General features: G+C 41.4%; 2 protein-coding genes and 1 pseudogene across 4 annotated transcripts; 2 read left to right on the forward strand and 1 right to left on the reverse strand.

The window, feature by feature from the left end:
- The first annotated feature begins 5,618 nt into the window (after nt 1-5,618).
- Nucleotides 5,619-110,831, forward strand: KLHL2 (kelch like family member 2). 2 transcript variants are annotated; one of them, XM_032785265.2, is made up of 15 exons: nt 5,619-5,760; nt 15,471-15,596; nt 19,117-19,223; nt 24,096-24,217; nt 70,237-70,399; nt 84,280-84,389; nt 86,252-86,368; nt 87,367-87,516; nt 89,636-89,753; nt 90,567-90,764; nt 91,497-91,598; nt 94,301-94,429; nt 108,427-108,567; nt 108,779-108,922; nt 109,728-110,831. In XM_032785265.2, the coding sequence occupies exons 1-15, from the start codon at nt 5,738-5,740 to the stop codon at nt 109,754-109,756; spliced, it is 1,779 nt and encodes a 592-aa protein (XP_032641156.1). In that variant the 5' UTR covers nt 5,619-5,737; the 3' UTR covers nt 109,757-110,831. The 2 variants fall into 2 exon arrangements, with proteins under 2 accessions (XP_032641156.1, XP_032641157.1); XM_032785266.2 differs by lacking the exons at nt 5,619-5,760; nt 15,471-15,596; nt 19,117-19,223; nt 24,096-24,217; nt 70,237-70,399 and adding an exon at nt 81,848-82,423.
- On the reverse strand, nt 109,921-116,209 carry LOC142046912 (uncharacterized; annotated as a pseudogene).
- Nucleotides 116,210-121,779: 5,570 nt separating this feature from the next.
- MSMO1 (methylsterol monooxygenase 1) lies at nt 121,780-138,762 on the forward strand. 2 transcript variants are annotated; one of them, XM_032785267.2, is made up of 6 exons: nt 121,780-121,903; nt 127,016-127,325; nt 131,049-131,197; nt 132,197-132,323; nt 135,905-136,059; nt 137,733-138,762. In XM_032785267.2, exons 2-6 carry the CDS (start codon nt 127,071-127,073, stop codon nt 137,938-137,940), a joined length of 894 nt encoding a protein of 297 aa, XP_032641158.1. In that variant the 5' UTR covers nt 121,780-121,903; nt 127,016-127,070; the 3' UTR covers nt 137,941-138,762. The 2 variants fall into 2 exon arrangements, with proteins under 2 accessions (XP_032641158.1, XP_074922457.1); XM_075066356.1 differs by lacking the exon at nt 127,016-127,325 and having other exon boundaries at nt 121,782-121,903.
- The last annotated feature ends 5,417 nt before the right edge of the window (nt 138,763-144,179 follow it).

Raw genomic sequence — 144,179 nt, forward strand, 5'->3', positions numbered from 1 at the left:
GACGACGTATGGGCGACGGAGAAGAGAAGGACGAGGGAAGGTAAATTGCCCTCTCTGTTTGGTAATTCAAGGAGTTTAAGTACAGTAATCTTCCAGGATGACCCATGGAGGAAGCCTGGGGAGGAAGTAAAGAGAACAAGGGAGGGGGGTTATTTCCCTTGTGGTAAAGACTTAGGGCATCTGAGTCTTGGGTCCCAGGGAAGGTTTTGGGGAGACCAGAGTAAGCCAAACACTGAAAATTTTTTAGGCTGGTGGCAGCGCTATCAGATCCAAGCTGGTAATTAAGTTGGAGGTTTCATGCGAGCACCCACATTTTGGACTCTAAGGTTCAGAATTGGGATTTATGCTTACAATACTTACCTTGGACACCAGGTGAGTCAAGGAAACAATAAATCCCTACAGCCAGGTGGATGCTATCCAAAGTGGCCTGTCCCAAAGTCAAAGAACAGGTCTTAATCCTCTTAGGCTTGGCGGGTATTACAGGCGATTTGTACCACACTACAAGCCAATCGCTGCCCCTAACACCTGACCAAAGACCCAGCCAATGCAGTTAAGTGACTGATGAGTGTCAGAAGGCCTTTACCCAGCTTAAGCAACACGTCATGTCTGACCAGTGCTAAGGGGGTAACATTCCTAGTAACCACCGATGCATCTGAGCGTGGTGTAGGAGCAGTTTTAATGCAGGAAGGATCCAGATCAAAACTTCCCTTCCAGTCTCGTTTTCTCAGCAGAACTGTCTGAGATGGAAAGCCACTGGTCAATCAGTGAAAAAGAATGCTACGCCATTGTGTACGCCCTGGAAAAGCTACGCCCATACGTTTGGGGATGGCGTTTTCCAGCGGTTCCCCAGATACACACCGACCATGCTCACTAAAGTGGCTTCATACTGCCAAGGGAACACGCAAAAAAACGTCACTTCGATGGAGTTAGGTCTCCCAGATTTTGATTTTTGAAATTCCAACACATTTCACAAGCAGTTCTAACAAAGTAGCCTGATGCACTCATCCTGTGAAAGTCTCCAGAAACTCAACTGGTTATAAAATTGTCGCCTTAAAATGTCGAAAAGGTCTTGTACGTTTACATAATTAGTGTTATATGCTAAAGGTGCATGATGATATTGTATTAATCTGTTTATTCATAAGTTCTAGCGAAGAAAATCACCGCCAGTTGGTCCACGCTGTCTGAGATTTGGACGTGGTTGTGTCAAACAGACTGGTTAGAGGTTAATGTCTTTTACCTATAAAGGGTAAGCAAGGCTCAGTAAACCTGGCCTGACACCTGACCAGAGACCAAATAGGGGGACAAGATCACTTTTCAATCTTGTGCGGGAAGTCTTTGTTTGTTTGTTTCTGTTTTGGTTCGTTGTTCACTCTATGGGGCTAAGAGGGACCAGACATACACCCAGGCTTTCCAATCTTTTTGAATCAGTCTCTTCATGTTTTCAAAATTGTAAAGCTCAATAGCCAGGCAAGGAGGATTAGTCTTATGTTGTTCTTTAACTTGTAATGTTCTTGGCTGGAAGGATTTTTACCTCTGTTGTGCTTAACATTGAATCTAAGGCTGGAGGGAGTCCTCTCGTCTATATGAATCTGAATACGCCTGTAAAGCATTTCCATCCTGAATTTTACCAAAAGATAATTTTTCCTTTTTCTTCCTTTAATTAAAGCTTTCTTTTAAGAACTCTGATTGATTTTCCTTGTTTAAAAGTCCAGGATTTGAGCTGACTCACTAGGGATTGCGTAGGGGAAAGCAGGGGGTGTGTTATTCCCTCCTTGTTTTTAAGATCCAAGGAGTTGGATCTGTTGTGAAGCCTCTCAAGGCAACCCAGAGGAGGGAAAGTTCTGGGAGCAAAAGGGAGGAGATGGTTAATTTCTCCTTGTTTTAAGATCCAAGGGTTTTGGGTCTGTTGTTCCCCAGAGGAAGGTTTTGGAGGAACAGAAAGTGTGCCAGACACTAAATTCTGGCTGGTGGCAGCGTACCAGATTTAAGCTAGTAATTAAGCTTAAAAGTGTTCATGCAGGTCCCCACTTTTTGTACCCTAAAGTTCAAAGTGCAGGAAAAACCTTGACGGGGCGGAACTAGCGGAAAGAGGAGGGGAAGAGGCAGAGTGGGTGCAGGAAGAGGCAGGGGTGGGGACTTGGGAGAAGGGGTGGGATAAGGCAGGGCCTGGGGCAGAGCAAGGGTGAGATGGGCCTGAAGGTTTAGGGAAAGGGGACAGGACCTGGAGTGGAGCGAGGGGTTAAGCACGCCCCTGGGCCCGGAGGTAGCCTTCGCCTATGACCATTGTAATCATCTAGTCTGACCTCCAGTATACACAGGCCAAAGAGCCTCCCTAAATAATTCCTACAGTATATCTTTTTGAAAAGCATCCCATCTTCATTTAAAAATTGCCAGTGATGTCCACTATGTCCTTTGGTAAACTGTTCCAATGGTTAATTACTATAAAAAATTTACACCTTTATTACAAATCTGAATCCCTGTAGTTTTAACTTCAAGACATTGGCTTGTGTTACACTTTTCTCTGCTAGAGTGAAGAGCCCGTTACTTAATATTTGTTCCCCAGGTAGGTACTTATAGACTATTTACTCTTCTTATTGTTAAGCTAAATAGACTGAGCTCCTCCAGTCTGTCACCATGAAGCATGTTTTCTAGCCCTTTCATTATTCTTGCGACTCCTCTCTGAACCCTTTCCAGTTTAGAAACATCATTCTTGAATGGAGGGCTCTAGAACTGGACGCATTATTTCAGCAGTGGTGACACCAGAGGGAAGAACTCAGGGAAAGCGAAGACCTGTTAGCACAGTTGCAGGGTCATTTTCCTTCTTCCTTTGACTCCAGACCTGAGTCTCCCAGTGAGAAAGCAACAAACCCCGGACTGTGCCCAGGCAGCGTTTGGTGGGGGTCACCCTGCAGCTCCACCTTCCCCTGCACAACTGGCTCATCTCCGCAAAGCCCTCTTGACTCACCACTGTGCCTGGTCCCGCAGAGCCCAGGACTTCGCATCCCAGCCTGCCTCATGCCCCATGCTCAAGCTGGGACATGGCATGGGAGGGCATGAGGTTTGTGAGCATCCCACTCACTTAACAACCATGTAAAAGAAGCAGTGAGAAATAAAAAGGCATCTTTTAAAAAGTGGAAGTCAAATCCTAGTGAGTAAATAGAAAGGAGCATAAACACTTCCAAATTAAGTGTAAAAATGTAATAAGAAATGCCAAAAAGGAGTTTGAAGAACAGCTAGCCAAAGTACATCAGAAGCAGGAAGCCTGCTAAACAACCAGTGGGGCCCCTGGACAACTGAGATACAAAAGGAGCACTTAAAGACGATAAAGTCATTGCAGAGAAACTAAATGCATTCTTTGCTGCAGTCTTCATGGCTGAGGATGTTAGGGAGATTCCCAAACCTGAGCTGTCCTTTGCAGGTGACAAATCTGAAGAATTGTCACAGATTGAAGTGTCACTAGAGGAGGTTTTGGAATTAACTGATAAACTTAATAATAACAAGTCACCGGGACAAGATGGCATTCACCCAAGAGTTCTGAAAGAATTCAAATGTGAAATTGTGGAACTATTAACTATGGTTTGTAACCTGTCCTTTAAATCAGCTTCTGTACCCAGTGACTGGAAGACAGCTAATGTAATGCCAATATTTAAAAAAGGCTCTAGAGGTGATCCCAACAATTACAGACCGGTAAGTCTAACGTTGGTACCGGGCAAATTAGTTGAAACATAGTAAAGAATAAAATTGTCAGCACATGAAAAACATAACTTGTGGGCAAAAGTCAACATTGTTCTGTAAAGGCAAATCATGTCTACAAATCTATTAGAGTTCTCTGAAGGGGCAACAAAGATGTGGACAAGGGGGATCCAGTGGACATATGTACTTAGATTTCCAGAAAGCCTTTGACAAGGTCCTCACTAAAGGCTCTTACGTAAAGTAAAGTTGTCATGGAATAAGAGGGAAGATTCTTTTCGTGGATTGAGAATTGGTTAAAAGACAGGGTAGGAATAAATGGTAGATTTTCAGAATGGAGAGGGGTAACTATGGTGTTTCCCCAGGGGTCAGTCCTAGGACCAATTCTATTAATTTATTCATAAATGATCTGGAGGAAGGGGTAAACAGTGAGGTGGCAAAGTTTGCAGACAATACGAAACTGCTCAAGATCGTTCAGACCAAAGCGACTGTGACGAGCTTCAAAAAGATCTCACAAAACTTTAAGGGCAACAAAATTGACAAATGAAATGTAATGTGGATAAAATGTAAGAGTAATGCACAATTGCAAAAATAACCCAACTATACATTACAATATGATGGGACTAATTTAGCTACAACTGATCAGGAAAGAGATCTTGGAGTTGTTGTGGATAGTTCTCTGAAAACGTCCACGCAGTGTGCAGCGGCAGTCAAAAAAGCAAACAGGATGGTAGGAATCATTAAAAAGGGGAGAGAGAATAAGACTGAGAATATATTATTGCCCTTATATAAATCCATGGTATGCTCACATCTTGAATACTGTGTATGTGTGTGGTCTCCTCATCTCAAAAAAGATATACTGGCACTAGAAAAGGTTCAGAGAAGGGCAACTAAAACGATTAGGGGTTTGGAGAAGGTCCCATATGAGGAGAGATTGAATAGGCTAGGACTTTTCCATATGGCAAAGAGGAGACTAAGGGTGGGTATGATAGAAGTATATAAAATCATGAGTGGCGTGGAGAAAGTGAATAAGGCAAAGTTATTTACTTGTTCCCATAATATAAGAACTTGGGGTCACCAAATGAAATTAATGGGCAGCAGGTTTAAAACAAATAAAAGGAAGTTCTTCTTCACCAAGCGCACAGTCAACCTGTGGCACTCCTTGCCTGAGGAGGTTGTGAAGGCTAGGACTACAACAGGGTTTAAAAGGGAACTAGATAAATTCACAGAGGTTAAGTCCATTAATGGCTATTAGCCAGGATGGGTAAGGAAGGGTGTCGAGTGACAGGGCCGGCTTTAGGAAGTGCATGGCCCAATTTGAACAGTTTCAGCCGGGCCCTGGCAGGGATGACTTAAAAAAAAATGTAAAAAAAACACATAGGACTTGTACTCACTGGGTGGCGCTCCAAGTCTTCAGCAGCACTTCAGCAGCGGGTCCTTCACTCGCTCTAGGTCTTCGGTGCCACTGAAGGACCCACTGCCGAAGACCCAGAGCAAGCAAAGGACCCGCCGCCAAAGTGCTGCTGAAGGCCTAGAGCACCGCCAGGTGAGCAAAAAGGCACCTCTAGCCAGGGAAGGGATTTTTACTGGGCACCGGGCCCGATTCGGAGGAATTGGTGGACAGTCTAAAGCCAGCCCTGTCGCACGATCACTGAAGTTCTCAAGTATCAGAGGGGTAGCCGTGTTAGTCTGGATCTGTAAAAGCAGCAAAGAGTCCTGTGGCACCTTATAGACTAACAGAAGTTCTGGAGCATGAGTTCTCCTCGGTGAATACCCACGCAAATTGGATGCATGTGTTCTCAGGTTCACTGGGAGGCTGCGTGCTGACGTTGCGCCGTCACCGCCCTCCTGGCTGGAACCCGGAAGTGGGGTGAGCTAGCGCAGCCCGCCCGGCTCTGGCGGGTGGATGGATGGGACCCCGTCTCCTGGGCGGCGGTAGGGCCCGGCAGGGGAGAGGCGCGGGGTGTCCGGGCGCGCGCGGCGGGCATGGTGCTGGCGGCAGCGTGCGGTGCCTGTGTGCTGAGGAGGAAGCCTGCGCGGAGCCGCGATGGAGATGCTGCTGCCGCCGGTGTGAGTGCGGGCGGGCAGGACAGGGGGGCCTCGGGGATGGCCCGGGCGCGCCCTGCTGATGACGTGGGGAATCCCCGACGGTGTCTCCCGCGTGGCCTCCGGCCTGGGGAGCGGCCCCTTCCCCCCCGTCCTGGTCTCTGGCAGCCTCTGCCTGGAGGGAGGCGGCAGCTCTGGCTCGGGGTCCCCCTCCTGGTGCCCAGGTACCGCTGTGCCTTGAGTGCCCATTGCTCAGGCTCGTCGCCCTTCTTCCTCCCGCTCCCTCGCTTGTGTCAGCGCGATCCTGGCAGGGGAGCCCTGGACGCCGCTGCCGGGGACCCGGCAGAATGCGCATCTCCCACTTGCCGGCTGGCTCTGGGTCCCATCTGCCCTTGTGGCGTTAGGACACGGTAAAGCCTGGCACAGTTACAGCCCTGCTGGATCGTGTGAAGGCTGCTATCCCATTCCCCGCCTGGGTTAGCGGAATTGGTCTGAAAACAGGAGCACCCAACAGGTGAAACGTGGTAGTAGGCCAGGTATCGGCAGGATTTTAATAATACTTTGCACTAGTACTGTAAGATCATCAGGGGGTAGACTGTCTCGTTGTACCTTATACAACGCCAACAGTGTTTCGTAAATAACTGTTAAGAGCTGTCACAAGCAGAGGCAGGTGAATGAGGGAGATCCCAGAAAGTGAGCAAGATTATAAATGGTCAGCAGAAAACATGATAAAATTCACTCCCATCCTGTAAGACCAGGAGAGGAGATGCTAAGGAATGCCCTTAAAAATCTCTTCCCAAGGAAGGGAATAGCACCCTCATTAAGGATGCCTTCAAGGGAAATGTGTAACCACCCTGTTATATTTCCCTCATCTTGACTGAGATTCTCTCATTTTTGCATTACCTATAGACATCTTTATAGCATCTGTTTTATGAAGAATGGTTTTGCAGAAAATATGAAACATTTATAGTATCATCCACACTCATTTGCTGGCTTTGTATTTGAATAAAATGCATATACGCCTCTTAGAGCATGCACTGAGATGTATTACTATATTAAGAGATTTCTAGAGTGTTCAAGGCATGTGGATGTAGTGGCTTTTTTTAAAAGCAAGGTTGCTAAGCAATAACTAGTTTCATCAGTGGTTTATGTAGGCATGCATATTTTCTGCTTCTCAGTATTTTACAACATTTTACCAATTCCATAGTTCCAAACCTCCTCAGATTTGAAGCACAATGAGTGTCCAGTGATTGAGCAATAGTATTATGTATAAGTGTGTAACTCCTTCCTTGCCCATGGTACTTGCAACCCCTTTTCCTCCTTGGTGCAGTAATTTTACTTTCGTAACTAACAACCATATGTTTTCTTTGTATTAAGGTAAGCAACATATTACCTCCTTTGTACCCAGGATTTGGAATGTATTACCTCACTTATTTTTCTCTCTAATACCCATGGTTTGGCAGTTACCTAGGCAGTTGACCAAAAAATTGCTACAAGCACCTTCTTCCCGCACTGTTATACATAAATGGAAAAATATACCACCCACTGTTTCTTTCTTTATCTCTTATGGTAAATTTGTGCTTTCCCAAGCTGTCTTCCAAAAAGAAGCCTGTCTGCAACAAATCTTGCAGCCTCTGCTGCTTGTAGGAGCCTGGATTTTGGAGGAGTTAGCAGAAGATTGAGGACAGAAGGAATTAACCGTGATGGGGTGGTGTGTATGGGATAGTAGAAGTGAATATGCTTGTGAAAACTCTGCTCAGTATACATGGCAACACTTTCTGCTCTTCCAAGATCTGGCAGGTGAAGACTTTGATATATGAAATTAGAAATGACAACCGGGTCCCATCTGTTGTTTTCTGGTTTTCAGTAAATGTGTTGCATGCCTATATACAAATCTAGATTCCCATTTTTTATACCAATCCAGGATTGAATGATGTGAGAGATCCTACATTATATCTTTTCTCCCTACATCATCATGTGTGTTGTAATCTGACATGCAAGTGAGGTTATATATTGCCCCATAATGTTTAAAGTTTACTTACTTCTCATTAGCGCCAAAGTGTAGCTATTGTAGTCCTGGAATTTCAGGAGGAGCAAGGATCATCAAATGGGGAGGGTTGCATAAATAGAATAGGCAGAGAAAAGTTAGTATGAGTCTGACCATTCCTCTGATTCAGCTGACCACACTGTTTATTTTCACCCTGTTTGGTTAAGCATGATAATATCAGGACAACTGGAAGATCTTTTATAGCATCAATATATTGAAGATTCAAACCACATGCCTCCACCATGCTTAGGTTAAGGTTCACCCCGGCTGTCTACACTGTAGTCTAATGTACGTGCATCATACCCTCCTCATTACAGTATAGTCTCAGATGCCACTGATATGGGACCGCTAGAAACAACTAAAATAGAGTTGCTGTCACGAACAACTGTAGCTCAGCTGGAGATACCACTAAACAAATCCAAAGTAATTTAAAGTATGTAAAGCAGCCTCCAAAATAGGATGCATATTAAAGAGGGCTTTTTAATTCATTGTGGTCTTTATAACATCAAAGCTAACTTACGACAATGCTGTTTTGTAACCTAGAATTTGACAGTTTCATCACTTCCTTGTGAATCTATGGTTCATATGTAATCAACCCCTCCATCTCAGCCAGTGTGTCTGGAAACCCTCAAAGACAGCATTTGGCATAATCTTAAAGTTTTTAGACTGTGGTGTATTGCGTTGGAGTGTGAGAAGTTATGGTAGAGAGTATTGCTGACTTGGATGTGTGTTGTAAGCAAGCAGAGACGTGAAAGGGTAAATGTTTACTTCACTGTTAATTATCTTATGGTGCAATATATATTGCCTAATACCTGTAGTTTCAGTATATCATTTTGATTGCTTGCTTTTATTTCTGAATGATGATCCCTATATACAACATATAAATTAGAAAATTAAAGTTTACTCTAAAAGAAATGCACTACAGGGGCTGTATTTAGGTGTTTTGTAATATAGTGATAGATGTAAGGAAGAGATACTTCCTAATGTTGGGGTTTTTTTGGTTTTTTTTTTGAACATTGATGCAAAAATTTTCTACTAATTATCCCCTGAACCTCTTTTTACTTAAATTGTATCTGTTCGTTTAGGACACTTCCCAAAAGTTAGCTGTAAAACCATCTTTTAAATTCTAGAATGCACGTTACAACAAAGCTTAAACTTGTTCTTCGTAATAATTTTCAAAAGAATACCAGCTGCCCATTTAATTTTAAAAACAGCGAAAAAATCAATCTCCTTTTCCATTTCTTATAAGGAGTCTTGAAGTTTAAATCTCCTCAGTGTGAGAGAGATGCTTTCTTTGATCTGCTTAGCTCTTGGAAGTCCAGGGGCTCCAGGCTGCTGGCCCCATGCTGTCCAGAGTTCCTAGGGATAGCTCTGTCCGCCACTGGGGAATTTTTTCCCAAGAACCCCCTGTAACATTTCGCGGACCCCTAGGGATTCCCAAACCCCAGTTTGGGAACCACTGCTTTTGCAAATGCAGTGGAAAAAACTGATGAGAGTTCTAGGTCCCTAAATCTTATGTTGAATTTGACCCTCCTAATTTGGTAAAAACACTTAAACATGACAAACTATAAGCAATGATTTAATCTTCACTATAAAATATTGTAAACTTTTAAAGTATTTATGTCGGAGTGGATTGCCTCCAACAAGTGATTTGAATGCCAAATATTCATGCTTGATTGTTGGGAAATTTTAAGCTTAGGGAATAAAGTTGTGTTGTGCAGATATACAATATTTTCTAGCTCTAGTATGTTCAACAGAGTGAAATGGTAATTTGTCTCCTTTGTGGGAATAGCAGCAGAGCATTTAGGCATTATAGGCAATAGCATAGCTTGAAAATATACTTGCCTACTCATTACTGGCTAGCTCAGGTGGGCAAAGGAGCTGATATAAGCAATATTTGTAGAATTTAAACATTCTTTTAAAAAGTTAAGTTTTTTACCTTTTTGATTGTGAGGTCACTTGCCAAATCTAAACAGAAGCGATGCTGTTCTTCAGAAAGCTTTGTTGTCTCTGCTGCTACTCTGAGACTTTTCAAGCAGCAGTAACTCATTAAAAAAAGTCTGATCAGTTTCACTCTTTGTCTTCAGAAGAGTCTTGTGGACAGTGGTGAAATTGCCCTTAATCCTGTCAGTTTCATGTTGCTGATGTGAACTGAACTGCTGAAAACTGAACAGGAGGAGATACTAGAATTTTCAAAGGGGGAGGATAACCTGGAAGCTGTGGGAGATATTGTGTTGCAGCAGGCTAGGGCTGGGGGAGAGGGAGTGAACTGATTCTCTTCCAACAGATAGATAAGGGTATGGGAGATTGAAAATTTATCAATACTGGGATTACGTCTGAGATCTTTTCCACTCAACTTTTCTGGAACACCTTGTCCAGTTCTGGGAGAATGCTTCATCTAATTCTCAGTTTGACTCCAGATTTTGTCACTCAGATTCCTTTTTTGTTACAAAGCAAAGCTACCCTGAGTTGATCGGGCCCAAGTGGGTATAGAGAATACCACATATCCAAAGTTACACAGAAAGCCTCTTCCTTTTTATATATATATATATATATATATATATATATAAATTCCCCTCTCACCCCTATGGGTGGTATGTGTCTTCCTCAACCTCGGGTCCTCTACCAGAGGCCTGGGAGTTTGAGGGTTCTGCGCAGTATCTTAGCTGTCCTAGCACTGCACTCTTCTGGACAGAGAGCTCTGATGTTGTTCCTGGGATCTGTTGGAGCCACTCACCCAGCTTAGGAGTCACAGCCCCAGTGCTCCTGTCACCACTGGGATCACTTTGGCCTTCACTTTCCACATCCTCTCTAGTTCCGCTTTCAGGCCCTGGTACTTCTCCAGCTTCTTTCATATTCCTCCTTCCTGATGTTGCTGTCACTTGCACTGCTATACTCTACCACCAAAGCTGGTCTTCTGTCCTTGTCTGATTACCCCGAGTCTGGTATTGGCCCATACCTGCTGTCTGTCGGGGACTGAAGTCCCACAGAATCTTAGCCCTGCTAATTCTCACAACCTGCTTGGAATCTCCCATCTGTCTTGGGAGGGTCTAGCCCATACCTGTGTCAGCTGTTCCTGTCACACAATGCCCGCCACTTGGTGGTGCACGTTCAGTGTATGCTGTTCCTGCCTGCATCTTAATCCTGCCACATGTGTTGGGACCTGTCTCTGAGGCCTCTCTGCACCAAGTCTGCCACTTTGGTCTCTTAGTGTGATAGACCACCCGCTTCAATGGATCTGGTCTCAGTGCCTGTTCCTTGTGCGATGCATCAGTGCCTTCAGTGGCTAGCTCTTTAGTCAGCCCTTTAGTCACTGGTATGGGTATTTTTTTTATCCCAGTCGGAGTTCCAGTGCCCTACAGCTATCGTGTCGATGGTACACCCATGCAGGGTCTTGTCTTGCCATGGCACTATCTTCTGCTTGTGTCTCTCCCATGTCTGCTGCTGGCCTTAGGCAATTCTCTCAAGCAGTCATCTTTGGGGGCATCTTACTGATGTACTTCCTGGATGTTCTGGGTTTCATCCAGGACGTGGCTTGATGCTCACCAAGCCCCGCCCGCCCTTTCTATCCAGCTGTATACAGTCTCCTGGGTGTTGGACTGGGGGTGGAACCTCCGTGCAATTGTGGGAGCTTCCGGGTTTTCACAGGCTCGGCAGCCTCCATGTCCTCCTTTGGCACTCACTATACCGGCAAGGGTATTCTGATTGACTGGCAGGAGGCGTATCCGTTGATGGCGTGGATCTTGTTCTTTCCACTGAGCTGCTCTTCAGCGATCCTTCTTATCCTTGGTGGACTTCGGATGTGCGTCTTGCCTGCCTCTTCAGTCATTGGTGTTCCATGTGACTGTGGGACGCCAAGGTACTTGTAGGCTGGTCTGTACGTCGCTATGTGGCCCCTGGTAGTTCCACCCCATCAGTCTTGACTAACTTCCCTCTCTTCCTACCATCCGGCCACACTTCTCCCAGTCCGAATGACATCCCGATTATCCTCACACTGTAGATCCGCCGTCAGGTGGAACTTAGCGATCTCAATGTGCTCGTTCATTCTTAGCATACAGCTTGATGTCATCCATGGAGGGAATGTGGCTGATAGTAGTTTCCACTCTTGGAAAACCTGTACCCGTATCCAGTCCTTGTGATTTATCTGGCTGAGGGGTTTAAGCCTATGCAGAACAGGCCGGGGACAGTGGCATCACCTTGGTATATGCCACAACTGATGGCCACTTGTGCAAGCATGCCTTGCGTTGACTTCCAGTGTATGTCTTCCACTAGTCTCATTGAGTTCTTGAGGAAGTCCTTAGTGTCCTGTTGACTTTGTATAGCGCCGACATTCCACAGATCCACCGTGTGCCGGCATTGGAAGTCGTTAGGCTTTCCTGTAGTCAATCCAGCTGTCCTCAGATTTGGTCTGTCTAGACCTTGAGTCTTGGGGACTGCTCTATCTATGAAGCAACTGGTGTTTTGAGCCTCTGGTGTTGTTCCCAATGCCCTTCTGAGCTGTGCTCATGTACTGGCCCATGTGGGTCCTGTAGCTTGCGGGCTATGAGCCTGATTAGGACTTTGCATGTTGTGGGGGAGTGCAGCTATTGGCCGGCTCTGTCCCTTGCAGGGCTCTTTTCATGATTCAGCACTGTCCTTCCTTGTGTTAGCCGTTTGAGGTGGGAGCCTGCTGCTAGCAGCTGGTTCATCTGTGTGCTAGGCGTTCATGCACTGCTGTTAGTTTGCCTTTAGCCAGTGGTGTGGATCATGTCTGGTCCAGGTGCTTGTTCCAGCTCTTCATTGTTCTTGACCGCTGCTGGATGTCTTCTTACTGTGTTGGTGACTGGTTTCTGTTTCTGGTGAGATTGCTGTGCTCTGTTCTCGGTCCTGCAGCCCACTTTGCACTGGTGTTATGAGTTCTTTCTTTTCTCCCTATGTTCTCTGCAGTATGGTTTCAGTTTCTGCTGCTAGTGGCTCTGCTGTTCTGTTTGTGTTCTTGCACACTGCAGTTGGAGTTACCACCTTGGATGGTTCTTTGGCGAGAAGGGCATTTACATTTTTTGGGCTCTGCTTCTTCTAGTGTATCTCCTTAGCCTGTGTAGCTAGTGCTGTTGAGCCTGTTTTTAGCGTCTCTTAGGGCTTCACGATGGAGTTCAGGTCCTTTGTATTTTTTCAGTCAGCGCGAGTCTTATCTTAATCTCTACACCTTCTGTAGTTTTCCACCAGGTGACTAAACTTCTCTCCGAGTCCACTTTGATCTTATCATCCTATCAACTCATTTTCCAGTGGTGGGTACATTACTTTGTTTTCTTGACTTGTGTACCAAGCAATCTCCGGATTACAGAGGCCTGTAGCGTCATACCAGTTCACTGGTTGAGTTATGGTCGGTTAGTAGGAATTGTCATCAGTGACTCTTATTGGCATACTTCTAACATATAGCTGATGATCTTCTCCACTGAGCACTTGGTAATCAGGTCTGAGGATTGACGTAGCTGTTTCTGCCATGATCTATATGCCTCGATATCAGCTGCTGTGTACTGCAATGGAAGGGTGGTCGCAGTTGAAATTTCAGCTTCAGGTGATGGGCTTTTGCACACTCCACTTGTTCTTCCAGGACTTATTGAGTCTGGGATGTAATTGTGGAGTTGGTCTATCTCAAGCTGTAGAGAGCAGCTTCCTCATTTTACTATGTTGAAGCGTTGGGTTAACTAGCTGGTTTATCAGTAAGTGCTGATGTAGGTCTTTTGTTCTATCACAGTCCCTCTCATACGTTTTCATATACCCCTCATTAGTCTATGGTCTGTAGTAGCATTCCATCATTCCAGGTTCTCTTGTCTGTCTCCATGGAATTGGTTTGGTTTCCAGTAGCCCACTTATTACGTTCAGATTGTCCTGTTCCTCAACATCTGGCGCAAGACCTTGTTAATCCGGGCGACGGGTCGAGCTGGCATGACTCTCCTAGTTTCGTGTCACTCTTACATATTTTGAGGTAGGAGTGAAGTGTAGGGGGTTCTTTTGGCCAAGGACCCTACTGGAAAGTTGGGGTCCAACCGGATCTTGAACCCGCGGCTCTCTCGTATCAAAGGGCGGTCTCCCGTATCAAAAGCGGCGGCACTCTTAACACTAACTATCAGTCGCTATACAACTATTACATTGCATCACATGTTTTTGGATTGGCTTGATCTACTTTTGCTAGGAGGAACCAATTCCTCGTGCGATGCTCTGCTCCATGCTTGGCCCAATGCTCAACCTCATCTCTTCATTTTCTAACTTATTTTAGCCCATTGGTTAGTAAATGATGCTCTGGTGTCTGCCTTTACCTTAGCTGGCTATCCGATGTTGTTCTTTTTAGTCTACTGACCTATTTACTTATCTTATTTAGCACAAAATTCTGTTTTCACCTAAATCTGTTTTAACCTTCCTTATTCTATCCAAGAAATTTGAGGGCTCCCTCATTTGTTATCACCATGTCAGCCGGGCCTCAGTATGATCAGGGAACAACTAATCATAGGTTTTGTCATAAGTAAGATAGCGGTAGGGTTAAATTTCTTTACCTGTAAAGGGGAATCCCAAACACCTGACCAGAGGACCATATCAGAGAACTGGATTTTTTTAAAGTCAGGGCGCGGGAATTGGGGACTCTGAGTCTTTTGTTGGTTCTCCCAGGCATGGCGTGAAATCACGCTTCTCTTCTAACTCCAATCTTTTTTAAACTTTCGTCTACCAAGATGTGGTGCAAAGGCAGCAAGGCAATAGGCTGTATATGCTTTGGTTTGATTATACATGATTGTTGTTTTTGGTTGGACTGGTTCTAAATTGGCTGTCTTTTAAATCAGACTGTTTATTCCTATTTTCTATAAGCTATATCCCTGTTATTGATCTCTTTAATTGCTTGACGTGTTTGTTATATGTATGTTCTTTCTTTTTATATAAAGTTTTCTTTTTAAAACTTGCTTGAGGTCTTTTCTCTAGTTACAGCTACGGGAAGAAGGGAGGGGGGAATCTCTTTGTGTTAGCTGACTAGGTTTGAATGCATAGCCCAGGGGGAGGTAAATTATCCTCGCTGGTTTGTATTCAAGGAGCATAATATGGCATCACTCCGGCTAACCCAGGGAAAGGGAGGGAAGCTGGGGGATGAGATAGGGAGACCCAGGGGCTCTGGGTCTTGGGGGGTCTCTCCAGGGAAAGTCTGGGGGGACCAGAGCGAGGCAGGCGCTGTATTCCTGTCTGGTGGCAGCGAGATAAGATCCAAGCTGGTAGAAAGCTTGGGGGAGTCCATAGTAAGCACCCAGATTTTGGACGCTAAGGTCCAGATTTGGGATAGATGTTTACCACAGGTTTAGATGAAAGATGTTCTACCTTGCCTTAACAGGACTCAGGGACAGCAGCGAGGCAAAAATTCCAGTATCCATTCCTTTCCCAGCAGCTGAGGATTGGTAAGGGGGAGGATGGGCTCCTCACTAGTGCCTTCGCTCATGGAGCTTACTAGGTTAACATTCTCCTTTATCATCAACCTGGCTATTAGATGTATTCCTCTGACTAATATTATTAGGTGTCTGGTATATTTTCCAAAACATGTACTGAGTGTTGGTAATGTGGAATTTGAAATTACTCTGAGTACAAAGTAAGTTTGGCAAAAAGAATTGGGACCATGATTTTCAAGTAGACAGAAATGTTAACTAAACTTGGTTGTCTTGTTTGTTTACAGATGTACAAAACTTTGCCATCAGAAGCCTGTGGATCTGAAACATGATAATACTGAAAAACACTGTCCTGTTACAGTGAATCCTTGGCATATGAAGAAAGCTTTCAAAGTTATGAATGAATTAAGAAGGTATGTATTGTATTTATGCACATATATGGGGTCCATCCATTTTCAGTTGTTCACAAGTGTTGTTTTTTTTTTTTGAAGTTTCTGCCGTAAATAGAATGTGTAATCGCATGAACATAGCTTTCCAGGTAAACCAATAAGATGAATTATAAAACTAAAAAGTGATAACTCGTTGGTCTTCATAAAGTAATTTGATGGAATCTATACTATATATTCATATTACCCTTGACAAGCTAGCCAGAGCTACTGCTTATTTGTTGGCTTGGCAGAATTCAATGTTGTGTTTTTAATAATTTCAACAAAAATAAACACTGATCTCTAAGTATTTTTCTGTTTTTCTGGATATACATTATTAAAGTTCTACAACATTATGGATTTTAAGCATTTTTAATTTTTCTATGTTTAAATTTTCACTGTTTCATGAAATTATGGGGGGTCAGACAGTAATTATTTAATGACAGTAGATATTGAGATTTGAAAGTTAGTTTATAATAATTAAAACAAATTGTTAACATCACATCAAAATATACAAAGTAATTATTTGAATTTGATTTAAAGATATCAAGCAGTATTTTTTTTACTTTGCCTATCTGTAAATTTCAATTATTACTGATGGAGATATTCATTTGTCAATTTGGGTGTGTACAGCGAAATGGATGCTTACCAACATTTACTGATAAAAATCTAATCCTTCCAAGCCTGCTTATGGGGTATGAAAAACATTTGAAGGATTTTGTTTGAGTTTCAGTGACACTGTCTGTTGCACAGTGTATTTCAAATAGGTTCAGTAAATAGGTCACTTTTCACATAGGCCTCTTATGCCCTAGGAAAAGTTTTTTGTCAAGTTTCCCACCATTGCAACACTGGAAGCCATTGATGGCAGCAGTAGGTAAAGTATGGAACTGATCACTCCAGTCTATCAGAAATGCTGAGAATAGCCAGATTTTTAGCTTGTATCTTGAGAGATTTGACCATGAAGAATAATGGTAAATTGCAATGGATCAGACTGGACAGAAGTATCTAGTGAGTGTGCTACAAAGATCTGGATGAAGCCAGGTTTTAAATGAAAGTTAATAGAGAAGTTCTCTCTGAAAGAAGAGGGAGGGAACAGTGTACTGTAAACACTCAGGAGAGAAATACAAATGGATCTAGAAAAGTTACAAGGTGGGTGAGGTAATATCTTTTATTGGACCAACTTCTGTTGGTGACAGAAACAAGCTTTTTAAGCTACAGGGAGCTCTTCAGATGTGGGAAAGGTAATCAGAGTGTCACAGCTGAATACCAGGTGGAACAGATTAAGCATAAGAAATTAACACATTGCAAGAGACCATTCAAGATGAAGTGACAATTAACACCTCTGCAGTCGCAGGACAAAGGAGGGTTAGTAGGTTACAAATTATTGTAATGAGCCATGAAACCAGTGGGTCTATTGAGGCCATGTCTACACTAGCACTTACGTCAGGAAAACTTCTGTCGCTGGGGGTGAAAAATTACCCGGGGCTGCCAGGCTCTAGCTCTGTGTTGCACAGTGCCTCACTTCAGTCAGTGGAAGTGCTCTTAGTGAGCATGCGTGCACCACTAACAGAAGGAGCGAGTATGGACGTGAACCACTATTTTAATTACTGTGGTGACTGTACGTCAACTTAACTGAAGTGAACTTAATTTTCTAGTGTAGAGAAGCCCTAAGTCTCTAGCAAAGTTATGAATTTAAGTTCCCAGATTTGTCATTTGAAGGTGTTGTGCAAGTTTCCTTTGAGGTCAAGTACTAAGAGGCAGATATTTGGTCATAGTGACAGAGTGTTTTTGTTGTTTATCGTTTTTCTGTTTGAGTTCTATTGAGAATATAGTAGTTGTCTGGCTTCACCAAGTCGTCGTTGGGGCATTTAATGCACTGGATGAGGTACTCTTTATGTTGTGATAGGCATTGATAGGACGTATGGATGGATCTTGGAAGGTGTTGGAGGGTATTGATCCACTTAACAGTGAAGATATATCTGCAGGCTTTGCATCTGTCATAGCAGGATCTGCTGTCATTTGATTTGTTGTGTCCTGGTCTGTGGGGAACTTGTTTCTGATCATGAGCTTAGAGAGGTTGGCTGCGGTGGGAGGTTGTTTGAGGCCATAAGAGGGGATCTGGGAAAGATTTCTTTCAGGATGTGGTCCCCATAAAGTATGGATTGCAATTGTTTGGTGATACCCCAAACAGATTCCAGTGTGGAGTGGTAAGTGATAGTTAGGGATGTGTAGTTGGTGGGTTTTTTCCTTTATTGAAGCAGATTTTCTTGGGGTATTTGGATGGCCATTTCCATCATGAAATTTACTTCTCTGATGGAGTGTCCTGGTTTGGTGAAGGCAATTTTAAGTGTATATCCTGGACTTTCTTCTTGGAGCATATTCTGTGGTGTGTGAGTGGATAACAGATTTCTTGTTGTGTTTGGGGTGGGTACTAGAAATGAAAGTAAGTGTGGTGATCTGTGAGTTTCTTGTATATAGTTGCTGTAGGGTTTCTTTGTTGAAGCTGATTGTGGTATCCAGAAGGTTGATGCTTGTGGGGGAGTGTTCTAGAGAGTTTAATGGATGTGTGGTGGTTCTTTTAGGAGAAATTGTGGGATACACACTTCACCCACTTAAAACGGCCTTCATCAAACAAGGACACTCCATTGGAGAAGCAGATTGCATCGTGAAATGATCCATCCAAATATCCTGGAAGAATCTGCTTGAATACAGGAAAAAATCCACCGACCGCACACTCCTAGTTCTCAGCTACCACACCATACTGCAGTCCATACGGAATATCATCAAACAATTACAAGCCATACTGGATGAGTCCTGCATCCTGAAAGAGATCTTTACCATCCCCCCTTCCATCTTGTCTTTCTCATGTCCTGGGACCAATGTAGCTACAACACTACCAACTAAAGAAGTTGGAAATTCAGGCATGCTGTGTTTCATCCTAGAAAAACCTAAGCTATTTTTCTTGGTTCAGAGATTTTTGGTGATAAAATCTACTTGAAAAGTAGTAATAACAAAGAAGACTTTATGGTGATTTTGAATAGTAAACAAGGCATGAACTTGCAAAGTAATACAACAAAGAAAGCCACTCTGAAGTTTGGGCTCATCACTGACTAGGAAGCTCATAGCCCTGATCTACATGGGAGTTTAATCATAACCTTTTAGTATTTGTCCATATTGATACATGGCATGGAAAGAGGATTCCTCCAGAGTATGTAGCCTCAAACTCTGACAGGCTGATATAAGTTGTTCTGTATTTGGCATACAAGTCTTTAATCCAAGCAAGAAAGCAGAATTAATTAGTTTGCGCTTAGGAAGCTGCATGAACCCAAGCACCAGCTGTAAGTATACAGCTGTGTGTTTTTTGAAACAGAGTTAAAAATTTTGGTTTATCAACATTGTTTTTGTTGGGGAAAAAGTCATGTTTACTATAAGGCAGATGTTATGTGCTTTTCTACTATGGTTTTTCTTATGTAAAACTACTCTTCCTCTGATATTTTTTTTCAAACAGTCAAAACTTGTTGTGTGATGTGACAATAGTAGCTGAAGACATGGAAATTGCAGCTCATAGAGTCGTGCTAGCCGCTTGCAGTCCTTACTTCCATGCTATGTTTACAGGTACTAAATATTTTTAACACTTGTTACCTTTAACTATTATCAGACTATGCTGAAGTGCACAGGCAAAAAAGTTTTGTTTTGCTATGCTTTATTTATATATTAACAAGACATTGAAATTATAGGAACCTTGTATATTTTATGTTAGTTTGTTCTAACATTAAAGGGAACCGTCAACTTGAAATCCAGTGTCTCTGTATAAAGAGAGTTAAAAGTAGGTTTGGGTGATTCTCTAAGTCCTCCTGAGAATGCTTGTTGTTTCTCTCTTGTTTTATTTATTTTATTTTTCTCTTTCTTTTTCTTTGTGAAAGATGCACACAAACAGGGGAAACGGTAGAAAATGACTATGTAAATTGCTGTCACATGTTCAAAGTGAAAAGGTTAGAGAATCTCTTTCTCCTTTAATAGTAATAATCCTGTGTAACAGTAGGTTAAATCACTCTTTTCTGGACTTTAAGTAGATCATGTCCCTTTAACATCTCTTCTTTCCCCTAAGTAAATTCCTCAGTCCGATAGTGTTGTAAGCTGTTAGACATGAACGCTTTCTGTGGCTTTGGCAGCTGGAGTGCATATTTTGGTATTCTTTGGATAACTGAGCGACAGAGATGCTGTTCATTGTTGGCATAACTTTTCTGTGCAGGCTGGATTCTGCCTCTTCTCACTCCACGCTAATAAGTTGCTGTTATATTGTTACAGCAGGCGTGTTAGAGGGTTTGTAGGTCTAAAGTATGTTTAGATCCTTAATGCCTCCCAGTGGATTTTGAATGTTGAAGATATACTTCTTCACAGGTTGTAAATTACTTTGAAACCCTCTCATAGAAGATGCTGTCAAAACGAAAATTATTATTAAATGTGTATTTTATAATTTTATTTTAAAATTGCTTGGCTTTCCTCCCACCCTGCCATATACTTTGGTCCTTAACGTTTCCTTATTTTTTCTTGATGACATGGGACGTCAGAAATAATCACTGTGATATGCATCTTACAACTTCAATTACATTCCTGATAAGGGGCATGCAGGTAAAGAGTAAAAATAAAATTTTGACAACTAACTTTCAAATTAGGATCAGAAGTTCTAGTTGTATGTACAACTGTGTATTGGGATACAGGGATCACTTTACTGAGATGAAACTGTAAATTTAGGATAGAGCGGATTTGCTTATGATATGGAATTGACTGAAATCTGTCAACATTTTCTTTCTGCTAGGACTGACTCGTCTTCCGTTCTATGCTTTCTTCTCTCCTTCACCTCGCATTTTTTGGCTGAATATCCAGTGATGAGCTGCCAAAATATTAACAACCGGTTCCCTCCTCCCCACCCCACGAGGTCGTCATACCCCCCCGTGGGACTCCTGCCCCATCCAACCCCCCATGTTCCTTGACGGCCCCCGACCGGGACCCCTGCCCCATCCACCCCCCTTCCCTGTCCCCTGACTGCCCCCTGTCTCCCCATCCAACCCCTTCTCTCATTTCTGATGGCACCCCGAGACCACTGCCCCATCCAACCACCCTTTTTCTCTGTCCCCTGACTGTCCTCCACCACCCTATCCAACCCCTGCTCCTTCCTGACTGCCCTTCCCCCTGGAATCTTGCCCCTGTTCAATACCCCTGTTCCCTGCCCTCTGACTGCCCCGACACTAATCCACCCCCCCAACTCCCCTGCCCTCTATCCAACACCCCCTCCCTGCACCCTGCCTCCTTACCGTGTTGCTTGGAGGTCGGGGCCGAGGTCACGGCCAGACCCGGCAGCCGGGCAGGAGCCGTGCCGCCCGGCCACGGTCGCAGCCGGACCCAGGGGCCGGGTAGGAGGTCAGACCGGAGCTGTGCGGCACCTGAAGCCCTCCTCCTGCTCGCGCCCCCACCCCTCTGCCCCAATTCACCTGGGGGAAGCCGCTGCTTCCTTCTCAGCCCTCCCAGGGTTCCCGTGCAAACAGCAGATTCGTGGGAAGCTGGGGAGGGGGAGGAGAAGCTGGAGGAGCATTCAGAAGAGGAGGCAGAGGCGGAGTGAGGTGAGCTGGGGCTGGGGGAAGAGCAGGGAGCTGCTAGAGCTTTTGTTTAAATTGAAAAGCCCTTTTTGAGCCAGTTGTCCCTTGCGGGACCACCAGTTCTAAACGGGCTTCTAAATTTAACAACCGGTTCCTGCGAACCGGTCGGAACCGGCTCCAGCTCACCACTGTGGATACCCACGTAGTGCAACATAGAAATGACATTTAAATAATTCTCCACTTATTAATTCTTAAGTGTTCATTTATGGTTGATACACAGATTACCAGTGAAAACAACGAGGAGTCCTTGTGGTGCTTTAGACACTAGCACATTTATTTGGGCATAAGCTTTTATGGGCTAAAACCCACTTCATCAGATGCATGGAGTGGAACACACAGTAGGGAGGTATAAATACACAGCATATGAAAAGATGGGAGTTGCCTTACCAAGTGGGAGGTCAGTGCTAACGAACCAATTCAGTTTAAGTTGGAAGTAGGCAATTCTCAACAGTTGACGAGTGAAAATCACTTTTGTAGTGTTAGAGGCCTGTGTAAACAAGGTGGCCCATTTCAAACAGTTGACAAGAAGGTGTGAGTATTTAGCAAGGGGAAATTAGTTTTTGTAAAAACAGCGAGGAGTACTTGTGGCACCTTAGAGACTAACAAATTGATTTAGTTTCTGTAGTGACCCTCTACTCCCAGTCTCTGTTCGGGCCTAATTTGATGGTGTCCAACTTTCAAATTAATTCCAGTTCTGCCGTTTCTCACTGAAGTCTGTGTTTTTTGTTGAAGAACTGCCACTTTTAAATCTGTTATTGAGTGACCAGGGAGATTGAAGTGTTCTCCTACTGGTTTTTGAATGTTATAATTCCTGATGTCAGATTTGTGTCCATTTATTCTTTTGTGTAGAGACTGTCCAGTTTGGCCAATGTACATGGCAGAGGGAGATTGCTGGCACATGATGACATATACCACATTGGTAGATGTGCAGGTGAATGAGCCCCTGATGGTGTGGCTGATGTGATTATGATGGTGTCCCTTGAATAGATATGCAGACATAGTTGGCACCGGGGTTTGTTGCAGGGTTTGGTTCCTGGGTTAGTGTGTTTGTTGTGTGGTGTGTAGTTGCTAATGAGTATTTGCTTCAGGTTGGGGGGGCTGTCTATAAGCAAAGGCTGGCCTGTCTCCCAAGGTGTGTGAGAGTGAGGGATCGTCCTTCAGGATAAGTTGTAGATCCTTGATGATGCACTGGAGAGGTTTTAGTTGGGGGCTGTAGGTGACGGCTAGTGGCGTTCTGTTACTTTCTTTGTTGGGCCTGTCTTTTAGTAGGTGACTTCTGGGTGTCCTTCTGGCTCTGATTACTAGAGAGCAGTGATATTTTTATCAGATTAAAAAAAAATATCCTAGTTTTCTGTTAAATTCAAGTGAAAGCAACTTTTTTTATTATGCTTTTTTCCATCTGGTTGATAATGCAGAAATGCAAGTCCTTTAAGTTAGCTGTATTTTAAATGCTGAGTATTATGTCACACATTCAAAATATCTCTGCGTAAACAGACTAACCATTTATTCAGTGAATCAGTATGGTGGGAGTTTTAAACCCAACACTCAGTGTTGCTTCAAGGATTGGCAGACTGTGTGCTACAGGTGCAAATGCTTCCTTCCAATAAGAATCAACCATGCTGTCTATGCTATGTGGCCATTCTCCACTAACAAAGTCCTAAATTTAATCTTTAATTCCTATTTATGTTACATGTCTAATAATCCACATTTCTACCTGTTGACCTGCAAATTTCACTCACTTAACTGGTTACAACCAGAGGGAAGAATGGAGGCATTTTCTCCATTCTTTCTCCATCCAGAGTTATAATTGTAACTGCTAACATTTTGAAAGATGTTAAACCTCACACTTTAGGGTTTCCATCAATCTCTAACTACTAGGGATTGGGAGGAGATATAATGTGGAGGACAGATTATCCCACTTTTCATAACGTGAGGTTGCATACACCGTCCTCTCAAACATCTGGCACTGGCCACAATCAGAGACACGATACTGGGTTAGATGGACCACAGATCTGATTCAGTCTGGGATTTCCTGTGTTTCCTCTAGATCAAGGGTTCTCAACCATTTTCTTTGAGCCCCCTCCTCCTCCAACATGCTATATAAACTCCATGGCCCACCTGTGCCACAACTGTTTTTCTGCGTATGAAAGCCAGGGCCGCCGTTAGGGGGTAGCAAGCAGTGCAGTTGTCCAGGGCCATTTGCCACAGGGGACTCTGCAAAGCTAAGTTGCTCAGGATTCAACTTCAGCCCTGGGTGGCAGGGCTCGGATCCCCAGAGCTTCAACACCATGCGGTAGGGCTTCGGCTTTCTGCCCTGAGCCCCAGCAAGTCTAATGCTGGCCCTGCTTCGTGGACCCCCTGAAACCTGCTCACGGCCCCCTAGGGGGCCCCAGACCCCTGGTTGAGAACCACTGCTCTAGAACCTGAATTCTGACAGAGGAACTCAAGAGAAGAGGCAAGAATGGAGAAGCTTCACCCTTCCTAGCCCTGGTCTGTCCCCCCATCCAAAGATAGAACCTATATGAGTTGCAGAAGCAAGGAGCCTTGATAAAGAGACTGTCAGATTCTATGGTGATAGGAGCCACATAAGTACCTTCAATAGCCTTTTAGTAACTTCAGATAATCAGAGTTAATCTACCTTTAGGCTATGTCTACTCTGTGCACCTTACAACAGCTGTTGTAAGGTGTGCTGTGTGGCAGCTCTTAATTGCTGGAAGAGAGTTATTCCAGTGACAAAATTAAAACCATCCCTAACAAGGGACAGTAGCTTCACTGACAGTAGTGCAGCTCCTGGTGACTAAATTAGTCAGACTGCAAAATTGTATTGCAGGTGAAATGAGTGAGAGTCGAGCAAAGAGAGTTCGAATAAAGGAAGTGGATGGCTGGACGCTGAGAATGCTTATTGATTATGTTTACACTGCTGAAATTCAGGTTACAGAAGAAAATGTACAGGTAAGAGAGTAAGACCTTCTCCTAATAACTGTGGTGTTTCTGTGGTGTCTGACATTTTTGCTCTTGCAAAATAAGGTGATTTTTTTTTTCTTACTCTTGCAAAGATAATAGGATTTACTACTAGAATCTTAACCTTAAGAAAGAGAGAAATATTGGAAAGAAATTGTGTGATCACAGAATTCTCCTTTTTTCTTAAGTGCAAAATCAGGCTCCCCAAGACACTGATTACCTACGTTCATGTGCTGCAAAGAAAACACTAGTCACTAGTTTGTAGTTTCTCACAAATGATAGATTAACAGTAATCTTGCTGTCTAGTAGAGTAAGTATCAGCAAGCCCTTAAATAAATAAATACATGATTTTAGTACAAAATCCCTTTAACTTTTCTAGTGAAAGTCAAGCGCGTGTGTGTGTGTGCGCGCGTGCGCTGAAATGTGGCTGTTCCCTGCTTGAGAAAAGCCCCATTACTGTGAAGTGAAGACCTCTATTCACAGTATAGCTACACCAGCTAGAAGATCCTCTGCACGGCTGATGTGGAAATTTCCCCATCTTTGTGATGGAAGGGTAGTTCATGCTCCCAAGGCTAGTACTCACACATCGTGTACTCTGGGCCTAATCCAAAGATCACTGAAGTCAATGGAAAGATTTCAGTGGGCTTTGAATAATACCATTAGTGCAGTAAACTGGGTATCCCCCACACTCCTCAGTTTGCTGCTAGTGTTCTATCTGCAAGGCTACCTTGGGGTTTTCACTCTGATAGTGCTAGTTTGCACTGAGTTTTGTCCCCCTGTATGTTAAAATTTAGTTTATTGAACATTTCCTTTACGTTAGTCCACTAAGTCACCTACTACCACTTGGTCCGAGCTTCTATGTTCTCACTTTCAGTGGCTTACTAAGTCTGGCTTTTTTTCAGCTCAAGGATGGACTCTTGCTAGTTAGCTCTATATTTATATCAATCAGTATTTAGCTCAAGGACTTTGCCCATCCCACTCACTCAATCAGGTGATATTACCTATGACTCATTCATGGCAGACACACTTCAAAGAGATTAGAAATGTCACAATGAAAGAATCTAATCAGCAATGAAAAATACAGATTAAAATTTAGCTTTTACAGATTCAGCCCTTTCCTCTTCTTTTGCTTCTGCTGCCTTAAGATCTGAAGTAGCTATTCTGGAGAGTTAATGCTGGTTGCTTAATAAGAGGTGCCATTTGGTAAGCTGTATTATTTAGGTCTCCGGTTACTCTTGTTACCCTCTGTCTTTGTTTCGCCACTCCCCCTTTTTCTTGCTCTGAGCATTAGATCACTAGCCATTCACACACAGTAAACCCTGAGGGGAAAAAAATTGTGTTATATGCACCACATACTTTCGCTTCAGTCTTTCAGCCAGAAATGAACAGTTTACTGCTGGGCGCTGGGCTGAGATTATCAGCTCTTTCTTGGCCACAGAATAGCCATCAGTTGGAGTCACTACTGGTCTTAGCCAGTTTGAATCAGTGACCTGGAAATGATAGACTTCATACTGCATTTTACAAATCATAATAAATGTTCTATTACCAGCCCCTGCAGCAATCTAGGCCAAGCATGTTCCCATTCTGAAATGGTAACTTCACATCTTACTACCTAGTTCTCTTTGGATATTGTTGGCTTGTGGGGTTACTGTCTGAGGGCTTTGTCAGCCACATAATAAGTCTTTGATGAGGCTGTGCTGTATCCTGCCAAACTAGCAATGGTACAGACCTCTTAATCTCATTGTGGAGAGCTCTTGCACTATCAAAAATGACAGAGGTTTCGTTAATACTCTTCTCACGTGTTCATGGCAGCTCCTTTTTGCCCATTCAGGAAAAGTTTGATTCCTGAAGGGCAAAGCTTCTCCATATATACCTTGATGACTACTTGTGCAGGGGACTGGACTTGATGACTTCTCAAGATCCCTTCCAACCCTGTGTTTCTATGAGTCTATATCTTTCTAACCTTCAGTACATAACATTAGGATGGATGACCAAACTTCAATTAAAAATGAAGTTCTTCTGGTAAGGTCTTTTGTTTAGAGTTTTCTTTCTGACTCTGCAAGCAGCCTTTTGAGTTGTGGATGCTATTTCTGTCTGAGAGGACATATTTTAGTCTGATGTTGACAATGTTGGCTTCCTCTTTTGTGTTTATGGGCATGAGAAGTAAAATTCCTGCATCTTAGTAGTAGTATGAGGGATGTTAAAGGCCAGATAACCACAGGTTTAATGCTTCTGAGTCTGATGCAGCTTTCATTTTCACAGCTCCAGATTACCTGGCTGTTTGAAGTTGAATCTAATGATGTTGGGGTTGGTAATTTATATAATGTGACCTGGTGAGTGATCTTACAGTTTGTAGTTACTTGTATATTGAAAAGACAGTCTAGCTTTGATCCGGGCTAGATCTACTGAAATAAGAGTTGCACTTTTGAATGTCATCACATGCATTTGTGTCATGGAACTGGCTATAAATGGAAATATATTTCTCTGTCACCCTCATGTTTATTTTAGCTAAAAATCTATTTTATTTGTATTCTGCTAATACTCACATTAAGTGCTGTCCAAATACATGTGCAGTCCCTGCCCCAGAGATTTAAAAGCTAAGATGAAAAAAAGCTTCCCTGAATCTTTTAGAAGTATAATCCAGTGGTTAGATCCCTAACCTAGGCAGTGGGAGATTCGGTATTCAATTCCTGCTCTGTTGCAGGCATCTGTGTGACCTTGAGGCAGTCTTAGTCATTCTGTGCCTCAGTTCCCCGCCTGTAAAATGGGGCAAATAGCACAGAGGTCTTGTGAGGATAAACATCTTGATGATTGTGAGATGCTCATTGATCATGGTCATGGGAGTTGTAAAATACCTAAGATATAATATAATAGAGCCTGTTATACTGTGTCTGCAGACTGATTTACTGACCACCTGAGAGGCTCCCACTTATAGGTAGCTGCTTATGATATTTACATGTAATATATTTAATAGGACTGGAAGTGCTATGGTCAGTATATTTAGATCACATGTTAGGAAACTTAAGTCTACTAAATGAGCAAATCTATTAAATGAACAAATATTCAAAAAGCATGTGGTTTTGCAGTTTCAGTGCAGAATAGCTATACACAACTGCACTAATGTGGTTATGCTATGCACATGTGCATAATAATTATAGATTAATAGCAGAAGGACCATTCTATATATACTATTGTTATGCTGACTGACTGTCCTCTCAGTCCATCTGTTAACAGGAAAATGAGTTTGAGCTTCTTCCTTGATTTGCTTTGGCAAGTAGAAAAAAGTTGATAGCTGTTACATGAACATGATGTATTTTCCGTTTGAAACAAACGTACTGAGTTTTACTTGTTTTTGCAAATAGGTACAAAATACGACAATGGAGTTATTGTAGTGTAGTGGTCTTTTGGGCCTGGATAAACAACGTGAGCTGGTATTAAGTCACTATTAAGTTAGTTTTAACTAGCTATTCATATATATTGTGCTAAGCTGCCTTGTTTAATTTGACTTAGAGATGGTCAGGAGCAGGAGATCCCTTTATTAAAAATTCTGTATAAGAATTACTTGTGTTTTAGGCTTTGTTAAAGAGCATTTGCCTGGTTTTTAGAAAAATCTTTTTGTGAGAACATGCTCCTTTAAAGGTCAGACTTGGTAATTAAGTGAACCAAAAAAGGATCCGTTTATTTTCCTGTAAAGTGTGGAAACGGAACACCTGTAGGCTTGCATTGCTGGTGGATTGAAGAAACTAGTAAAACAGGTACATTTTGTACACTTGTTCACAGATTGTTTCCTGCATGCAAATGTGAGACTTGATTCGCCTTCCTAAATTTCCTCTGGTAAACTCAGGACATGTCTACACTTACCGGTAGATCGGCATTGCTGCAGTCAATGCAGCGAGTGTTGATTTAGCGCAGGGGTGGCCAACCTGAACCTGAGAGGGAGCCAGAATTTACCAATGTACATTGTCAAAGAACCACAGTAATGGATCAGCAGCTGCCCATCAGCTCCTCCACCCTGCTCCCAGCGCCTCCCACCCACTGGCAGCCCTGCCAATCAGCACCTCCCCGTACCCCCCGATCAGCTGTTTCGTGGCATGCAGGAGGTTCTGGGGGGTTGGGGGGAGAGCACAGCAGGCTCAGGGGATGGGGCGGGAAGAGGTGGAGAGAGTGGGGGCAGGGCCTGTGGCAGAGCCTGAGGTTGAGCAGTGAGCACCCCCCAGCGCATTGGAAAGTTGGCGCCTGTAGCTCCAGCTCTGGAGTCGGTGCCCATACAAGGAGTCGCATATTAACTTCTGAAGAGCAGCCTGTGGCTCTGGAGCCACAGGTTGGCCACCCCTGATTTAGCAGGTCTGGTGAAGACATGCTAAATTGATGGGAGAGCACTCTCCCATCAATTTTTGTACTCCACCTCCACGAGAAGCGTAAGAGAAGTCAACGGGAGATGCTTTCCCATCAACACAGTGCATTGTAGCGACCGCAGTAAGTGGATCTAACTACATCAACTTCAATTCAGTTATTCATGTAACTAAAGTTGCATAACTTAGATCGATTTACTGTGCTAGTGTAGACCTATCCTCAGATACTAAGTTAAAGGTAAAAGATGGCTTTTGCTTAGGTTTTTCTTAGTCTCTTATTTTAACATCAATGATGGATCTTATTTAAAGTTAAAATGTTATTTGACAAATTCAAGAGTGAAACAGAAACAAGAAATGAATCATGAAATGATAGTTCATGATCCTAAGACATGGTAGGAGGGAAAACAGCACAGAGAAGATAATGGATTTCAAGAAGGCAGTAGGTAAGTAAAATCCCAAGGGGAGCAAGTTTAAGGGGAAAAACACTTCAAGACAGTTGGCAGTTTTCAGCGAGACATTATTAAGGACACAAAAGCAAACTATCCCATTGCGTAGGAAAGATAGGAAGTGTGGCAAGAGACCACCCTGGCTTAACCAGGAGATATTCAATTATCTGAAACTAAAAAAGAGTCCTACAATAAATTGAAATTAGGTCAACTTACCAAGGATAAATATAAACAAACAATGCAAGCATGTAGGGACAAAATTTGGAAGACCAAGGCACAAAATGCAATTAAACTATCTAGAGACAAAAGGGGAAACAAGAAAACATTGAACAAATACATTAGAGGCAAGAGGAAGACCAAGAACATGGTAGGCCCATTACTCAATGAGAGGAGAAAAACAATAGCAGAAAATGTGGAAAAGGCAGAAGTGCTGAACAACTTTTTTGTTTCTATTTGCTACTAACCTTTCTGGTGAAATCGGACATCTAGTATAGTGAACATAAGTGAAAAGGTCGTAGGATCAGAGGCTAAAATATGGAAAGAAGAAGTTAAAAATTACTTAGATAAGTTCATAGAATCATAGAATATCAGGGTTGGAAGGGACCTCAGGAGGTCATCTAGTCCAACCCCCTGATCAAAGCAAGACCAATTCCCAACTAAATCATCCCAGCCAGGACTTTGTCAAGCCTGATCTTAAAAACCTTTAAAGAAGAGGATTCCACCACCTCACTAGGTAACCCTTTCCAGTGCTTCACCACCCTCCTAGTGAAAAAGTTGTTCCTAATATCCAACCTAAACCTCCCCCACTGCAACTTGAGACCACTGCTCCTTGTTCTGTCATCTGGCACCACTGAGAACAGTCTGGATCCATCCTCTTTGGAACCTCCTTTCAGGCAGTTGAAAGCAGCTATCAAATCCCCCCTCATTCTTCAAATCCCCCTCATTTTCTCTCTTCTGCAGACCTAAAATAATCCCAGTTTCCCGCAGCCTTTCCTCATAAGTCATGCTGCTCTCAGAAACTCCCTAATCATTTTTGTTTGCCCATCCCATGGACTCTTTCCCAATTTTTTCCACATCCTTCTGTAGTGTGGGGCCCAAAACTGGAGCACAGGTATCTCCAGAATGAGGCCTCACAATGAACAAATAGAGGGGATTGATCAACAATCCCTCGATCTCTGGCGTGCCCCTACTATACAGCCAACAATCATGCCACCTTGTAACTAAGGCACACTGGTTCTTCTATCCAGTTTCTCATCCACTGTAATCCCTAGGCTTTCTGAAGACACTCACTCATCATGGCCAGACCATCGGAGGTATGGGCGCGCCAACCACAAATCTCCAGCAACCTTATCCTGGCATTCGCTCTAGCTGTCAGGTATAAGCCCATTTTTTGCTATCAGCCTGAAAGGTTCGCGTCGCCAGAATGTTTTCTTGGACGACCCTCCTTTCCCGTTGCTTGGGATTCCAACCGCATGCCCTGGTGATGTTAGTTGGCTGCTTGCGTAATATTCTATCCAGCCCCACCTCTCCTTCTGATTCGTCTCTTTCTCTCATCTTTTTGTTTCTTCTCCTCTACTCTCTTTTTTCTCCAGCGTTCTCTCATTCTCATCTTTTTCAACGTTTTTCTTTCTTTCTTCTCCTCCTTGCTCTCTTTTTCTTTCTCTTCTTCTTTTCGTTTCGTTCCTTTCAAAACTTTTTTTTTTTCAATTGTGACATCTATGTTTTTCCAAAGACAGCCTCTGGAGCCCAGATTTTCTTGAACTGTAAGAAGGCTGCTTGCCTACCAAATCCTTCTTGTGTCCTGGTCTGTGCCACCTGCTGCTGGTCGATGATGCTACCTAGGTAGGTGAAGGACTGCCCTTCTTCCAAGGGGCTTCCATTCAGTGTGACTGGGTCGTTGCTGATGGAATTAATCTGAATTTTTTTGAAGAAATGTTGCTTTAACCATTCGGTCCCTAGTCCGTAGCAGTGCAATTTAGATGTCTTCAAGTCACCAGGGCCTTTTGAAATACATTCTAGAATACTCAAGGAGCTGCCTGAGGAGCTATCTGAGCCATTAGTAGGGCTGTCAATTAATTGCAGTTTTAATCACACTATTAATAGAATACCAGTTGAAATTTATTAAATATTTTCAATGTTTTTCTTCATTTTCATATATATTGTATTGTGCTGAAATTGAAATCAGTGTGTATTTTTATTACGAATATTTGCATTGTAAATATGATAAACAAAAGAAATAGTGTTTTTCAATTCACCTCATACAAGTACTGTAGTGCAATCTTGTCGTAAAAGTGCAACTTACAAATACAGATTTTTTTGTTATATAACTGAACTCAAAAACAATACAATATAAAACTTTAGAGCTTGCAAATTCACTCAGTCTTACATCTTGTTCAGCCAATGGCTAAGAAAAACAAGTTTGTTTACATTTATAGAGATAATGCTACCCTCTTATTTACAGTCTCACCAGAAAGCGAGAACAGGCATTTGCATGGCACTTTTGTAGGTATTTACGTGTCAGATATGCTATGCCCCTTCATGCTTCGGCCACCATTCCAGAAGACACGCCTCCATGGTGATGATACTCATTTAAAAAAATAATACGTTAATTAAATTTGTGGCTCAACTCCTTGGGAAAGAATTGTATGTCCTCTCCTCTGTTTTGCCTGCATTCTGCCATATATGTCATGTTATAGCAGTCTCAGATGATGACCCAACAAATGTTGTTCATTTTAAGAACACCTTCACTGCAGTTTTGACAAAACATGGAGAAAGTACCAATGTGAGATTTCTAAAGATAGCTGCAACACTTGACCCAAGGTTTAAGAATCTGAAGTGCCTTTCAAAATCTGAGAGGGACGGGGTGTGGACCATGCTTTCAAATGTCTTAGAAAAGCAACACTCTGATGTGGAAACTACAGAACCTGAACCACCAAAAAAGAAAATCAACCAGGTACAACAGTGCCACGTTCTCACTTTCAGGTGAGCTTTTAAACAAGAAGTGGGCAGCATTTATTTTCTGCAAATGTAAACAGACTTTTTTGTCTGAGCGATTGGCTGAACAAGAAGTAAGATTGAGTGGACTTGCAGGCTCTAAAATTTTACATTTTAAAAAATTTTTGTATGAAGTTTTTTTGTACATAATTCTACATTTGTAAGTTCAACTTTCATGATAAAGAGATTGCAGCACTTGTATTAGGTGAATTGAAAAACTATTTCTTTTGTTTTTACAGTGCAAATACTTGTAATAAAAATAAATATAAAGTGAGCACTGTACAGTTTGTATTCTGAGTTGTAATTGAAATCAGTATATTTGAAAATGTAGAAAACATCCAAAAATATTTAAAATATTTTTAAAAATTGCACTGTTAATAATAGAATACCATTATTTAATCACTTGACAGTCCTAGCCATTAGCGATTATCTTTGAAAAGTCATGGAAAATGGGATTGATTCCAGAGGACTGGAAAATGTCACTATATTTGCCCATCTATCAAAAGAGGAATAAGGACAACCCAGGGAATTACACATCAATCAGCTTAGCTTAACTTCAGTACCCAGAAAGATATTGGAGCAATCATTTTGCAAACACCAGAAGATAAGGTGATAAGTAACAGTCAGCATGGATCTGTCAAGAACAAATCATGTCAAACCAGGTAACAAGCCTAGTGGATAGAGTAGGAATGGTAAATGTGGTATATCCTGACTTCAGTAAGGCTTTTGATACTGTTTCTCATAACCCTCTTATAAACAAATTAGGGAAATGCAACCTAGATGGAGCTACTGTAAGGTGGGTGCATAACAGGTTGTAAAACCATTCCCAGAGAATAGTTATGGTTCACAGTCAAGCTGGAAGAACATATTGAGTTGTGTCCTGCGGGTATCAGTCCTGGCTCCAGTACTGTTCAATATCTTCACCAGTAGTTTGTATAATGGCATAGAGAATACACTTATAAAGCTTGTGGATGATACCAAACTGGGAGGGGCTGCAAGTGCTCTGGAGGATAGGATTAAAACTCAAAATGATCTGGACAAACTGGAGAAATGGTCTGAAGTCTAGACCATGAAATTCAATAAGGACAAATATGAAGGATTCCACTTTGAAAGGAAAAATCAATTGCACACATACAAATTGGGAAATGACTGCCTGGGAAATAGTGCTGCGAAAGAGGATATGGGGTCTAAGTGGACCACAAAGCTAAATGTGTCAACACGAGGGCTTAATGATTAATTGCAGTCAACTCATGTGATTACTTTAAAAAAAATTAATCTAGATTAATTACACTGTTAAATAGAATACTAATTGAAATGTATTAAATATTTTTGGATGTTTTTCTACATTCTCAAATATATTTATTTCTGTTACAACACAGAATACAAAGTGTACAGTGCTCACTTTTTATTCTTTTTTATTACAAATATTTGCACTGTAAAAATGATAAACCAAAGAAATAGTATTTTTCAATTCGCCTCATACAAGTACTGTAGTGCAATCTCTTTATTGTGAAAGTGTAACTTACAAACATAGATTTATTTGTTTTGTTACATAACTGCACTCAAAAACAAAACAATGTAAAACTTTAGAGCCTACATGTCCACTCAGTCCTACTTCTTGTTCAGCCAGTCACTAAGACAAACAAGTTTGTTTACATTTACGGGAGATACTGCTGCCTGCTTCTTGTTTACAGAGTCACCTGAGAACAGGCATTCGCAGGGCACTTTTGCTGATGTTGCAAGGTATTTATGTGCCAGATATGTTAAACATCCATATGCCTCAGCCACCTTTCCAGAGAACATGTTTCCATGTCTGGAATGGTCTACATAATACTGGACTAGATAACTTATCAAGGTCCCTTCTATTCCTACGATTCTATGCTGATGATGATCATTAAAAAATGCATTAATTAAATTTGTTGTTGAACTCCCTGGGGGGAGAATTGTCCCCTGGAATCGTGTTGAAGCATATAAATCTTTAGCTCAGCTGGCACATAAATATCTTGCGACACTGGCTACAACAGTGCCATGTAAACGCCTGTTCTCACTTTCAGGTGACAGTCTAAACAAGAAGCGGGCAGCATTATCTCCTGAAAATTGTAACCAGACTTATTTATCTGAGCGATTGGCTGAAGTAGGACTGAGTGAACTTGTAGGCTCTAAAGTTTTACATTGTTTTATTACTGAATGCTGTTATTTTTTGTACATAATTCTCCATTTGTAAGTTCAAATCTCGTGATAAAGAGATTGTACTACATTATTTGTATTAGGTGAATTGAAAAATACTATTTTTTCTTACAGTGCAAATTTTTGTAATAAAAATAGTGAGCACTGTACACTTTGTATTGTGTTGTAATTGAAATGAAGATATACAACCTACTCTTTTTGGATGTATTCTATTGTTTAACAGCACAATTAATCACAATTAATTTTTTTCAATCGTTTGACAGCCCTTGTTTTTTTTTTTGTTTGTTTGTTAGTGTTGACATCTTTCTGGGATGTATTAGCGGGCGTGTTGTAAGTAAGACGCAAGGAGCAATTCTTCTGCTCTATTCTGTGCTGATAAGGCCTCAGCTGGAGTATATGTTGGCCACAGGGTACAAGAGCTGGTAGTCATAGGACAAAGATTTTGAGGAAGACCTAGGAAAAAGACTGTTCAAGATGCTGAAGGATGATATGAAGAAAATTGTTGTCAACTTAGGATATGTGCTTCTCAAGAATGCTTAGAGAAAAACAGAGAGCCACTAATACCAATTAATGGGACAAGGCAAAGAAGACAATTGTGTGAGCAGGAGATACATAGAAGTGAAGAACACAACTTTCATGATGCTTAGAATGAGTTGCTCTTTTGTTGTGCATCTCCTAATAGACGTCACTATGTATCAGGTTATTCTAGCACTTCTGTCATAACCAGCTTCTTTCTCCACATGTTCAACTTTCTGAATGTTCTTTTTTATTACCAGGAAGTTAAATATCAAACTGTTATTGAAGTATTAAGGTTACATGTTTTAAGACAGGGAATACAAAAGTTAAATGTTCTCAAAGAAATTTAACTTTCTCACATCCAATTTTTCAATTCCCAGATTACTAAATATATACCTAAATACTTAGTGTGTGGTGTCGGAAAGTTAGTTACTATAAGAAGCTTATGAGTAACTAACTCACCCACACTGTAGCATATACATTTAGGTACATATTTAGTCAGGCCTGTACCTAATGAACTCTTGAGCACGGATGAATCGGGACAGGAGCTCAGGGAGGTGGTCTTGGACACAGCCAGGGACTACTCCTAAGGTTTGTTTTCTTTCCCCAAAGCCTTATCTGCCACTTTGTAGGAAGGGGCTGTAGGGTAAGTGGTATATGGACACACATACTCGGACCAATTGGCAAACATGCTGTACTGCTTTATGATTAATTTTCAAGCAGCAGTGCTTGAAGAAAGAACGAGGAGTACTTGTGGCACCTTAGAGACTAACAAATTTATTTGAGCATAAGCTTTCGTGGGCTAAAACCCACTTCATCTGATGCACGCAGTGGAAAATACAGTAAGAAGATACATACATACATACACACATACATACATACACACATACATACATACATGCACGCACGCACGACATGAAAAAAATGGGTGTTGCCATACTAACTATAACGAGAGAAGAGAATATGCTAGAACAGAGAATCTCAAATAGTTGAGTGATCACAAAGATGTATTCCTGTTTGTGATCATTGGAAGATACTGTAGGGTATAGCCTGCACAAATCACACAACTGATACTTTGTAACTTTGTCATACAATAATTTTAAATAATGTAAACAAGCACATGTATACATAAAAAGTATATCTTTGCCTTTTGCTTTGTAACCCTCACCCCTCATCCTTCCATCCGCCTCAGAGTAGGATCCTGTCCTCTCTTGATTGCCTCAAGTACCAGGTTTGCTGTGTAACCATGACACCAAAACCCACCACATGGTCACTACACAACATTCCATCGTCATCAACTTCATCAAGATGACCTCTAAGTGGAGCTGAATTATCAGTACTCACCAAGGGACTAAACTTCTCTGCCATCAGAGAACCCGATCCTATACTAATATGGAGAACTAAAAACTCTTTTGCCAACTCTGCCTCAAATAGTTCTCTTACAATAGAAATGACACCACCACCCACTTCCCCACTGACAGTCATAAGAAAAAAGAATCGTGTCACAGGATACCACACAGCAGATGAAACCACTTACTTGATCTTATACTAACTGCTTAAGGAAAAAAATTTGATTGTAAAGTCTTTAACAAACATCACATCCATCACAATATCTCCACTGCTGAGAGAACAGCATATTCAAACTACTCACCGCACACAGAGCTAGTTTCTTCCAGGACACAACTGACTTATTTTAGAAACTCTGCAACATTAACAATTTCCTTCAGAACACGATCAGTGCCATCATGGATATCGCATCCCTATATACCAACATACCTCACAATGATAGAATTGCTGCTTGCCTCAAATATCTACAAGACAATGGACAGCACTCAGGGATATCAACCCCAAACACATTGCCAAACTCATCCATTTCATCCTCACCCATAACACTTCTACATTCAACAAACACTTTGTCCAAGCCATAGGAACAGCCAGGGATGCTAGAATGGCTCCCCAATACCTCAGCCTCTTCACGGGCTATGTTGAGGAAGAATTTTTGGAAAAATGTATATCGGGTAATTTGGTTCTGTGATGCAGAAGGAGGACCTAAACTGTCTTACAGATTTCCACTAGAATGTCAACTACCACCACTCATCCATCAAACTTTGTTGAGAACAGGCCCATACGTTAGAATCAGCTTCAACAATGCAACCCTACAGACAACTATGTACAAAAACCCATGGATCATCACACTTACCTCCACAGATCCCAAACACACCAAGAAATCTTATCTACAGCCAGGCACTAGAGTACCACAGAATATGCTCCGAGGAGGAAGTCCAGGATAAACACCTTAATATACTTAAAACCAACCATCACAACAAGGAGATTCCACCAAAGAAGTAGATTTCATCATGGGAATGGGCCACCCAAATGCCCAGAGAGAATCTGCTTCAGTAGAGGAAAACTAGATACCATATTGGAACCCATACAGGATATCATCAGACAATTGCAACCCATATTTGATTGGGACCACATCCTGAAGGAAATCTTTCCCAAACCTCCTCTTTTGGCCTTCAAACAACCCACCAACCTATCCAAGCTCATCATCAGAAGCAAGCTCCCCACAGACCAGGACACGCCAATCCAAATGACACCACACCCTGCTATAACAACAGATGCAAAACCTGTAGACACATCTCCACTGCTAAGATGATCAATACCGCCCCCGTATGCATACCTTTCAAAATCTATGGGTCCTGTCAGTGCCTATCACAATAGGTGGAGTCCCTCATCCAGTGCATCAGATGCCTCAACAACAGCTACTTAGGTGAAACTAGGCAATCACTATGTTTTTGAATGAATTCACACGGAAAAATGATAAATGAGAAAAACACCCTATCACCTGTGGACAAACACTTTTTTCACCCAACAAGGAGGGAGACTCTCCTGTGGTTTCAGTGCTCCCAGTGCTGATGCCCAGCAAGCATAGATGAGAAAGAAGAAGCTGCCCAAGACTATTGGCTGGTCTACACTACCACTCATGTCGATATAATTTACATTGTTCAGAGGCATGAAAAAGCCACCCCCCCCCGAGTGACACAAGTTGCAGTGACCTAAGTGCTGTCTACACGGGTGCTATGTCAGCGGGAGACGCTCGCGGAGGTGGAGTAATTATACCGACGGGAGTGCGCTCGCAGCAGTGCTACTGTAGTGCTTGTAGTATAAACTAGCCCTATGTCTGTGCTACAATGGCACAGCTTTGGTGCTGCAGCTGAGCCACTGTAGCTTAGATGCTTCCTACATGTATGGAAGGGCTTTTCCTGTTGATGTAGGTAATCCACCTCTCTGAGGCAGTAGCTAGGTTGATGGAAGGATTCTTCCATCAGTCTAGCTGTGTCAACAGTGGGGGTTAGGTTGGCTTAAGTTTAGGTATCGACCAGGCCTAAGGGGGTGAGGAACAGAAGGGCTGGGGGATGCAGGCTTAGGGGGAATAGAAGGGAAAATAAGGATACACTGGGAGGCAAAAGGAGCAGAGAGGAATAGAAGCAGGGTTGGCAAGGTCAGAAAGGGGTTAGGATTGGGGCGGAAGAGGCCATATGGGTCTATAATCAGTCACTGTAACATTCCATTCAGAACCTGACCTAGAAGTCAGAATTCCTGAGCCTCAACATTCCTTTCCTTTACTATCTGCAAATAGCTCTGACACTGACTGACTGGCAAAATGTGTGCTTCATCTCCCTCTAGCAGCTTGTCCATATAGAGTAGACATGGGCAAACTAAGGCCCATGGGACCATCCTGCCCCTCCCTCTCCCTCCCCCCCCAACCGGGGAGCCTATTCCCCTCACCCAGCAGCCACGCCATCGCTCAGGCCGCACTCTGGCCTGCCGCTCCTGCTGGGCAGCTTGGGGAGCACAGCTTGCTCTGGCCGGGAGTCGTGGCTGCGAGTTCCTGCTGCTGGCAAGGGGGCGGTGGGATTGGGTAAGGGAGCGGAGGGTCCTGGAGGGCAATCGGGGAGGAGGGAGTGGTTGGATGGGCCAGAGGTTCTGGGGGGGCAGTCGGGGATGGAGAACAGGAATGGGAGTCCCGGGGGGGCCTGTCAAGGGGCAGGGATGTGGATAGGGATCAAGAGGGCAATCAGGGGACAGGGAGCAGGTGGTGTTGGATAAGGGGGTGGGATCCCGGGGAGCAGTTAGGGATGGGGGGACCCTGAGAGAGGTTGGTCAGGGGGCAAGGAGCAGAGTGTGATTGGATGGGTTAGGAGTTCTGAGGGGGGCAGTCGAGACAAGAAGTGGGAGGGGGCAGATGGGGGGCAGGGGCCAGGCTATTTGGGGAGGGACAACCTTTCCTACCCAGCCCTCCATACAGTTGTGCAACCCCAATGTGGTCCTCAGGCCCAAATGTTTGCCCACCCCTGACGTAGAGAATGACTGACTACTGCTGCTGTCACTTTGTTAGCTCAAGGGTCAGAGTTTAAGTTGTAAATCTGAAAGTTGTGGGAGTCAATGTGATGTCACATGATAGAATTTCTGGGTTTTTTTAGTTTGCTATTTAAAAAAAAAAACTTAAGAAATAACATGCAAAAAACTGTATTAAAAGAACACTAAGGTTCAAACATTAAAAATGTAGATGCCTGAATTAATGGTTACTTGTGTAACCTTAATTTGGCCCTTTTGTGTGTGTGCATTAAATACACAGAAGTGGGTATTCACCCACGAAAGCTCACGCTCCAAAACGTCTGTTAGTCTATAAGGTGCCACAGGATTCTCTGCTGCTTTTACAGATCCAGACTAACACGGCTACCGCTCTGATTACGTGACAATCATAAACTGGTATTCCCACAGATCCTGTCTCACTGAGTTCATACAGGAGGATGAAGCTCACTGGAACGGGTAGAAGTTAAATATAACTTTCAGCCTCATTATTCATTATGTCGCCAGGCTTAATTTATCCGATCCATCCAACTGCCCACATGACTTACAGGTAACTTCCTGGCGCTCAGACAGAGTGTTGAAAGTGCTTCACAAACTTTAACAATGTATCTTCACAACACATTTGTGAGGTGCTAAGCACACATTTTTAATGCAGTAGATGCAGAGGCCCCAGATAAGACAAGAAATTGGTTCAATGTATCCATTAATTTTAGGCATGCCACCTGGAGATAACATCACAGGTGCTTAACCATTCTAAGGCAATTTCCTGGATTCAGAGCACAGTAGTTCTTCTTGAGGACCTGGTGAAACACTTGGAATTTCTGTTGGGCAGAATATTCTGACATTTAAAACCATTTTTCAATCTGACTCCACAAGAAGTCAAAATTCACAATTTTCCGTGAAACTTAATTTTCCCCCAAATGAATTTGAGGTAACTGAAACGTTTCACTTTTGATTTGATTTGAATTTAAACATTTGTTTTATTTAGTTGGACTGGTTTGTTGACATTGCTGTTCATATTGGATAATTGGTTTAAGTAGTAATAGATATTGATTTGGTACTTAGTTTTGTTTTGCTTGGTTGATATAACTAACTGGTCACGCTTGTAATTGTCCTTATGGGTATAATATAAAAATAAAATAAAAAAATTACAATCTGTGCATGATTTTTTCCCAGTGCTAAGTTTGTGCATATATGAAAGTGGAAAGATTAGGCAATGCGGTATTATCTCATAGGCACTTGGCCTGACTGTTTTGTTCCATTTGCTCCTTCAGTGATAACTAGTAAAGACTGTTTTCTATAATAGGTGGTGCAATGTCAAGAGAATGCTGAGGCAGTCCCCATTACAGGAACCAATCAATTATAGTTATGCAGTCATTGAAGACAAAGGGTATTCAGGAATAAAGGGAAGGTATATTTGGCTGTGACAAATCTCTGGTAGTGGATGCATGAAGGAAACATCCTCAATTATTCATGTCCCAGTTGACTTTGCAGACGTGGTGACTTTAAAAAAAAAAAAAAAAAAAAAAAAAAAGAAAAGAAAAAGAAATCTTCCATTTGTTTGTAAACTGACCACAGTTGCTCAGTGAGAAGCAATAAACATGGAAATCAACAATGCCAGTTCTAGTTACTTTTCAAAGTAACACATTCACCATGTATTTTCTCATTCTCTGGAACTGGGCTTATGCTGCTGTACACTTGATATGTCCTTAAATCAGTGATTACTTTTTTTTTTTTTTTTTTTAAAGTTGATTTATACCCTGGGGAATCATGTGCATATACTACCATAGTGTTTTGTACAATGGGATATCTATCGGAGAACTACTCTCACAGCGTTTTTGGTCACAGATTGGAATCCAAACAATTTTTAATATGACTGCAGCAGTTCACTTTTCCTGGTGAGTTTCTCTAACCCATGAAGGATTTCAAAGATGACTTGCTATTAAGTAAAGTGATTACTGCAGAACGTATCAATTCACATTTTTTTAGAAAGCACTGCTTGGAATGCAAGAACTTAGTTGCTCTATTTAAAAAAAGTTGGCTAATGACAATGAAGCAATTTTAATGTTTTAATTTAAATAGCAGAGATGAAGATATAAGGATCTTTTGTGCTAAAATATGTTAATTTTTACTTCCTGTGATTTTAGGTTTAACTTGCCAAAAAAACTCTCAGCTAAATATTTGGTACAGCATGTAATATTTTTAATGAACTGTTTGGCCAAATGTTCACTAAACCATAGAGAATGTTTCAAGCTGTTACACTCTTATTTATCTGCTCTGATAGGGAGTTCTAACACACAAATAAAATTCGGCTTTAAGCTTAGCAGTCTGGACAGTTTTGACTGGTGACATTGGTGAATCAGTCAGCTTTACATTTTAAGTTTACATAACTTCAGATATTCGAATTACCAAAATTGGCCAATTTCATAGCACCTATGAAAGTGATCTTGCACCAGTTTTCATTTGCATGTGCATTTCACCATGATCTAGCGTAAATAGAATCTGCTAGTGGTTTGGCAGATGTTAAGTGTTATGCATGTTGCATGACACTCACATCTGCCTTGTCACACCTGCCCACATATCAGGTGTAATATCCTGCATAATGACTTGTACCCCTCCCCCCCTGTCACTAAACTTAAAAATCTTTAGCCTAGGTGTAAAGAGCTTGGGAGTTAGGAGACATGAATTTTGATCTCCTGTATTCCATTGACGGCTATTAATATTTGAGCAATTCCAAATGCTTATATACTGGCCAAGCCCTCATTTCTATCTTGGGAGACAGGACAAGATCACACCAGACAGTGCTGGGAATAAAACATGAGTTTCTGATGTGACAAACCCAAGTTATAACACTTAGCCACTCAAGTTCCTAATGTTTTTAAAGGCAGTGTACTTAAGAGTTGGGTCAGTATACTTAAAGGGGCAATCCACATTACACTCTCTCTCACACACACTCTCTCTCTCTCTCTCTCTCTCTGTGTCTCTGCCTCTGTCTTCCATGCTGTCTCCCCTTCCTCCATTCATGCTTCCTTGTAGAGTGTGAGGCTACATTAACAACAATGTGTTAACCCTTGAGGGCTAAGCTGAATGCTAGTTCATCATTTAGCAGTAAGGCATTCCCAGGGATATATCCCATCCTCTAACTTCACCACCTCAACCAAGCTACACAGTCATCATTGCTGTGTACAGTATTAAATGGTTTGTTTAAAACTTATACTGTGTATGTATATATATATACACATATATTATAATATAGTTTTTTGTCTGGTGAAAAAAATTTCCCTGGAACCTAACCCCTTTCATTTACATTAATTCTTATAGGGAAATTGGATTTGCTTAACATCATTTCACGTAAAGTCGCATTTTTCAGGAACATAACAACAACGTTAAGCGAGGAGTTACTGTATCAACAGTGGTAATAACCATCCTTTATGGGGAAAAGAGAGGAAGTTAGTTGAGGTGGGCTGCAGCTGTCATTGTGCTGCTATTAAAGTCCAGTCCCATTTCCTAGAAGGCAAAACAATATGAACCCACACATGGGGAACGAAGAGAACAGAAAAGACAGAAAATGCAGTTTCTGTCTCTGGTGCTTACTCACTTACAGTCTTGCTGCTAGAAAAACACAGGCACAGCATGTGGTCTTAACAGCCGTTCTGAGACATGGTAAACTTGTCCCAGCATTGGGCTGGTTAGGGCTTTACTTTTAGTTGCCTCTTTGCTCTTAGGCTTCCAGAATGTCATAAAATGTGCAGTCTTGGCTGGCTAAACCAGAATTTTGTTAAATGGAAGGCAAAAGGAGAGAGATAAGGAGGAAAAAAAAAGAGAAGATGGGGGGGAGAAAGGACATAAGGGAGTGGGATTTACAAAGACTGATGTGCCAGGTGATGGTTGGGATTCCGCTGGAGCCAGTGGTGTCATCTCAGTCCCTCTCTTAGAATCATAAAATATCAGGGTTGGAAGGGACCTCAGAAGATCATCTAGTCCAACACCCTGCTCAAAGCAGGGCAAATTTGCTAACTTTTTTTTTTTTTTTTTTAACCCCAGTTCCCTAAATGGCCCCCTCAAGGATTGAACTCACAACCCTGGGTTTAGCAGACCAATGCTCAAACCACTGAGCTATCCCTCCCCTCTTGGTCCAGTCTGGTTAGGACATCTCTTACGGTCACAAAGAGGAAAGCACAGTGGTGTCGCACTGGATCACAGGGTTCCACGGGATAGCTGGGATGGCAGCTATGATGGAGAAGCTCACTCCTTCCCCTTCATTCAGTCAGGGAATTATGGTGGTATAGCCAATTTTCTCACTACTTTGTCCACCAATTAGGCCTAATTTCCAACACAGCAGTTTTTGTTCATTAACTTCCAGTCTCTCACTTATCCTGCTTACCAGGCATGGTCTTAATAGTTCTTGAGTTATAGCAATAGGACTTTTAGTTTGGACTAACTCAGTCTTTCTGACTCCTTTGTGCACCTTTTCTCATCAACATTTGTTACAGGTTATTGTGACACTTTATGAACTTTTATCTAATTTCTCACAGGTTTAGAACTTTGGTAAATATATAGGCCCAATTATTACAGCAGCACAAGTAGACTACAAATGATTAATACTGTCACTCTCCTTTTTGGTGTGGTGATGAATGCCAGTGCAGAAAATAAACCTCAGCTGGCTGATGGGAAGGGATTCACTTGAGTGAGTAAAACTATTACCCTTTTTACTTTTGCTTTGCCAGTGACATGTAACGAGATGAAATAAACTTAAAAATATGCATTTGACATGAGGAAACCTAACATGCTCTCGCATATTGCTGGAATTTTTTCCACATTGTTTTGGGCAATTCTCCTAACAATGGAAATGTTGGTCTGCTTTATCCGTTAGAGTAAATAATCAAGGCTTCTTGCGCAGTGTGGCACAAAACCTGTATTATGCAAGGAACCCCTCATATTTCATGCAACAATCTGTAGAGAATTCACTGAATTGCTGAAGAAACTTGTAAGAATGAAGTGTCTGAGATACTAACAGAAATATGTAAGCTGTTGTTAATAGTGCTATAAAGGACTAATAGTAACCTTTTTTTGTATCTAACTTTAAGAAAGGCATTGCAGGTGGTCCTAGGAATTAAAGACAAGTGAGCCTCCTTTCACTGTGAAAAGACTAGTAGAGAAGAGAATTTAAAATAGAACTGTAAAACCCCTAGATGAACAGGCTGTTAGTATATAGGTCTGTTTGTTAGCCTGGGATATAATTTTGGGTTTTACATTTTTATATTTTATATTAATATGTGTAAACAAAGAACAAAAGACATTGTGTGTGTGTGTTGCTTTTTCCTAGTTAGATGGGTTTGTTAGTACAATGAAACAAATAAGAGCAGTGTTACAAGATACAATGGGAGTGTAATATATGAGCACACTTTAAGATTGCCTCAAATCTCAAGGCATGCTCAAGCTACCAGTCGGGAGGGACAAAGGGGGATTGGGGGGAAGGAATAAAACACTAAAAGACCAAGAAAATGTCCCTGACCGTAGCGCAACCTCACTCCATAGCCCTCCCATGGGCACAGAAAGGGTGGACTGTGGGCATGTATTGCAGGTATGTTTGGGCCTGCTGAGGAGGAGGAGGTGGGAAATGGGAATGGGGAGAGGGGAATGCAGAACGGGAACACAGGGCAAGTCTCTGCGGTGTCAGAGCTGGAAAGGGGGACAGGGAGTAAACACTCTGCGGCGTCACAGCTTAAAATGAAATACTGGAAAACAGACTTGTCGGCATGTAGAGCTATGGATATATTTGCTTGGAACTAATCCCAATAAACATTGCATTGTCTGCACTTTGGACTTCAGATCTTCTGCTTTCTGTCTGTGTCACAAGAGTGTGTGTGTGTGTGTGTGTGTGAGAGAGAGAGAGAGAGAGAGAGAGGGGAAAGCCCTCCAAAACCTGTGATGGAGCAAACTGGAACAACTTCTGCACAGAAAATGGTGTCTTTGAAATCTACTAGAATTCTATGAGCATATTGTTGAAATAGTGGATAAAATTTCAATGAAACTTTTGACGCAGTCTCTCATAAGTTGTCCTAGGGTCAGAAGTAAAGTATTGTCATAGATCAAAAATTGACTAAAACGGAAGAGATCGTAGGAATAAATGGTCATTTTCACCATAGCAAAAGGATGTGGTGCCAGGAGGTTTCAAAGTAGGACTACTTTTTAATATATTACATTTGAAAAAGGGTGTGTGCATGGGGTGGTAACATTTGCAGATGACAAAATTATTCAGGTTAGTCAAAAGAGAAAATGGAGGAACCTCAGAAGCATCTCCTAAAGCAAGGTGTATGGGCAACAAGATGGCAGATAAAATTCAATATTGAGAAATGCAAGATGACTGTTGAAAGCAATAATTTGAATTATTTGGAGGTGTATTGCAATAACTTGTCACCACTAAGGAATAAAGCCTGGGTGTCATTGCAAATACCTTAGTGAAAACCTCTGCTCAATGTGCAGTGGTGGTTTAAAAAACAAAAGTAAAAAAAATGTGAGATAGAAAACATTTACTTTTATTGAGTAGATCAGTGTTATGCCCTCACTTGGAATACTGTATTCAGTAGTGGTAAACTGATCACAAATAAAGTATAACAGGTTAATAAAGTATAGCATGTTCATAGATTGGTAATTAAAATAATCAGAGGCATGGAACGACTTCAAAATAAAGAGAGATTTAAGATGAGTACCTTTTTAAATTAGAGAGTAGATGAGTAAGAATGGACTTGATTAATGCAAAATATCTAGTATATGTCTAGTATTGAAAAGTGAACTGAGTACTCCTGTTTACCCTCTCATGATATGAGAACATTTCATTCAACAAGAGAGAGATGCAACCAGTTAAAATCTTGACTCTCTTTTTTTTTTTTTAAACAAGGTATGATTAACCTGTGAAACTTATTGCTGCAAGATATTCAGGTCAAGAGCTGCTTGGGTTACAAAACTATAGTAAACATATGGATAGTGACCCCATTTATTGTTACATTAGGTAAAATGAAAACTCTTTTTTTTAAAAGTATTATGAGCTCTTATGCTTCAAGGCCAAGCTCTAGCAGATGGTTTCGGAAAAACCTTCTCCAATGGGCAGGCTTTGGAGTTGCATGCATCTTCCTTTGAAGCATGTCTTACAGGATATTGGATTAAGTGGACCATTGGTCTGATTGGGTATGGTTATTTGTATGTTGTCTAGTAACATCTTGATGTAATGGCTTTATTGAGACTGATTTAAGAAGCATTGAATTCCTATAGTCAGATGTCAGCCACCTAGCAGTGATTTAAAAGGTGGGTGTAAGTTGAATAGTGGGTAAAAAAAAAGCTCCAGATCACATGAAATGGTGCTTTCCCAAAAAAGGCATCAATAAAATGCATCTCAGCAGAACGATGCTCCATCAGGCAATTTACGAGCTTTGATTGTCAGATGAAAGGCAAATTTTAGTCATTTTTTGAGAATCTTTTACTGAAACTAAAATTATAGAATAGCTTGCAAAATCTTTTTATAACTGTCCTGTTATTTGTATGACAGTAATGCCTAAAGGCCCCAACGAAGATTGGGAGGCTATTGGGCTATGTGCTGTACCAACGCTAGTGAGAGAGAGTCCCCGCCCCAAAGAATCATCAATCTAAATCAGGGGTGGGCAAACTTTTTGGGCTGAGGGCCACATCTAGGTGGGGAAATTGTATGCAAGGGCAGGGGTGTGGGAGGATATGGGGGTGTGTGTGGTGTGCAGGAAGTGGCTCAGGGCAAGGGATTGGGGCAGAGGAGGGATGCGGGGTGTAGGGGTGCTTAGGGAAGGGAGTCGGGTGCAGGAGGGTTGCAGAGTGCAGGAGGGGGTGCAGGGCAGGAGTGCAGGAGGGGTATGGACTGTGGGAGGCGGCTCAGGGCAGGGGGTTGGGGTGCTGGAGGGGTGCGGGATGTACAAGGGGGCTCAGGGCAGGGGGTTGGGGTGCGGAATGTATGGGGGGCTCCGGGCAGGGAGTTGGGGTGCAGGAGGGGTATGGGATGTACAAGGGGACTCAGAGCAGGGAGTTGGGGTGCAGGCAGGGTGCGAGGTGGAGGCAGGAGGCTTAGGGCAGGGAGTTGGGGGGCAGGGTGCAGGTGAGGTTTGGGCTCCAGCCTGGCACTGCTTATCTAAAGCGGATCCGGGATGGCAGTGCTGTGCACTGGGGCCAAGGCAAGCCCCTGGCCCTGTGCCACTCCAGGAAGCGCTGCGGCCCCTGGGGCGGAGGGATGGAGGGCTCCATGTGCGCTGCCGTTGCTGTGCTTCCAGGTACCTCCCCTGAAGCTCCCATTGGCCGCAGTTCCCTGTTCCCAGCCAATGGGAGCTGCGAGGGGCAATGCCTGGAGGCAAGGACAACGCATGGAGCCCTCTGCCCGCCCCACCTCGGGGGGTGCAGGGAAGTGGTGCCGGCCGCTTCTGAGAGCAGTGCAGGACCCATGGGGAGCAATCCTGCGGGATGGATCCAAAGCCCTGAGGGGCTGGATCCGGCCCACGGGCTGTAGCTTGCCCACCCCTGATCTAAACAGACCACCGAGACAGAAGGTGAGAGGGGAGACAGAGACAAAGAGGTCAAGTGACTTGCCCACACAGCAAATCCTGTATAGAGTCAGGAATACTGACAGAAGTTTGGCTCCCAGTCCAGTGCCCTCTCCACTAGACATGCCATCTTCCTGTTACCCAGTTGCTGTTTAACCAGATACTGTTGAAGAAGACATCTTGGTTGAGTAATTTGCTTCCTCAACTAAGTTCGCCCGTTGTCCAGGTGGTCTTCAGTCTTAAGATTTTACTGTAGTCATCTCATTTCCAAGTTGCATTGTAGGCAGAAATGCCCCATACTTGTGGCTGGCTGAAAGATTGTCCTTTCATTTCATCTGTGAACTTTGCCCTGGGCATCTATACTTTTTAATCTCATTCTTGGCAATAATTCTATGTGGGGCCCATCTTGAAGGGCCACCCATAGAAGATTTCAAATACATAATGTGTTTTCCTGTCTTCTATGTCCATACCAGTGAGTGCATATTAAAACTCTTTCTCACTCTGCACTGACTGTCCAATTCCAGGTGAAATTCAAGGTGCTTTGTTAGAATGGTAAACTTACATTTACATAAGAGAACATGTATTCTTCTCTGACCCACCTTACCACATGTATTAATCAACAATGCTTATCTGTGCCAAGGATGAAGCTCACAGGAATCAGAGGAAATCCCTTCACCATAGTGGTCACTACCTTTGAAAATGTATTATAATAACCTTACGCTACTTTAAATTTTCACGTACTTATGAGAATTTTCAAAGGCACAAATCCTTTGAAAATCCTTGCCTTGGTTATCAGATTGTTGTAACAATACCTTGATTTGTAAACAACCCTTTACTGTCAGTGAAGTGTCATTAAAAATAAACCTTTTTCTAGAAATTTTACAAGGAAATGTCTCCTAGAAGAATTTAGACACGATTAGATGAGTGATAGCTAAAAGCTTTCCTGGATGAAATGTAAAGTATTGGTCTTAGCTTTGTGTGCTGTGGTTATCAACATGTATTTTTAGCCTGCTCAGATGTCATCCACCCGCTATTACAGATGTTGATCTTGACTCATTCTTTCTGCATTGAAAGACAAGCAGCATACACGCAAAGTATTTTAGCTTTAAGCACTTCTAATATGCTGCTGTTTGGGCTCTGTATTACTGTAAAATTGGGAGATTTAGCTGATTCATCCACCTGTGAGTGTGGTGGGGGAGAAATGTACATCAACTAGAGTTGGTGCTGTGCTCATCTGTCTGAATTAATCATGCCTTGTGTTTTCAGTCCAGGCTTTGGGGTTTTCTGGCTATAGTGGATGCCTTTTTACTTAAAGGCTTATAGCAAATACTCAATTATAATAGTGAAACAAGTTTTGTTAATTACAGCCAAGTCTGCCTACACTATAAAAAAAAAAACCCCATGTTTGAAACATGCTTTTAGACATGCTTGTGGACTTGCAGTGTTGTGTTGGCTTTTTGCCCAAATGGAAAAAATAGAGCTATTTTTTTCCTGTGATGAGTTGCAAATCATTTGGCCTCTCAGATTTTAAATGATTAAAAAACAAACTTCCATCATGCTATCAGTAGTGAAATGTCTTGATTTGTATTTGAAGCTATCCCTTAATCTTTGTCTGTCCTTAGACTGTGAGGTCCTTAGGGCAAGGACTACTGTTCTTGAACATCTGAGAAGCCCCTAACACAATGTAGGTGCTATCATAAACAGATGATAAACATTTTAGCTGCTTTGTCAGATTTTCTAGCCCTTAGAAAGGGTTATACCTGTAATTAACGATGCATACAAATATGATGTTAGCAATAAGTGTTAATATAATCAACCTTAGTGGGGCCATTAGAAGGTTTGAAACTAGAACCTATAGCACTGAAAGCATGAGCTTCTAAATGACTTAACCCGTTAGATGGAAGCCTCAACTGATTCAGAGACCTCTAATGTGGGACAGCTTCTAGAGAAGGATAGAGATACATACCGTTAGTGTGGTTTACGCTAGCACCCTTTCTGTCTGAACTATATTTTTAGCCCTTAGGGGAAGGTGAATTTCCCACAGCACTGAAATTTTTAGCATTGTAGGTCCTGTATTTATAGGATTGATTTAATGGAATCATTATAATCTCTGGTTGGAGAAACCCTGCTAGCTCCATTCAGGCTGTGAATTTAGTCTTAAATCACCCTGTAGTTCCTAAGGAATTGCAGGGGCTTTTTACAATATTTTGTAATCTTTCAACTATTGCAGTACAGTATGAACAAGAACTCTAAACTCTTGCTTTGGGTGACCTACAATGGACTGTTAATGTTACACGGATATATTTTAGGAAATAACTAAAAGGCAAGTATCTATACTCACTGCTTTCCTTAATACCATGATGGCTTGTAGTTTCCAGTTCAGTCAGAGAACGTTTATCTCCAAGTCCTCACCATCTTAAAGTTTATTACAGCATTTCATATGGTTGTAATTATCTTTTATTTTGGTATTTTGCTGAATGCTTATTTACATCTGAAACAATAATATGTTGTGAATACTGTGGCTGCTGTGTAGCAAAGCTGTTGGAAAATAAGGGGTTGTACATCATTGTAGTGCCTATTAGAGGGGTGTGAAATGTAGAGCGATAGAACATGTTGAGCTCTAGCTGCCCCATGTAGATCCTGTTGATGCGCACTGAAAGGTATCTAGTGCGCATTAAAGGTCACCAGATAGACAAGCCTAGAACTGTATTTTGTTCAGTTATCTGAGACTTTCACGGATTGCACTTCATAAGGGTGTTGTCCGTTTTGAATTGCGTAAGGTTCATGAAGCTTCAGGATACATTTGTAGTGTTAAGGGCTACTGTCCAATTGCCATTAAATCAGTGAGAGCAGTATGAATTAGACACCATGCAACCCTATAAAAGTGTCCTTTAGCTCACATGTTCTAACCTTTGTGCTCCTTGCACAGCTCTAAATCCAATGCTGCATTTTCGTACATGTATTTTTAAAACCACATCAGTGCATCCAACATGTGGGTTGAATCCTGAAAATGTTCAGTAAAGATGCCAGGACAAATTACACTGGTCTACAATTTTTGAGAAGTCGTCTGCTTCAGAGATAAAATGTGGTATTTATTATGTATTTTGATGTGCTGAATTCAAATATGACAATTAAAACAACTGATTGGCTACTGTTTCTAAAATATTTAAGTTTTTACATTTTATGTCTATGTATATTGTGTAGATAGTAGAGTTTTAATTATAAATTGTAAACCTAGGTCTTTTCATGTGTTCATGGTTGCTTTACATGATATTTCACCTGTCCTGTTTATGTAAAACTTTAAAAAATCAGCAAAAGGGTTATATAAATAATATTTATTATGAAACCGAAGGCAAAAAACTATTATGTACATAGTTTAGTCCTATTCAGTGTCTACTCGGCGCTTCTTGGCTCGTCTCTTGTATTCATTTAAATGGAGCATCTCTTGTCACTGTCCAGCAATAGTCTGCAAGCATTGATGGGCTCCATTTGCCCTGATAGCGTTTCTCCATTGTTGCAATGTCCTGGTGAAATCGCTCGCCGTGCTCGTCGCTCATTGCTCCGCAGTTCGGTGGAAAAAAATCTAGATGAGAGTGCAAAAAATGTACTTTAGTGACATGTTTGCAACCAATGGCTTTTGTATTCCTGAGGAGGTTTTTCCAACAACAACAATGTAGTTGGTCTGCCTGTTGTTTCGAGAAAAATTTATTGCCACTAACTGGAAGGCTTTCATGCCGTCTTTTCCTTGCCAATGCGGTGCATGGTCAAATGCATCATCTCGAAGAAGTTCACGAATCTGAGGACAACAAGACACCTCCTTTATCTTTAGCTTTCAACTTACCTTGGAAATTTCCACGAAGGTACCTTGAAAGCTGCTTGTGTTTTGTCGATGGCCTTTACAGTTCTTCATCAGACCCCAGGCTTGATGTGTGAAGGTGGTCGACAAATCTTCCTTGATTCAAACAAGTGGAGGATGCTGAAACACGTTTTTCCTCCAATGGCTCCAATGACGTGGTCGGATTGGTCATTCTTTCTTGATGTCGTGGGAATTATCCTTGCATGCGACATCCATTCCAACAGAGAAAGACAGCAGTATTTGTGTATCCAGTCTGCAGGATTTCGAACAAGAGAGCACACATCTTCAAATTGCCACAAAGCTGCAAACTTGATGTTGACTCATCAGTTTATGCACCTCAAAGTTGTTTCATGTGTCAATAGGTTTCCTTCATATGACTGCATGACCAACTGGAATGATGGCAAAACATTGCAATTATGCAGCAAAGACATCTTTAAGAAACTCCGTCTGCGTGAAAGCATGAGACAGTCCCACTCATCTGGATCGGAACGATGTTGAGGGCTGCCATCACACCATCGATGTTGTTGCAGGCTACAAGATCACCTTCCATGAAGAAGAATGGGACAAGATCCTTTTGATGGTCACGGAACATGGAAACCCTAACATCACCTGCCAGGAGATTCCACTGCTATAGTCTGGAACCCAACAGCTAGACTAGAGCCAATCAACAATTTTTTTTCGTTCTCAGTGACCCAGAATTAGTAAAGTTTGACTACATTTATTTCAGAAGCATTTTGGCCGTAGAGCAGTGTTATCAGACATAAATGCTGAAAGAGGTGAACTGCGAAGTTTGTAACACTTATATTGTTCCCACAGATGTAGTTCTTAAATACTTTAAGTGCTTTGTATGTTTGCATAGATATACTTGGCAGCAGTGTAATTTAACTGCAATATCAAAATGTGAATGTGTATTTACCACCCATTTCACTAAAAGTTAAGTTTCACTACAGATTTCTCCAGATTTGGATTAAAAACTCAGGTTAAATTGGAGCTAGTTTAAGTGTATTTGGCAACCTGACCTAACCTTAACTTCTTTTTGTAATCTGGACAAACCCTTCCTGGTCTTAGTGCAGCTCTTTTCTTCTCTTCATATGTCAGAAGTATGAACCTATATTTCAGGTTTAGTGTGTTTTTTTAAAAAAACAAAACAAAACAGTTTTCTGAACTTGTGACTATTTAACCATTGAAAGTACAGAGATTGAATATTTTAAGAATTAGATTTTGTAGGGTTTTTTTTGGTGCATTAACATTACTTTCCCACTGTTTTTTTGTAGTGTGTCTCATTTTAACAGTACATGAATGCTGTGGTACTTCAAACTTAGAAGGTTTTCCTTTGAAATTCAAGATCAGACCAAACAGTTTTTTTTACATAGGAAGAAAATTTCTGGCAAAAAAGTCACTTCTGTTTTGTTACTCACTATGCTATTAACCCCATCATTTCTAATTCTTTGCTACCAGCTGTGAAACACATGTGGCTCTTGGAGGTTAAGAGGTTGAACACGTATCTAAAGCTTGAGAATATTTAGCCAGCCTAATTGAGGTCAAAAGATCAAAATTCCTCCTAAACAGCTTTTCAGGTGAAGACTGGAGTCAGTGGGAAAATTCTGTATTGATTCATTGTTCAGATGTGGTGCAATTAACTGTTCATACAAAAACTAATCAGTTAATCTGAATTCTGTCTGGAGCCATGTCTTTCTTAAGGGTGAATGATATCTCACTAGCCACAATATTGTCATCATGAGTATCTCTTCATCTGAGATTGCTAGGCATGTGACCCTGTATGTAGGACTCTCATGTTTTGGACTCATAAGATAACTCATCTTATTTAGTCTTTCACCAGTGTTGCTGATTCAGACTTGTTTCCTGCACGTGGTGATAAAAGGAAGGATGTCATGTTTGTATTTTTTAGGCACTTACCATGCTATTAATTTGTCAGCATTTTTAAAGTAAATAAGAAGCCTAACTTTGGCTATATTATGTTAAGGTCTCTGTTTTGTACATAAGGCACTTCTTAAACCTGTCTTAAGCAAAAGAACTGGGCAAGTAAAATGTGCCAAGAAATGGGAGGAATTTAAGTTGTGAAAACAATAGAATCTTGTTCCCAGTCTCTGTTGCATTTTACTTTTGTCATCTTTCATGTGAGAGGCTGTCCAAATGGCCCCAAAAAATCATTACTGATCTTAAGTTTCTGTATCTGCTTCCCAAGTATATTTGAGAATGTTTTCCTGTGATTCAAAAGTTAAAATTCATTTTGATTGGCTTCATAGATTCTAAGCCTAAGAACTTCCCTGAAATAATTCCTGTTTGAACTAGAGTGTGGAAATATTAAATATAGTAACTTTAGAATGAGAGTAAGCCTGGGGTGGGACCAGAATCCACAGAAAAAAAATCTTAAAGCAAGTAAAGGGTAATTAAAAACCATGTAAATTAGAGTGCTTAGAGGTAGATTAGTATAAGGTTGCTCTCTGGGGAAGGGACTGTCTCCTTGTTCTGAATTTGTACAGCATCTGACACAATCTGGGTTCTGGTCATTAATGAGATTTCTAGGTGCTATCTTCTTTTTCATCTTGTACTCATCTCAAAGCATCTTTACAGAGACTGGGAGAAATACAACGTCATTGTTCTTTCCTATTCAAGGCTTGTTCCTCCATTAAACCCAGCCTGGTTGTGTCCAGGCATATAATGGCCTGCTACGTAGGTGGTGGTTAGCTTCTTGATCTGACTGACTTGGGTTGTATTTGCGTTGTTTTCTTTAGCATCCTGTCATCTGTTTGTCTTCTACAGTATCCCCACCATCGTAAGCTTTACACTGCAGCCGATACCCGGATTTTTTAATTTGTCTTAAAATCATTCTACTTACTACCTGCCACCTTCCAGAGAACTCTTCCCCTCTGCTACCTCCAGCATTCTAATATCTGTATTTAAAGCAACTGCTTTCAGACCACAGAGTAATTCTATTAGTACACTGGTTTGATACATTTTCACTTTATTACCAAACAGTGTTTTTCAGTCTATAATTTCATCAACTTCTGTGCAATGCTTGTAAAATCACGTTGCCTTTTAACCTCGTTCTTGAGGAAGAGATCGGCACTGATCAAGATACACACAAGATTGTATTTGTTCTGTGGTTTCACTGCTGCATTTCAACATTTTATCTATTATCCCTTTTGCAAGACTCAACTGCTGTCATCTTGATATTTATTTTAAGTCCAAATTGACTACACAATTTTCCAAGGTAGTGAAGAGTATCATTAATTCAAACAGGTCTCCAGTTGTGTATCATCTACATAAGCTAAAGAGCTTAACTGTAAATCATCCGGTATCATGCCCTCAAACTCATCTACCACCCTTCAATATAAGAACATGATGAAAAGTAACAGTAATTCCATGCCCTCTTGTCCTGCACCAAACTTTGACTTGAACCAGTTGCTTAACTTTCCACTAATTCTTACAGCACTATAGGGGTCTTGGTATGTAGCATAACTGCAATTGTGAAAGTTATCTGGAACTCCATATGATTTTACTTCTTTCCATAATGCTTCCCTCCAAACTGAATCAAATGCTAGGCACTAGAGCAGGGATGGGGAAACTTTTTGGCCTAAGGGCCACATTGGGGAATAGAAATTGTATGACGGGTCATGAATGCTCACAAAATTGTGGTTGTGGTGTGGGAGGGGGCAAGGGCTCTAGGGGTGTCTGGGAATGAGGAGTTTAGGGTGTAGGGGGGTGCTCTGGGCTGGGACAGAGGGGTTTGGAGGACAGGAGGGGGATCAGGTTCGGGAAGGGGTGCAGGCTCTGGGGTGGGGATGGGCATGAGAAGTTTGGTGTGCAGGAGGGTGCTCTGGGATGGGATCAAGGGGCTTGGAGAGTAGGAAGGGGATCCGGGCTGGGGCAGGGTATTGGAGAATTGGGAGAAGCTCAGGGGTGCAGGCTCTGAGCAGCTCTTACCTCAAGTGGCTTCTGGAAGAAGTGGCATGTCTCTTCTCTGGCTTCTACCCGGAGGCACGGCCAAGTGGCTCTACACGCTACCCCGTTGACAGGCATTGCCCCTGTAGCTCCCATTGAAGGGCTTAGGAGCTGCAGCAGAGCCATGCTGCAGCTTCAGGGAGTGGCCCTGACCCTGTGCCCTGGCTGGAGTGGGGCCAAGCCACGAGGTGTGGCCAAAACTCAGTGCCCTGGCTAGAGTGGGACTGCGTCGTGTGATGCGGCCTCTGACCCAGCACCCGGAGTGCCAGAGCGGGGCTGTGCCGCATGGTGCAGCCCCCAACCCGGTGCCTGTGCTGGAGCATGGAAAGCCCCAGACCTCACTCCCCAGTGGGAGCTCCCAGGCCAGCTTAAAACAGCTTGTGGGCTGTAGTTTGCCCACCCCTGTGTTAGAGTAAGACATACAATACAGTGGTGACCGAGTGCTCTAGTTGAATTCTCAGATGCCAGTATTGTATGCAGGAGGGTGGAGATCACAATATAAGAGAGGACTCAAATCATACAGTGCTCTTTTTAAAGTTAAACCTTTCTTTACACCTGAAAACTTATTAGTAGCATTAGTTACATTTTTTGGCCCTGTATGATATGACAGTTCAGGAGAAAATCTCATAGTGCACAGAAATTTACCAGATCTTTCAGTCTGCAAAGACCGATCCATTTTTAAGGTCTTTTTAAGGACTTCTCTCGCCCATTCCCATACATGAATAGTGTTCGGATTGTGGCAGAGCAACATTTCTGGTGATAGTCCTTCGGGACTCAAATGGAGAGTCAATATTGAAGTATTATATGTGGAGCTGGTTGCAGCACCTATTGTGAAAGGTTATTGTTGCCATACACTTTCCATTGTAAGACCCTGCTTTCAGTTGCTTAAAGCTTTGCCAAACTTCAGCTGTTTCAGCTGAATTTTTCCATGGCAGGTATATGACTCGGGCTGCATTCTTCTGGAAAGTTTCGGCCAAAACTGTTCAGCCACTTCTAAGAATGAGGCTAGGAAAAAAACAGTGTTTTAAAAAAAGTCACCAGAATTACTTTTAAAGCTCTATCTCGCCCATGTTTTGTAGTCAAGACTTAAAACTTGGCAGGGAGGCAGTGGCCTTCTGTCAGGGCTGAGCCTTTTGCTGTCTCTGTGAAGATCCAGCGAAGCTTGGCAAAGTTCTAAACCTTAGAAAAAATCAATTTGCACATGTTCAGTAGAGACTTAACTAGAGCGTAACAGCTAAAATCTCCAAAGGTTGTGTCCTTGCTGAGCATGCTCAAGCCTGTCGCTGGCCAGACTGTACATGCACCATTCCTGTAGAGCATCTGAGCTTATTCCATTCCCCTCGCACCTCTTGCATGTAACAGGATTGCACATATGCCATCCCTGGAAAGTGACTCAGCATGCTCCCTTCAGCCCCGGATTATAGGGACAAACCCAGACTTTCCCTGTAACGGCTGCTCTGAGCCAGGGTGGGGCCAGCACTGAAACTGAGAGCAGGGAGCCTCTCTTCTGTGCTTTTGATAACCTCCCTACTGATATCCATGGCAGTGTGGGAGGAAGCCATCTGATTCAAATGCAGACGGAACAAGTCATACCTAGGGCACGGTTGGGAAAGGCTGGAGGAGTGTGTTGGCACAAGGAAACTGGGAGCCAGGAGGTGGATAGGGTAGTGATAGAGAGCCATTGGTTTGGGGAGGGGGGAACTGAAATCATAGAAAGAGCTGGGTGAGTGGAAGACTGAGGTAGGCAGGGCAAGGAAATTGGGACTGGATGCCTGAGGGTTGGGAAATGGGGAAGCTGAAGTGAGGGTGAGGGGACACAGATCTGATAAGGAGCCGTAGCGTGTGGAGAGAACAGAGACTGGCTGGTCAAAGACTGGCACTGACACAGGGGAGCCAAGAGCACTGAGATTGGTTGAAAATCTCAGGAAGGGAGATTGGGGCTAGAGTTAGTGAGGTTGGGGAAGTGGGGAGGGAGGAGAGTTAGTGGAAGTATGGCAGGGTGGAGAGAGATTGGGGAGTGGATTTGGAAGTGGAGAGACTTGGATTCTGGAGGGGGGAGACTAGGATTTATTGTGCAGGGAGTGGAGAGTGGGACTGACTAGTTGAGGAGAATGGGCCTGGGATGAGGATTTGGTGGTGGGGAAGAGACAGGACTGGGGAATGAACAGGTTGGAGGGGATGGGGAAGAAGATGTCAAGCTTGAAGAGAATGGCAGAAAGAGGAGTCTATGCCCATTTGAGTACACTCTCCTCCAGAGCCTGGAATGGAACCCAAGATCTGAGTCTCACCATTTTTCTGCTGTCAGCAAGTATCTGTGAAACCCCTTGGGAAAGTGTCCTTTCCCCCTCTAGTGCTGGTCCAAATAGCACTAACTTACTACTGCTAACCATTAGTACATTAGCTTAAGTGTCAGAGGACTATGTCATGGATTTAAAGATTCCAATCCTGTTGATGACTTAGGTAGGTGTCAATGTGATGCCACATGATGGAATTTTCTATTTATTATGTTAGCTTTTTAAATTAGGAAGTTGCACACATGAAATACATTAAAAGAACAATATTAAGGTGGCAAAGTTAAGCACTCTAAAGTTAGGAAACGCTAAAATTAAGGTAGTCCAATCTGAATTCAGCCCCTTGGTGCATAAGTGATCTCTCTCCTGCCATCCGTCTCCACCCTCTGACAAACAGAGGCTTAGGGACACCATTCCTTACTCCATCCTGCCTAATAGCCATTAATGGACTTAACCTCCATGAATTTATCCAGTTCTCTTTTAAACCCTGTTATAGTCCTAGCCTTCACAACCTCCTCAGGCAAGGAGTTCACGAATTGACTTGCGCTTGTGAAGAAAATTCCTTTTATTTGTTTAAACGCTGCTGCCATTAATTTCAATTTTGGTGAACCCTGTTCTTTATGATGGAATAGTAATCAACTTGTTCCTTTCCACTTCTCCACTCACTCATGTTTTATAGACCTCATCACTGTCCTCCTTACTCTCCTCTTTTTCCAAGCTGAAAAGTCCTTAGCCTCTTTAATCTCTCTCATTATGGGACCTGTTTCCTAACCCTAATCTTTTAGTTGCCCTCTCTGAACCCTTTTCTAGTGCCAGTATAATTTTTTTGAGATGAGGAGACACATCTGTATGCAGTATTCAAGATGTGGCGCTACACTTGGATTCCTATAAGGACAATAATATATTCTCCTTCTTATTCTCTATCCCCTTTTTAATGATTCCTAACATTGTGTTTGCTGACAGTGCGTGGACATCTTCAGAGAACTATCCACGATGACTCCAAGATCTTTTTCCTGATTTGTTGTAGCTAAATTAGCCCCCATCATATTGTATGTATAGTTTGGGTTATTTTTATCCAGTGTGCATTACTTTACATTTATCCACATTATATTTCATTTGCCATTTTGTTGCCCAATCACTTAGTTTTGTGAGGTAATATCATGTATTATGGTATAGCTTTAATGAGATGATCACATACCACTCCTGCCTCATTCAGTGTTTTGTTTTGTCTTCATTGTTCAATGTGTGGTCCCAGGTCTTAATTACTGCATGCTTTGAAACTCTGCTTTCAAGACAGAATTATTCATTTCCTCATGGGCATTTTTATGATGGTCATCACTATAGTGTCCAAGTGCTTCACAAACACTAACGAAATTATTTTCACAACATCTCTGAAATTAGAAGGCAGTATTATCCCCAGTTTACAGATGGGGAACTGAATCATGGAGACATTAAGGTCAAAAGTATCAACTAATTTTAGGTGCCCAATTTGAGATGCCTAAAAACTGATATTTCAGAATAGTTAGTATTACATAGCACTTCATACATTTAAAGCACAGTTCCCATTGACTTCAGTTGCAGCTGTGAGTGCTCAGCACTTCAGCATGTCAAACTTCAGGGTCTCAAGTTTGGTACCTGGAAAATGAGGAACATGTAATTAGTGACCACCTGTGAAAAGTTGGGTTTAAGAGACTTGCCCAGTATCACACAGCAACTCCATGGAACAGGCTCCAATTCTCCAAGGCAGCATTCAGCTGCATTAACCATGAGACCATTCTTTCTCTCCTGCCTCTCTCATCCATCTCCTGCCTTGTTTATGGCACATGTTATAGTTTCTGCAAAAATGAGAGAAGGGGTCTTACAGACCAACAGCCTCATTCATTGCATAACCCTGATTCATTCCCAGAGCAGGTACATCCAGTGCACTGAATGAGACAGGGGAAAATAGTACAGTATGTGAAAAAATGTAATTAAAGGCTGCATCAATACATATACACAAAGGGGCTGAATAAAGGTTGTAAAGGCAACCTTTATTTTGGTGTTTTCCTAGCTTTTGAGTGTCTGACTTTTGCAATCTTAATACTGTTTTTTTTAATGTCGTTTTGTGTATGTATAAATTATTTCGAGAGAGTATAAAACAGGATATTACAGTGCCAGTGAAGGATGCCATGGGGTACCTAATGGTAGTGTAACACAGAACTTAGATTCTTAACTTATTCCCCACCCTGCTGGACAGAAGCACTCTGCCTCTAATTGCAAATGGAAAGCAGTGTCCGATTTGCAAGTACTTCTAGCTGTCAGAAGGACTCTGGAAGGAGTGTAACTGCAAAATGAGGCATTTATGAGGGAGAATTAAAAGGAGGGAACCAAGTAGTTTTCTTCAGTGCACTATGGCTAGATGTTTTTTCATTCAAATATGTCCCTGGACACCTTGGAGAAATTTCAAGTTTCAGCACTACAAGATAAAACAATGCATATGCATTTTCTACTTAACCATCTGCAGTGGTACTCAGTGTTCAGATATTGGGATGACAAAGGTTATTAAAAATATCTCTGAAGTAGATGTTTCCTTATTATAATCTTCTCAAAATTTTCAAGCAAATTTCAGAGCAGTTCACTTATTAAAAGATATATGCTATGTGATCTGTACAGAAAGTTAATGTGTCCTCTTCTGGTTATCCCTTGGAATAACATCCTGAGCAGTAGCCTGCAAAGGAGTGAGATTGTAGCAGTTTGGGCAAGAACCATGTACTCTGAAAGTTATCCTGGCTGCAGTTTATCATAGTTAGGACTATAAAACTTTTTACCCCCTACTCGTATCCTTTTTTCATGGATTTACAAGAGCAATAGCTTAATTTTTTTCTCTTGTGATGAATTTGTATCTATATCTTGAACATTTTAAACATTTAGGACTTGTTGCTTTAGGGCTATTAATTCCACAGTTGCAAAATTGCAAATAGCTACATGTAATCATTGTTCATGTTGCCTAGTAACTAGGTCTGAGCATGTAATTCTAATTAGATTAATTTGATGGAATGTAGCCTCTTCTTTTCCCCCAGTAGTGGAATATACATGAGCATATTGAAACTTCCTTGCATTTATTTCCTACAGAATTACAATGTCTTTGAATCTTTTACTGTACAAACTCATTACAGATATGCAAAATCTGATAGGTATTGCTTAATTGTGATTGGTCTTCTAACTTTCATAGTATTTCTGTTCTCTGTTTTGATGAATGGGTAAGCATTTCAATATTAATATTTATGCATGCAAATTGAAAATTCTGTTTCCGTATAAAACTCTTAATATTCACTGTCTTTTAACAGTGGAAAGAAAACGCGGGGAGAGCAAACATGATCCAAAGCAAGTTATTTTAAAATCCCAAGAAGTAGTCACAGAATTATTTTCTCAGCTGTACTAATAAACTTGCACAGAACTTCCTATGAATATTGCAAAATTAAACATGTGAAGTGCTTGTAGTATCAGGGCTTAACTCACATGAAATTAAACATCTGTATAAAAGCTTGCAGAAGCTGGTCCTTAATCCTAAACAGGACAGAAGTCCAGTGTCATCTCTTATCCTAAAATTCATCATCAAACCATCTCTTGCCACTAAATGATAGAGAACTATAATATGGTTTTGCTATTAATAGAAACTGTTACAAACCTTGTTCTAATTACTATAATTTTCAAATTTTCATATACTTATGTTGTATGTTCACTTAAATGAGCTCATTATAGTCTCTTAATCTAGTGATTAGTGAATTTTTCTAAGGAAGCTGAGGTCTGTGACTTTAAATGAGATTATTTTTATACCTGACTGTGTACACCTTCTTGTCTTTTTACTTAGATTCAGCAGTTCTTTTGTTTTAAAGAAAATGGTGATTTCTCATATTTTTGAAAAATAATGTTTAGCAAAAGTGTAAGTAATTCTCCCTTCTCCCCCCCACCCTTAATTGTTAATTCTGCTTGAAGCCAGACTTCTGTTCAAGATCTGGCCTTTGGTTTATTTCACACTCATAATGATAGTCCTCAGATTAAACACTTGGTTGCTGAGGTGATTACTTTGATACTACAGTGGGTTATTAAAACTTCAGATGTGAAATAAATATTATGTGGAACAATAATCTGGTCTTTGACAGACCAAGAAAGAGAAGAAATAAGAAGTTCAAGCAGTACTAAACAACAAATCTTCAGTTGTCTGAGGCATCAGTAACTCTAAAGGAATGAAAGTGAATGATGTTCCAAAATTGTCTTAAATGGCCACAGTACCGGAAGTCTTTATCTTCTTAAGCTTATTTTGTGCCTTCAAACAAACCAAAACCCACTAATAGACAATACACTAGCAATAGCTCTGTAAAATTCAGGTTGGGAAATGTTTGTGATTGTCTTAGTATTTGTCTCCAGAAACACACATTTTAATCTTTGTAGTACTGTTTAAAAAATTTAAAATGGAAATTCCGCAACATGAAGAACGAGGAAGCCAAACTAAAGAGTGACATCTACTTCCTGAGCAAATGCAAGGTTCAAAACATCATTCCCAGAGGACTCACCGCCTATAACACTCTGAACGCTATGTAGAGCTCCATTTATGCTGAACAGCTCTTCAGAAGGACAACTAAAGACCCATCTCCTGCACTTCATGTACTCCAGAAGGGACCACTTTTTAATAAGAAATCACCTCCAGCTCCCACACACTGGGGAAAAAAAATATCAGGGAACTTGGAGATAGTTTTGGATTTCCTGCACAATCAAAAAATCCTGACGACAGCCATCCAGCACAAAACCAAAAAGTGAAATCAGCTACACCACCACCACCACAACCAAGAGAACACTGCCTCTGGAGAAAAAAAACAGGACCCACTCCATTGAATTTACACAACACCTCAATATCAACCTATCAAGACTGTTCCTGACTGGAACTGTATTACCTGTGCTATCCAAGTGACTGAACTTCTGCCCTACTACAGAACTTGTTTCCATACTAACATGTGGAGAACTAGGATAATTATTTTGCAAACTCTACCTCACAGAATTATTTCACAAAGACAGCACCATCCACAACCACCCTGTCTCCACCAACAGACATAAAAAAAAAAAAAAAAAAGGAATCACCTGACTGGACACCCGTCAGCGGATGAAACCACACGTTTGATCATTTAAACACTGCAGAAAAAAAAAATCAGCTGTGAAATCCTTAATAAACATTATCTCCACCACTGAAAGGGAAGCTATGCAGTCCCTGAAATCCAGCCACCAAGTAGTGATCAAACCAGCACACACAGGAGGTGCCATTGTAGTCCTCATTTGTAATGACTACACTAACAAATTCAACTGACATCTCTGAGACCACTTACTATAAAGAACTCAATAAAAGACCCCACTCCACAGTTCACAAAATAGTTTAAGGATATCATCAAATCCTTCCCCAAACAAACCCAAGAAAAACTCTACAACTTCATCCCTCACAAACCCACCACAGGGACCTTTTACATGCTTCCCAAGATACACAAACAAGGGACCAAGGCAGAACCATCATGTTTGGCCACAACACTCTTACTGAAGGAGTATCACAACTCATAGAAACAATCTTCAAACCACTCACCATACACAGAGCCAATTTTCTCCAGAAACTCCAATTGTAACAACCACCTTTAGAATAATATCCTTGCCACCATGGGCATCATCTCTCTATACACCAGCATCCCTCATTATGAAGCATTGCTGCCTGCCTCAAATATCTACAAGACAATGGAAAACACTCAGAAATCCACCCCAAACACTTCACCAAACTCATCCATTTCATTCTCTGCCACAGTAAAGAAATAAACTATCAGATGCATAAATGAACGAGATTTGTTGGGGAAGAATCAATGCAGCTGTTGTAAAAGGAAATCATGCCTCCCAATCTATTAGAATTCTGTGATGGGGTCAACAAACATGTGGACAAGGGTGATCCAGTAGATATAGTATACTTGGACTTTCAGAAAGTCTTTGACAAGATTCCTAAGTAAAGACTCTTAAGCAAAGTAAGCATCCATGGGATAAGGTATAAGGTCCTCTCATGGATCAGTAACTGGTTGAAAGACAGGAAATAAAGGATAGGAATAAATGGTCAGTTTTCACAATGAAGAGAGGTAAATAGAGGTGTTCCCCCAAGGATCTGACCTGGAACCAGTGCTGTTCAGAATGTTCGTAAACGATCTTGAAAAAGGAGTAAACAATGAGATGGCGAAGTTTGCAAATGATACAAAATTACTCAAGATAATTAAATCCAAAGTAGACTGTGAAGAGTTACAAAAGGATCTCTCACAACTAGGTGACTGGGCCACAAAATGGCAGATGAAATTCCGTGTTGATAATGTAAAGTAATGTATATTGGAAAATTGGAAAATGATGGGGTCTAAATTAGCTGTTCCCACTCAAGAAAGAGATCTTGGAGTCATTGTGGATAGTTCTCTGAAAACGTCTGCACAATGTGCAGCAGCAATCAAAAAGCTAACGATGTTGGGAACCATTAGGACAGACAAGATAGTAAATATCATAATGCCACTATATAAATCCATGATACACCCACATCTTGAATACTGTATGCAGTTCTGGTCACCCCATCTCAGAAAGATATATTAGACTTGGGAAAGGTGCAGAGAAGGGCAAGAAAAATGATTAAAGGTATGGAATAGCTTCCATATGAAGAGAGATTCTAAAAATTGAGACATTTCAGCTTGGAAAAGAGATGAGTAAGGGGGTGGGGGATAGGATAAAGGTCTATTAAAATCATGACTGGTGTGGAGAAAGTGAATAAAGAAGTGTTATTTACCCCTTTACATGACACAAGAACTAGCAGTCATTCAATGAAATTAGTAAGCAGCAGGTTTAAAACAAAAGGAGGTACTTCAAAGAGCACACAGTCAACCTATGTAGCTCATTGCCAGGAGATGTTATTAAGTCCGAAACTATAACTGGATTAAAAAAAGAATTAGGTAAATCATGGAGAATAGCCAAAATGGCTATTAGCCAAGTGATCAAGGATGCAACCCCATGCCCTGCGTGACCCCTCTGACTGTCAGATGCTGGGACTGGATGACAGGATGGATTACTGAATAATTGCCCTGTTCTGTTCATTACCTCTGAAGCATCTGGCATTGACCCCTGTAGGAAGACAGGATAATGGACCAGATGGACCGTTGGTCTGACCCAGTATGGCTGATCTTAAACAACTTTACATTGAACAACAGTTTTGCCCAAACCAGAGGAAAAGCCATATGCCAGTTTCTTAATGGGCCACCTCAAGGAAGAATTCCTGGAAACAACGCATTAGAAAACCAGTGATATACCTCATATAGATAAATGGTATTTTCATCCTCTGGACAGATGACCTAAACTTTCATAGGTTTCCACCATAACTTCAGCCACTACCACACATCCCATAGACTTTCTAGAACACTCCCACACCAGCATCAACTTCCTGGACACCATGATCAGGTTCAGCAATGGAACTCTATAGACATCTATATACAAGATACCTATGTATAATCACACTTACCTCCACAAATCAAGTAACCACACCTGGCACACCAAGAAATTTGTTATCTACAGTTAAGATCTCCGATACCATAGAATATGCTCAAATGAGAGAGTCCAGGATACACACTTAAAACCAACTTCACTAAACAAGGACACTACACCAGGGAAGTAGATCACGTCCTGGAATGGCCCACCCAAATGCTCCAAGAGAACTTGTTTTTCTACAGGGGGAAAAAAAAGCTCCACACTAGAACCCATAAAGTGTATCAAAGAATGGGGAGGACCACATCCTGAAAGAAATGTCTCAACCCTCCCACCCCCCGTTCCTGGCCTTCAAACACCCCTCCTCTGCCTCACCTTGCTCATCATCAGAAGCAAGCTGCCACAGTCAAGGGGACACAACTCCAATGGGAGTAGACCCTGCCATAACAGATGTAAAATCTGTGGACATATCTCCACTGCTAAGATGATTAATACCTGCCCCCCAACAACTAACCTTTTAAGATACATGAGTCCTACCCATGCCTGTCACAACATGTGGTTTACCTCACCCAGTGCACTAAACGCCCCGGTGACAACTGTGTGGGTGAAACTAGACAATCCCTATTCTCTCAAATGATCTCACACAGAGAAATGATGAGATAAAAACACCCTATTGCCCATGGGTAAACACTTTTTACGGAAGGATGACTCCATATGTAACCTCTCAGTCTTTATTCTCAAAGGAAACAGCTTCAAAAGAGGAGGCTGGGAACTTAAATTCATTACACCACTGAGCACTAAATCCATCAACTTAAGACACACTGATTTTATGGCTTATTACAATAATTTGTCTATTAAACCTCCTTTGTCCTTCAGACAGGTTAATTGCCCCCTTCACTTTAAGTGATTTCCTAAAACATGTGTGAATCATTTATGCTCAAGTCTGTCCCACCTTGTGTTTAGCTTGGACACTGGCTGCCTTCTCCAGACTTGAAGAAGACCTCTGAGCAGCTCAACAGCTTGTCCCTTTCAGTAACAGAAGTGGTCCAATAAAAGATGTTATTTCCCTCCCCTTGTCTCAATGATAAAACTTTTTTTCTCCCCTGAGAGAGGAAAAGGACAAGGTCAAGCACATCCTTTTTTTATTTTTATCGTAGCACTGTAATTGTACCAAAATTGCAGTGGCCGTTAATACAGATGGTAGGAAATCTTCCATCCCAATATATTTTGATGGAAAATGGAGTTTCTACACAATTGAAATGTTCTGTGGGAAAATTTCAATTTACCAATACAAACCAAAACAAAATACTTCATTTCAGGATCCGAACTAGAATATTTAGGTTTGTTGTTATTTGAAAAGTTTCATTTCAAGTCAATTGAACATTAAACTCTGTTTCCCTATTGTGGTACATTGTCTCATGAGTATTGTAGTTTAGATTCCTTATGCCCCAGTTCCTCTCTTTGGGCTACGCTTTCTGGCTGGCCCGTATTGAGCTTGAAGCAACATAATCTGTGACCAGAAGGGAGAGCATATTGCATCTTGCCAGTTGTAGGCAGACCCCCAAGAAGAACAGGGGTTTCAGAAATCCCAACGACAACTCTCGTGACGCAACATTGGTGTTGAAGTGACTCGAAATGAAATGTTTTGGGTCAAAGCAACAAACCAAACTGAAACACTTTAATTCACGAATGTTAATGTTTTGTTTCAATAAAAACAAACAAAACATTGACAAGACAAAACATTTTTCCATTTCTGAAATATCTTGGAACTTTTAATTTCTCTAAAGTGTTCAATTTTTCATTTAGATTAGAGATGAAAACAGTTGTTGAAATTTGGAATTTCTTGTGGGATGGAAATTCCATTTTTTTTCTTTTTTGAGCTCAGCTGCTACATCTTCTGTTCTGTAGTGAGAACTGAACTTTGCGCAAAGGTAAACGTTTCTTAATTCCTTTTCCAACATATTTTAAAATAGTTTGAACATAACATAAGAGAGGCCATACTGGGTCAGACCAAAGGTCCATCTAGCCTAGTATTCCTTCTTCCAACAGTGGCCGATGCCCGGTGCACCAGAGGGAATGAACAGAACAGGTAATCATCAAGTGATCCATCCCCTGTTGCCCAGTCCCAGCTTCTGGCAGACAGAGGCTAGGGATATCATTGCTGCCCATCCTGGTTAATAGCCATTGATGGACCTATCCTGCATGAATTTTTCTAGTTTTTTTTATGAACACTGTTATAATCTTGGCCTTCACAACATTCTCTGGCAAAGAGTTCCACAGGTTAACTGTGCGTTGTTTGAAGAAATACTTCCTTTTGTTTGTTTTAAACCTGCTGCATATTAATTTCATTTGGTGACCCCTAGTTCTTGTACTATGAGAAGGAGTAAATAATATTTGTTTATTTAATTTTTGCACACCTGTCATGATTTTATAGATCTCAATCATATCCCCCCTTAGTCTCTTTTCCAAGCTGAAAAGTCCCAATCTTATTAATCTCTCCTCATAAGGAAGCTGTTCCATACCCCTAATCATTTTTGTTGCCCTTTTCTGAACCTTTTCCAATTCCATAATCTTTTTTTGAGATGGGTCAACCACATCTGCATGTAGTATTCAAGATGTGGGCATACCATGTATTTATACAGCAGCAATATGATATTTTCTGTCTTCTTGTCTATCACTTTCTTAATGATTCCCAACATTCTGTTCACTTTTTTGACTGCCACTGCACATTGAGTGGATGTTTTTAGAGAACTATCTACAATGACTCAAAGATCTTTCTCTTAATGGTTACAGCTAATTTAGACCCCATCATTTTATATGTATAGTTGAGATTGTTTTCCAATGTGCATTACTTTGCATCCACATTGAGTTTCATGTGCCATTTTTTTGCCCAGTTGCGCAGTTTTGTGAGAACACTTTGTAGCTCTTCGCAGTCTGCTTTCGACTTAACTGTCTTGAGTAGTTCTGTATCATTTGCAAATTTGCCACCTCACTGTCTACCTCCTTTTCCAAGATTGGTCCAATAAAAGTCATCCACCTTATCTCTCTAATATCCTGGGACCAACACAGCTACAACAACACTGCATACATTCTCCAGAATCTGTTAAGATAATGAGGGAACAGTATGAGCAGTGTGACTAGCACCTTCCTTACCTACAGGCTGAACAAGAATTCAGCCGACTTAGTCTCCCTCCACATGACTTACAATTGCAAATCCACTCTAGATTTTAAAATCTTTCCAATTGTTGTTGCTGCTGTTGTTGCCTATAGACATGGTTTAGTAATCATTTCACATTTACTTGTTTTAATGAGATTTCTATTTTAGAATATACCTAAAAATAAAAATGCTTCATGAAGAAGTGGTAGATGGCAGAAGAAAACTTCACTCAAAGGCACAGAATAGGCCTAGGACAGAATAGTCTTATGTTTAGTTTTAAGGTTGAAGAACAATGTGTGTGTAATGGCATTAAGTTATTTCTTCTCTGCTGTGCCTCTGAAAGCATGAAACATTTCTCTTTTTGTCTTCAAGTAGTTCATTTTTTATTGCTAACTATTTTTTTAAAAGGATAGTGTTTTCAAGGCCCAAACTTAGTTACCTGGCCCTATATGGTTTCACTCAACAAACTTACACAAGCTCTGCTGAAAGATTGTCACTGAAAGAGTTTCATCTAGAAAGTTACATAATATGGTATATGTAAGCCAATAATGCACTTTTATTTATTACTGGAGTCTTCAGTTATGATCTGGTGGGTTGCCACTTATAATTGGAACAGTTTAGAGGGTAAGAGCCTGTGTTGGCGAAAAGACAGACACACATATGGCACTAGACAGTGATTCATAATTATTTACAATGCTGGCGATTCAGCAGTGAACGATGGTATGAAATTCTTTAGATTAACATACAAACAATAACATGGTCATCTGATCACTGGGACTTGGGAGAGTGAGAAATCTAAAGTACTAAGATACTTCAAGATGCTCAAAACCACAGTGTACACAATTTGTGGGGTAATTTGTTCTACTGTGATAGCTGAGTAACAAATGTAGTAAAACATGCATCATAAAAGAAATTCCTAAATTAAATAGAAGACAGTTTTGTGGTCCAAAACTTGAACTCAGATCAGCGAAAAAGCCATCTGGGATCAGCTACTTATTGTTGGAGAACAACTGATCAAGAATAAGAGGAGAGAAATAGGGAGATTTGGGACTAATGGCTATGTCTTTTACGGCTTGAGTATAATAAAGTGGGTTTGTTTGTTTTTTTAACATCATATATGTGCCATGGTATTAGATTTTTAGGAAAACAAAGATGGAGAAATTCATGAGTGACATTCAGTGACAGAATTAGTATCCACCACTGTAGAAGGAAGACCGGCAAGCCTAAAATACCATAAATAAGGCACATTTGACGTAATTCCTCTGAAGGAGAACAAAAATAATTACTTTGGAGTGGGGAGAACTTTCTGATGAAGAAAGACTGGAGGTTAATATACATAATGAGGTCAAATGATGACTAAAAAGAGGCATAAGTTTACAAATATTTCAATGGGTATAATACCCTGTGGGGAAAGTACCGTCTAGATTAGTGAAAAGGGTTAGGAATATAACTAGGAGTAATAGGGTGAGTAAGAGGGGGGAAAAAACGCTATAAACTGAATGTTATGGAGAGTTTGCTTACACCGTGATTAGTATGTGGAATGATTTCCAAAGGGAAGTGGGAAAAGCCCCAATGCTTGTGACCCTTAGAACTAAACTTCACACTAACAAATGTATGTTTGCAGGGAGGTGAATTGGAATGACCTAGTAGGTTTTTTTAGCTCTAACTCTCATAGTTCTGATACTTTTCCTTTCTCCATTGTTGTGTCAAATTTTTATATTTTTCTGCTTTGTCTTAGATGTGTTCATAATACTCTAGCATAAAATCAGATGGAATATTAACTAGTTTTTGCTTCTTACAGGTACTTCTCCCAGCAGCTGGTCTATTACAGTTGCAGGATGTGAAGAGGACTTGTTGTGAGTTTTTAGAATCCCAGCTTCATCCTATCAACTGCTTAGGGATTCGTGCTTTTGCTGACATGCATGCATGCACAGATCTATTGAATAAGGCCAACACGTATGCAGGCAAGTCTAACATGGTACAGAAAATAACCTACTTTATAATTGGTTTGTTTGTTTTTTAGGAAGGTGCTTTTTCTAGTATGCCCCCTAACATTTACCCAAGATACTTCAGGTAGGTACTTTTTCTGAAAAAGTATAGTGGGATCTATAACATCTATCACAGGAAGAAAAAGTCTTCTGGCCAAAATATTGGTTATGTGGGCACAAGGGGAAGTGTATCTTCATGTTCTGTAATTGTCAGGACCAGAAGCATGTGACCCAGCAAGAGATTCGCTTAGCTTGTAATCATTGTAGTTCAGGGTTATCTTGTGCACTGGATTGATAAATTGGAGGGGACATTTTTGGGCTCATCCAAGTCCCTAGTTAACTGAGCCAGTTTTGGGGCACTATGAAGAAGAAGATCATCTTTCATTTTTTTGAAAACTAAGCTTTTAGTTCTCTTCCTTGTGGAGACAATCTTGACAGCATAATCAGTGTAAACCAATGTAAGTGAATTGCTAAAGCTAAAAGGAAAAAAAACATATGGGCACTATTTTGGCAAGAGGAGGCTTGGAGAGACTTAAAGGGTCCCCTTCACCAAACATACACTGTATATGTAAAATTAGTCATAAGTGAAAATAAGTTTGGAGTGTTTCCCAAATAATAATCTTACTGTCTCTCCCCAGATATTTTAACCAGATGTGATTCAGAGTGGTGTGGGGAAAAAGGGGACAAGAATCTATTATGTTCAGGAATGGGCACAGCAAAACTTTTTGCTGGCCTTCTCTGAAATTAACATTAATTCAAATGCTGCTCACTTGAGTAACTGCCTCATTGCAGATGTGCTTGCTACTGCTATGATCACATCAGCTGTACAAGTAGAACGTTTTATTTACAACTGCCACTAAAATTGCTATAAGCACACTGGGGACATGTTGCATAGCTCCCGTACCCTGCTGGCTGCTCCTATGACATGTAAGGATAAGAACGGCTTTACTGGGTCAGACCAAAGGTCCATCCAGCACAGTATCCTGTCTGCTGACAGTGGCCAGTGCCTGGTGCCCTTGAGGCAGTGAACCTAACAGGTAATAATCAAGTGACCTCTTTCCTGCCATCCATCTCTACCCTCTGACAAACAGAGGCTAGGGACACCATTCCTTACCCATCCTGGATAACAGCCATTAATGGACTTAGCCTCCATGAATTTATCTAGTTCTCTTTTAAACCCTGTTATAGTCCTAGCCTTCACAGCCTCCTCAGGCAAGGAGTTCCAGAGGTTGACAGTGTGCTATATGAAGAAGAACTTCTTCCTTGTATTTATTTTCCTTTACCTCAAGAAAAGAGACTGTAGTTTCATCCCTGCCATCTCACTATGCTGTTGGCAGTCTCCTGGCTTTATAGAAGCCCTGCCTGTTCCTTCACAGGCAAGGTTCTTCCACACAGCCTAAATCTACTCTGTTTGCAGCTTAATTGGTTGATTGAGCGTGCCTGGTCTAATTCAATTCTTTCAGAGCCAGAGTCGGGAGAACGAAGTCTACAACCTTCCTTGGAAGCCTATTCCAGAGCTTAACTACCCTTATAGTTTTTTCCTAATGTTTAACCTCAATCTTCCTTGCTGCAGATTAAGCCCATTGTTACTTGTCCTGTCTTCAGTGGACATGCAGAACAATTGATCACAGTCTTCTTTATAATGGCCCTTACCATATTTGAAGACTGTTATTAAGTTCCCCCTCAATCTAGTTTTCTCAAGACTAAATATGGCCAGTTCTTTATACCTTTATTCATAGATCAGGTTTTCTAAACTTCTTGTCATTTTTGTTGCTCTCCTTTGGATTCTTTCCAGTTTCTCCTCATCTTTCTAAAGCAGGGGTAGGCAACCTATGGCACGTGGTTTTCGGTGGCACTCATACTGCCCGAGTCCTGGCCACCAGTCTGAGGTGGGGCTCTGCATTTTAATTTAATTTTAAATGAAGCTTTTTAAATATTTTAAAAACCTTATTTACTTTACATACAACAATAATTTAGTTATATATTATAGACTTATAGAAAGAGACCTTCTAAAAACGTTGAAATGTATTACTGGCATGCAAAACCTTAAATTAGAGTGAATAAATGAAGACTCGGCACACCACTTCGGAAAGGTTGCTGACCCCTATTCTAAAGTGTGATGCTTAGAGCTTGACGCACTAATGCAGCTGAGGCCTCACCAGAGCTATTTTGCCATCCTGAAAGACACTACCTATTCTTCCACCCTTACAGAAATTGCAGTCTTTGTGGTTGCTTTTCTAAGGGAGCAGGGAATGGCATTAGATAGGGATGCAGAGTGAAGAGTCACTCTTTTAAGTGATGATCTATTTCATATACAATCCGGTCAGTGTCAATGAGTTCAAGAGGTCCAGGCCTTTACCATTTCAAAAAAAGTTGCTAACTGACAGAAAAATGTTTAACCATACACAGAAATGCCCTAGATGTTAGCTATTGAGTATTTGTAGCAGAACTGTGCGTTGTAGTAGTTAAATTCTTACTTTCATTGCTCATTAGAATAAACACTGGTAAAAATTCAAATGTTTGGGATCAACAAATGAAAATTCACTTAAATTTTATACTACTATTTTTATGAGCCTGAAAATACTCTACATTGATAGCAGTGAAATGGCTAATACAGTTCTTCATATTATGTCCTTTGATTATTCTGCATTTCTAACATTCCTTTCTTTAAACCATTTAACAGGAAATGGAGCCATTATCCAGATTAAAAATAAAATAGTGCAATGACACTAATGTCACACAGCGGCTTTATTGTAGTGGGAAATATCAAGCTCCTTATCATATTTCTTGTTTAACAGTTGTCATGGTTTATAACATATTACAACTATAGACACTAAGATTAAGTTTCTTTTCACCCCCTGATCTAATGCAGAGGAGAGATGAGGTTGAAAAGTATAGTTGTTTTAGAAATTTTCAATGTTAACAATATGACTAAAATGGAATGGCACCCCCAGGAAATTGCTTTATTCACACAATGACATATATAGTGAGGTATTTTTTAAAATAGCTGACCTAGGTTTAAACCACTTAGATTCATAGACTCTAAGACTGAAAGGGACCTCGAGAAGTCATCGAGTCCAGTCCCCTGCCCTCGTGACAGGACCAAATACTGTCTAGACCTCCCTGATAGACATTTATCTAACTTACTCTTAAATATCTCCAGAGATGGAGATTCCACAACCTCCCTAGGCAATTTATTCCAGTGTTTAACTACCTTGACAGTTAAGAACTTTTTCCTAATGGCCAACCTAAATTTCCCTTGCTGCAGTTTAAGCCCATTGCTTCTTGTTCTATCATTAGAGGCTAAGGTGAACAAGTTTTCTCCCTCCTCCTGATGACACCCTTTTAGATACTGAAAGTATCATGTCCTCTCTTTTCTTTTCTAAACTAAAAACCAATTCTTTCAGCCTTCCTTCATAGGTCATGTTCTCTAGACCCTTAATCATTCTTGTGCTCTGTTCTCTGGACCCTCTCCAATTTCTCCACATCTTCTTGAAATGCGGTGCCCAAACTGGACACACTACTCCAGTGTGAGGCTAACCAGCGCAGAGCAGTGCGGAAGAATGACTTCTCGTGTCTTGTTTACAACATCACCTGTTAATGCATCCCAGAATCACATTTGCTTTTTGCACAGAATCACACTGTTGACTCATATTTAGCTTGTGGTCCACTATGACCCCTAGATCTCTTTCTGCTATACTCCTTCCTAGACAGTCTCTTCCCATTTTGTATGTATGAAACTGATGTTCCTTCCCTAAGTGGAGCACTTTGCATTTGCTTTATGAAACTTCATCAGGTTTACCTCAGACCATTTCTCCAATTTTGTCCAGATCATTTGAATTTTGACCCTGTCCTCCAAAGCAGTTGCAATCCTCCCAGTTGGTATTTGTCCGCAAACTTAATAAGCGTAACGTTTTCTATGCCAACGTCTAAGTCTGTTGAAAGATATTGAATCAGAGCTGTCCCAAAAACAGACCCCTGCGGAACCTCCACTTGTTATATCTTTCCAGCAGGATTGGGAGCCATTAATAACTATTTTCTGAGTACGGGTTATCCAGCCAGTTATGTACCCACCTTATTGTAGCCCATCTAAATGTATTTGCCTAGTTTATTGATAAGGAAATCATGCGAGACCGGTATCAAAATGCCTTACTAAAGTCCTGGTAAATACCACATCCACACCGCTTCTCCCTTATCCACAAGGCTCGTTATCCTATCAAAGAAAGCTATCAGGATTGGTTTGACACGATTTGTTCTTTAAAATCCATGCTGGCTATTCCCTATCACCTTACCAACCTTCCAAGTGTTTGCAGATGATTTTTTCATTACTTGCTCCATTATCTTCCCTGGCACAGAAGTTAAACCATAACTGGTCTGTAGTTCCTGGGTTGTTTTATTTCCCTTTTTATAGATGGGCTAACTATAGTTTGCCCTTTTCCAGTCTTCTGGAATCTTGTCCCGGCCCCATGACTTTCCAAAGATAATAGCTAGAGACTCAGATACCTGCTGTATCAACTCCGATGAGTATTCTAGGATGCATTTCATCAGCCCCTGGTGACTTGCAGGTATCTAACTTTTCTAAGTGATTTTTAACTTCCTCTTTTTTATTTTATCTTCTAAACATACCCCTTCCATAAGCATTCACTATGTTAGACATTCCTCTTCAGACTTCTCAGTGAGACCACAAACAAAGAAGCCATAAGCACTTTGCCATTTTCCAAGTTTCTTGTACTGGTTCTCCCTCCTAACTGTACAGTGGGCCTACCCTGTCCTTGATCTTCCTCTTGGTTCTAATGATTGATAAAAATCTTCTTGTTTCCCTTTTTTCCCATAACTAGTTTGAGCTCATTTGTGCCTTTGCCTTCTAATCTTGCCCTGCATTCCTGTGTGTTTGCCTATATTCATCCTTTGTAATCTGACCTAGTTTCCATTTTTTATATGACTCCTTTTTATTTTGTAGGTCATGCAAGATCTCGTGGTTAAGCCAAGGTGGTCTTTTGCCACATTTTCTATCTTTCCTACCCATCGGAATAGCTTGCTTTTGGGCCCTTAATAGTGTCCCTTTGAAAAACTGCCAACTCTCCTCAGTTGTTTTTCCCCTCAATCTTGATTCCCATGGGACCTTACCTATCAGCTATCTGAGCTTACCAAAATCTGCCTTCCTGAATTCCATTGTCTCTATTTTGCTGTACTCCCTTCTACCCTTCCTTAGAATTGCAAACTCTGTGATTTCATGATCACTTTCACCCAAGCTTCCTTCTACTTTCAAATTCTCAACGAGTTCCTCCCTATTAAAATTAAGTCTAGAACAGCTTCCCCCCTAGTAGCTTTCTTAACCTTCTGAAATAAAAAGTTGTCTGCAATGCAGTCCAGGAACTTATTGGATAGTCTGTGCCCCGCGGTGTTATTTTCCCAACATATATCTAGATAGCAGAAGTCCCCCATCACCACCAAATCTTGGGCTTTGGATGATTTTGTTAGTTGTTTAAAAAAAGCCTCATCTACCTCTTCCACCTGGTTAGGTGGCCTGTAGTAGACTCCTAGCACAACATCACCCTTGTTTTTTATCCCTTTTATCCTAACCCAGAGACTCTCAACACTTCCGTCTCCTGTGTCCGTCTCCACCTCAGTCCAAGTGTGTACATTTTTAATATATAAGGCAACACCTCCTCCCTCTTTCCCCTATCTATCCTTCCTGAGCAAACTATACCCATCCACACCAACAGACTCTCATAACCATCACTGAGCTAGGGAGTAAATTCTGTGGAAACAATTCATCACTCTTTTATGAAGTAAATACTTCAACAGCCCTATTAGCTAATCAAAGAATGTAGCTGAAGGGAGATTTCAATAGATGGACTCCTGAAGCTAGCTGGCATTTGCAGTGGAGATCAAGGAGTGAATGCCTATTCAGACTGAATTATTTTCTCACCTAGAGAGTGTCTGTTCCAGGTTAGGGATTAAGTGGATTGGAAGGGCAATATAAGAAGCTTGTATTATTGCAGCATGTTGTATACTGTCTTGTACCAGTTCTCTAGGTCAAAACACTTCAGATTCTTGTGCTCTCAGTCTGCCATTTTTCTTGATCACTGAATGGAATTGAAAAAGAGTATTTCTCAATACAGTATTCTTGTGTAAAGTCTGGTATACTTCACTTAAAGGACACCTTTTAGCAAAAACATTTTTCTAATTCTATTTTGAGCAGTAATTTCTGTTGCTATGGTTTTATCCTTGTTACTATGATTTTGTAGTATGTTCCAGAATGCAGTTATTTAAACATAAAAAAGTCAAGTAAATTACATTATTGCTTAACTAGTGTATGGCCATCAGCGAGGCTTCACCTAAACCTTTTTGTACCTTTATGGTAATGGCATTAATACCTTTATCGTAATAGCCTAACATTCAGATAATTATTTTAAAGATAAACTTTCACCAGTTTCTGTACTCTTCATTTGCTGTGACTGATATTAAGAACTGAAGATACTGCTTAATCTTCAAATCTAGGATTTTTAAAAAAGGGTCTTCTATCAAAATGAAAAAGGGCAGAGGTATCAAAGCTGCGGTATTATCCATGATATTGGCAACAGCTTCATTTTAGAAGAGGTGAGTCCAATGGGTGCAAGGAGTCCATTGATACGCCATATGATTGCTGAAGAGCAATGTGGTTCAATTGATTTAATTCATGATCTATAAAGGGATTGGCAACCTTTGGCATGCGGCCTGTCAGGGAAATCTGCTGACGGACCGGGACAGTTTGTTACCTGCAGTGTCCACAGGTTTGGCCGATCGCAGCTCTCACTGGCCATGGTTCGCTGTTCCAGGCCAATGGGGGCTGGGGGAAGCGGCACAGGCCAACGGGTATATGAAATATAGGACAGGATAATATATCCTTTTTTTGTATTTTCTGTACAGCACGCCTCTCACCCACACATGCACGCTCTGTCAGCAACTCTTGTGTAGATCTTTTTTCCCACATGCTTTGAGCGTTATGTATTTTAAACATAGATATTAACTGTAATCATTGACATCTGAGTCAACTCCTATTGAAATTAATAATTCAGCCCTCTGAGCAATTATTTCATGTTCTCTGCTAATACAGTGAGACACCACAATATCAGCTATATTCATTTCACATTTTGAAGGTTTTCTTTATATGTATAACAGCTAGAGACTTCATTTTAAATGACAGTTGAGGCTCTGGGGAATAATTGAGGTTGGCCCTTGCCCACCTGATCAATTCTTTTGATCCCCAGCACAGAGTACACCCTATAGTTTGAGAAGCATTAACATAGCATTCTCTTAAAGTCTTAATGCAAATATACATAAAGCAAACTGTTATTAGTAAGAGGTTATGCTTCTGGAAGAACTGAAGTATGTCCTAGCTTGTGAGGAGTCCTCTTCTGACAAGTTTGCTGGGACGTGAGGTGGGGATGGGGTGAGCAGAAGACCCTTTGTGTGAAGTCTCCTGAAGATCTACAAAATCTTAAATAAGCTTTGATGCTTTCAATTTCTGAAATATATTTTTAAGACACAACTACAGAATCATATAAAATAGCCATAAATGGTTGAAATCTATTAATGGTAAAACATGTATCTATGCTGTCCTGAACAGCAGATCACAGATGGAGGCAGATTTAGGGGACAGACAGTAATTTTCATAAACTAAGCAGCAGATGGGCTATACTAGCCTCCAGACTGCTCTTCCCACAGAGATTCTGCAAATCACTTTTCATGCAAGAGAACTTCAGTAGATCTTTACTAAATTAAATATTCATACAGGAAAGTAGTTAGTCAAATCATAAGCAAAAAAAAATTGAAGTACCACAAAATCAAGAAGGTCTAACCTTATGTTTACAATGAATGCATTATTAATACTTAATTGATTCATGCATACAAATATTTGATGCATAATCTGTTTCTTGTGTAGATTTCATACACACAGTTTCTCATGGGAAGTGAGATTGCTGATGTCCACATTCCTAAGGACAGCAGGTCAGACATTACTACCTGTGGCTTCTGGCTGGTACAGTAATAGGAAAGCTGTTTGCTGCCTCTGGATGTAGAATATGCAGGGCAAATCGCAGTATCTGCAGCAGATAATGTGAGGAAGAGGCAAGAGCCTAGTGGCAGCTTCAGTTCCTCGCTGACTTTTCTTTTCTCATCCTTGTTCCCCGCTCCACTCCCTCCAGCTTCAGCTTTTATACTTCTAGTTGTTCAGCTGCTCCCCCTCTGCATTCTGTTAGAAGTTTCTTGTTCTTTCCCTTCCTCTTGGTTCCTCTCTGGATCTGATGAGCTTCAAATCTTCCCTGATTCTTAGGCAGTTCTTGAAGAATCCCAGTTTAATGGAATACTTCAGAGGAGGCTATACTCAGAGTACCTGCCACTAGACCTGGGTGGAGAACAGCAATTCCATTTTGCAGAGGATTTCAGATTTTGTGTTTGTTCTGATCTGTAATAAAAACCCTAAATTTCAAAATTCTTAAATGCAGAAATGTGAAGAAAATTCATTAAAAAATTGAAACATTTAATTTTAATAATTTCAAAACAAAATTCTGCCTGACAGCTGACAGGGAGTTGGAAGCCCTGGCTCTGTAGCAGTCCACGAAACAAGCTGCTGAGGAGCTGGGAACTTGGGAGCTGTGGTTCTTCGAGCTCCTGGGCCAGATGGCTCCCAGGCAAGTCAGAGAGCTAGGGAAGCTGGCAGGAAAATAGAGCAGTTTTTGAATGGAAATTCATTGAAATCAGCACATCTCTATGGAGCATTTCAATGTCAACAAGTCAGCATTTTCAGATGAAAGAACATTCCACTGGAAAATTTCTGGCCATTTCTATCTGCTACTCTATCTAGAATGAGGAATTTCTGGGAAACTTGGAAGAATAGAAGATTGAGGTAAACCTTACCGTGAAACAGGTAAAACCAAACCACAATCAAGTTGTTGTTTCATGCAGCAATAGTACAGAGATGTAGAATATCACTCTGAAGTAAGATTAGGATCACTAGTGTTGCCAGCTCTTGCAGATGCATTGCCTGTTTTGTGATATTAGGTGTTTAAAAAGCCTCAGATCCAGAGGTTATGTGCTAACATGAGAACTTCAGCTTTTATATTAAAAAATAAAAACAAAAAACAAAAAAAAAGTAAGGTGCTTTTCTGGCCCTTGTGGTTGTGGAGAGAAGCTTGAAAATGTGAACCCGAAGGGCTCAAACCAGAAGGCAAATCAAAAGATCCCAACCTTTTAATATTTTGTTTAAATCACAAACTTTAATCCAATCACTTTTTGGAATACAGATCATTAGTTTTTAATGGATGGGGTTGGAAATACTTGTTCACTTAATTTCAAATTAAGATTCTGCTGTCCCTCTTGTGGTTCTGTTAGTTAATGTGAAACATACAGACTGGTTGGTTGTAGCAGTACACAAGAGGTGTCTTAAGCATTATAAACTGTGTGAAGGCAGTTATGTATTCTACCTTCAACAGTGTACTATCTTTAGATAAATTATTGTTGATGAGCCATTAAAAGTGATCCCGTTCAGTTACTGTGTTCTTCCCTATTTTGATTTCTCATTACAATAATTCATTTAGCTGCAATTTCACTTGTCTTCTGCTAGAGGATATGAATCAAACAGTTAACAAGATCTCCTTGGTAACCGTCTAACTCTAAAGAGGCAGCAGATAACAGCTTAGCCTTTTTGGTAACTAGAATTTATTCTGGCATCCACCTGCTGTGATGAAGTTCTCCTTTGTCCCTAGTGCATCAGACTGCAGGTTCATAGGTTTTCTCTGCTACCAGTAGCACTCAAGAACCTGAATCCTTGTATTGACTATTTTGTGGATGGTTTGTTCTCATTTTTCCTTTCTTCACTGTGGCCTTCACCTGCTCATTTTTGGCTTTATGCTTTATTTTGTGCCTAACCTCATGCCAACCCCTTTGCGTAAACAGAAGCGGTGTGCCAAGTCTTCATTTATTCACTCTAATTTAAGGTCTCGCATACCAGTAATACATTTTAATGTTTTTAGAAGGTTTCTTTCTATAAGTCTATAATATATAACTAAACTCTTGGTGTATGTAAAGTAAATAAGGTTCTTAAAATGTTTAACAAGCTTAATTTAAAATTAAATTAAAATGCAGCCTCCTGGACTGGTGGCCAGGACCTGGGCAGTGTGAGTGCCACTGAAAATCAGCTCGCGTGCCGCCTTCAGCATACGTGCCAAAGGTTGCCTACCCCTGGCTTAAACAGTCTTCCATTTCTTCAAACCCCTGCTTTCTTTTTGTCCAGCTCCTTTCTAAAATCTGTTTCTGTCCTTGAGGTTCCTTCCTACATTGATTTTTCTCATAGATAACATTTCCTGAGTTTTCATCTTGTGTATCTTATATTTTGTTCGGATTGCAATCTCTTCTGAGCAAGGAACATGTCTCTTCCTATTCTGTAAAGTACAAAGTAAATTTATGGTACGGCATAACTCCAAATCACTTGTTAAAAAGGTGTTTACATAATTGACGGTTTACTATTGATTATAGAGTAAATTGGGTACTTGAATTGCATGGATGCTTAAATATCTTGATTGGTTTTATTAGGGAAGGATAAACGAGGGCTTCTGTACCTAAACTTTCTTTAAGGATTGGATTAGATCAGTGGTTCTCAACCTAGTTACCATTGTGGGCCGTATATGCACCCCACTATGTGTTATGTGGTCAGCATCCAATGATACCTGTATGACCGTGAGAATGTCACATGGGCTGCTGCTGTGTGTGGATTGGGCCGCGAGTTGAGAACCACTGGATTAGATTAATTTAAGGATAGTCACTTCTCCTGCTCTACTTCCTTCCTCTCCCTTGAAATTCCATTGCTTCTTGCCTATCTCTTTTATGTACATCTCCACAACTGGCCTATGCCTCAGTTCATTCAATTGGCCTTGGCTGCCAACCCTTTTCATTCTCTAGGAAGTCTTATGTTCAAAGTTTACAGAATCTTATCCCTACATGGCTTAAAAAGAGAACAGAAGAGGTGGAAAATTCCTCCATGCCCTTATTTTACTTAGAAGGTAAATCTATTCGTTTGCTTTTGAGCCTACTCCTAGATTTGAAGATTAGATTTTCTTGGGAGTGGAAACTTTCACTGAAATATCTTTGAATCCAAACAAGATATTTTGCAAGCAAAGGAGCTGTTTCAAATCGCCTTCTCATGCTTACTGCTTTAAGTGACACACATTGTTCATACAGGGTAACTCATGCAATTATTTTGGTTCATCTTATTTACTGGTTGTGTGTGTGTGTGTGGAGAACATACACTTATTTCAATGCTCATACACCTTATGGGATTCTAATTAACTGTATCAACTCAGGATAGGGAACTGGGCATCATTTTGGGCATCTCAGCTAAGACCTCTGCGCAAAGTGCTGCTGTGGTCAAGAGAGCAAACCATGTTAGGCTACATATAGAAAAGGATGGAGAATAATAGAGATAACATTGTAATGTTGTTATATAAATTAATGTTACTGCCCTGTTTGGAGTAATGTGTAACTGATTATCCCATCTCAGAAATCTATTACAGTATTAGAGGAGGTTTAGAGAAGGGTGGTGAGAATGATAAGGGGAATGGGAGCACTGGTACAATGAGACATTGATTACCTTAGGGAAAGAATAAAAGGAGACATGAAAAAAGTATATAAAATAATGAATTGTATAGAGAAGGTAGATCAAGAATGTCTATTCTCCTTATCTCATATCACAAGAACTAGGGGACATTCAATGAAATGGAGAGATGGCAAATTTAGATGATGAAAGATAATGCTTTTTACTCAACTTGTAATTAGATTGCAGAACTCATTGCCCCAGCATGTCATTGAGGTGAAGAATTTAGGAAGATTCCAAGAGAGACTGGATGCTGTTATTGATGATAACTCTAACTATAACAAGACTAACCAATGCTAAAGAGTATAGAAGGGAAGTAAAATTGCATGCTGCTGGATTTAAACCAGTCTCTAACCATTGGAGATTAGGTGAGACTATCAAATGTGAGGAGTGGTGAGGTGAAGGAGGAAGTGGGAGAGCAGAGATTATCTCACATCTTATTGTGAGGTTTCTTGAACCTCCTTGTGAAGCATCTGATGCTCTCACAGTCAGGGACACAATAGTGGACTAGATGTCTTGATCCAGTATGGCATTTCCTATGTTTTATGCTCACTTGTTTTTGTTAAAATCTGTTTAAATATTCATCAAAAGGTTTTCGCATAGGGAGGTTCTGAAGACTCATGTATGTGCTTTACTGAAAAATCAGGCTTCTCAACCTAGAAATCTTCAGTATTCTTTATAACTCTTGGTCTTAAACATCTTTGTCTGTGGTAGTGTATGTCATGCATGAAGTATTATATTGTATAATACTGGAAAAGGCTTTAAAAATATAACTTTGGTTTTAATCTGTTTTGTCTGCTCCTGGCTGGTGTGTTTGTTTTCTGTCACTTCAAAGCAAATTTTTAAATTCCTAACATCAAACTGGCTGTTCTCTGTGATGAGACAGGTGATGAGAAAAAAATTCCAGTTAATAACCAGGAGGCTACCTTTTATGCCTATTTATAAGCAACCATGTCACTTCCAAGACACTTAACCAGTTCTTTCAACCCATTTGGTGAAGAATATCATCTTCGCACTTCTTTGCTCTAAAAGATATTTTAAAAAAATCCATCAGCCCCCTAGTCCATACAGAGGGACAAGGCACTTAGTACCAACCACAACAGCTCATGGCAGAGTCCAAACCTTCAGGGTGTAAATACTGAAGGAGGGACACAGCTGATGCCTCTTCTGCTTAGGAAAGTGCTACATCCTGGACAAGTGCTCTGTGTGCCAAGCCTTCTTTCCCAGGATTTACAAGTCCAGGGACACATAGCTTAAGCAGTCCATGCATGTCACTTCAGACCCAGAGGTGACAGTTATCACCAGAGTGAAGCTGAATAGACCAGCATCAGTCAAGTACTTCCTTAAACTGAAGGCTTTTAGATGTAGCATGCTCTAATTGTTAAAGTGAGAGGCAGGCTTCTATTACAAATAATAAATAAATAAAATGTCTGGCTCTGCCACTGATTCACTGTAGACCTTGCTCAAGTCATTTATCTTCTTTGTGCCTCAGTTCACAATCTGTGAAATGGTTATAGGAGTTGCTCCTAGGGTGGCTGTGATGCTTAATTTAATGTTTTTAAGAGTCTAGATATGCTCTGAAAGGAAATATAGATGTGTAAAGTAATTCAATTATTTATGCTTGCTGAAGTACACGTCAGATGCACGTCACTGAGATCAGTTCTAGAATGCTAACTGTGCAAAATTACTATTAATGTTGAGGATTGTACTATAGGCTGTAAGTATATATCCAAACAACCTATAAATGCATATTCATGTTGTATTTGAAGCATTGGTGTACACCTTCCAATATAAAACTAGTAAAATATGAACAAGGGATCTTAAAATAAGGAATTCCCTATGGGCAAGTGGTGTGCCAACTTGACTTTCAAAGAATATCTTAAATTGAAAAAAATCTGTTTAATCACTATGAAAATTACTTCTAATGCAAGTTTTCAGTTTCATTACTATAAAATGTGAAAAGTTATTTTTATGAAACTTTAACGTTTAACTTTAAAAATAACCTTTGCCTCTTTGAAAATGTATATAAAAGTTGTCTGCTCTGCTTGTGTGAAGGCAACGATCAAAACTTGAGGTACCAGAGAATATTATAAAATAAGGTATTGTTTATAGACTTACCAACATATAGTATGCTAAATCAATCTTGCTTTTCATGCTATTGTTTTATTGCTGCTTGTAAACTAAACTCAATGGTGTATGCTAAAGAGAACTTTTTTCTAAACAGAACAGCATTTTTCTGATGTCATACTTGGTGAAGAATTCCTCAACCTTGGTGTAGAACAGGTGTGCAGTTTAATATCCAGTGACAAACTTACAATTGCATCAGAGGAAAAGGTAAGCTACATCTATCCTTTCTTCCTTTTGGGTAGACAAAAAAAGTATCCATTCTTCTCAGATCTTACATAATTTTTTGGATGGATTTTTTTGTTAATCCCTCAGTAAAATGGTTTAATTGATTACACACACGTAGTGTTCTCTGCACTTTAGGAAGTTTTTACAGAAATGCTGTCAAGGTGTTAAAACCTTTCAGTTAATCCCCTGACAGATTTGAGCTCTTAAGGATTCTAAGAATGCATTTAACCAGTTGACTCACAGTTAAAAAGTTAAAGCTCCCAGCTTTGGGGTAAACCAATTAATACATGTGTTAATGCAGCAACATGTATGTAGTAATCTGCTAACAAGGGGACATACAATAAATTGGGTTTTGCTTTAATTTAGCTGGGCAAAATAGTGTTTTCGAAGAGTTTTTATATACCTAATACTTTTAATGTAAAGGGTACCAAAGTGGACAGCTGTCAAGCTAGATTGGTCTTCAGATTTAGGAGATCAGTGTCCCAATTTAAAAAAATAAAGAGTAGGGAAGGGCTGCAAAAGAGATTGCTAGATAACTGTGTATGACCAAAGCATCTTTAAGGTATCTTTATGTTTTCCCAGGCAGCCAGGTCCTGGGTTCCATTGGAGTCAAAGGCAGAATTCCCACTAATTTCAGTGGGACCTACAATTAGCCCTTAACAAATACCTAACTAATTTGATTTACAAATATTTTCATTTTGAACATATACATACAATGTTTTTTTCCCCATTAATAATGTGCTTATCTCTCTAAGGAGAGCTGAGGCCAGCCCATAAAATCTCTTCAAGAGGAGGCTAAATCCCCCTGTTCAGGCACACTTAACACATATAAGCTTATTTGAACACAATATGTATAGCCAAATGGTCACACATGTTTTATATAAACTAAAAAACATTTTGAAGCCCTTATGAGCATAAGAGACACAGCCATCCTCTTAGAACTGATGCCATGTTGTTATTCCCATGGTATCGTGAAAGTCTAGTTCTCTCCCACACAGAAGTGCTTGGGGAGAGGGATAGCTCAATGGTTTGAGCATTGGCCTGCTGAACCCAGGGTTGTGAGCTCAGTCCTTGAGGGGGCCACTTATGGATCTGGGGCAAAAATTGGTCCTGCTAGTGAAGGCAAGGGGGCTGGACTCGATGACCTTTCAAGGTCCCTTCCAGTTCTAAGAGATTGGTATATCTCCAAATATTATTATTATTATTATTATTTATTATTATTTATTATTACTTTTTAATATATAAATGTCTGTCACTAGAAAGACACAGTTTTAATTCTCTGATTTTATAGAAACAGTGAAGTATTGTGCAGTGGGAGAGAAATCACACTTGTCTTGCCCTAGTTAGTTGGTTATAGACTTTAGTGAGAGTCAAGTGTGATGACACCAGCAAAGACGCAAGGGGATTAGTTATGGCTGGTAGTTATGGACTTCAGAACCTTAAGAAAAAGTAGCGTGGGGAAATATCTTTACTTAGATGCAGGCTTTTATTGAGTTTACAGCACTAACTAAATTAGTTCCTATTGGAAAAGTTCAGATTAGATTTGTTGACAGCTTTCATAATAGTGAGAGTAATTTGACAGTGTCCTAATCCACTGGGAGTTCTCATTGAGGAACCAGTAGAGTATGTATTCAAAAAGAGATTGGCTCACGTACGCACAGGAATATTATATAGGATAACTTATGCTGAAAGGATTGGAGTGGCCAGTTTATGTGGCCTCCTGTTTTTATGCTTCAGAAACTTTGGTTCAAATGAAAATTGGCTTTGGGTTCACACTTGTACTTTCATACTGATGAATTTGTAAAACAGGTGGGGACTAATGGCATGTATTTGTTTTCTGCAAGGTTTTTGAAGCAGTGATAGCATGGGTAAACCATGACAAAGATGTGAGGCAGGAGCTAATGGCACGCTTGATGGAACATGTGCGGCTGCCTTTACTTTCCCGAGAATATTTAGTTCAGGTAAGCAAAAAGAAGACGACTTCTAGCAAGAATTTACACATGCTGGTTTTACTATGATCCTGTCTGTCAGCAGCCAGATTTACATCAGAGTAATTTAATTATGGTTTAGTCTAAATGTAATGCTATACCAATAGTTTCAAATGAATGCTTCCTTAATACATATTGTAAATAAGTGATTATTAATCTGACTTTAGATTTGGGCTTCCTTTTGTAATGTAATCCCTTATATAGCACGTGTTTTTAGTGATTCTTTTCATGATTTTAATGGTTAAAAGTTAATGTTTTATATTTTAGTACATGGTAGCTATGTTCTATCATTTTTAAATATGTAGAATTCCGTGTCAGAGGAAGTCTATTTTATGTAGTTTAGATATACCACAGTTTTGCCAGTTTTGTAAGGTTATCATTTTGAACATAAGGTTTGATTAGTGTTAAGATGCTTATCACAGGTAATTGGCATCTTGGTCAACAGCAGAAGAAAACTCAACGGAGTTGAGTATAAATGCTGAAGTGTATTCTTTACCTTCTAAGAAGCTTGTGGTTCTCCAGATCAGATCACTGTTTGTAAAGAGCAAATATAGGTCATTTTGGTGGTCTAAATTTTGTTCACTCTGTTTCTTGCTATTTTTCTGTATTAAATTTTCTGTTTAACGGGATCCTCTTGTTCAAATAGTTCATTTTATCTGAACCTCTCACATTGTGATTTGGAAAAACTAGAAATCTGCTTGACCATCAAGAAAATGACTAAAAACACTTGCCATTGCCTAAAATTATATATTCCATTTAATAATTAGAAGGGTCTGTATTCTCCCATTTTTTTTCCCTAGGGACTTGGCATATCAACATCATGGTGTTTCCAGCCTTTAATTGGCTGGGGTATGATCTACTAATTCAGTGCTTTATTTTTTCCTTGTAATGTAGGTTTATTTCACTTCAAATTGTGATTTGTGTTTTACTTTAAAATGTTGACACCTTGTCAAACTTTCATTAATGCACAGAGGGTTGAAGAGGAGACGCTGGTAAAGAACAGCAGTGCATGTAAAGATTACCTCATTGAAGCTATGAAGTATCACTTACTGCCAACTGAGCAACGAGCATTGATGAAAAGTACTCGAACCAGACTGAGAACACCTGTAAGCCTTCCAAAGGTAACTTCTAACTTGGTGCCTTCTTTATATTCAGTTTTGTCTAAAGTCTGGGATGAAAGTGTAACACTGGATTGGGCTGTAACTGGGGTTCTCCATTACACAGTCTTCCTACTAGAATTGTTCACCATTGAGAAAGGTGCAACATGGTAACAGCTTAGATCCTAAACTGACTGACAGAAACTTCTTATGGAGCATAAAGCTCATAAATGTCTCTGTTTTGGCTCTTCAAGGAATATATGTTATAGAATTGTACTATTTTTGAGCCCACAGAAGTTATGGTGCTGCTGTAGCATCTTAAGAACTGAAGTTATGGGTCTGGGGTGGGAGCGGGGAATGTAAACCTGGATAAAATTATGTGGTTGTGTCTAATTCTGGAGTATTTTAAATAATCTCATTTGTTTTCAACTAACAGTACTTGTGTTAAATACCTAGGCTCCTCTCCTCTTTCACCCAAATACAGAAGAAGTTTGATCACAGTACTATTATTCCAACTCAGCAGTGGCAGAATAGGAGCTAGATGTCAATGCCATTCCTCTGACTTCTGCATATTCAGTGAAGCTTTGCAACTAGTCTTCCCTCAAGAGGACCAAATCAAAGGCTAGATTCTGCTCTCAGGTGCACATTCACAGTCCTCACTGACTTCATCTAGAAGCTGGATTCTCACACTGAGGGCAGAATCCCCCCTCAAAAGTTCCCAGAGTATCTCTTTATCTTCAGCTTCCTGCAGAATGTGCTTACCACAACTGAATGTGATGGTTGGGTGGGAGGAAGAAAAGGAGACGGTGCTCTTCCCAGAGTCCTGACTGCATTTGGCTTATGGGGGAGGCAAAAAGGGGTCATACCTAAGTGGAACCTCAAGGGGAACAGGAAGTGGCCAGACCAGGTGGAGCAGTGACCCACCGTGTGCAGTGGAGGGAGGGGAGATATTTATACCCCATGCATTCTGGAAGGAACTCTCCCATCAGTCATCGATCCACATCATTTACCCCCCCACACATGGGATCTGAGTCTAACCAGATGTTTATGATCTGCTGTTGGCATTGCACTAGTACACTTTTTTCTTTTGGGATTGGTAAGGAATTTTGCCCTCACTGCCAGATTGGCCAGTGCAGGGTGGATTTTTGTCACTTCCCTGCAGCATATCTGGTGGGGTAGGTAAGGTTAGGTCAGGATGTTGCAACTTAGTATATAGCAGGTGGCCTGTGCAGGATTTGTTACAGAGGGGCTCTGAACAGTGTTCAAAGAAGAACTAGATAAATTCATGGAGGATAGGTCCATCAATGGCTATTAGCCAGGATTGGCAGGGATGGTGTCCCTAGTCTCTGTTTGCCAGAAGCTGGGAATGGGCAACAGGGGTGGATTACTTGATGATTACCTGTTCTGTTCATTCCCTCTGGGGCACCTGGCATTGGCCACTGTCGGAAGACAGGATACTGGGCTAGATGGACCTTTGGTCTGACCCAGTATGGCTGTTCTTATGTTCTTATTCACTGATAATCAGGAGTTGGAAGTGGATTTAGAGGAAGACACCACCTAAGGAAACCGGGGAAAGGGAGATTGTGGCTCCTAATTCCTGGCATAGTGGGGAGACAGCTCCACCTTTTTATATCCACCCACCCTCTCTTAACCTTCATATGAGAGAAGCATGGCAGGGTCCCAGCAATAAGTTTGGAACCAGCTTGGAAAGGGGAATATCTGACAGCAGACCTCCGAAATAGGTGGAAATTATTAAGGAAAGAATGATGACCTGCACTGTATGATTTATTTCCAGATATATGAAGTGACTAAAGTTGTGACTTAATTAAACTACATCCATTGCATCTTATCTTTATTCCTGGGTGGCCAGGGCTATTTGAATCTTTCCCATACAGCATGTATAAAAAGGCCTGAATTTCCTTCTGTCTTGCCTCAAATACTGCCTTTGCCGGAAAGATCACAAATTGCATGTTTCAGAAATCTTTTTATATTTTCCTAACTTGTAAGATGTTAGGGATATATTTGGATGAAACATCTTTTGATTATTGGCTGTACAGAGAAATGTTTTTCTTTAGCACTTTAAAGCCTTTCAAATATTCCCATATGTGCAAATAAGCAGTAAATGTTGTTGATCCCCTTGCAGTTGATGATGGTGGTTGGCGGACAAGCACCAAAGGCCATCCGCAGTGTGGAATGCTATGACTTTAAAGAAGAGCGCTGGCATCAGGTGGCTGAATTGCCTTCCAGAAGATGTAGAGCGGGTATGTGATGTGTAACTTAAGGGCTCTGTCTACAGCAATATTTGAAACCATGCTTCTTCTTTCTTTACTACTTATTCTACGTGCCCTGAGAAGTGCTGAGCATAGATTTCAATGGGAGCTGCAAGTGCTCATCGCCTCTAAAATTCAGGCCACTTACTTAAATTACTTTTTAAATATGGATTTAGATGCCTAACTTTAGATCACTCAAGTTTGAAAATTTGGTCTTTATCTCTTTGTGCTTCAGTTCCCAATCTGTAAAATAGATCTTGCAATGATATTGAGGGTAAATCCATTAATGTGTATGGGATGTTCAGATACTACAGTGATGAGCATCATTTTATGTTTAAAGAATATAGAGAGAACCGTTATGTAAAAATATTGTTTAAAATATCATGGAATGTAATACACCTGAGGAGCTATAAGCAGAGAGAAATCCAGACTGCAGAGCATTTTTGCGTTAATGTCATGTAAAATTTAACATTTTAAACTGAATAAATTGTCACTAAAAATCTGGTTATACACCTCTACCTGTTATAACCCCACCCATTATAACACAAATTCGGATATAATGCGATAAAGCAGCACGTGGGAGTGGGGAGGTGGGAGCTGCACATTCCAGCAGATCAAATCAAGTTTGATATAACGCAATTTCACTTATAACGTGGTAAAATTTTTTGGCTCCTGAGGACAGCGTTATATCAAGGTAGAGGTGTATAATGCATCTATATTATAAATTGTTACTTATTAAACGCTGATGTGCTGAACACAGAAGAAAGTCAGTGGTAAGGAAAAGTAAACTCTTGTTTTTTCAAGGTATGGTGTACATAGATGGACTGGTTTTTGCTGTCGGTGGTTTCAATGGCTCCTTAAGAGTTCGCACAGTCGATTCCTATGATCCAGTGAAGGACCAATGGACCAGTGTTGCTAATATGCAAGACAGGAGAAGTACCTTGGGAGCTGCTGTATTAAATGGGCTCTTATATGCTGTAGGAGGATTTGATGGGAGTACAGGTATTTTATCTTTAAATACTACTGTGTTGGTTATTACAGTTTTAGCTACTATTGAAATAATCCTGTCCGATTTACTTACACATCTCGATATTGTTCCTGGCATTTCAAATGAAAAAGACCAGGAAAGCCAACTAGCCTTTTGTGTAGTTGAACATTCACAAATCATGTACTATGTGGAAGCAATGATCTGGGCCCCCACTTGCTAGAGTGCAGGTTCAAAAGGACTCAACAGCATCTGAGCCACTGCAGAGCCAAATTTCCTCCTCACTGTCCTACTACGGTACTCTGACAACTCCCTCATGATAGAACTGAGCTTCGGAGCCCCTTCCTGTGTGCACGTAGAATAGATTCTCTGTATCTTTTCTGTAATGTAAATATGCACACTTATTCCTAAGTCTTAGTGACATATGAAGTGTATGTGCACACGCACAAGCGATGTGCACATGTATGTATGTACATGTAAGTGTTGGTGAGCAGAAGACTGTACCATATAGCTCATCATTTAAAAAAAGAAAGGAAGACATTTTTCTGACTCTCTACAAAGAATTTATTCACCATTCCTTCTCTAAACATCACAGTATGTTGTGGGCTGTCCAAATAATACTTCCCAGGCCACATGTATAGCCATTAATGGTGATTAGAAAAAAGCTTGACTGCAAATCTTAGCACAGAGAATGTCTAAAGACTGGATACTGTGAATATGTCAGTCACAGATTTGTTCTGTTTAAACAGGTTTATCATCCGTAGAAGCTTATAATATGAAGACTAATGAATGGTTTCATGTAGCTCCAATGAACACAAGAAGGAGTAGTGTTGGTGTAGGTGTTGTTGGAGGTAAGTTTTTGTGTCATCTGATAATGTTAGTTGTCCTGTCTGTGTCACTGTCTATACATGTGTAAGATTTTTTTTCTCACTCAAATACTACATGTACAATAAATATATAGAATGGAAGAGTATTTGCATAGCGGTGTAGTAGTGATGGCAGACATCCAAATGTCCTTGTTGTTAACTGAGAATAAGACAAATACAGTTCTGAAAGTTTCTGCCTTTTCTCTCTGCTAGTATTCAAAAAGTGGGGTAGGGAATGGAACATTCTCAACTAAAAGGATAGATTAGTGACACATTCAGTCAGTGACAAAATAGAGAGAACCTTATGTCTGCAAGTAGGGAAAAAGTTAGCACAACCATGTATGCTATTTTCTGCCACATTGGGGAGCAGACTTTAAACTTCGTTTATATTTTTTCAAAACTCCTCTGTGAACATGGTTATTCAGCTTATGTGGACAGAGCTTAACTGTTCTAATTGCTTTTTAAAAGCCATCTGAGAATAGGAAATATTTTGGTCATTAGACTAGGAGATTAGTTTATTACCCCATCTTAGAGGGCCTTTAAGAAACATGTAGATTATTATATTCACCCGCTATCACTGTCACATCTTTTAGTAGAAACTGCTTTTGTTATGGTTTATTTTATTTAGAACAAAATATTAGAATAGATTTTTAAAATAGTGTTGACTGGGCCTGAGATGAACTCAGATTTGTACCCTGCCTATTGAGGAATTAATAAGGATACAACCCAGAAGTGAAGAGCTATCCAGAAGCTTTGTGCTCTGAAGCTGATAAAAAGGTAGACTGTGGGCCACGTTTTCAAAGGGACTTCAACTCAGCCTCTGGTTGAACTTCTTTGTGTGCTCTCATTTGGACATGTCAAACCATTGTTTTGCACACAAGTGATAGTACTTAAACATGCCTGCAGAGAAATGTGCACAAAGTAATGTGGAAACCATCTGTTAAATAGTTGGCCTAGTACACCTAAAGCAAACTGAAAAATTTCCATAAATTTATAATTTGATTGCTTCCAAACAAAGCTAGCAAAGTTTGATTCAATAAGTCATCTCTCTAATAGCTCTTCATTGGTGTAACACAGAAATTTGAGCTACTCTGTTAGAGGTGTGGTTTTAATGGTATGGGAGCTGTGACAGGTTGAGTCACAGAAACCCCCTTGGGACTGCCACCTGATGTGCTGAGACTACCTCTGAGCCTGTTTTCCCTGGTACCTTGGGACTTCAGAACCCTGCCTTGTTGAGCCTACTCCAACACAGACCCAGGAACTGAACCACATCCCCCAAAACTGCAGACTTAACTGAAAACAGCTTAGAAAGTGCTCCTGTCTCTAGTATCCAGATACCCAGTTCCCAATGGGATCCAAATCACAAATAAATCCATTTTACTCTGTATAAAACTTGTGCAGGGTAAACTCATAACTTGTCCGCCCCCCATAACACTGATAGAGAGATATGCACAGCTGTTTGCTCCCCCAGGGATTAATTACTTACTCTGGGTTAATTTATAAGCAAAAAGTGATTTTATTGAATATAAAAAGTAAGTTACCGAGCAAAATAAAATAAAGCACACAAGTATAAGTCTAATACAGTAGGAAACTGAATACAGGTAAATCTCACCCTCAGAGATGTTCCAATAAGCTCCTTCCTAGTCTGGGCCCAGTCCTTTCCCCAGTACAGTTCTTGTTAGCTCAGGTTAGTTCTTGTTAGCTCAGGTTGTAGCTACATTTCTCCTGACTGCCACCTGTTTTGTTCTGTTCCACCCCCTGTTATAGCTTTGGGAAACTTTTGTCTCTGGGTCCCCATCCCTCTTTCTTAATGGAAAAGCATCAGGTTTAAGATGGATTCGAGTACCAGGTGACATGGTCATGTGTCCTGTGAGACCCCAAGTCTTCATTCTTCCTGGTCTGACTCTCAGGAAAGCTTGCAAGTAAATGGAGCCATCTACAATCAGTTGTCCTGGTTAATGGGAGCCATCAAGATTCCAAACCACCGTTAATGGCCCACACTTTGCATGATTACAATAGGACCTCAGAGTTATATTTCATATGTCTAGTTTCAGATACAAGAATGATACATTTATACAAATGGTGTGACCACACTCAGTAGATTATAAGCTTTAGAATGATACCTTACAAGAGACCTTTTGCATGAAGCATATTCCAGTTATGTTATATTCACACTCATTAGCATATTTTCATAAAATCATATGGAGTGCACTGTCACAGGAGCCTCTTGCTGTCCCTGTTCTGAAAATTTAAGCTATAGAAAAATTCTCCACCCTGTAATTTCCCAAGAAAGGAATTGGCTAGCTTTCAGTGCTGCACATATATGAAATGGTTCGCCTTTGTGGAATTTTTGATTAAAATCAGAGTGAGTGGCACCGGGTTCTTCAGTTGAGCAACCCAGCATTTTTTATTCATATAGTTGCTGAATCATGGAAACTCACATCAACTTAAAATAACAGGGACCAGAGACTAGTACTTTTGGCTAACTGTTTTTATGTAGGACCTTCCCCTTAACCACTCGACTGTTGTTTTTCATAGTCTGATTTAGAGAGTGTAAATGAATCGATGTTTTCCCTGTTTGCATATATATAGGACATCAGAGTCTACATACCTGTGTCTGTGTATTAAAATACTTAGATTAATCTGTGCATACTGTGGGGCGGGGGGCTTGGCGATTGCCTTTCTAGGTATGCTGTATGCTGTTGGTGGCTACGATGGGGCATCACGTCAGTGCCTTAGTACGGTGGAATGCTATAATTCTAGTACAAATGAATGGACCTATGTTGCAGAAATGAGCACTAGACGGAGTGGAGCAGGTGAGTGAACAGAATTAACAAAATGAATGCAAATTATTGTATTGCAACCACAGAAACACGTTATTCCTTAAAATATAAAATACAGGCTGACTTTAATAGGACACTTCAGAATATTTACTTTTATTGTATGGTGTGGTTGACAGAAGCACTGCAGGTTACAAATGCAAAAGTGTCCATACAGGTTAGGCAAATATTAACTGTGCAGGGGTTTTGTTCCTCCTTTTTTTTGTACCTTTTCATATTTACCTACTAGACTTCGTAGGCTTCTTATCATCATATGGAGTAATCTACATGGAACGTCACATCCAGTGCTTTTACATTTCCAACTAAACTCCATTAAGCAGCTCATTGAATCACAGAAATCAGATGAGAGAGCCCTATGTCATCTAGGTCATCCTTTGTCAGTGGAGAATTGCTTTCTGTAATAGGGATTTCAGTCTAACTTGACCTGTGCAAAGTGATTGGGCTTCCACCATCTCCTTTGAAAGACTTGTTCTGCAGTCTAATTGATCTCACTGTTAGGAAGTGTTCTCCTTATATTTGTCCTTAAATTTCCATTCCTTAATTTAATCCTGTTACTTTTACTTATACAACGTTTGTTTCATCCTGAATAACCCCCTCATTACCTGTTGTTTACACCCTTCAAGTATATATAGGCTATCATGTGCTGCCATCCCCCCATCATTTAGTCATGCTGTACACTTTTATCTCTCTTAATCTTTCTTCATAAGTAAATCTCTTGTATCCTTCTTTGAACTCCCTTCAGTTTTTCTTTCTGGTATTGAAGTGCCCAGAATCTAAAACAGTAATCTAAGTGTAATCTCATGTGTTTTTTATTTTAAATATAACTCAAAATGCCAGAGTGACATCCACTTCTTGTTCATTTAGATGATACTAATGCCATTTTGGGGCTGTAGAAGTATTTCCTAAGGCCTTGTTAAATTGGGAACTCAAGTCTAGTTTGCTGATCATTGTCATCTCTGTCTTTTGGTATTCTAGGTATTTCCAACTCATTGAATAGTAGTTTATTTCTCCAGATGTTTTCATGTGATCTTTTCCAAATCAAATTTAATTTTGATATTTCTCTGCCTATATTTCTAGCTTCTTCAGGTCCCTTTGTACTCTGGATGTCTTCCATGGTGTTTCTAGGCATACCCAATTTAGTATCCAGCAGGACTTGCATTAATGTGCTGCTTTCTCCTTTTCCTGATGATCAGAATAAATATTGCTGTAAATAAGACCTAATGGAACTTGGATTCCTAGGTGTACCCCAATAAATTTTCTACCACTTCTCCAATATTACACCTTGCCTTCTATCATTTATTCTAACTTTATTTATTGAACTCTGTCAAGTTTCTAATCTATGTAGCAGTACTTAAGTCCAATCCAAATTAATTATTTTTGAGTAGTAATTCATGACACTGTATTAAAATATTTACTAAAATCCAAATACTTCATCTACAGAGTTCCCTTCGGAGACCTATTTTGTAATTCTAGCTAAAAAATAACAAGAGTTTGATTTGTTTATATCATACTTGCTTAAAGTAACTTGATTATTTTTTTTACCTGAAATTACAAAATTAGTGCATCAAGGAATCACTATATATGTAATATCTGGATTCTTAGTAAAGCATTTTAGTATCTCATAAAATACTACTAACTAAACTTCTTCTTCAAGTGATTGTTCATGTAAATTCCAAGTGTGGGTTCACCATGTGTGCAGTCCTCGGAAGATTTTTCCCTTAGCGATACCCATCGGGACAGCTGTGGAGCCCCTGGAGTGGTGCCTTCATGGCGGTGTATATGGGTCCCTTCCAACCCACTGCCTCTTCAGTTCTTTCTTACTGCCAGTGACGGTCGTTGGAGCAGCTTTCCCTAGAAGCCAAGCCAGGGTTGCACTTATATTGGTTTTGTTAAATGCTGTTATTCGATCAAACAGAAAAGGGATGGAGTTTAGTCATGCACGCACACATTCATTGCATTCCAACCCTCATGCACCCACATACTCTTACAGGCGGAGAGTTACCGGAGACAGCAGAGAAAGCCAAGAAGCCGAAATATAGTAGATCTGGTGTGTCCGCCTACAGTCACGGATCCAGGACAGCGAGCAGGTCAAGAAGCAGGGGGCTTGTGTGCATGCCTTCTTCCGTTTTTTGAACTGGGCGGCTCCTGTCACGTACACTGAATTTCCCTTCTGTGTCTGTCACTAAGAAGCATGTCCAGGCCTTATTCCTTTCATGCATACTAAGTTCTTCTTTTCTTTACAGCACCCCATGATTGCCTTCTCAGGGCAGACACACCTGGCTCCGGGCTCTTTTCTCCTTGCAGTTCCTCTCTTCCCAGTCCCACACACACTCCCTTGTTCACACTCTCTCTGATTGTGTGATGGAATATTGCAAAACTTGGAGGTCTATACAAGTGGTAACTGAAAAGGTTACATAACTTGCAAAAGTTACAAAACTTAAAAGGCTATGCTAACAATAACTAAAGTTACAAAGTTTACCAGAAGGTTACAGAACCTAATGATCATACTAGCAATGACTGAAAAGTTACAAATCTTACAATCGCATTCATCTGGATTGAGCAGCTTTACGTAACACTTTCTGAGTAGCAGCCGTGTTAGCCTGTATCCGCAAAAAGAACAGGAGTACTTGTGGCACCTTAGAAGAGACTAACAAATTTATTTCAGCATAGACTTTCTTGGGCTACAGCTCACTTCTTCGGATGCATAGAACGGAACACACGCTCTGTATGTATAAATATCTCCTGTCTGTGTGTTCTGTTCTATGCATCCGAAGAAGTGAGCTGTAGCCCACAAAAGCTTATGCTGAAATAATTTGTTAGTCTCTAAGGTGCCACAAGTACTCTTGTTCTTAACATTTTCTCTCTTTCTTGCATTTAGCAGGCGATTTCCTAGTGGACTGTTATCTGTTTTTCTGTAAATAATTTTATAAGTTGTAGTTAGTAGTTGTAGTTAGGTTTTAGCTGCGGATTTCACCCCACACCACCCTTTGCTCCCGCCGGGGACTGGGGCATGTCTTGGCCTCCGGGTTTCAAGCCGTGTGGATCCTGCCCGAAGCCCGTGCTAAGGGGAGACTCACATGACTCCTGTCTGAAGTGCCAGGGAGGGGCACACCAGGCCGACAGGTGCAAGATCTGCAGGGGCTTCAAGCCCAGAACTAAAAAGGAGTGGGACTTTCGGCTGAAGCTCCTCTTGATGGAGTTGGCCCTTCGTCCCCAGACAGCCCAGGCAGCATCTGACCTCACGCTCAGTACTTCAGTGCATAGCGTGCTGGCCTTGGTGCGGGAGGCTTCAGCACTGAGTAAGGATTCAGTTAAGGAATCTCAGTGGCACCACAATTCCCGAGCACTGAAGACCGCCTCCAGTGCCAGCACAAGGCACCATTCCCATTCGCCAGTGCCATACAAAAAGAAAAGAGCAGACAGAATATGGAGCAAGCAGGCACCAGTGGGGTGTGTCCTGCATTGGGACACTCAGCCTAGGCCCCATCTATACTGGCACTGTTGACTTCAGTTTTGTAGGGAAGTCTGTCGAGTCTGGTCCTGGTGGACTCCCTAGTGCACGAGGAGCTAGAGGACGACATAGGCCTTCTGTCCACACCAGACACATTTGAAACGGCCAGGGACTTGATCGCCATGAATGCACAGTCCCCTGCTCTGGCACTGGCACCGGCTTTACAGAGAGGAACTGTGCCATGCAAGGCAAGCCAGCATTGATGCAGCACCGATCATCCTCACCACGGCACCATTCCCCAGCACTGTTTCAGTCTGCACCGCCCCGGTCACTGAGATCGGACTATTCTTCGGAGTCGGAGGCAGATTTCTATGTCTCTAGGGTAGCCGGTACCATTCCCAGCACCATCTGAGGCAGAATGAAGGTCAAGTGGTGCCTGTGGCAGTGGCCCTTTTGGACATCGTGGGCCTACCATCAAGCCCAGGGGCTAGGCTCCAGATCCCTGTCAGTGGCCTCAGAGGTTCAGATCCCTCCTTCAGCCACCTCGGTAACCCAGGAGTCTCCCCATTAGAAGGACACAGACATCCAGGTCAGTGCCGGGCACCAACGCTATCCCCTGTGTCACTCAAGGTATTGCCACTCAGGGCAACCCTTGTGAGTCAGAGGGTCAAGAAGACCCAGTGCCCCCAAGGGCATCGTCCTCTTCCTCCCCAAATGAGGCGGTGGCGGGTACTTCTATTATGCTGCCTGCTATAGACTCCAGAGCATGTCAGGACCTGCTTAGCAGGGTAGCCCAGAACCTAAATATGCAGGCAGAGGAGGTCTCTGAGGAGACTGATCCGATGGTAGACATTCTGATCCCTAAAGGACCTTCAAGAGTAAGATTACCCAAGACTATCCAAAACACCGCAAAGGCGTTGTGGCACACACCTGCCTCTGTTTCCCCATGTGGCCAAGGGGGTGGAATGCAAATACTTTGTGCCATTGAAAGGGTACGAGTGGCTCTTTACCCACCCGCAGCCAGGTACGCTGGTGGTGGAGGCGACTAACTACAGGGAGCGGCAGGGATAGCCGGGGTCTGCCCCCAAATCCAAAGACGCTAAGAAGCTGGACCTCTTTGGTTGGAAAGTGTACTCCACTGGGGGGCTCCAGCTTCGCATAGCAAATAAGCAGGCGGTCCTGGGCCATTACTGCTACAACTCCTGGAATACCTCCGCCAAGTTTCAGGAATTGCTCCCTGTAGACTCCCGCTCCGAGTTTGGCACAGTCTTGGAGGAAGGCAAGGTAGTCGCAAGGACCTCACCACAGGCTGATTCGACTAACCGCACGATGGCTACTGCCATAGTCATGAGGCGCAGCTCATGGCTTCAGGTCTCAGGGCTTCCTCATGAGGTCAGAATACTATGCAAGACCTACCCTTTCACTGCTCTGGGCTCTTTTCAGAGCAAAGAGACTCTGGGCTTCTGGGCTTGGGGATTCGCAGGCAACCCTTACATCCCTGGGAATACACATGCTGACCCCCCAGCAGAAGCTGTTCAAACCTCAGCCTGCCCGCACGCTTTTACTCTGTTCCTCCCAGACAAGATTATAATAGGAAGCGGGGAAGGAGTAGTGGATGGCGCCCTGCTCAGTCCTCTGGCCACAGCCGAGCGGTGGCAAAACAGCCCTCGGCCTCAAAACCAAACTTTTTAAGGTGCACCTGAGGATGGAGCACCAGCCCAAATCATGGATCCTTCCCCTCTCTTTGTGAATCGTCTGTCCCATTTCTACTCTGCCTGGTCTCAAATAACTTCAGACCAATGGGTCTTGAGCACTGTAGAATTGGGATAGTCTACCAATTCTGTTCTCTCCCACCTTCCACCCACCCTCCACGTCCCTCTTCAGGGACCCTTCTCACAAGAAACTTCTAGTGCAGGAGATGTAAATGCTCTTGCAACATGAGGTGGTAGAGGAAGTTCTTCTGGAGTTCAGGGGCAGGGGTTTTACTCTCATTATTTCCTAATCCCTAAGGCCAAGAGTGGGTTCAGACCCATTTTAGACCTGCAAAACTTCAGATTCATGAAGAACTTGAAATTCCACATGATCTCCCTGGCTTCCATCATTCCCTTTCTGGATCCGGGCTGCCCTCGACTTGAAGGACATGTACTTTCACGTGTCCATAATCCCATCCCACAGATGATTCCTTCGATTTTTGGTCAAGAACATCCACTACCAGTTCACAGTCCTCCCCTTTCGCCTATTGGCAGCCCCTTGGGTGTTCACTAAGTGCATGGCAGTCATGGCAGTCTTTCTGAGGAAATAACAGGTGCAAGTATTCCCGTAGCTGAGCAACTGGCTAATCAAGGGTCGTTCTCAGGCCCAAGTGGAGGACCACATGAGCGTTGTGCGCATGACTTTCCTCAGGCTTGGCCTCATCCTGAACATGGCAAAATCAACCATAACTCCCACTCAGAGGATAGAGTTCACTGGAGCCTTCCTAGACTCCACCCTGGCCAGGGCTTCTCTTCAGGAAACTTGTTTCCTTGCCATGAATGCCATCATAAAAGATGTCAACAGATTTCCCAACATGACTGCGTGGAATTGCTTAAAGTTGCTTGGGCGTATGGCGGCTTGCACATCTGTGGTACAGCATGCCAGACTGCAGCTATGTCCCCTTCAGGCATGGCTAGCCTGAGTTTACAAGTCAAACCAAGACCACCTAGACAGATTGGTCACTCTTATTTCCCAGGTTCTCGAGTCCCTATGATGGTGGCTCGACCCACAAACAGTATGTGCGGGAATACCCTCCTCCAAACCTCACCCAACACTGTCACTAGTCACAGATGCGTCAGCAATGGGATGGAGAGCGCACCTAGGCGATCTCAGGACTCGAGGTCTGTGGTCCAGACAGAACTTTCGCCGCACATCAACATCAAGGAGCTGCGTGCGGTGCACCTCACTTGCCAGACATTTCAAACCCATCTACAGGGCAGATGTGTATCAGTACTGACGGACAATATCCTATATAATGTTCTATATAAACCAAAGGTGGTGTTCACTCCTCTCCCGTGTCAGGAAACCCTCAAGCTGTTGGAGTTCTGCATTACCCACTCGATACAATTGGAGGCCTCATATCTTCCGGGTTCGCTGAACGAACTGGCCGATCACCTCAGCAGGTCTTTTCACGGCCACGAGTGGTCTCTTCGCCCCGACGTCACCATCAATATTTTCCAGATAGACCTGTTCATGACATGGCACAACAGGAAGTGGCAGCAGTTCTGCTGCTTCCTGAATCACAGCCAGGGCTGGCTCGCGGACGCCTTTCTCCTGTCCTGGAAAGGGTGCCTGTTGTATGCATTCCCGCCATTCCCACTCATCCACAAGGTCCACATCAAGGTCTGATGAGACAAGGCGTTGTTAACCTTGATAGCACCAGCATGACCATGTCAGCACTGGTTCACCATGCTGCTGGACCTGTTGGTGGATACGCGTATAACTCTGCCCCTTATTCCGGAGTTGATCACACATGACCATGGCCACCTCGAGCACCCCACTCTAGAGTCTCCCCACCTCACAGCATGAAAGTGCCATGGCTGAACCTGTTAGAACTCCTATGCGCAGATTCCATTAGGCAGGTGCTCCTTCTATGCAGGTCTTGATTCCCTTCATCTTGGACTATTTACTTCATTTAAAGCAGCAGGTGCTGGCAGTATTGTCAATGAAAATGCACCTGGCCACAATTTCAGCTTTCCATCCTGGCTCAATAGACCGTTCAATATTTGCTAACCATATGGTTGGACACTTCCTCAAGGGGCTAGACAGACTGTACCCTCAAGTAAGAGAGACGATTCCCCCATGAGATCTTAATCTGGTGCTCTCGAGACTGATGGGCGCTCCCTTTGAGCCCCTGGCAACTTGCTCTCTCCTTTACCTCTCTTGGAAGATGGCATTCCTCGTGGCTATGACTTCGGCTAGGACGGTATATGAGCTCAAGTCCCTGACATACGAGCCCCCTTATACTGTGTTTTACTAGGACATGATGCAGTTGCAGCAACACCCAGCTTTTCTCTCAAAGATGGTGTCAAGGTTTTTTCCCCACTTTGAACTTTAGAGTACAAAAAGTGGGGACCTGCATGAACACTTTTAAGCTTAATTACTAGCTTAAATCTGGTATGCTGCCACCAGCCAGAGTTTAGTGTCTGGCACACTTTCTGTTCCCTCTCGAATACTTCCCTGGGGAAGGTCCAAAACCCCTTGGATCTTAAAACAAGGAGAAATTAACCATCCCTCCTTTACCCCCAGACTTTCCGTCCCTGGGTTGCCTTGAGAGGCTTCACACAGATCCAAACTCCTTGGATCGTAAAACAAAGAGGAATTAACTTCCCCCTCCTTTTCCCCCACCCATCCTGGTGAGTTCAGACCCAATCCTTGGATCTTAAAACAAGGAAAATCAATCAGGTCTTTAAAAAGAAAGCTTTATTAAAAAAGAAAAGTAAAAATTATCTCTGTAAAATCAGGATGGAAAAATGCTTTACAGGGTACTCAGATTCATATGACCAGGGGACCCCCCCCCGCCTTAGATTCAAAGTTACAAGCAACAGAGGTAAAAATCCTTCCAGCAAAAGAACCATTTACAAGTTGAGAAAACAAACATAAGACTAATCCGCCTTGCCTGACTATTACTTACAATTCTGAAACATGAGAGACTGATTCAGAGAGATTTGGAGAACGTGGAATGATGTCCCGTCCCTCTCAGTCCCGAGAGCGAACAACAAACCAAAACAAAAAGCACAAACAAAGATTTCCCTCCACCAAGATTTGAAAATATCTTGTCCCCCTATTGATCTTCTGGTCAGGTGTCAGCCAGGTTTACTGAGCTTCTTAACCCTTTACAGTTAAAAGAGACATTAACCCTTAACCATCTGTTTATGACAGATGGTTTTGCAATTTCATATGAATCAGGACATTTTTCTGCCAATGTTCTTCCCTAAGCTACATGCCAGTAACGGAGAACGCGTGCTCCATTCCCTGGATGTCAAATGGGTGTTAGCCTTTTACATCGAGTGGACGAAGCCATTTAGGAAGTCAGCCCGCTCTTCATAGCAATTGCAGAGAGGATGAAAAGGCTACTAGTGTGATCCCAAAGGATCTCTTCTTGGATCACGGCTTGTATCAGGGCATGCTGTGATCTAGCAAAGATGCCGGCCCCACTGTGGACAGCTCACTCCATGAGAGTGCAAGCTTCATCTGCAGCTTTCCTGATGCAGGTCTCTGTTCAGGACATCTGCAGGGCAGTAATGTAGTCATCTGTTCACACGTTTACATCACACTACGCCATCACACAGCAGGCCAGAGACAATGTCTCATTTGGTAGAGCTGTGCTACAGTCTGCAACTCAGTGAACCCCTCCTCTGGGGGACTACTTGGGAATCACCTACTTGGAATCAACGTGAGCAATCACTCAAAGAAATAAAACAGTTACCTACCTTTTGTAACTGTTGTTCTTTGAGATGTGTTGCTCATGTCCATTCCAAGACCCACCTGCTTCCCCTCTGTCAGAGTAGCTGGCAAGAAGGAACTGAAGAGGCAGTGGGTTGGCAGGGACCTATATACACCACCATGAGGGCGCCACTCCAGGGAGCTCTACAGTTGTCCCCAACAGGTACTGCTAGGGGAAAAACGTTCTGATGACTGTGCACACAGCGCACACACACCTACTTGAAATGGACATGAGCAACACATCTAGAAGAACAACAGTTACAAAAGGTAGGTAACTGTATTTTACATTAGCTTGGAGATGAGAAGTAGATTAAAAACTAGCCAAAGGATTATAAAAAGGGCACTAATAAATATTAGTGATAGCTATCACTAGTTTGCAATTGAATTTTATGATTGGAAATGTTTGCATATAAGCAGGCTAGTTATTTGAGTCATAAACAAGAGTAGTAATTGATGAATTGCAGCAAAATTTCAATTTTCAATCTGCTCCCATATCTATTTTAACCAGTGGTACAACGGGGAGTTAGAATTTGCTTTTACAAACTAATGTTGCTTAATGCCTATGGCCCAGTTACCCAACAGTGGCTAGATTACAAAGAAACATAAGAATGCTGACACCGAGCATTGTCACTCCTCACTTTATTAGGTGCTTAGACAGTTACTGGGATTCCCAAAAGTCTGAGTTTAGCACCATATACAATTAATGGATAGAGAGAGGCACCTCAGAATGGGATTTACAAAAGGCAGCACGTTAAGTCTCTTATGCTAGATATCTCTGTGGGAGATATTGAGGAGAGGGGTGTTTCCTGAGTGTCTCCACTGTGGATAAACACTTAAAGGAATGGAGCCAGAGTGAACGAGCATGAGACTGATGCTGTAGCCTGATGGTTAGAGCACTCTTATGATGTGGAAGACCTAGAATCCAGTCCCTTGCGCCAATGAATTATTTTAATTTATGCCCAATAGAACAACTTCAACAGGAGAGACTGAGGGAGCCCATGTCAAAATATCTCAATGTCCAGTGGTTAGAGCACTTACCTGAGAGATGACAAATCCGTGTTCTAATCCCTTCTTCCCCTCAGGTGGTGGGGGGACTTGAACCAGAGATCTGCCACCTCCCAAGTGAGTATCCTGACCACTGGACTAAAAGTTAAGAGGGAGTTCCTTCTTCTCTCCCTGGCTATTTTGTGGAAGCTCATTTATAGGGTCCCGATCTGGCAGACAGGCTTGGAGCTACTAGATTGGGCCTTGCTAGTGAGTTAGGTAGAGGAACACCTCTCTTCCCCAGGTTACAGCATCGCTGGGACTTGGGCATCTAGATATCTAGAGTGGACTGCAGTGTGCATGAGCAGGAGCAGATACGTAGGCATCTAGGAAACTTTTACTGCAAAAAATTAGGTGCTGAGCTAGTATAGGCACCTGCACAGATCAGCTGCAGTTGAGTTGGGGTTTTGTGAATCCCAATGGGACCTGGTTCTAGGATTTAGGCACCTAAAGTTGTAGTTAGGCACCAGAGTCCTTTTGTGAATCTAGCTCTAAAAATTTTCAGGTTTTTTTCCTCTTATATTCCATTATTTTACCAAGGACTGAAATTCAGTTTTCTAGATGGTAATTACCAGGATCACTTTTTTCCAAGTTTTGTACCACATCTGTCTTTTTTCCAGACTTCTGTTATCTTTTCGGTTCTCCATGACTTCTAGAAATAGGCAGTGGTTCAGTGGTTTTACTTAATCCCCTTCAAGTAAAACTTTACTACCATAATTCAATGGGTTATATATAAAGAAGTGTTAAATACATGTAAAAATTATATCAGTAATTTGGAAAAAGGTAAGTTTTGCTTGCATTAGTGTGCTGTATTTCAATATGATCATAGTGACCAGATATCCTGGCTTACCAGAATGTTTCCATTTTGGGATTTGTCCTATTGTCACAGTAGGTTTTATTAAAGTAGGAGTTTGATCTTGTTTTAGTTAAGCCTCCCGAATATATGGTCACCCCAAAGGACTTCTGCCCATTCCCACTGCATGCTTGTGTTGGCTTCAAACAAAGATTGACTTTCAGCTGCCTGGCCCCTTTAGAGTCACCTGCCTCTCAGCTGATCAGCATAGGGACGGAAGTCATATCTGCTCCTGGCTACAGCTGAAAGGAGTGCGCTGCATCACACAGGGATGAGGATCTTAAATCCCATGTCCGCCAGGTCTTTTGGGAGGGGTAAAGGCTAAGACAAGGACCAGGAAAATGGGCAGGAGAAGAAAACAAAAGAACAGAAAATGCAAGAGAATGACAACAAGAAGATACAGATGAAAGCAGCAAGAAATGAGGTATGACTTGCAAATGGGTGTTGGTGGGGGGTAATAAAGGATAGACCAAAGGGGAGTGGGAGGCAGTATTAAAAATTAATATGTTAAATGATTGGATTTTGAGAAGTAAATATACTAAACAATAAGGCCAGCAGCTACAGTTGTGTGGAGTTAGATCAGAGAGAGAGCAACGAAACACAATCTTTTTATATATTTGGTTTGGCTATATGACTGCATCTCAAATTTGTGCTAAAAATCTCATCCTTTCTCAAGCCCTCTCATATTGAAAGCTTTATAACATGTATGCTGTGTGATACTCTACACTAAAGTGAGATCACAGAGCATTAGAAAGAAAAGTGACACAATATTGCATTATGATTGATGTTGCAGCCATAAACAATAGCAACCAAAATACCCATTAGCTGACCTGAATGATAGTCCATATTGAGTATCACTGATAAAGCAATGGATAATGTGATTTTATAATGTTGGTATAGTGATGTTTTATGGAAGCTATTTTTTTTTAGACTTCTATTACTCTCTAATTACTCCAGTCTCCCTCCTTTTTAGTTTTCTTATTAAAGACAAACATGAAAATTTAAGTATTTCAGCAGAGGTCATGTCCCTCTTTATATTATATAGTAAGGCCATTAATACATATTTTCCCTAAAGTATATTTTTGAAAGTCCTTGGTACTCACCTCACACTTCGGTTGGACAAAGTGGAGAAATGGTCTGAAGTAAATAGGATGAAATTCAGTAAGGACAAATGCAAAGTACTCCACTTAGGAAGGAACAAGCAGTTGCACACACACATAAAATGGGAAATGACTGCCTAGGAAGGAGTACTGTGGAAAGGGATCTGGGGGTCATAGTGGACCACAAGCTAAATATGAGTCAGCAGTGTAACACTGTTGCACAAAAACTAACATCATTCTGGGATATATTAGCAGGAATGTTGTAAGCAAGACACAGAAGTAATTCTTCTGCTCTACTCAGCACTGATTAGGCCTCAGCTGGAATACTGTGTCCAGTTCTAAGCGCCACATTTCAGGAAAGATGTGGAGAAATTGAAGAAAGTCCAAAGAAGAGCAACAAAAATGATTAAAAGTCTAGAAAACATTATTTATGGGGGAAGATTGAAAAAATTGGGTTTGTTTAGTCTGGAAAAGAGAAGATTGAAAGGGGACATAACAGTTTTCAAATACATAAAAGGATGTTACAAGGAGGAAGGAGAAAAATTGTTCTTAACCTCTTGAGGATAGAAAAAGAAGCAATGGGCTTAAATTGCAGCAAGGGAGGTATAGAACGTTAGAAAAAACTTCTGTCAGAGTGATTAAGCACTGGTATAAATTGCTTAAGGAGATTGTGGAATCTCCATCATTGGAGATTTTTAAGAGCAGATTAGACAAACACTTGCCAGGGTTAGTCTAAATAATACTTAGTCCTGCCATGAGTGCTGGAGACTGGACTAGATGACCTCTCAAGGTCCCTTCCAGTCCTGTGATTAACTTTTTCTAACCATATCTTTTCTCTGAATGCCATAACTGATCCTGTGTATTCTTATTTGATTCCCTTCCCCTTTTTTGCAGTATAGGTTTTATTTTAAACTCTTAATCTTTTGTGAAGCTCTTTATGAAACCACATTTGGCCAACTCTTATAGCCAAAGAAACTCTTATATCTTATAAACTCTTATATTTGTTTAGCAGTCTGTGCCATAATTGTCTCCTGGGATTCCCCAACCAACTTCCGTACTGGTGAATTTTAATATTTCTGTTTGTCATACATTACTTACTAGTGTCTTAACTCCAAAAACTTGCCTTTCTGAAATATACTATGCTAATACTGTTATGTTCTACTATCCCATTTCTTACTATAGTGGTGAATAAGCAGCTGTTATCACTGGTTCCAGGGTTTCCTAGGATTCTCACATTTTCAGTTGGTTTATACTTATCAGTAAGAAGTAGATCCAGTCTGATTTCACCAGTTCCTTGATTCCTTCCTTATAGATTGATAAAGTTGTTCTTACGTAAACCTAAATTACACTAAAATGTTTATTTGACACAGAACTGGGTTCTGTAACCTATGAGTATGGAATCCTTTGGGTTTTTGAGCACTTTCAGAATTGGTTCAACGAATTTTTAGTGTTCTCCACCAGTCCTGGTGGTTTGTAGCAAATGCTCACTGTAGTTTGCTGTTTGTTCATTCATTGTATGTTCATACCCAATAAAGTATTCCATAACTCATTGTCAGCTTGTTTCAACATACTTCTGATGGATATATAGTGCCATTCTTGCACCTCTTTTCTTTTTGCTGTGTAGATTCTACCCAGCTCTGTTTAGATTCATTTATAGGGTTGCCTTGTTTCCATTAAGCCCACTGGATCATAGCCCATAATTTAGTATCATTTCTAATTGGTGCTTACTTCCAATATTCTGTATTTTCATAGATACTCAGTACATTTATTCTTTGCTCATTCTAAATCTTCTGTTGCGGAACAGCTCTCATCTTTGTATGCTGTGATATGCCCAGTTACACAAGGCCTCTAATCAATGTCTTGCCTTTACCAATTTGTAATCATTTATTTAGTTTAACATGTTCTGACCCAAATTTCTTTTGAGAGGGTTCCTACTCTGATTGTGAAATAGGATTTACATTTGTAAATACACTGTGTACTGGATCTCCCTGATATCTAGGTCATAGCCATCTTCTATCTGAATTTGAGTGGTTTTGTATTTTTGCAGGTGTTGGGGTGTTAAACAACTTATTGTATGCAGTTGGTGGTCATGATGGTCCTTTGGTTAGAAAAAGTGTTGAAGTATATGATCCTGCCACCAATACGTGGAGGCAGATTGCAGATATGAACATGTGCAGAAGGAATGCAGGTATATACTGTAGTTTAGATACATTGTTCTTTAAAATGCTATTTATGTGGCTATGTGTCTGTTCTATACCTGCTTCTACCTCTCTTTAATATTTTCTGCTTCTTTACTAAAGCCTCAAAATGGAAGGCATGATTTCACTGTGTAAGCAAGCAAATAGGTGTGCACTTTCTGTAAACTTCTATCTTATTGCGGCTATTTTCCTTTTTAATAGGGGTTTGTGCTGTATATGGCCTGTTGTATGTAGTTGGAGGAGATGATGGTTCCTGTAACTTGTCAACAGTGGAATATTATAACCCAACAACTGATAAATGGACAGTTGTGTCCTCTTGTATGAGTACTGGAAGGAGCTATGCAGGTAATGGGTATACAGTTTTTTTTAACTGCTCACAATTAATTTGAAAGTAGTACCTCAAGTGAGGTGTATGACACAACATCCAAAGAGTAAAATGTCCCCGGTAAAAATCTATTGCACTGAGAGACCTGTCTTTTAAAGTATATTGTTGTACAATGCCTGATCCTGGTCCAGGATTAGGACTCCTAGGCACTATCATAATATAAACAATAAATATTTTTCTTAAATGCATTTAAAAGCAAAATATTGTACTAAAACTGTATGAAAAATCTGGTTGTTTTGGATAGCACACTTTATTTTCTCCTCGGTATTCACCAAGAAGTACAATTTACATTAAAGCGGCTGGAAGCTTACTTTAGGGTCTGACTTTGGGGGGAGCAGGACTCTTTCTTTAAAGGAACCAGTCTCTGACATGCTTTAAATGAGCCTGATCATTAGATGTGCTGGGCATCAACCCACTGAAAATCAGACTCCTTTAAGGATCTTGGCTTACATTTTTGGGAAAACAAAAAGTGTGTAATATAAACAAGTGCATGATAGAGATATTATGCTACTGATAATCAAACTGAGTTGATGGTGAAAGGTTAATTAGACCTTGGAAACTTGAACAACTTTGTATTGAATAACACAGGTTTAACATTTTTGGACATTTGCCTTAAATTAATGCACATATAGATATATATTTTTGATAGCTGTAAATCATTGTATGAAGTCTTGTATTTCTTCTAATACTTTTGGAAGTTGTCTGTTTTGAAAAGACGTGGTCAAATAACTTACACTTTAATCCTGTGATTTTCTTATTCTATAGGTGTTACAGTTATTGACAAACCATTATGAACAGCAAAAAGATTTTCAACTTAATTATGTACTAAGGGCCGGCTTCAACAAGTGTTTTTGAAGTGACTGAGAATCAAAGCACTTCTCTACTTGTAGCTGCACATTGAGTCACAGTGGAAGATGTGACGGTCTGCAATTACGTATGACAGATAATGAAGATTACTCTAGGTAGAAGCAACGTGTAGGATTATTCTGCATTGAGCAGCAGCTGACTGAATTTTTATAAATGCTGGTGGACCACAGTTTTTATTTGCAAGGCCTTTAAACAAAAAAATCACTTTCAAAAGGACCAATTTGTGTCAGTTGTGACTGACAAATGGATTATTCAGTGAAGAATGATAAAGTGATGTGTATTCTGGTGAAAGTAAATTTTTGTCTTATTTTTTCCCAGAGACTGTAGATCCATGAATTGTAAGTCTTCAGGATGGGTATTGAATCCCACCTCAATAATACAAGCTGGCATGGGAGTAAACATGTTTTTTTATAACAGTTTTCATTACATGAATATAGTGTGCATATGTGTGTGTGTGTATAGGTTGCTTTCCAGTAATACTCTTCAGAACTTTATTATATTATTTATAATTGGCAAAGTACCTGAATTACGCCAGTACTATGTTGTAAAACAGAGTAGTATTTTTTTTATAACAATGGTTAACACTACTAAATGCCACTTAAAGAGAATGGAGAAGACACAGCATTTTTTGAATGGTATAATGCCAAAATCTTCTATTAAAAAGTTTAGTTGCCTGTATTTATTTATGATTTTTCTTTAATCTTGGTCATGTTTAGGTGAATTCCTTTATTACCTTTTTATCAAAAGGTGATTATTTGGCATGAACATAACTGCAAGTTTATAATGAATGTGTAGAACTCAACTGAGCTTGCATGGTATTAAGAACTGTCTGTGTGTAACTTAGCTGCTATTAACAAATATGAAAACTTACTGTATGTGCCCATATTTGTAGAGCAACTCTCCTTTTTATTCATGGATGACCTTTTAAATATGACCAAAACTATTGTAATCTTTGAGCTATTTTCTTTAAATAATAAAAGTTTGTATTTTTGTTTCATAATACTAATGGGTTGGTTGCAACTTGTTTTGAGAAACACAAGCTTCACAACAAATAAGTTTCTGAGATCAATAAACAGTCAAAAGTTGTTTGGAAAAACATGTGTGAACCTAAATACAAGAATAAAATGTAAGTGATTTGAAGAGGGAACTGCCAGGCTGTAACCGTACCTTTTATGGGTTACAACTGGGAATACCAATTTCAGGACAAACTGTTGAGAAATAGGGCAGAAAACCCCCAAAACTGGTGGTTATTCTCCCATAAGATATACCAAACCAGCAACAAAAGTAAACTTCTGTTTCACCACACTGGCTAACAAGAAGTCAAAAAAGCAGTTTCCTTAAGCATTCCAGTCCTGGATTCAACAGCCAGACACAAGAGTTAAAGATGAGTGGTTATTTAAAGCCAGTTTTATCAAACAAAAAGTTCTTCTGATCCCAAAGGACCACGTACCCAGGTTAATATACAACTTGGATCTTAGCAAATAATCACGCTGTTGCCAATCCTTTAGTATCTAAAATCTAAAGGTTTATTTATAAAAAGAAAGAAAGATGAGAGTTAAAATTGGTTAAAGGAATCAAATACATACAATAAATGCAAAATTCTTGGTTCAGGCTTGTAGCAGCGATGGAATAAACTGCTGGCTTAAGTCAGGTCTCTGGTTGCTTCCAAATGATTGGAAGGTCCTCAGTCCCTCGGTTAGAATGCTCCAATTAGCATAAAGCCATAATCCAGAGGTTTGAGCAGGAAATAGGCAAAATGGAGATGTTTCCAGCACCTTTTATAGCTTCTCTCAAGTGAAGGGAATCCCATTGTTCTCACTGTGGAAAATTACAGGTAACAAGATGGTGTTTGGAGTCACATGGGCTTTCATGTCCACGCATGATTTCACTTAGTCATAGCAGGAAGTCCATTAAGTGTAGATAGGCATTTCCCATGGTCCACTGTGAATTAAGTGCTCCTTGATGAGCCACTTAATTTGAACAGTCCCTTCAAGATGTGCAGGCTAAATACCTTGTGGGCGTGAGCCCAGGAGCAAACATTTGAAATCCAGGTATAGAGCCAATACTCATAACTTCAAATACAAAAATGAGACATGCATACTAATAGCATAATCATATTCAGCAAAGTGTAACCTTTCCATAGACACCTTACTTGACATTATTTATACAAGATTTGTTGTAATTATATAACAGTGCAACAATGATCTACATGGTCATAGTTTAATATGATGATGTTACACAGGCTCAGGAAATAGGTACTGGAATATAGAACCTTTCATTTCTAGGTTACTAATTCAGATCCACCCCAAATAAGTAACTGAAAATTACCACCATCTGATGGCTGGTTTTTTGGCCCATGATAGCTCTATGGGCTTGTCTACACAATTAGGGTATGTCTACACTATGGAATTACTCCGATTTTACAGAATTCGATTTTTGGTGTACGTCCATAGTGCCGAGGCTAGCGTCGACTTCTGGAGCGTTGCACTATGAGTAGCTATCCCATAGTTCCCATAGTCTCCCCTGCCCATTGGAATTCTGGGTTGAGATCCCAATGCCTGATGGGGCAAAAAACATTGTCGCGGGTGGTTCTGGGTACATGTCATCAGGCCCTCCTCTCCCTCCATGAAAGCAATGGCAGACAATAGTTTTGTGCCTTTTTTCCTGGGTTACCTGTGCAGACATCATAAGACGGCAAGCATGGAGCCCACTCAGCTGACTGTCACCGTATGTCTCCTGGGTGCTGGCAAGACTTGACGCATTGCTACACGCAGCAGCTCATTGCTGTTGGCAGCCAAACGGTGCATTATGCCTGGGTAGCTATATCGATTGTACTTCCTGGGTGCTCTTTTAGCCAACTGCGGTGAGTTGGGCAGGGGCACCTGGTGTCAGACATGAAGTGACTCAGCGCAGGTTCATGTTCCCACGTTCTACCGAGCACCCAGGAGAATGACAATGGCTAGCAGTTGTGAGCTGCACCACTCCTGGCGAGCATCCAGGTAGTTTGATGATGGCTAGCATCGTGAATGCCACGTTCTTCTGCCAAGCACTCAAGAGATGATGATGGCTAGCAGTTGTACTGCACCATCTGTTGCCCAGCTAGATGAGAAAGATAGATGGTGTGGATCAAAGACAAGAAATAGGACCAGATTTGTTTGTATTCATTTGCTCCCTCCTCCCTCTTGTGAATATCAACAGCCTCTAAACCCAGGGTTTTGGTTCAAATCCTTGGGGTCCATTTCTGTGTTGACAGTTTTGTGTTTCCCTTGATGCAAACCACTCCTTTGTGAGTTCAATTCGCGATAGGCGCATGTGTCAGTCACGCCTCCCAGAGCAACTGCGGACAATCGTCACGCCTGTTTCGAGTTAGATGCCATGACCACGGCAAAGACATGTAGCTCGCTCTTCAACAGCAGTCAGTAAACATTGTACAGTCCTGCCATTATTGTGCAGTTTATGCAGACTCAGAGACGTGAAAAACCACGTGAAGGAGCCGGCGCACGCAGCGCTGTGATGGGTATGGACACTAAATTCTCTCAAGCATCGCCCTTGTGATTTGGGAGATCATGGTGTTAATTGGGGCAGGTTCACTGCGTGGCAACGCCAATTCTGTGGCCATGAAACAGCACAGAGTTGGGCGGACCACATTAGTGTGAGGTGTGGATGAACTCGTCAGTGACTGCAAAACTTTCGGCATGCGTCAGGACACATTCCTAGTCAATCGGGAATCAATTGTGAGTGGGCAATCTACTGTGGGGGCTGCTGTGATGCAAGTAGCCAAAGCAATCACTGAGCTGCTGCTACAAAGGTAGTAGACTCTGGGAAATGTGCAGATCATAGTAGATGGCTTTGCTAATGGGAATTCCCTAAGTCTGGATGGGCGATAGATGGAACCCCATTACCTATTCTTGGCCACCGTACCACCAGGGCAGACCAGACAATAAACCGCAGAAGGTTACTTTTCAATGGTGAGGCAAGCACTGGTACACAAGGATGTTTCACCACACAACAGGAATGGCGCGGAAGGTTACTGAAGCTCGTGTCTTCAGAACACGAGTCTCTGTCTTAAACGCTCACAGCAGGATACTTATCAGACCCGAAAAATAACGTGTTGGGATATTGACATGCCTTACTTATCCTTGGGAACCAGCAGCTTAACCCCTTGATGCCATGGGCTCATGAGCCAATACACAGGCGCTGGACAGTAGTTCCAGGAGCTGGTTCAGACATGAGCTGAGCAGTGCAGAATGGTGTGTAGAATTCATTTGGAAGTTTAAAATGGTGCTGGCGCACCTGTTACTGGACCATCACAGCCTAGGAAACCATATCCCTTGTTATTGCTGCTTGCTGTTGCTGCCACAATTCTGATGAGAGAAGGGAGAGAGCGTTTATGGCAGTGGGAGGTTGAGGCAAATCGCCTGGCCGCTGATTACGAGCAGCCAGACACCAGGGCGCTTAGAAGAGCACACCAGGAAGCGCTGTGCATCAGAGAAGCTTTGAAAACCAGTTTCATGACTGGCCAGGCTACGGTGTGACAGTTCTGTTTGTTTCTCCTTGATGAAAACCCGCCCCCTCGATTGACTCATTCCCTGTAAGCCACCCACCCTCCTCCTTTTTATGGCAGCTTGCTTGCAAAGGAAATAAAGTCACTACCATTTAAAAACCATGTATTCTTTATTTATTCTAAAAATAGGGAGATAACTGACAAGGTAGCCCGGGTGGGGAGTGAGAGGAGGGAAGGAACAGGCCATTTCAAAACTTGTTGAATGCCAGCCTTCTGTTGCTCAGGCTATCCATTGGGGTGGAGTGGTTGGGTCCCTAGAGCCTCCCCCACTGTATTCTTGGGCATCTGGGTGAGGAGGCTATGGAACTTGGGGAGGGCGGTTAAACAGAGGCTGCAGCGGCACTCTGTGATCCTGCTGCCATTCCTGAAGCTCCACCAGACGTCGGAGCATGTCTGCAGTAGCCCCAGCATTGCATTCTGCCTCATCTGATCTTCCTGCCACTACCTCTCATCTCCATTGTTCCCCCTGACCTCACGTTCGTCCCTCCTGTCCTCATGTTCGTTGGCTGCTTTCTTGTACTCTGATACTGTGTCCTTCCATTCATTCAGATGAGCTCTTTCATTGTGGGTTGACTGCATGATCTCAGAGAACATTTCATCGCGCATGCTTTTTTTTTTTTCCGCTTTATCTGAGATAGTCTTTGGGACAGAGGAGGGAGGCTTGAAAATTTGCAGCTGTGGGAGGGAGGGAAAAAAAAGAGAGAACTATTTAAAAAGATACATTTTATAGAACAATGGGTATACTCTTTCATGGTGAACAACACTATTCACATTACATAACACGTGATTTCAGTACAAGGTCGCATTTTGCATCTTTTATATTTAGTGCCTGCGGCTTTGGCGTTAGAGATCACAGATGCAGGGCTGGGCAATAGAATTCGGCTTGCAGGCAGCCATGATAAGCTATAGTCTTTCGGCTTCTGCAACCTTCATAAAAGCAGCGCCCTCCTTTCCCATACAAACAAGCAAAGCCTGTTGAGTGCTGCAGTTTTCATGTTAACGTGCAGCAGCAGAAACCAAAGTAATCCCACCCCCTCCATCCAATTCTCTGGGATGATCGCTTTACCCCTCCCCCCACCGCATGGCTGTACCTTCAGGAGAGCTTCATGGAGATGTCCCTGGAAGATTTCCGCTCCATCCCCAGACACGTTAACTTACTTTTCCAGTAGCTGTACTGGCCACGAATGCATCCCAAATCCTCAGGGCAAATTAATCATTAAAAAATGCTTGCTTTTAAACCATGTATTATATATATAAAGGTACACTCACCAGAGGTCCCTTCTACGGCTTCATGATCCAGGATACTGCCTTGGGAGGGTTGGGAGGGTATTTCAATCATGGTGAGAAAAAGATCCTGGCTGTTGGGGAGAACAGTGTGCTGTGTGCTCTCCTCAAGGTCCTCCTCCTCATCTTTCCCATCCGCAAAATCCTCAGACATGGCTGAGAGTACTCCCTCCTCGGAATCCACGATCAAGGGTTGGGTAGTGGTGGCGGCCCCTCCTAGAATTGCATGCAGCTCAGTGTAGAAGCGACATGTCTGCGGCTCTGCCCCGGGGCGTCCGTTTGATTCTTTGGTTTTCTGGTACGCTTGTCTGAGCTCCTTAACCTTCACGCGGCACTGTATTGAGTTCCTGTTGTGGCCTCTCTCCACCATGCCCTTGGAAATTTTTTCAGATGTTTTGGCATTTTGTCTTTTGGAACGGAGTTCTGATAGCACGAATTCGTCTCCCCATACAGCAATCAGATCCAGTACCTCCCATATGGTTCATGCTGGAGCTCTTTTTTGATTCTCAGACTGCATGGTTACCTGTGCTGATGAGCTAGACTGGCCAAACAAGAAATGAGATTCAAAAGTTCATGGGGGCTTTTCCTGTACACCTGGCCAGTGCATCTGAGTTGAAAGTGCTGTCCAGAGTGGTTACAATGCTGCACTGTGAGATAGCTCCCGGAGGCCAGTATCGTCGAATTGCATCCACATTAACCCTAATTCGAACTGGCAATATCTATTTCAGCACTAATCCCCTCGTCGGGGAGGAGTATAGAAATCGATTTTAAAAGCCCTTTATGTCAAAGTAAATGGCTTCACTGTGTGGACAGGTGCAGGGTTAATTCAATTTAAAGCTGCTAAATTTGACATAAACTTGTAGTGTAGACCAGACCTGTGTTGCAGCAAGCCTGGTGCAAATCTACCCCACACTAGTCTGCGATGGACTGTTTGTGTGGTCTCTGCAGACAAGATTTAACAGTTGGGTAACGCACATTGATCTAGTCCCATTTCAAAGAGGACTAAAGTGAACCAATGAACTGTTAATACGTATCAGCAGAGTCCAAGACAGGCTAGTGTGGGGTAGAGTCACACACCAGCTTTCTGTGAACGGAATGTTCATGTAGACAAGCCCTTAGTAAGTGGTCTCTATCCAGTTCCTAGTGAACAAGTATCCATGTCACAAAACCACCACCAGAGTTGGATCTATGATGTGAGTAGAATAACAGAGACTTGGTGGGATAACTCATATGACTGGAGTACTGTCATGGATGGATATAAACAGTTCAGGAAGGACAGGCAGGGCAGAAAAGGTGGGGGAGTTGCATTGTATGTAAGAGAGCAGTATGACTGCTCAGAGCTCCGGTATGAAACTGCAGAAAAACCTGAGAGTCTCTGGATTAAGTTTAGAAGTATGAGAAAAAAGGGTGATGTTGTGATGGGAGTCTGCTATAGACCACCAGACCAGGGGGATGAGGTGGATGAGGCTTTCTCATCCTAGAGAAACAGAAGTTACTAGATCACAGCCCTGGTTCTCATGGGAGACTTCAATCACCCTATTTGCTGGGAGAGCAATACAGCAGTGCACAGACAATCCAGGAAGTTTTTGGAAAGTGTAGGGAACAATTTCCTGATGCAAGTGCTGGAGAAACCAACTAGGGGCACAGCTCTTCTTGACCTGCTGCTTACAAACTATGAAGAATTAGTAGGAGAAGAAAAAGTGGATGGGAACCTGGGAGGCAGTGACCATGAGATGGTTAAGTTCAGGATCTTGACACAAGGAAGAAAGTAGAGCCACAGAATATGGACCTTGGACTTCAGAAAAGCAGACTTTGACTCCCTCCGGGAACTGACAGGCAGGATCCCCTGGGAGAACAACATGAGGGGCAAAGGAGTCCAGTAGAGCTGGCTGTATTTTAAAGAATCCTTATTGAGGTTCCAGGAACAAACCATCCTGATGTGTAGAAAGAATAGTAAATACGGCAGGCAACCAGCTTGGCTTAACATTGAAATCTTTGCTGATCTTAAACACACACACAAAAAAAAAAAGCTTACAAGAAGTGGATGATTGGAGAAATGATCAGGGAGGAGTATAAAAATATGGCTCAGGCATACAGGAGTGAAATCAGGAAGGCCAAATCGCACTTGGAGTTGCAGCTAGCAAGGGATGTTAAGAGTAATAAGAAGGGTTTCTTCAACACCTAAGATTTTTCAAAGAAGGGTTTCTTGTCAGGTGTTTCTTGGTCTTTAGGTTTTGTCTGTTTCTGTTTGCTTCTCAACTATGAGAATCTATTTTCCAGCCTTCTAATCTTCTGTTCCCGGTTGTAAGTACAAAAGGTAAAAGTGTAGGCGGGAAGGAATTTTCCTCCAGGGCAGATTTGCAGAGGCCCTGGAGATCTTTCGCCTTCCTCTGCAGTATGGGGCATGGGTCACTTGCTGGAGGATTCTCTGCAGCTTGAGGTCTTCAAACTACAATTTGAGGACTTCAATAACTCAAGACATAGGCTAAGGGTTTGCTACAGGAGTGGATGGGTGAGATTGTGTGGCCTGCATTGTGCAGGTCAAACTAGATGATCATAATGGTCCCTTCTGACCTTAAAGTCTATGCATCTATGAGGCAACCTAGTGACAGAGTGGAAAAAGCTAATGTACTCAATGCTTTTTTTGCCTCTGTTTTCACGAACAAGGTCAGCTCCCAGATTACTGCACTGGGCAACACAGTATGGGGAGGAGGTGACCAGTCCTCTGTGGAGAAAGAAGTGGTTCAGGACTACTTAGAAAAGCTAGATGAACAGAATTCCACAGGGCCGGATGCGCTGCATCTGAGGGTGCTGAAGGAGTTGGTGGATGACTGCAGGGCCATTGGTCATTATCTTTGAAAACCCATGGCAATCCAGGGAGGTCCCAGATGACAGGAAATAGGCTAATATAGTGCCCATCTTTAAAAAAGGGAAGGAGGAGGATCTGGGGAATTACGGACTAGTCAGCCTCATCTCAGTCTCTGGAAAAATTATGGAGCAGGTCCTCAAGGAATCAATTCTGAAGCACTTAGAGGAGAGGAAAGTGATCAGGAACAGTCAGCATGGATTCAGCAAGGGCAAGTCATGGCTGACTAACCTAATTGCCTTCTATGACGAGATAACTAGCTTTGTAGATGAGAGAAAAGCAGTGGATGTGTTGTTATTCCTTGACTTTAGCAAAGCTTTTGATACAGTCTCCTACATTATTCTTGCCAGCAAGTTAAAGAAGTATGGGCTGGATGAATGGACTAAAAGGTGGATAGAAAGCTGGCTAGATCATTGGGCTCAACGGGGAGTGAACAATGGCTCCATGTCTAGTTGGCAGCTGGTGCCAAGCAGAACGCCCCAGCGGTCGGTCCCGGGGATGGTTTTGTTCAATGTCTTCACTGATGATTTGAAGGATGGCGTGGACTGCACCCTCAGCAAGTTTACAGATGAACTAAACTGAGAGGAGTGGTAGATATGCTGCAGGATAGGGATAGCATACAGAGAGATCTAGACAAATCAGAGGATTGGGCAAAAAGAAATCTGATGAGGTTCAACAAGGACAAGTGCATGAGGAGCAGAGGGCAATTGGATAGGGAATGGAAGTCCTGGGGGGGGTGCTGTCAGGGCACAGTCAGGGGACAGGGAGCAGGGAGGTTGGATAGGGGCAGGGGTCCCAGGAGGGGTCGGTTAGGGGACAAGGAGCGGGGGGGGGGTTGGATGGGTTGAGGGTTCTGAGGAGAGCAGTCAGGGGGTGAGAAGTGGGAGGGAGTGGATAGGGGGCGGGAGTCAGGCTGTTTGGGGAGGCACAGCCTTCCCTACCCAGTCCTTCATACAGTTGCAAAACCCTGATGTGGCCCCCAGGCCAAAAAGTTTGCCTACTCTGGTGTAAGGCCTACCTTTCCACTCAGCCTGTGCTATCAACTGCCACTATCTCAGTATCTAGAATCTTCCAGGTAGTTCCTTCCTGAATTCAGTCAACAAGTACTCTTCCAACAGGTAGTGCATCCAACTTTTGCATCAGTTGTTGCTGCTTTGATTCTCATCAAACCACTCCTCCCCCCTTTGTTTTTTTAGGTCTTCTCTTCTGTTGACCAGCCTACCAGTCAGCTCGTAATAAATATTTTGGTCATTACTGTGTCTCGGTGCTCTAAGTTGTTGATTTAAGAGAACTACTGGATGTGACCTTTCTAATTTCAACTGCATTATTCAACTCAGAGAACATAGTTCTTCAAGTGCTTGTGTGTCTCTCTTTTTTCATATTCCACTCTTGGCACACCGGCACCTCATATACTTGAACAGAGACATTTAGGCAGCAGTGTTACTTGGGGCCTGGCATGCACCCTCAGTGTCATGCCTCAGATTGAGGGCATGAGGTCAGAGTGGCCCAATCACCACTCACTTCTGTCTCATCAGCTGTAGTTGTTAGCCAGAGCTATTCAGTGTCTGTGTCTTAATATTCTCTCTGTAACTATTTACCTTAGACTCTGTAGATAGCCATATTGGTTTAGGTGTTAGTTGCCAACCCCCAGCACTGGAAGAGGGAAGCTCATTTTAAATATTGTGCTTATTTGTAGTTTTGTAACTGGTAAATAGATGCCAAGATAAATAACACACAATACTACTTCCTATATGGTAACAATCTGAAATGTAATCAGCAGAGGCAGCTAACCTGTTTTACAGGTAAGTACATCTTAACTCTCAAAGGAGTATGATTTAAGACATGAGAAGTAACCACCAAGGCAGAAAATCTAAGTGGTAACACCTCATGAATAGTGTTAACTTCCTTGTAAGAAGTGTGAAACAGGCAAGGCCTATATCAAGCTACCAGCTGAGTCAGAAAAAGAAAATATCAGGCTAAATCCCCTCCTCTGTGGTCTCCGTTGCCCTAGAATAAGGAAGGGATCGCTCTCCCCCCTTCAGCTAGCAGACCCAGGTTTTGCCTGGATAGCAGCAAGTACAACCACACTGTGCCTACTCCATGGGGGACTGAACCTGTTGGAATTATCTGAAAGAAATATTATTATAGGCATCACCTGGCCCTATTAATAGGGGAGACCAGACACTAATTTTAAGCAGACATTCCTTTATTAAACCCACAGCCCAAATGGTATTTTATACAATGGCTCTGACCAGAGGTCCCTTCCAACCCTGATATTCTATGGACAGCCTATAAACAGCTGTTCCCAAACTGTGGGTCAGGACCTTTTTTTAAAGGGGTCACCAAGACTGGCTTAGATTTCCTGGGGCAAAAGCCTGAGGGCTTCAGCCCCGGCCAGCAAGACTCAGGTTACAAGCCCCCTATCTGGGGCTGAAGCTCTTGGCCTTTGCCCCCCTTCCCCCTTAGTGAGGCTCAGGCTTTGTTCCCCCCCAGTACTGAGGAAGGAGGCTCGGGCAGGCTCAGACTTCAGTCCCCTTATGTTGCTGGTTACAAGCGGCCCGTGATGCAATGACGTTTGAGAGCCACTGGCCTGTAAGAAAGCAGTCACTCCACCCCACGCACTCACACCGCGTACACATGGGTCCGAGGCAGGGTCGTGGGGAAAATCACCTCGGCCGGGGTGCTCCAGAACGAGTCCTCCCGCCACGACCCCGCTCCCGGGCAACGGGAAGGACTGCGCTCGGCTCGCGTGGGGCAGAGACCTGGGCCCGTTCCTTTCTGCCCTCACCGCCTTCTCGCGGCCCTGCCCTAGCCACAAGGCGCGCACCAAACCCGCTGTCTTCTGCTATCTAATGATATTTTCTCCCACGATGAAGGCGGATTCCGGGCGCTTCAAAGCCGCCGTGAAGGGTCTAACGAGCCTAGCCATCCCCTTACGCGCCTAGGAGAGCGATTATGGGAAAAAAGTAACCATGGTAACAGCCCCGCCTCTCCTTCCCACTTGGGGCGTACCCTTAGCCCGTCTCCTTCTAATAGCGTCTTTGCCGTCACCTGGGCTTCCTCGCTCCTCATTGGCTGCGCTCCGAGATCTCACTATGCTCACTCCATCCCTTCTGCCAATCATCATCTGGTGGGACCGTTCTGACCCCAACATCCGCCCCACGCCTGACTGGGACCGGCTCCCGCCCGAGAGCCAATCACAGCGGCGCAGGGGTGTTGTGCGACCAATAGGAGAGCGCACTTCAGGAACCAGAGTCGCGAGCTGTTGTTGTTGATGAGTGAGAAGCGAGTGACAGTGCTGCTGGTGCCGCGGCTGAGGTGTGTGAGTGAGGGGCAGGCGCAGGTGCTGTCGCTGTGCAGGTGAGTGGGGGGCTGGGTGCGCGCGGGCGCTGCCCTGTGCTGGGGGCTCGGCGCTGGGCTTCGCTGCTTCTGTCTCCTGGCAGCGGGAGGAGCTCAGTGTGTCCGGTACCCCTCGCCCGGGGCTGAGCGCTGTTCGGAGGCTGGGTGTGTTGCCATGCTGCTGGCAAGCTTTTAATTTTGTCTAAGAGTCAGAGCAGATTTGATTGTGAAAACTGCTAGTGTCAGGGCCAGCCAGCGAGCCAGTCAACCAAGACCTGTAGCCATGATGCAGTTAAAAAGAGAGAGGGAAAGGCATCCTTACAGGTAATCCCTAAGCCAGCGATACTGTGACCCCATTGCAAGGCTCTTTTCAGTGCATGATATTAAAACTGTGATTTTAGCTGTTAACCAATCAGGGTGTTTTTACCATGTTGTTAACCAGTTGTAGTTGATAAAGTATTTGGTTAGTCCTTTTACTGTGAGAGTAACATATGTATATAAATCCCCTATCATTGGAATATATAGTACTAAATCAAACAATGAATTCACACTACTATGGCTCTTTTGGGTAATGTTGATAGTTAATTTGGCTCCTGAACCGCTGGGGTCTGAGTATCTGCCCTAAACTGTTCCATTCCTTGACTAGAAAAGAAAAGAAAGTATGCTATGGGGTCTAGTGAGTGCATCCTAACTTAACATATGGGTTGTTTTGCCATTGGATTTTAAATTGTATATATTGTTTGGCCTCTGATAAGTTAGTAATCTTGCAGTTTGAATCATTTTGTTCTGCTCTGTGAATATACAGACTGTTTGCAGTAACACACATAAGATCCTTGTGTTTAGGAGTTAAAATATTTAATAGTTTTAAGCAAGTAAATTTTCCGTTACATGCCATGTTTAAACTTGAGCAGTGGTTACCCAAAACATTACCCAAATGCTGCATGGAGTCTTTTGTTATTTTTTTTATTTAGTTTAAAATATCAAGTTTTTACTGACAAAGTTTGGCCAAAAATGGGGCAAGGGAAGGTTTTCCAACAAAATCAAAAGTTCTTGAGGAGGCCAGGTACTTTCCATGAAAATTCTTATTTAATCAAACCCCCAGTTTTTTCCCAAAATAATAATGTGATGGGAAGTTGCTGACCAACGCTACTGAATAGTCTGAAGAAATATACCTGTACTTAGCCACAAAAAGTTCTACTTTTAGTGTAGTGAACATTTTTTATCTCAGCCTCCCTAACTGCCATTTTACTTACCAGTGTGTTTACTCAGAGGAATTGTTTAAGGTTGAACTAATAATCAGAGCTGCTTTACTCAACATTTGAGAAGAAGCTTCCTTGCTCAGTGAATGAACAGAATTGTATAATGGTGATTGATATCAGTGTTACACTTCTAAAAGAAGGAAGAGTTTATGATGATAGATGTTTAGGTACAGATTCTCTGTAGTAGCTTGCCACCAATCCAGTTATTAGAAACATTTGGATTCAAGGGCATGCATAGCAATTTAAATTTGAAAAAGAGGTGAACTGTGAGGTGGCAAAATTTGTAGATGATACAAAACTACTCAAAATAGTTAAATCCCAGTCAAACTGTGAAGAGCTACAAAAGTATTTCTCAAAACTGGGTGACTGGGCAACAAAATGGCAGATGAAATTCAATGTTGATAAATGCAAAGTAATGTACATTAGAAAACATAATCCCAACTATACATATAAAACGATCGGGTCTAAATTAGTTGTTAACACTCAAGAAAGAGATCTTGGAGTCATTGTGGATAGTTCTGTGAAAACATCCACTCAATGTGCAGCGGCAGTCAAAAAAGCAAATATCATATAGCCTCTGTATAAATCCATATATGCCCCCATCTTGAATATTGCATACAGATGTGGTCGTCCCATCTGAAAAAAGATATATTAGAATTGGAAAAGTTTCAGAAAAGGGCAACAAAAATGATGGGGGAATGGAATGGCTTCCATATGAGGAGAGATTAATAAGACTGGGACTTGTCTCTTTTCCAAGATGAAAACTAAGTAGGGATATGCTAGAGGTCTATAAAATCATGACAAGTGTGGTGGTACCATGTTTGCCCATTACTTTAGGGGCTCATTTATTCAGGTTATTATTCTGGGGGTGGGGGTTTCTGTAATTCTCTCAATGTACTGCTTGTGTCATGTGGGTTTTAATATGGAGCTCTACTCCCTTATGCAAGTCCCCTCCCAGTGGAGCTATCCTGCAGGACCTAAGTCCTAGGGCTGGGTTTGTCCAGCTCAACCGGATGAACACACACACGTTAACAGAGCAAATCACAAGCCTCTCTTAACCTTACAGCTACTACCACTCCCTTATGGGCACTAAGTTGGGCACACAATTTATTAATTTTTGCCTCACGCGCCTGCTAATCTGCTGCTGCCTTTGCTGCCCTGTTCTCTTCTGCCAAGAAGTGAATTTCCACTACCTGCGTCTGACGAAGTGGGTATTCACCCACGAAAGCTCACGCTCCAAAACCTCTGTTAGTCTATAAGGTGCCACAGGATTCTCTGCTGCTTTTGCTGCTCTTGGTTCTTCTAACAGAACTCCTGTGTGTGTTAACTCTTTTCTATACTGTTCTGCATTCCTGCTTGCCATGTCTCTCTCCTCTTGAATATCTCTAAGTACAGTCTGAGCTTTTTGGCTCTCAATTCACATGCATCCATCTCACATTTACTCAAATGCTGTTGTAACTGCTTTTTCTCAAGCTCTAGTGCCTGCCTGTTCTTTACCATTTCAACCATGTCCAGGCATGTACAAAATAATGCCCATGCAGCAGCTGCATCCTTTGCACTACCACGTGGCTTAAAGGCTGTGCAATATTGTTCAAAGCTCAGACTAGCTTCAGTCAGGAGATTCTTACCCTTAAAACACCCTCTTTCCCTGGGCATATCCCCTTCTTCATTACCCATGTCTCTAACCTGTTAGTTTTCTCCTGTCTCAAGTGAGCAGCAAAAAGGTATTTTCAGCCATCTCTATTTCCTTATTTCACTAATGATCCCCACCAACAGCTCATTCTAAAACCTTTATTTTTAAGGCACTACTCTTAACTCTTTATTTCACAGTTCTACAGGTATTTTAAGCATGATTCTTACTAGAAGGTTACCAGATACTCAGAGAGAGAGAGTGCTAAAGGAGTTTGGTCTGAAAAAGGAAAAGAAAGAGGTTACTCAGGTCTGTGCCTCAGTTTCCCATCTCCACAGCAACTACTCAACAATTACCACGTGATTAGGGTCACGTGCTGCCTGTGTATCTCCACCAATTTGTTACCAGATTTGCCCATTACTTTGGGGTATGATCATTTATTTGGGGTACTCTTCTGGGGGAGAAGGGTTCTATAATTCTATCAATGTACTGCTTGTGTAAAAGAAGCGTTGTGGCAGAGTAAATCAGGGAATCTAAAAACACAAAAGAGTAAAGTTCAGCAAGAGAGAGAGAGAGAAGCAACCAGTTTAACCATAAAAATTATTTATTGAATAATAGTGATAACTACACAAGGAGGGCTAAATCAACATAACATACGTTATTAAAGATTAATACCTAAGTTAGAAAGGAAAACCGAGAGAGGGGGATCTCACCCACTCCATGAGGCTTGAACTGGTTCCCAGGTGATGGTGGTAGCTCAGGGTCCTGAGTGCTGGAGACAGACAGAGCCGCCAGCACAATCCATCAGGGGAAGATGGAGTCCCAGTGGAACTGATGCATAGTTTGGATCTAAGCATCAGAACACTTACTTGAACATAGGTAGGGGTATTTGCAGAGAAACAGTGGTTCAAGGAAGAACACTAGATTAGGTTATGGGTAAACTGATGACTCAAGGGTTTTCTTTAGGCTAGACAATAGGAGCTGATCACTCTTGGCTATGGGTTGTTTATTTCCAGGGGCCTCACAATGCAACTAGACTGCTTCAGTATTTTGGATATCAATCAAGGATTCATTACTAGAATTGGTCAGATAACTGCTCAGCTGGGTGTGGGCAGGCATAGGTTTATTAACATCTGGAGAGAGATTCCCATGATGCAGTACTTCCCTGCTTTTCTGGTCCCAGAGTTCAGTGTGGTTCTCTGTTCTTCATTCTGTATGCTAATCCCTGTCCCATCTTTCATGCAGATGAGGTTAGGGGAGTTGTCTGCTCTCCATTCTGTATTCAGATTGAGATCTCTTAATCTTGTCACCCTTGTCAGGAGGTCTCTAGGTGTGTCTCCCAATGCTCTTCACTGCTCTCTGCAAGGCTTTTCTATGATTGGTCTTGGTTCAAGCAGAGACTGGCAGGGAGGGAGAGGGGTGTCCCTCATGAGTCAGAGAGGCCAGACACTGCTCCTTGGTTCCCCCAAAACACAGAGTTGATTGGTATCAGTGGAGAAAATAAATAAGGAAGTGTTATTTACTCATAACACATGAACTAGGGGTCACTAATAGAAATGAATAGGTAGCAGGTTTAAAACAACAAAAAGGAAGTGTTTCTTCACACAATGCACCATCAACCTGTGCAACTCCTTGCCAGAGGATGTTGTGAAGGCCAAGACTACAACAGGGTTCAAAAAAGAACGAGATAGACCTAGCCTCCATGAATTATCAATGGCTATTAGCCAGGATGGGCAGGGATAGTATCCCTAGCCTCTGTTTGCCAGAAGCTGGGAATGGGCAACAGGGAATGGATCAGTTGATGATTACCTGTTCTGTTCATTCCTTCTGGGGCACCTGGCATTGGCTGCTGTTGGAAGACAGAATAAAGGGCTATGGACCTTTTGTTTTGACCCAGTATGGCTGTTCTTATGTTGACCATTTTGGAGGAGGTGGAGGAGCTCTGTGACCCTGCCAATTATTGGGGAGAGCCCATGCCTCTGCTTGCCCTCCCTTGTGCACTCCCCTGTTTGAGTTTATCTTTCAGCCCTCTACTCACTTGAGCTGATTTCAGATTAATTGTAGCATTGGACCTGTTGATTCTGTTTACATCATAGTTTTGTGCTTTTTCTAAAGTACAATGTGTTTTTTACAGAGTACTTGTTAACCCTTGAATTTAACCTTTTTTTAAATTTAAGTATATGGCTGTTTGAATAGCATCAATTTGCCAGTAACAAATTCAGTTTTACCTTTTAAAATTTATAGGCTGTTTCTAGAACTCTGCAGAGAAACTGGAAGTGTGAAGTGTTATATTTGAACAATGGCAGTGAATGAGAGTATTGACATCCTGAATTCAGCTTATCTGGCTGTGGAATATATCGACTCTTTCTTGCCTGACAATCCACTGCAGCAACCATTTAAAAATGCTTGGAACTATATGCTGGACAATTACACCAAGTTCCAGATTGCAACATGGGGATCACTCATAGTTCATGAACTTTCCTACTTTTTGCTCTGTCTGCCTGGATTTATATTTCAGTTTATACCTTACATGCGAAAGTATAAAATTCAGCAGGTAAGACAAAGAATTGTGAATTCACAGGTTTCTGGTTGCTTTGATATTTTAACTTGGTATTTTACAAGTGGTCAGGAATCTTAGAATGTAGAAATATCTGTTCTTGATATGCTCATCTATTTTATAGAAGGCTCACACACCTCATTTCCACCTGTACGAAGCCACGGGTTATTGGGTTTAGTGATGGAACTCCTTCAGCTTTGTGGGAGGGGAAGGGATCCATTGCTCTCAAAGTGAATGCAAAGGACAACTTTGCAGCACATCCTCTTCAATCAGTGTTCTATTCCAATCTATGTTATGGAGGCTACATGCCTGTGTGTGGAAGATATGGGCTCTTGGCTAAGCATAAATCTGGATCCTGTAGCCCAGTGATACTCAGACTTCAGTGGTTCAGGAGCCAAAATAGCTATTAACATTACCCAAAAGAGCCACAGTACTGTGAATTGTTTCATTTACTATAGTACTGGAGTGTATATAGATTTAAACAGTATGACAGAGGAAATATTTAGTTTTTATATGTAAAGTATGTGTATGTATAGTCTTATAGCAAATAAGTTAATAACTTAGTGCAAGTTGATAACTTAATTGGTTAATAACAGTAAAAGCATCCTGGCTAATAATTTGAATATGATGTGCTGCAAAGAACTGCAGGAGACATATTAAAGAGCCATTTGCACGCCTCTGTCTAAATATCACAACTGTGAACCTTTCCCCTCCTCTGTTCCTAGTACTCCCGTATGTTGGCTTGGTGCCAAGATGGGGGCCACACCTCTGGCCTTCCCTGTGGGACATCTCCACCCACATCCCCTTGAAGGGACAATGCAATGTTTCTGTAGTACAGAAAACATTGAGCAAACTGTCCACATCTGAGTGAATTTCATTCCATAATAATGGGTAATCTGCCCATCCAATGCAACCTGGTGATTGTTTTCCCTACTTGCCTGACTTACATGTTCATATTAAGTACTGGATTTAAAATCAAGCTTGTTCTAAAACAGTGAGTGTTGAAAAATTCTTGTGAAACTTAAATATATAAATGTTTAAATAATGTGGTTGGAAAATATTAAGTAAAATATAGATGTCATAGCTGTGACTGTTAAATGGGATGATCTGTCCAACACATCCTTGCAACAGACTTTAATCCCCCAGCTTTTCTTTGTACCCTTGCACCCATCTAAGAGAGTGTGGGGGTGGGGGTGTGTGGTGTGTATAACGAAGTGGAGAAGTGCATATGTTGGCATGATATAGATTTTAATCTGAATGAGGCTTGCAAGTGGTAAAGTCATCCATGAGTTTGGTATGACTGCAATGCGAACAACTGCTAATGAACACTTATTTTATTATCACTTTATAGAAAAGCTGTTTAGGAGAACTTGGAAGTTACATGTTAAAAAAAAAAAAATGAATTGGATCAATTTGTGACCAAACCACAGGCACCAACTCTTTTTTCCCTCTGGTGGGTGTTTGCCCCCCCCGCCCTGACTCCGCCCCTCCCTGCTCCTATTGGACCTCTCCCCAAATTCAGGCCCTGCCTCCTCCCCTGAGTGCTGTGTTCCCTCTCCCTCCCAGGCTTGCCAGGCGAAACAGCTGTTTTGCGGCATAAGCGCTGGCAGGGAGGAGGGAGAAGCAGGACATGGCGGCGCACTTGGGAGGAGGTGGAGGTGAGGTGAGCTGGGGAGAGGGGTAGCCCACCAATTTTTCCCTATGGGTTCTCTAGCCCTGGAGCACCCACGGAGTTGGCACCTATGGGCCAAACCACTGTAAAAGAAGGTTGCTTTAGTTAATTTTAGTTATGGTATCCAATGTGACCTGCTTTTAAAGGTTAAAGGACAGAAAAAAACAATACAACACAAAGTAATTTGTATTAAAAAGAAAATAACTACAACTTGAGATATAATGTACCCAAATTCCACCCTCAGAAATACAGCGACCGCTCATCACTCTGAACTGCCCTGCCTCTGCTCTTACCCAATCTGCCTTTTGTTATGTAAAGCCTCCGCTCAATCCCGATGAATGTGATTGTAAGATTTGTAACTTTTCAGTCATTGCTAGTATGATCATTAAGTTCTGTAACCTTTTGGCAAACTTTGTAACTTTAGTTATTGTTAGCATAGCCTTTTAAGTTTTGTAACTTTTTTGCAAGCTATGTAACCTTTTCAGTTACCACTTGTATAAACCTTCAAGCTTTGCAATATTCCATCACGCAATCAGAGAGAGTGTGAACAAGGGAGTGTATGTGGAACTGGGCAGAGAGGAACTGCAAGGAGAAAAGAGCCCGGAGCCAGGTGTGTCTGATGTAATCTGCCCTGAGAAGGCAATCATGGGGTGCTGTAAAGAAAAGAAGAACTTGGTATGCATGAAAGGAATAAGGCCTGGACATGCTTCTCAGTGACGGACACAGAAGGGAAACTCAGTGTACGTGACAGGAGCTGCCCAGTTCCAAAAAAGGAAAAAGGCATGCACACGAGCCCGCTGTTTACGTGACCTGCTGGCCATGTCAGATCCATGGCCGCAGGCAGACACACCAGATCTATGCTCTGCTTCCTCTGCTGTCTCCGGTAACTCTCCGCCTGTGAGAGTATGTGGGTGCATGAGGGTCTGAATGCAATGAATGTATGCGTGCATGAATAAGCTCCATCCTTTTTCTATTTGATCCAATAGTGGCATTTAATAAAACAATATAAATGTAACCCTGGGTTGGTTTCTAGGGAAACTGAGGTAACACGTGTATCCCTTGACCCCCTACAAACAGTTTACTGACATATGTAAGAAGCAGAGAATGGTTTCATGCTCTTTTAAAGAAATATGAAAATTATTGGGTTTGCCTTTACCTCCATACCCACACCCATTCTCCAGCAAAACCAGGGATTTCTTTTATGTGGTTAGGAATTTTCACAATCCTTGAATTGGTGGGATGCTAAATTTTAGGTGATTTTTCTCTCCCTGTCCCCAAGTTAATGTAGTGATAGATGTCAACAAAAACAAATAGATTGACTGAAGTCAGCTGTTCATCTCAGTCAGTTTTCGCTTGATTGATGCTATGATGTCATCCTGCTAGCTCTCCAGTGGCCCATAATCTTCCGGGGTAGACAAGACCTGATTTGTTTGTTTTTTCTTTTAGAAAGGTAAAAAGAATTATAGGAAACCCCCCACTTTCTTTCAGGCTTTTGCTTCTTGTTTATACTTTTTCCAGGTCACATAATTAACACATCAGTCTGTTCATTTGCTCCTCTTTCTTTCTAATTTGATGAGTTGACTTAAACCCACTAAAAGAGTGAAAATCACGTAAGGATTCACTTTATCCTAACTTGCTGCATATGTACCTCTAATGCCTAAAAATATGATTGTATGTTTTGTGACCACCTAAGATTTTACAGTTGTCACTGTTACGCACACACAGACTACTTAGAACAACTCAGTGGTCAGAAATTTCTCCAAAAGCACAGACCCCTACTACTGAGCAAAGGAAAATATTTATCAGCTTTTATCAGTATAGTATGTATCAAACACAGTTGAATAGGTTTATCCAGTAGAGACCAGTGGTTGACCTAAAGACTAGCTAGTTCATTACAGCACTGCATGTCTGTAATACTAAAGCATAGTTTGGCAAAGTAGAAAATTCAGTGAATGCTTTTTCTCTTTTGTAGCGTGAAGTCAAATCTTCTGAATTTCTGCAATGATATTGCATAGTAGGATTGATGATTGGAAACTTCTTTTTCCTAGGATAAACCAGAAACATGGGAGAAGCAGTGGAAGTGTTTAAAAACGCTTCTCTTCAATCACTTCTGTATTCAGCTTCCTCTCATATGTGGTACCTACTATTTCACAGAGTACTTCAGTATCCCTTATGACTGGGAAAGGATGCCAAGATGGTAGGTAGAAACTGTTAAAATGTTGTTTGTACTTCTGTTCCAACTGTCTGTTAGAAGAACAGATGACAGTACCTGTGAAATGTTCCCAGCTGCTAGGGAACTTGATGTGCTGCACAGTCATGTGATTGTACTGAATGAATGTGTAGTTCATAGACCCAGTCCTGTTCTCCCTGAAGTTTATCCCGTTGCAATAATGGGACCAGGCTGGGGTTCTATATTTGATATTGTGCCGAATGCCTGCAACGTTGTTCAAATCCTGGAGGGATGGGATTTGAAAAACTAAATCCAAAAAGGGATACAGTGTGGCTGGAAGTTAAGACACCATCTGTGGGCTCGTGAGCACCCTTGTATATGCAAGTATCTAATGTTTTTTGAGCCATCTGGCTCATTTCCAGAAATAACATGATGAAGCGCTACCCACATACTGCATTATGTACCTTAAGAAAGAGACTGTATCATGTGCATATCCTTCTGTCCATAAACCAATACATTTTTAAATAGCAGCCCTTATGTTTTTTAAGTGCCTCTTGTCCTAGTTTTAGCGTCAAGAGAAATATTACATACAGTAACTTTCTTTATTTTTATTATATATATATATAATATAATGCAATTTCTTGCAGGGTACTAAATTATCTCCTTTCTAGTGCTAATGCTGCTTTAATTTTACATATGTTTTGTTAGTGAAGAAATATATGTACAATTTTAAGTACTATATTCAGTGGTATTTGTTAGTAGTAGATCAATAAAAGAGCTATTCGTGTGCAGTGTGAGCACATGCATATGCTGTTATCTGGTTGTTAAAACTGTACTTAAAGTTAAATGTACATCCGAAGTTTGCAGAGCCTCTCCTTCTACATACATCCTGGTGAAAGAATGATGTGTTCCTTAATAAAAGTTTCAGGATTTGGCCTGTTAGCAAAGAAAATACTGTGGTGTTTTTTTTCCATATATTTTAATTTTGCTATAGCTAACAAAATATAAATATATATTTTTTACAAGGTACGTGCTACTTGCCCAGTGTTTTGGATGTGCAGTGATTGAGGATGCCTGGCACTATTTCCTACATAGACTCTTGCATCACAAGAGAATATACAAGTACATCCATAAAGTTCACCATGAGTTCATAGTACGTACTACTTTAATGATTTCAACCTTATGTGTTTGTTGTAAGCGTCCTGGTTATATTAAAAGCTGTATTACTAAAGCATATTTAAATAGATCTTGCATCCATTTGGAAACTGGGAGAACAGCCAATCTTACAAAATATTTTTACACCTAGCTAGTTTTTTCTTATATCAGTTAAGCACAGTTAAAAGTACTGGGGTAAACCACTGCTAGGTGGTTTCCATAACTGTTTAAAATAGCCCAAATATCATAGATATAATGGAACGTGTCATGTAACAACTCTCTCTTCTCTCCCTTTCACTCAAATGGCAGCCGCATTCTGATACCTACCTTATATCATCTGACTGTCAGGATGGTGACTGTCTACTTGATTATTCATTTGTTGTATTTAATGGCCCACTGTCAGTTTGACAATCACATTTGTTAGAAGATTTTTAACCTGCTATAAATTTCACTAAGATTATAGTAAACTTTAATACAGGGGTCGGCAACCTTTCAGAAGTGGTGTGCCGAGTCTTCATTTATTCTCTCTAATTTAATGTTTTGCATGCCAGTAATACATTTTAATGTTTTTAGAGGGTCTCTTTCTATAAGTCTATAATATATAACTAAACTATTGTTGTATGTAAAGTAAATAAGGTTTTTAAAATGTTTACGACGCTTCATTTAAAATTAAATTAAAATGCAGAGGCCCCCGGACCAGTGGCCAGGACCTGGGCAGTGTGAGTGCTACTGAAAATCAGCTCACGTGCCGCCTTCAGCACCCGTGCCATAGATTGCCTACCCCTGCTTTATAATTACTATACCAAAATCTTTATTGTACTCTAAGATTATTATAGAAATCTGAACTGAAAGTTTTTGTATCTGCAGCGTTGGTTTGGGCAATTAACATTCTAAATATAGTCACTTTAATTGTTTGCCTTGTACAGTTCTATAAAGACCCTTGTAATAAACCGTAGTAGGGCAGCAAAAAACCCTATATGCTCTTAAGGATTAAAAAAAAAAAAAAAAATTCCAAAAGTAGTCTTAAAAAATTCAAGTTGACAGTGTTCTTCTTTTAAAACTGTTTTTAGTGTTGCATTTCCTGAACTTAGATGTGGTCAATTAGTATATTTTCATTTATAATTCTCATTTTGTAAGGATGTTTCAGGACTACCAACCAGATCCACAGTTTACCTTATGAACCTAGCAAACAGACAACCACTGCTTGGTGTAGCAGACAGTAGCCACTTGTGAACTCCAGGTTTAAATCCAAGGAACAGGTTTATTTCAGCATTGGTACAGTATGCCACAGACAGTGATCAGATAGGGATGATAGGCCCATGAATTGACTGCATGTACACAAATGCAAGGCTGTACAAAAACAAGGCAAATGCTTAAGTCTCAGTGCATTTTTGTGTACCCAGAATGGCATCCTACTTTTATGAGCATGCTATTCTGATCTGTTATATAATTATGACCAAATATGAAATTCTGCATTACGCACTAGATTATATAACATTTATCTACTTATTAGCAATAACAAAGCTATTAATCTTATTATTTGAGAGTGACTTTGGGGACTTTCCTTTTTTATCTTTATTATACACCTCTACCCTGATATAACGCGGTCCTGGCAAGAGCTGGTACTCTGTGCTGGACTGGACTGGCTTCCCCTCCGGTGATTTAAAGGGCCCAGTGCTCCAGCCACTGCAGGGAGCCATGGCCCTTTAAATCATCGCTGGGGTTTGGGTGGGGATTTAAAGTGTCTGGTGCTCCCTGCAGCAGCTGGAGCCTCTGGCCTTTCAAATCCCCGCCAGGGCTCTGGCAGCCAGGCTCAGGTGTTGATTTAAAGGGCCTAGTGCTCCAGCTGCTGTGTGGAACCCTGGGCCCTTCAAATCCCCGCCGGGGCTCTGGCAGCCAGAACCCTGGGGCTCCAGTAGCCGGGCTCAAGTGGCGCTTTAAAGGGCCCAGGGCTCCACACGAATTCTGATATAATGTGGTAAAGGAGCAGGGCTCAGGTGGCGCTTTAAAGGGCCCAGGCTCCCCGCTGCTTTACCGCGTTATATCCGAATTCATGTTCTATCGGGGTAGAGGTGTATCTGGCAGGTCTACTGTACCCAAACATGGGACAGTCCAAAAACTGAACAGGATATCTAGCAAGCCAGAAAGGCTCTGTCTGCACTTCTTATTTCTGAAAAGGTTCTTCAAAGGTCTTATTAACTGCACTAGGCCAGCAATTCTTCTGCTTATATCAGAGGTGGGCAAACTATGGCCCATGGGACCCTCCTGTCTGGCCCCTGAGATCCTGGCCTGGGAGGCTAACCCCCGCCTCTCCCCGGCTGTTACCCCTCCCCCACAGCCTCAGCTCACTCCGCTGCCAGTGCAATGCTCTGGGCAACTGGGCAGTGCAGCTGCAGAGCCCGGCCTGACGCACTGCTCTGTGCTGTGCAGTGGCAATGATGTGGTTGGCTCCAGGCAGGCAGCGTGGCTGTAGCACCGCTAGCCACTGGTGCTCCAGACAGTGCGATAAGGGGGCAGGGAGCAGGGGGGTTGGATAGAGGGCAGGGCAGTTTGGGGGGGCTGGTCAAGGGTGGGGCTGTGGATAGGGGTTGGGGTAGTCAGAGGGCAGAGAACAGGGGGGTTGAATGGGGCAGTCATGGGTAGGGGTTCCGGGGGCAGTCAGGGAACAGGGAGAAGGTGTGGTTGGATGGACCAGGAGTCTGGGGTGGGAGAGTGGGGGGGCTCAGGAATGAGAGGAGGGATTGGATGGGGTGGCAGGGGTCAGGGGACTGGGGGGAGGAGGAGCAGGAGCTGTCAGGGAACAGGATGGGTGTGGGGGCTGGCCCACGCTTCCCTCCCCTAACTGGCCCTCCATACAACTTCTGAAACCCGATGCGGCCTCAGGCCAAAAGGTTTGCCTGCCTCTGGCTTATATGCTACTATCTAATACGTGATGTATATGATCCATTAAATATTCTTAGGCCCTTACCATCTTACCTGTGGTAAGATTACCTAATTGCTGTTTCACTTCCTTACTTTAGACCTTGTTAGTCTCTAAGGGACAAAAAGGGATCCCACACTCTTCCTTTGAGAACTGCTTTGATTTTACTTTACTGATTCTGGTTGGCAGTCAAATTACTGTTTTGATCTAGCAATACATTATGAATAATGTTATTAATATTACAAGCTGAAGCACTATTAATAGATACAAACTTTTATAAACTCACATGTATTCCTGTGTTGTGGAAGGTATTTAAAAATGTTAAGGCTTTTACAAAAACTTCCTGTAATTGCCCTAATGAGATCATTTGATTTACTACATAGTACTGAAGTGACTCAAAATCATCAGTGGTTTTTGTCCTTCCCACTGAGGTAGGGGAACATTCCTAGGAAACTGAAGCACTTGATCATGTGCCTTTTTGAGCAAATCACTTCTACCCAGTGGATGAACCAGGGATTGAACCCCAGTCTCTTGAGTGTCCTGTCCACAAGAACATCCTATTTACAGTTACCTCTATTCTAAACTGGTCTGACTCTTGAGTGTGTTGGCATACTACAGAAAAGTGCTTACTGTGTGTATATGTTTTGTTTTCCTCCCAGACTCCATTTGGGATGCAAGCAGAGTATGCACATCCACTGGAAACGCTTATCCTTGGAGCTGGTTTTTTCATTGGCATTATTGTTTTCTGTAACCATGTGATTCTTCTGTGGGCCTGGGTAATATGTCGCTTAATGGAAACCATTGATGTACACAGGTAAAATCCTCTCATTCCATGTTAGTGATTTTTCCATACTTCGCTTGTCCACCTATCTTTGTGCTAGTATATATGATACTAGGAGGCTCTTTACCACAATATGAATAGAAATCCACACAGTGTAGGCCAGCCAGAGGAGGATTGTGGTGCTTCTTTCATTTCAGTATTGTAGTCGACAATTTATCCTTTCCAAAATAATAATTCTTGTTCTGTTTTGGCAATATTAATAGCAAAACTCCTTGGGTGGGAGGATAGGGCACTCACTAAAACAACTTCATAAAGCATCTACCAGAAACACAGCTTGTGAGATTGGTGGCAGAATTATACATTTTGCGATCTGTTTTTAAGAAAGGTAGATCTCAGACACCAGTGAAGCTCTTGCACGTCACTTTGGTGAACTTGGAGCCCGAGAGAGAGAGTATCTGATATTTAGTACACAAATTACCTAATGTTTGCTAACACGTGGAATAAATGAGGTTTTATTTCACTAAAATGGAGGGGGACCTCAAGGTAGTATATCTTAAACTTCTCTGTCAATAGGCTTGCCTGTGCAGGAAGGCTTGTCTTGGAGAACCAATGCTTTCTTAACCTAAGGGGCCCCAGTTCAGCTCCCAAGAAAAATTGCATGTAGGTGATGGTCAATAATGACAGTCTACATTTTTCTAAGTCTTCTGTGGGACTTGGAGGGCAATCTTTACTTGTTTTTAATTAACCTAATCTCACTGTAGTTATAACATACTTATAGGAAAGAAACTAAAAGATCAAGAAAGTTATAAAATATTATAGGTTAGAATAGTGACTCATTCTTCAGGTGGTCAAATAGCTTCTTCATATCAATTTTAATATTTTCTGTGATTTTACTTCCATTTGAGGAAGCTGTTGTTGAAGCCTTATGAACTGAAGAATGCAACACTACAGCAGCGTAAATAAAATAAAATAAAAACGGCTAAAACTAAATTGAAGTAGTGCATTTCAATGTGAACAGCAGATAGAAACCACAACTGTCAGTGGATATTTTTCCCAAAGTGGTCACACTAACGGGTGGGATGACAGGAATATTATAGAAAAATGAAATCTAAACACTATCTTGCCACTAGGTGGTGTAAGATGCTTTCTAGTACCAACAAAATATGAACATGTTAAATCCTTTAATGTCATTTCCCTTTCTGTAGTACTACTTAAATGTTGAGGTTTTTAGCTACATTTAGTGTTTCTCAATCTGGTACTGTACATTCTGGCTTAGATGCCACACAAGACTTTCTTCTATATTTATCACTGTACTGATGTTTGGGGTATTTTTGCTTTCATTTTTCAGCCTGCCTTTTTGGAATTAAGCATTGATTTGGAAATGGAGTAGATTGATAATGGCATCCGACAATACAGCATCTTAAGTATTCCAGGTTCATAGGTCTACAATCTCTAGTTTTAGTGCTATGGCCGTAACAGATGGGTTTCTCTCTGTATTACAGTGGAATAAATTTCTTCATGCAACTACTTCAGAGTTTTAACTGTAGTTGATTATTTTAATTTTAGCAACCTACTGAAAACCAAGAAGTAATCAGTGGTTCCTGGCGTTTGTTTGTTTGTTTGTTTGTTTGTTTGTTTTGTTTGTTTCTAAACAAAATGCTAAAAACTTTATAGTTCAGTATTTTATTTTTTTTTGTTCTTTCTAGTGGCTATGATATTCCTCTGAACCCCCTGCATCTAGTGCCCTTCTATGCCGGGGCTCGTTTTCATGATTTCCATCACATGAACTTCATTGGCAACTATGCTTCAACCTTCACATGGTGGGATAGAATCTTTGGTACAGACTATCAATATATTTCATACCAAGAGAAAGAGAAGAATCAAGAACTGTTAACAGAAAAGAAGTCCAAGTAAATATCCCATTTAACCTCCTACAGACAAACTGCTTCCATCTTTCTTTTGGGCTCAAACTGGTAACTAACACCCGATCACAAATTAAAGCAATATTTTGCTTTTCTTAAAAGCAAAAGTTAAGCATATACCTTGTCCCTTGGCTACTAAGTGGTAGGGGAAATTCTTACTGCAATGTAATTATCTACTTAATGGGAATGCTTTTCTATTTTATACACAACTCGAAAGTATATATACCGTACTTAAAGATTAATTTTAATTTAAAAATTACATAGGTGACTTGAAAGTTTTTGTCATCTGTTGCAAGAATTTTATTAAAATTTTTTAAGTATCTATAATGCTACCCCATTTGGATTCAGGTAGAATTATGTACATTATAATTATAAACACTGAAATTGGACTTCATTTTTTTTAAATATATATCTTAAATTTGTAATATAAATACAGCAACTCCATTAAAACTGTGGTACTGGCACTACAGTTAAAACTTGAGCAAATGGGCAGAATTTGCTTTAGAAGCCAAAATACCATCAGTTGAGCATGGAGCAGCCATTTACACACTGAATAATGCAAACTATTAATTCCAGAAGAGCGGGCTATAAGTTTGGAAACATTCCTCATGTGGGTGGTGTACATTTTAGCTAGGGTTAGAAAAGGGTGGTTTTGTTTTTACTTGAGAAGCCTTTTTTGCTGCTCTTTAAGTTACTTTGTCAGTGTTCTTAGTATTTACATTACATTTCCTTTGGTGTGTTGTAATTTGCTAAACTGACTTGTTGCTAGATTTGCACTTGTGGATTACAAAATACAATAAATGTGTTGATTTGACATAGTGTGTATGTCATTGTGTATCTTCCATATTTTTAATGTAAAGCAAATAAGGAATTGCCCTAGATTGCCATTCACTTTTAAAATATATGAGCAGAGTTAATTCTAAAATTAATTGACTCAAGCAGTGTAGGGTAACAATTGTACAATACATCTGAGGAACTATCTACACTATAATAACTGGGGGACTTGGACAATATTATTGTCCCCCAACATAGTTAAAACACACTTATCTTGTAGTGTATATGGATCTAACTTTTTCCCAAGCAAGGCAACAGCTTTGGCAAACTAAGGCTGCAGCTTGGTTCAGGGAGAGAACATGGTTAGGTCTACAATAGAACCTCTGAATTCAGAACGCTAGAGTTATGAACTGACCAGTCAGCCACACACCTCATTTGGAACTGGAAGTACACAATCAGGCAGCAGCAAAGACAGAAAAAGCAAATACAGAAGAGTACTGTGTTAAACGTAAACTACTAAATACAGCTCTGAAACTTTCCCTTTCTTTTTTTAAGTCAATTTTCGGTTATAAACTTTTGAGTGAACAACCATGCAGTTTTGTTCTGTTACTAACATTTCAGAATTACAAATAACCTCCATTCCCAACATATTTGTAACTCTGAGGTTCTACTATACCTTATACAGCATACAGAACCAATTTTTTTTTTCAATCGTGGTGATTATATCAATCTAAATATTTAGATATGCTACCCCAATGCTCTCCCACAAGTGAAGAGAACAATGGAACTAGCCTCGTAAGAATTAAATACAAAAGTCTTTGACATAGATTTTTCCTCTTTGTTTTGTTTGTGTAGGAAAAAAGAAAATCTAAACCCTTGTAAGCTAATCTACAGGCCAGGCAGGGGGAAACAAACAGCTTGATTTCTATTTTTAAATATTTGGAAGATTCTCTGATGCTATAAATGGCAGGGGCATATAAAGCCATAGCGTAACTATTGTACTCAAGAAGAAATGCTTCCAACTGCTTTGTCCTCCCACCCTCACCTCACTTTTTTTTTTTTTTTTTTTTTTTTGAGGGTGAAAGTATGCTGACTGTCTATAAATTTAGCTGACCACGTACAAGGTTCTCAGTAAAGGGACTTCTTAGAAATACCTCTCAAAAGACTTGTTTCCAGGTTCCTAAGATTCTTTCTGTACACTTTTTCTCTCTGCCCAACACCCAACTGTGCTTAGGGATTGAAGGCATGTCTACAGAAGCACTTTCTGCGCAGCAAACGGGCGTGTAAATCTATAATACTCCAGCTTGCTGCATGCCAGCTATCTGTCTGGATCCTGCTGATACACACTAAAAGTTCTTGTGTGCGTTGGGCTACTGCTGTGTCATCCTTCATAGTGAGGTCTGTGCCCTTGAGTTGAGGATGTGTAATGTCATATTGTACACTCTGAGAAACCATTGTGATTTTGGGGACTACTTCTCTCTCAAAACCACCACACCCTGTCTCTAGAACCACCTCTGGAGATGAGCTCCTGAGCATGCAGGCAGACCTAACAAAATGGCCTTTCATTATCTGACAGCTAGTTAAAAGACAAGAAGCAGGGCTTGCACAACAAACACAAAAGCCTAGACCCTGGGATCAGCATTTTAAATTAGAAGTAAAAATGAGCAGGTTACCCCACAGGGTAGATTCAGAGATCTAAAAATGGCAGTGGAGGATGACTAGAAAAGCTTTCTCTAGCCAATTCCTCTGCCTCATGAAACTCGGCTCCAGTTGGTGAATGAGGGTAAGGTTACCTGAAGATTCTTTTATCCAGCTAGCCCCTGGTTCTGAAAACCCATTGGTATATTTACAGTGTACCTTTCTGCAAGTTTTTCAGATTTTAAAATGGACACTGAAGATTTGCATGGCTTTATTTTTCTTGAAGAAGGAAAGTGTTTTTTCCTCAAAGGTGAATGTTCTTATATATTCTAGCTATTCAGTTAACTCTCTAATTGCACTAACCCTATTTATTCTTTGTAGCACAAAAGGAAATGTTATTTTCACAAATCATTAAGATGAAATTTTTTCTTTCACATGTAAAATAATTCATCCTATTGCTGCTCTAGTGAGCAAATCATTTGAAAACACAAATCTGAAAGTGATATTTTTAGTTCCATCACATTCCCCTATTCAACATCAGTAGCATAATCATCTCTTTTTAAATTCAACTTGGAATACACCATCACTTTCAAACTGTCTCCCACTGCACTGAGTTGGCACATCAGAAAGATGAGCTTCCTCGTAGTATATGATTACCAGTTTCCAATACGAAATGTGATGCTTTCTGAAGGGCTGATGTAGTATAGCAGAGAACAGCACCATGCAACTGAAATACTACGGAATTCAAACATTTGTTACTCCATTGGTTTCTCCAGCATATCCCTGTGAATAAATATATAGAATTAAGAATAAACTGTGTTGAATTACGTTAAACCTTACTGAGGTTACTTACTAAGTTAAACCTCTCTTCCAGGAAGCCATCAGCATCTTGACATAGTGTTACTTACATAAGATAACTATGGCTCTCTAACTCCCAGGTGTCAGCAACAACCTGGCAGATTTCCTTAGCAGAGAGCCAATTGCCATAAATGAGTGATCCTTGTGGAAGTCTACCACAGAGCCAGTATTCCTGTGTATGGGAACCCCAGTGATTGGTGGTGAACATGTCTATGTCAATGCCAGAACTTTAGTTCCAGAGACAGTATGTGTCCAGAGTCATTTCAATGTCCAACCACACCCCATTATAGTTCTCTCTGCCCAGACTTGACTTCCACCATCACAAGCAGATATTCCACCTAGATTTCAGAGTTAACAAGTCTCTCCTCTAAAAAAACCCACAACACTTCAGCTCCAGCCGATGAAGAGTAGGAAGGAATTCCAGTCTTAATGAGTTTCTATGAAAAAATGCTCTGCAGCCCACCAATATGAGTGCACGTACCTCTGAATGTCACCTTCTAAAAAGGTAACAAGAAATTACTCCAAATTGTCCTCCAGGGGTCTGAGATACTGTCATCAGCGATAGTCTGGGGACTAAACCAGTGTGTCTTGAAGGCAGAGGTGGTGCCTGGATAGGAAGTTCTAGCACTGCCATTATCTGCTGTTGCAGGATGGCACCTTCTATCAGTTACTGCTAGTGAATTGTCCATTGTTGCAGGAGTTTCTATTGCTGCTGAGTTTGGTTTTCAGCTAACCATAGTAGTAGCTATTTCAGCTCTATGGCTGCCAGTGTCAAATATGTTCACCTTCACCTATTGAATAATTTTTTTAAATGCCACTCTGGTGTCATGTGCTGTAGGCTCATTGGGTTCACTGGGGTTCAGACATTAAGGCACCGTTGCAGCATTTAAGAGTCTTTTAATTTCAACCCCAACCAAACCATCCCTGACTCCATATAAAGCTATAGAAAACAGTCAGTTTACATTTGAGTCTCTTCCATGCCATTCTGTTCAGCACTCAGTCCTACAGGCAAGATCATCTCAGCTGGTATCTAGGCAGAGTGTGGCCTCACCTCTTTCCCCAACATCCACGATTCTTCCTGTGGCCCAAGCCTTTTTGTTGAGGCTTACTTCTTTAATAAGGGTGTGAAAGTTAACATCTTGTGCAATTCCTTTGGTGTGTGGCAAATAATAAATCTCCTTGAAAGGGAGGAAAAGTAATCACTTCATCCCCTTGGCCAGGTAGGGTTCCTGTGCTGGCACTAGCACTAAGAAACACTGTAGTGGATACTGTATAAATTAGAAAATAAAGGAAAAAATAAACTCTATTTTAAACTGTAATGTAACATGCTATTAGGATCATGAATGTGCAGTGACCTACTCTGTGCTTTGGGCAAGGTAAAGCAGATGTTCTCTGATTTATGAAAGTATATTACACTAATGGTACTAAATACAGTGATAATGATATCTGTTAAATGGGGATAATCTCATTTACTTACATCACTGGATCACCTGAAGTTTAATGAGTGTAAAGTGCTTTGAGATCATTCAAATGTAATTTCCTATATAACTACAAAAACAATATTACTGTCATCACATAATAATATTGCCATATTACATGTTCTTGGGATGTTGCCTTAATAATAGGTTCTCAGGAGGGCAGGGAAGGGAAGCTGATTGTTTTTGCTATCCTAATGGTGTAAGAGTGTTACACTTTAGGTGTGACATGAGAAGCTGAAATGCATCCACTGACATAAGTAAACTTTATACATACAAATGAATTAAAATAAACCTTTTCTTAAATTCTTAAATGCTTTTAAGAACACAGCTGGAAGTTTTGCATCATCGCACTGTACTGAATGCTATCGGCTGGTAAAGCAGATATAGTACAACTCTGAGAGAGACTTGGTCTGGATAGTTCTAACCTGCAATCAGGACGGGTGTGTGATCTACATAATTGCAGTTCTAATGTATTAAGCCACAAACTACTATGTGTGTTTAAATAATGTTAAGGGTCAAACACACTCACCAAATATAGAAATTCAGCATCACAGGGATGTAACTCTGTATTTACCTCACCCTGTTGAACTAGTTACTACAGCACATGCAATATGGTTATGTAAAATGAGCTATTTGGAGACTCCCGCAATGCTTAGCACGACAGGAGTTAAGACTAGGGTTTAAGCTTTAACTCTGACCCTTGTTTTTAATTTCCTAAAAGTCCCAATCCATGAGTAATTACGGCGGTATCTGATTGTGCCTTTTATCTCTGATAATCTTTCCATCTAAAATAAAATATTCAGCAATGGTATCTATGTCTGACATAGGGAAAATGGACACAAAGGAAGGATAGTTTTGTGCTTAATGCACAAGACTGGGAGTTGGAAGACCTGGATCCTATTCATGACTTTGCCACAGACCTCCTGCAAGTCACTTAAGCTACCATTTTAAAACCTGGAGCCTAGATACTTGATTTTAGGCAACCAAATCCTTATTTAGATACTTAAATAAGTGACCTGATTTTTGACCTGATCCAGCACTCATGGAGGAGTCTTTCCGTTGACTTCCATCTGCTCTGTATCAGGCCCTTTCAGAGATAATGAACTCTTGCAGATCCCATTGAAGTAAATAGGAGCTGTGGATGCTCTGCACCTCTGAACATCAGGTCATTTAGGTGCCTAAAGATGGATTTACAGCCCTAATTTTACACACCTAAATTTTGACTTTAATGTCTTGTGTGCCTCATCCTATACCGAGGAATCTAAAACTTGCCTCACATGGGTGTTTTGTGGACAGATGTTTGTAAGGAGTTTTGAGATGTTTTGATAGAAGGAGCTGTAAGTGCAAGGTTTTATTAACTCACTTCTTGAGACAGATAAAAGGAAATGAGGTCTGACTGTATTTTAGATTTTTGATAGCAGCACTGTATTGCAGGGAAAGAAACATGTATGGAAGTTAATGAGAACTGATATGAAACACAGAG

The sequence above is a fragment of the Chelonoidis abingdonii genome, chromosome 5, assembly GCF_003597395.2.
Source record: "Chelonoidis abingdonii isolate Lonesome George chromosome 5, CheloAbing_2.0, whole genome shotgun sequence".
Lineage (NCBI taxonomy): Eukaryota > Metazoa > Chordata > Testudines > Testudinidae > Chelonoidis > Chelonoidis abingdonii.

What these genes read in the sequence shown, in the direction of transcription:
- KLHL2 (XM_032785265.2), top strand. Translation starts at nt 5,738, where the DNA reads ATGGAGATGCTGCTGCCGCCGGT. An exon ending in GAGATGCTGCTGCCGCCGGT is followed by an intron (nt 5,761 to 15,470) that starts GTGAGTGCGGGC and finishes GTTTGTTTACAG; the next exon opens with ATGTACAAAACTTTGCCATC. An exon ending in CACCTGTAAGCCTTCCAAAG is followed by an intron (nt 87,517 to 89,635) that starts GTAACTTCTAAC and finishes ATCCCCTTGCAG; the next exon opens with TTGATGATGGTGGTTGGCGG.
- MSMO1 (XM_032785267.2), top strand. Translation starts at nt 127,071, where the DNA reads ATGGCAGTGAATGAGAGTATTGACATCCTGAATTCAGCTTATCTGGCT. An exon ending in GAAAGTATAAAATTCAGCAG is followed by an intron (nt 127,326 to 131,048) that starts GTAAGACAAAGA and finishes TCTTTTTCCTAG; the next exon opens with GATAAACCAGAAACATGGGA. An exon ending in GAAACCATTGATGTACACAG is followed by an intron (nt 136,060 to 137,732) that starts GTAAAATCCTCT and finishes TGTTCTTTCTAG; the next exon opens with TGGCTATGATATTCCTCTGA.